Here is a 144,179-nt window from a genome sequence, read left to right on the forward strand (position 1 = left end):
GCCTGCTGACAACGCATTTGAGAAGGTGGAGATGTCTGAAACTGCTTTGCTGCAGGCAGCAGAAGAGCTCAGTTCTGGGGATCTTCCAGAAACGCAAAGCAAGTTATCTCAAGCGTACGCGCTCTTGTTTAGTACGAACCTGGTAAACAGCTGCAGTAATGTACAGGCCCTGGCGCCAGCAAGCGCGTAATTAAAATATTATAATATCGGATGAATATTTATATCTATTATAATTTTAAGCGAAATTCAATTTAATAATAACATGTCTCGCGATGCGATTATTAGATCCAATCACATACAGGAGTTACTTCGAGCTAGGAATCCACAAGTATAAATTTGACAGTGATCCGGATAAATTAGAGCTGCTCAACAAACTGTACGAGCTGCAATCTAACCACGATGAGTTATATCGAGAATACAACTCTAAGCTTTTAGAGTTGGCAAATGAGTACGCTCCAAAGTTTAATTCTGTCTACATGGAGCGTTACAACACTATCAAGAACAACCCGGAGCTCAAAAGTTTTTGGCTGCAAGCGATGAAGAACTACCGCACGATTCAAGCCAGCATCGAACCGTGGGACGAGCCTGTTTTAGCGAATTTGTGTGATATTCGGGCCGAATACCTCAATCCCAAAGACCAAAAGTCGTTCAGGCTAGATTTTGTTTTTTCAGATGACAATACTTTTTTTTTGAACAAAGTCCTCTCGAAGGAATTTCTAATGGAGTTGGATCAAACGACCGGTAACTGGCTGCTGGTCAAAACCATCGGCACAGAAATCATTTGGAAAGACGGTTTCGACGTCGTAAACGTTTACGAAACGAAAAAACAGCGCAACAAGACCACGAAACAACTTGCCACAGTCAAAATGCGAAAGTCTCGACCATCGTTTTTCAACTTTTTCCAGTCTAGGCAGTTCGCCAATTCGAGCGAATTTAGTTTTTTCAGTGAAGATGAGATACAAAAATTAGAAAATTATTTTAGCGTCGAGTTAGAGTTAGCGCAAATTTTTAAAGACCGATTGATTCCCAAAGCGTTAGGCTGGTTTTTATACATTGAATTCGACTCCGAAGAAGAGTTTGACGACGCCGACTGATGTTTCCCGCGCTGTTCTACCTACAGAAGGCGTGCAAACGCCGACAAAAAACGCCAATCTGCAGAAAATTTTAACACACAACGTAATTGTATAAATTAATTATGAATATTTTTATAAAATTCTCTTCGAAAAAATTTTTTAATAAGTGAGCAGCTTCAGGTCAATAGAGGAAATGCGTTCCGTTTACTTCTACAACACTATATTTACAAACTCGACGAACAACAGCTTAACCAAAACCAATTTATTTCGTGTTTTGGTCTCTTGCTTAGGTACAATTCAGCTAGAACTGACTTTGGATGAAAACAACGAAATAATTAATATTGCCAAGCACGATGAAAATCGCGAAGATACCACAGAAAAAAGAATTATTGCTTGGTACAACGGCACCAACAAACAAATTCAGTTCAAAGTTTCCGACACTGTACGTCAGTTGTCGTCCAAAAAACTCCAGTCATTTCACCAAAAAATATGTCAATTTGTAATTAATAATAAAATAAAGAACGGTTATAGTAGCGATTATTTTGTGAAAATCTACGACTCGCACTTTAACGAAAAGAACCATTCTTGGTCAAACGGTGGCAATTATTTAAACGCAATTCAAAGCCACCTGAACAACATTGATGCGCAAATAGGAATTATAAGCACAAGCCCGACCCAGACAAGATTAAAACGACAAAGCAAAAAACGCCACTTTTCGGACTCGGGCACTTCCAGCTATGACGAAAACAACAGCAGCCTCAGCAATATGCCCAACGTAGACGTCCCTATATCGCCTTTAACTGATAACGTGCTCAACGTAGGGTTTGGCACCAATGTGCAGCCCACACTCGAAACACGGCCTACTTTGCGAAATTTAAACTTCCTCTTGGATGACGACAGCTTCCTGTATAAATAGTCTTTAGCGACAACGCAAACAAATTAGGAAATTAGTTAAACAACTTCTCTCAACACTTCGAGGCTTTGAAGATGTTTGATAATTTTGATAAGCCCGAGATATGTAAAAAACGTGTTTTCTGCATTGCTGCAAATTATATTATAAGTTGTTTTGGTTTTAGTATGAATTACGATATGATAGTTTTTGTCTTCATTTTTTATAATAAATATCTGTTGGATGGAATTCCATGGAGTCGTGAAGTAAATTAAATCATGTGACGTAGTTACTAAAAGAGTTTTAGTAAAGATGCAGGCCCCGTTGAACGGGTGTTCTGCAGCGTTGACATTCGGTCTTTTGAGTTTCAGGGGTAACACAAACACGCTTTTGGCTCCGTTTTTGATCAAAACGGAGTTTCTGTCTAGCTTGAACAGCTTCATGGCAGAATTAGGAATGTAGGCCAATGAGTGCCAATAACTCAGTGCAGGGTCGTAAGTAGAGTTAAACTTCGTCATGTATTTCATCGATCTGCGAGCCGGCACTTTTTCTACGTTCAAAGATGAATGAAGCACGCCAGAAGAAACCTGCACGCAAAAAGCGCAAATCGCGATAGGAATGAAAAACACCAACGCAAAAAACGAACTCAACAGCACTTGGAAAAAAATCAAGTACGACCCTGTGTTGAACGCTTTTTCTAACGCTCGCTTTGGTTTCACAAACATGTCCACCAAGTACAGTAAAACTATTTTGAAACTTAAAATAAATCCGTATTTAAGTCCCTCAAGAAGTGAGTGAGATTCAGTGCGTTCCAGGTAGAAAAATCGGTGTTCCTGGTTTTGTTTCTGCTCTTTTTGTTGCTTGTAGATGCGGTAGGACTTTTCAACGTTTTGATTATTGTAGTGGTACAAGTGGTTCCGTATGCTGTACTCCAGTTTGTAGTTTGCTATTGTTGAAAACACCGTTTGCCAACTGGCAGCCAGCCTGTTCACGAAAATAAAAAAGCCAATCAAAAACGCTTGCAACACTTGCAAAATTGCAATGAAAATGGCTTTAGGCTTGTGGTTCCACTTCTGCTGACGCAGTGTATAGGTAGCGGACGAAAATCCGTTATGTAAAATTCGGTAAATCAACGCAGGATTTCCAATCAAATTCAACGCACCAATCACATTCCCGGTTTGGCGAATGATTTTTCCGATATACGGGTTTAAAACTTCGATGGCCACGTGATCGACACGACCGCTAATACTACGACTGACTGTGTTTGGAAAGTACAGCAACGCGTCACTGATGCTCGTCTCGAGAAACATCGAATCAATAATACTGCGGCAGAAACTAGACCGAATTACAAATGTGTCGAGGAATAGTTCTTCAAAGACCGCTATCTGGTCACTCGATATATAAGACAGTTTCTGGAACGTGATGGACAGGAACAAAGTTTTTTCCGGACCAATCAAACAAGTCTCGGATTTGTTGTAAGGTTGGTTCTTGTACACGAAGCTTATGTCTTTTTTTCCAACTGAAAGACGAGGTTTGCTGACGGCCAAAACAGGCGTGTTACGTTTTTGTTCGTTTTCCAGCCGCTCCTCCAGTATCGTGTTGATAAACTTCGCAGCAGACGTCGATATTGTTTTCTCCGTATTAATATTCAGTAACAAAATAATCTTCCCAATCGTAACTTCTCCTAGAGAAATTATCACTCCACTGCTTTGTTTTTTATAGCCAAGTTCTGAAAAATCTATAGCGTTTATTATCTGCACATTCGGTAGTTCGTAAGACTTCCAATTGTGGATCGACCAAACCTCAATGAAAAGATCGATAAACCTCAAAATCATAAACGTGTTTTCATAGTCCATCGACAAATAGGCAGGCAATAATACGACCCCTACGCTTGCCAAGTCAATCACGTTGCTATATAACTTCTGTTCGATCCGAATTTGAAACGATGTTTCCAATGAATTCTGAGCTTGCACAGTTCTAAACAACGTAGAATTCGTCACAAATGAATCAACTTGACAACTTTCAAGTTCGATAAAATAGTTGATTATGTTGTTTGAGTACAGCATTTCAGTACAAATTTTGACTAAACTCAAATAGATAAATTCTTTTTCCCACATTATCAGACTAATTCCAATACCATCTATTTTTAACATGAGTTGTAATCTATCATAAGTATCACTTGTTATTTCGGCACTGCTGCCGTCTGATTTATATGTTTTCTTATTAGGAAGTAGAAGACTTTCGTCGTGAATCATTAAATTCTTCAACATATTATCGTTGATATTAATAGTATCGTCGTTCGCAGATTTCTGCAGCTTGTTGCATTTGTAATTCTCAATGAGATTTATTAACTCTTCGCTGCTGTTAAGTTTTTTACAATGAGAAATAAAAGCATTTACAGATTCAGAATCTCCATAGTACAAAATTCGCAATAACTCGCTTTTCAAAATCTCTTGATGCGCTATTACATGTTTAAGTATATTTTCCATCAGTAATTGCTTTTCACCCTTGTTATTTGATGATACGTATTGGGTCCATAGTTCGTTGAATTTTTTTTGTGCCGCAGTAACTTGAGTTGATTCACTAGTAGACAATTTGCTAAGTGGAATGTTGGAGAGCGATTTGAATATCACCCAGCGGCTACCACCTGTGAACACGAATTGAACGCAAACAGGAATAAACTCAGAAACATTGGTCGGAAGCATTAATAGTTTTTGTTGTAGCACGCTAGAAAGTATATAGTCCGATTTGTAAATATTTTTGTAGTTATCTACTAAATTAATTCTACGTGAATTATACATTCTGAGTTGGTTCCAGCGTTTAAGTACTTCAACCGGTATTTCCGGAGATACGTATTTGTCGAATCTGTTTTCATAACACTCTTTTTCTTTATTCACCTTTTGGCTGAAAGATCTTGGAGTAATATTACTTTTCGAACCAGCCAGTTTATAGTTGTCAGCGCTTTCGTCATTGCATTTGACCAACTTATTATTATAATTTTCCTGCGAATTTTGGTCAAAATTTAAAAAATTCTGCTCTTTTATCGAATATTCATTATTAGTAGAAGTGTTATAATTAACTAACCAAATATCCATAGCTCGTGGACCCTCTTTGTTATATAAAGTAAAGTCAACATGTCTTGAATTGCTGTTTTCGAGTATACCATTGTTTTTTTCGTAGTCAGAATTTTCAGAAATATTCTCGGGAGAATCATGTTTGGGCGATTCTAAACAGTCAGCTTCTTTAGAAAAAAGTGGCTGATTTTTTTTAACACGAGGGTAAAGCACTTCAAAAGGTCCTAAGTAGTTTGATTGCGCAAAGCAAATGAAATGTGGCGTCAAGTTGACCAGCTTAAATTCTGGCGATTTGTTAGGAAACAGCCAGATTTGTCTCATTCCTCGCTTTAACGTGACGTTGAGATCAAGAATGGAAAAAGGAGAAATAGCGAAAGGAGGAGAATACGTCGAAGGATAGCGCACTTGCGTGGTAACTGTGGTAGAAACGACTACTGGTGCAGACCAATAATCGTGATCGAGGACCTGGTTTTTGTGTTGACGCTGCATTTTTTTATGGATTTTGCTGTAGTATCGTTGACTCTTTTGCTTTTGTAAATACGCAGCAGGAATAGAGGAAATACGAATTGAGATCATTTTCTTGTTAGCATATGGATGAAATTCTGCATAAGAAAATGCTGGAACTGCTAGAATAGTGTATGCGTGAGAATGGAACGAATGTTCACGAATATACAATGTAATACTGGTTCTATTGAATATAACGTATTTAGGATAACAAGTCATGACAATACTTGAAGTATAGGGGACCGGAGCTGGTGTAATATAAATCACTATACTCAGGGGTTTAGAAGCGCTACTGGCTGGGATATGAGTTCGAGTTACCGCTTGGTTAGTTTTCAAAATCTTTTTGCCGAAAATTATTCGACTATCGAAAAGAGAGGCGAAACCTATTTTTTTATAATCTAAATTTCTTGGTCTATTTGTAACATTTATTGTTTGCAAATTTTCAGCATCAATTTTAAAAGCGTTTTTGACAGTAACTCCAAAACGATAAAAAGAATGAATTTTAGAAACTGTTATGAGTTTTCTAGATTGGATTTGATGAAGGCTTTTAGCTTTATAGTATAACGTTGTTGATAAATTATTGTAAATCCATAATCTACAAAATACTGTATAAGAGAATGAAATGTTTGCCCCGAAGAAAATTTTGTAATTAGGTAAACTCAAGCTTGGCATGAACGAATCTACGCTGATCTGAAATTTAAATGATTTATATTGTGGATTTTGAACCACTTCAATCATGTTGCTGTCTTTATCTCGGTTTGAAACAGTTCTATGAAGATTGTATTCTTTCTCAAGTAAAGGTAAAAATACTTTTCTTGTGCTGCAGTCGTCTTTGATGATTTCAATCACTTCAAAATTGTTTTCTATTCCTATTTGATGACCAGATTCTAACACGACAGTACTTGCAACATCTTCTTCGGTCGAATTTAATCCGTCTCGGATACTATGTTGTGTAAGTGTCGATTTCTGAGACCTTATGTAATTTTGTGAACTTTTGTTCACTGTTACTTTAATTGGATAAGGGAGCAAATTTATCAAATTAGTTTTCATGTTGATAATAACTATTAGTTTAGTTATTCTATATTTGCTGGAAGTCGCTAAAGCGAAACTAACATCACACAGGTCTAATCGTAATGCCTGAAACTGTTTAGCTGTAGAGTTAACTGATGGAGATACATTATCAGTGTAAAATTGACTGAGTAAGAAAAATGTATAAGATAAATTTTCACCAGTTAGAATAACTTTATCATCAAGAAGTAATTCGGCATTTGAACCTTTATAAAAATCTAGAGGCAAGGAGTAAATAATTTTATTATCTGTTTTAGAAGAAACAGACTCAGAATCTGCAACAATACATAGGTCTCTTTCAGCAAATATTGTGTCGTTAAAAGTAGAAGAACTATCAGAACTGTTATTGTTTTGTGTTCTATACGTTAATTTGCTTTGTACAAAACCGCTCCAGTATACTATATAACTCGTATTTTCGATCGTTATATTAAGTATCAGCATACCTGCGGTCATCAAATTCAGTTCAATCTTTAAAATAACGGCAATAATTCTTGATTCATATGAAACACGGACAATCACATTTTCTTCTTCAAAATTGATTGAGTCATAATAAATTCCTGATAATGTAATGTTCAAAGTGTTCATGAATTCGTTTACATCGGATTGGTTAACCTCTAGTTTGTCAATTTGTAATTCTAAAAAATCTATTTTGGAAAGACTAATTTTACAAAGAGTATCTTCTACGACTTTTAATTTTGAATTGATTATAATGGACGATCTAACTCCAAGCAAATTAGTGAAGCGTAAACCTATTTTCCTTCTTTGATATGAGACATTGTCCTTAATCGTTTTTCTGATACTGTTGGTTCGTTTGAAATTAGTATTGATACAAACAGCATGATCTGAAACATTTTCTTCTATGTTCTTTATATATTTGTTAAACTTTTTGTAACAAAATGTATTTACATCGAATCCAAATTTATAGTAAAGTTTATATTGATTGTTATCAATTACAATGTATTTATAACACGAAAACTTGTTAACTGAAGCCAATATTTCACTTACTTTCTGCTGATCTAAAAATTCTGGAAGCATAGAAATGTCACATACACTCCAATTAACTTGAATTTGAATATTCGTCGAAGGATTTATGACGTAAGTAATCGACTCTTCGATTGCCATATTTAATGACCTGAAAAACAATGAAAAAGCACTAAATACCGAGGCATCGCAATAAAGATTTGCCCAACTAACATTCGATTTAATTTCAATTGTTTTATTAAATGAGTTCGTGGCACCAACAAAATTAATACTTACCGGTTCTAGAATTTTTTTTGAACTCGCAATCAGGCTGAAGTCGAAAACCAGCCAAGAAGCAACATCATCATAATTAGTTGAGCTATTTAGTTGATCATCTAACGAACATAAGTAATTAATTTCGGTTTGTTTGTCTGTACTCGAGTAACACAAAGCGAAATTAATGACTTTCTTCAAAAATTTTCCGAGTGTGTGAATAAATCCTGTATTTAGATTTAAGGATGATGGATTCCTGATATCGTAAGGGTTTTCAGAAACCGTTTCTTCGTCTTCTTTGTAAAGCATGATATTACTGAATGAATTGTATCCGAATAAGGGATTATTTTCTTGAACAATATTCCACCAATCGTATTGTTCAATAAATTTACGTAGTGGACTTAATGTCGCTTTAAACTTTATGTTAAAAATATTAGTATCGTTTAATTCAGGTTCTAAAGTTATTCGTATGTGATTAATGTCAATAGCTAGTTCAGTTTTATCCCATGAAGTAATTATATTAAATAATACATCAGTTGAATTTAAAACAGGCGGATTTCCATAGGATAATAGCCATTTCAAATAATTTCTATCCTCTAATGAAAGTGACGCTAAAATTTCTTCTAGTACTGAATGGTTCGGTTTATTGTTATAAAAATCTAGATTAAGTAAACATTGGTATTGTTCATAAGTGTTTAGAATATCGCTATAGTTGTTATATTTACCAAATGATATTAGATAATTATTTTTGCTGTTGTTAATGGACGTTGATAATTCAGAATAAATTGCCGAACTTATCATTATCAATGCCATGCTTCTACTAGTAATTTGAATTTTGATCTGTTCTGATACTTTAATGGCAAATTCAAAGTGACTAGGGTAGAATTTTTGTTTAATATGATGCTTCAGTTTGATTTCATTTGATATAATAGAATTAATGCCATAATATCGTTCGTACAATGTGTAGCGATCTGGTAGTTTTAGAAACATTCGGAATTCGAGATCTTTTATTTTTAACAAATCATTATAAGTCATATCTTTTGTTTCTAATGAATCATCGTTGTTTTGCTTTGGATAACTATTCGAATTTTCTGTAGATAGCTGTAATTTCGAAGTAACATTATAAAGCGTGAATACACAACTAATCAAAGAAGGGAATAACAAGCTAATTATATCATTTCGGTCTAACGATAAAAAATAAGAAAGTTCAACCCAACAAAATAGTGGCAAAATATTGTTATATTGTAATTGAATTTTTTTTCGCTGTTCAAACCTATTGAAATAATCGACTTTATAGTATGCAACCATGCTGTTGACCGAGTAAGAGAGAATGATATAAGATGGCTGATAATTAGAATAATTGTTTTTTGACTTTACACTAGTCATTGAGCTCTGCTGACTCGAAAACTCTGAAATATTTTTTTGTGATAAATGTACCTTTGGTTCACAAAGTAAAAAGATTGTAACTGTCTGTAAATTAATTTCGAATTTTGAAAACAGTTTAAATTCATCATTAGATTGTTCGGAGTTAAACGACTCGTACGCATTATAGCTACACATAAATCGGTATGGATCAAATTTGGACCATGTTTGATCAGTATTAATTGTAATCTTTTTATACAATTCATTTTTGATTATTTCTACCTGATGTTTATTAACTGGTGTAATTGACAATAACAAAATTCCCCAATTCAATATGTTATAAATGAAATCGTAATCGAAAATGATTTTTAATGGACTAATATTTAGTAGATGTGTAAACGAATTTTCTGATTGATTTTGTTTCTCAATATTTAATGTCGTCAAAAAAGAAATAGCATTATCTTCACTAGAATCTCCTCTACAAGCTAGTATTTCGTCTGAATCGTGTATTACATTAGCTTTATCTGACAATGTTATACTAGAAATATTGAATTTGACTTTTTCAGAGTAATCAGTCGTGTTCAGATTTGTGCAATTGTATAAAACAGAAACAAAATAATCAACATCAAACTGCAGACTAATACCAACAATTCGTAACTCTGCCAACTGCTGTGTATTATCACTTAAAATACTACTTGGTCGAGTTGAAGATATCTTATTTATTATAACTATTTCTTGGTCATCGCTTTTTTTAGGTTTTTCGGTTTCAACAAATTCAATGTCATCAATTGAATATAAAGGAGATTCAAATATGGAAATTGAAATTTCACTTAAGAAAATGTTGATTTTTTTTGAGTTTTGGTTGGTTTTGATTGTATCTGTTTCAAATATAAAGTTATCAAAAGCTTTATCTATTAGAGACTCTAATTTATAGTAATTGGAAGCCAAACAAGATTGATAAGTCGCGTCAAAATCATACATTGTGCTACTTGCAGTTACAAATTTATATGGAGTGGAAGAAGAGGATGAAGAAACGGATTCTGTTTGGAGAGATTCATTTGTTTCAGTATTATCTAAATTGAAAATATTATCTATTATCGTATCTACGATTTTTTCTTTTTCATTAATACTATTTAGACTTGTGCCATTAGAGTTTGAAGTGTTAGATATATCCAAAAATCGTCTAAGCCAAAAAGTTTTTTTTTTATTGTAATTGTTATTGATTTCGAGTACATTCGAGAATTTTTTAAGTAAAGGATCAAGAATGGATAGTTCGTTTATTAGCGAATTAAAAAATAATATGTCGAATTGCGATATGTAACCGTCGATTGGTGTTATAAGGAATGTATTATCTTTTATGGTAAAAGAAAAGCTAAATGGTTTGATAATATAATCGTCATAAATAAAATCTGCCGGGTTGATTCTAGGAACAAAATTATCATAAAAAGTTTTAGTTTTATGATGTTTATGTTTTGTTTTAGTTCCTGTGCTCAGTAAGTCATTAATCTTTTGATCAAAGTGCTGAATATTATTCATTCTATCTTTATTTCTTTGCTGAAAATTAGCGAAAGATCTATAGCATTTCTTGACTGTAATACTAGACAAATTGATTTCTTGTTCTGAATTTGCTTGTACGTTTTCAATTGTTATTGATATTGAGCTGTCTAAATTATAAAGTTGAAAAGTTATTCCGTTATTAACCACTATGTCGTAAGACACCTTCAAAGATTTAGTTTTTAATCGTTTATTTTCGAACAAATCTTTTCGATATTTCCTCAAACTCTTTTCAGTGATATTGAAAAGCTGTAAAATTTTCGACAAACGTCTAAAGTCTTGAACATTCAGCATAGACAAGGGATTTATTAAGCTTCCAATAAATAGCCCAATTTCAAAAGGTAGCAATTTAATGTTAAAATCTGGTATACCTTCTCGATCATCAATATCATTATTCGATTTATTTTGTGTCTCGACTTTAAAATGTAATGTATTGTACATTAATTTACATTTACAAAGTAATGCAACATTTAAGCAAAACAAATTATATATTTTGATAGGGAGACACATTGATTTTTCGATTTCTGATGTCGGTAAATCTTCCTTGTCAAATGCAGATTTGGGAATTCGACCCGTAACGTAAACAGTCTTAACAGTTTTAGATTGCGCCCCATTGACTTGATCAGATTCTTGGTTTGATAATTTGTTGAAAATTGCTGTGTTTATCGCGTTATAAGAGTCAATGCCATGTAGATTCCATAAATATATAGCAGACAGTTTTAAAACAGCCTTTGTTATATCCTGAGTAGTTATATGTTGAAGATCAGATTGAAAATTTTGTAGTTTGACAATCATCGAGTTCGTTGACGGTAGATGATAATTAATTTGAAGATCGGTAATGTTGAATATAAATTTGAATTTTGTATCAAGAAAAGTTTGATTTAGGATTAAATTGAACACTTTTAGTTCTTTTACGATTTGCTCTAATACTTCGAGATATTCAGGTAGTACATGTAAGCCTAAGTCTAAATCAGAATTATTTTTCATTTTTTTTTTGGATTGAATCCAAATTGACTGATCTGAGCGTCTATAAACTGTGAAGTAATTGTTTAAACGATCTTTCGTCATCTCACCACACAATACATCTTTTAAGATTTCATTTCTATAATTTTTTATTTCATTTACGTCGGCTACTCTTTCGATTTCATGTATAAAATCATCGAGTATATTATTTTCTTTGTTTTCTTGGTTTTCAAGGTAGTCATATTTTCCTAGCCTGATGAGCCAAGCCAGTTTATAAAGTTGTACGTCTAATGCAGATAAAATACGATTGTTTATAGTATCTTTTATTAAAGTTTTGTACAAACTGTAGTCATCTAAGATTCTTGTGACTAAAATTAGTCTTGACAATTTTTTATGATCAAAATTTATCATCAAATTATTCATGCAAGCATTAACCTGAATGGTTGGTTCGATTAAAGTCGCGTTTTCTAGTAATTTATCATATGTTTCATATTGTACTTTTTCATCATAAACAGACTCTCCTTTGTACACCGTTTTAGGCATTAAATTTAAAGAAATAACAGAATTTAAATTTACATTTTCGATAATGTAATCATGATAAGCTTGGCTAATATTAGAAAGTAATGAAATGAAGCCTGTGAGTTTGTTAACATCAGGTTGCAAGTACACTGAAATTTTGTTAACTAGACTTACGTTAACTGTTTTGGAAATTTGTTGTATAGATCTTTGTCTGATTGCGTCAATGAATTCTTGTCGTTTAAGTTTTCCATCAATATTTGCGTTAATTAAATGTAGTTTGTATAAATTCGCCAGTTGGGACTCAATTGTATTTTCGTCTATTAGTGTATAAGTAGCAGTAGATTTATCATATAAATAAACATCGACGTAATCAATCATGAGATCCTTATATGGAAATCGACCATCTAACGAAAAAATTTTTTTTTGATACTTTTTGTTAAACCAAATTAACGAAGAATCAGCTGGATCTAAGTTATCGCTGCTTTCGTCCATTTTATAAGTCATTTCGTCCGTGTCTACAGCACAAAGATTATTTTTCTCTGTTGTACTGGATTGGTGTCTTTCAGTTCCCACGCAGATGACACGCGAAGAATTAATATAACATGGTATTAACAAGTGATTGTTGTAACTTGGTAAAGTACTATCTAACTTGATAATGTTTTTTGTGCAAATACTTTCTGAGACTATTATGTTGGATCCAATTTCACTTGTTGGTAAAACTTCGCCCCCTAATGGTACCGGCTTATCGCTTGCAAAACATAACTTATCCGTATAAACACTAAATCCAGACATATTTATTTCCATCAGTATGCTATATGTAATATGTTCATAGTCACCATATAGTGTTTTTAAATTATCAGATATATGTTTATCTGCTTTTTTTGAAAAATTCTTAATTTTGCTATACCACTTAGTGTTTCCTTGCGACGGGTATAAACTTCCTTCTATATAGTTTTTTGCGTTTTCCACAGACATCAAATCGATTTTACACCCCACAGCCAGAGGCAGTTGTTCTGAATTGTAAAAGTTTTCAATTCTGACTTCAAAGTTTTTCAAAGTGAACTTCACACTATTTGCAAGTCTGGCGACTATTCTAAGTAGCAAACTATTGCGTGCGTATTTGTACAAACAACTGCGGCTATGGTTCTCTAATTGACTTTTTTTCCGTTCTTTTATGTCATCTTTGCATGAATTTTTATTCCAATTAGAAACATTTTGAAAACTCAAAACTGCTATAACGTTCTCAACGTCGACCTTGATAGAACCAGTAAACCAGTTCCAGATAGGTAGCCTTATACTTATTAGCCCAATATACTGGAACTCTAATACTAGCGGAGCGTCGACGAAATTTTCGATAACCTCTGGTTTTAATTGAATATTTCTGAGTTTAATATTGCCTTGAAATAAGTCAGTAAGACTAAAATCATGAGTTGTGATTGGGTGAATGAAGTCCCGCAAATAACTATAAATTAAATTAATGAGCCATTGCATTGTTTATGTATTCATATAAAAGTCACATTTTATCTAATAGCACACTTCTAGGAATATGATCAAAAATCAAATACAAATAATTATCAATAAGACGGAATTATTATAAAATAAATTGGCAGAGAACTTTTAAAACTATTTATGATAAAAAAATTGCCAAAGACAATTTGGATTTAGCCATTGGGTTAAAGATTGGTAGATTACGGCAAATACAATTAACTGTAACACAAAAAATTTAAATCATTTTAGAGATAGTGGTTCTAGCTTTAGATAATTTGAATCGCTCGAAATCAGTTAAATCGCGTTTCTTGTAGTAAGAAGATTGCTTCTTACCCCAAGCAGTTTCTTTCCATTGAGAAATAACATCGTTGTTTGCCAAAGCAGCAGTTACGTCGTTAGTGGAAGCTCCACGAGATAAGTCAAGCTTGAAGTCGGTCAAAGCGAGTCTCTTGGTGGAAATTACTTGTCGTTCGATTCCTGGTCCGTCAATAATGACTCGATTGGTGTTGAGTAAATCTACTATAATAACTGGCTAAAAAATCATTTTAAACTGCGAAAAACGTACCTTGTTGTAGACGCTGCCGTATCGGCCTATTGCTAATCTGCCAGCTTCGAAAAATCTTTTAAATAGTGCCATCCTAAATAGAATATTGTATTTCAATACGAATTTTATTGTTTTGTCTAACAACGAAAAATTTAGCAAGAAAAATTTTCTGATATTATAAATAAAGCTGAAAAATAATATTCCTAAAAATAAAAATTTAATGTAATTTCAAATTGAATAAAAATTGATCATGCCGATAAATTTATGATCGATGGTGTGCAGCTAAGGTCTGATGCAAAATCTGACAAAGATGCGAAATATATATGTTGTATCAATAGCAATTCGCTTTTCTTCATCAATATATTAACGAACAACCAGCTTGCCAGCGAAAACATTGCTGAATCTTACGATCTGATCAAACCATTCAATACGCTCAATACAGATGTAAAAGTTTATTTTGATGAAATAACAAATAGCGGTATTAAACATTTAAATAAATTGGTTTTTTATGCGTTTGTAGTTTGTGACATCTGCTCAAGAGATTTTACCTTGTGGAAAAAAATTGCAGATGTCGAAAACGTCACAGCTCTGATTAAGCTAGTAAATGACATCAATACTTCAGAACATGAGCTGCTGCAGTTGCTGGACACAATGCTACGCAGTATCAATCAAAACCCAAACGACACGTCGAAATCTGCAGACAGTAGTGGGAAGCACAAAACTGGGCATCATTCTCATCATTTGAATTTGTCGAATTTGCTACATCACCATCACCCCATGAACTCTATGGCGTTTAAAGAATCAGAGCTTGAACACAGCCCAATTGTGGATTTGAGAACTTACGGAAAGATGTTATCGATCAACACGGTTTTTATTGATGATTACAATGTGAAAATGTCGCCTGTAATATTGGTCACGTTTATTTACGGACTACTTTTATACATATGTTCGTCTATAATAATTTATTGCAAAAATCTTCCTCAAGAGTACATAAAATACTTCATAAACATATTAACCGCAAAGAACGACATCAAAGTGTCGCTGGGCGATAAAATATTGATAGCACGTAACTTGCTGCGAATTCAGTCCGTCAGGAGTGTGGTTTGCGAACAAGTAGGAATAAGAAACTTGATATCTAACTGTCTGCTGTCTGGCAATCTCACGATGATGTACCACGCTAGTTTTTGTTTGTGGTCATGCAGTTTTTCAAAAGAACTTTTTGAAGTCAAAATTGGTGTGTTTTACCATAATCAAGAGCTGATTAAGCTGTGGATCGATAAGGTGCTTTTACATCGAGAAGAAGAAAAGATCGTGAGACTGAACGTAGGCATTATAAACAATTTGACTAAATACAACTGGTTGTTGGGCATATATTTTGATGAGTCTGTGCGTTTCTTTTTGAACAAGTTAATGAGCAAGAAGTGGAAAGACAAAGATCTGAGCGCAGATATAGGTAAAGTGGTAGATGAGTTATACGAACTCGAAAAAAATTTGCTCAGCTTCGACACGTATCTTTCAGAACTCAAATCTGGAAACTGCTTAAACAAATGTTTCCACGGGGAGATATTTTGGCTGCATCACATAAATCTAATAGAAGCAAACGACTTTGAAGTGGTATCGACTCTGGTAAACATCATTGCCAATTCGGATAAAGATGATCTCATTTCGTCGTCGTTGACAGATCTTTATTACATTTTTAAATATTATCCACATTCAAAAGCCATAGTAAATCGGTTCAAAATAAAGTCTGTCTGCATGAAGTTATTAGAACACAAAGATAAAAACGTCATGAAAAATTCACTGTGTATTTTACAACTTTTAATAATGAATAAAACATAAACTGAGTAACAAAAATATCAGGATAAAGAGACGCCAAACACAATGATAAAAAATGAACAAATACACTTTAAAAGAACGAGTCAAATTTAGTTGGCCATGGCTTCAGATGCTAAGCGGGCAACTTCAGCAATTTTCATTTGGACTCTTTCCATGCGTTGAGCCTTGGTGAGTTTCTTGGGTCTGAAGTATTTAATTTGTTCCCCTTTAGCGTTATAGGTGACAATGTAGTTGTTTTCTCTGGTGATTTTGTACTGCTTGGGCTCTGCCTTAGGAGTATTAGGGTTGGCGCGGATAGCGTCGTGAACAGCCTGGATTTTCGATTCCAAGTTTTCAGGTGTGATGCCTAATTTAATGTATCTTGAAAACTGTCTGTTGTATTTTTCGGGGTCTTCTTCCTGAAGTTTTTTCATGTACTTAGTTACGTGGATGCCCATGATCCTTTCTCTGTGGAGTTCTGCGTCGTAAGCGCCGTCAGAGGAGTTGGGGTCGTAACCTGGGAATCTTTTAATGGAGTGGGGGATAGATAAACCACCGTCGCAAGCACCTTTGAGAGCACCGAAAACACGGTTTCCTCTAGTAACGATTGAGAGACCGACATCGAGAACTGCTCTAAGAGGAGTTTTGTTGAAGTCTTGGTCTTCGACTCTGTATTCTTCTCCGTCAAGAGTATTTCTGATGGGAATGTCTTTGTCGAGGTCGAAATGTTTCAAACATTTGCGAGCGCAAAGTAGTCCAGTGGCGTAGGCAGCTGCATAGTTAGTGAGTCCTACAGGCATACCGAAACGGGTTAACTCAGATGAGTCAGCACTTGCCACAATAATATCGCCTGACAAAGTTGCATAAGCTACTTGACAGATGACTTTCGAATTGGTGAATCTGACGATAAATCTATACTTTTTGGTTTGATACTTGTTCAAGTCCTGCTTGATGAGGTTTCTCCTCTGCTGGTAGTCAGTTTTTCCTTCGCGTCTTCGACGGTATTTAACTTGGTATCTTGAAAAGTAAGATGGAGTTTTAGTTACTGCAGCTAACACCATTGTTTATTTCGGTTATACTTAAGAAATTACAAAAAAATATTTTTTCGTTTTTGTATTGTCCTTTGTCTAAGCTAGGTTGGGGGCGCTTATTTCGGGCTTTTATGTTATAAAATAAAAAGCCAAATAACCAATGTTTACCTGTTTAGAATTGCAAAACAAAGTTATTTTGGTAATAGTTAACAGTTGATAAATTCGTATTATAATAAAATTAACTTATGACTAAGTTTATGAAATTTTCATAATAGGGCTTGCCTTCGAAGGCTTGCTTAAGTGTGTCTGCGTGGGTCAAATAGTAAGCCTTTAACTCTTTAGTTTTTTGTTCAAGCGGCTTACTCGGCGCGTATTTTTTGAGCTTTAATAAATCGTGGTGGTATCGCTCAAGAAGCGTAAACGATAGGTCTGGCTTTAGAGAAATCAAAACGGCTTTTAAAAAATTATCACATAAAGTTTCGTCTGTGTTTGAAAGCATCGGTTTGATGATCTGTTTGTACAAAAGCTTAGTATCGTCAATTGTCAACATAAGTTTAATTAAAAATACATAAGTGAGCTCGTTCTCAAAATAAGTCTTAAGTGCTGTTTCATTGAGAGCCATGCTGGAACTTAGCTGCGCAAAGAACTGCTTAGCTTGTTTTAATGACCAATAGCAAACAAGGTGAATTAAAACTTCAATCGACTCTCTGAAACTCAACATAGCTACGGCCGCATCTATCAACGCGTCAGAAAGCTTCAAATAAGTATCGTCGTCTAGCAGACTCTTTTGGCGTACAACGATTAATAAAAATTTCAAAGTTATGCCGCGCAGAACTAGTTCTTTCAAAACTAACTTGTCAATGAATTCTACTATTCTGTTTCGGATGATTGATATCAATTCTGAACTCGCTTTGGAAAGTGACTCTTCAATGGGGATAATTCTGAAATTTGGTATTTCGCTCGAAAACAGCTTCTCAAAAAATATAAGTAAAACAAATTCTCTCGTTAATTTTGGTCCTTTCGGTTGAGCGGCTGCACAATCAAATACTAATGAACCGTATTTTGTCATATAAGCAGCTGGATTGCTTTTCAACATCGATACCATCTCTGTGAATTTTTCCGTATTTTTGTAGCACTCAAGAAGTTTATTGCACAATCGATAACAAAACGGTGAAACTGCCAACTTGATAAACACCGGAATCAACAAGGTGTAAATTTTTTCTTTAATTTCCTCTGAACCAAACTTGAGCGATACCTGCAACAGCCGACTAACAATGGGTCGATAAATCGCACTAAGATAATTCGCGTCCAGATTAGAAGTCTTCAAAGTCTTTAAAGCATCGACAATTAATTTCTCTTTGTAAAAGAGATATTCGATTGCTTCGGATATTATCTCTGGCAAGATTTCTTTATTTTTTCGAGCGTTTGCAATAATTAGCTGATAATATTTACCACATTCTTTGTCTAAGTGATAAAACGCAGATTTTTCTTCTTTATCGAGTTTTTTAACTTGTTTTCTAATTTGAGATTTTGAATATGTGTTTTCAGACGACAACTGTTTCTGAAGTTTTTGCCTTCTTAGGATAGTTCTCTTAGCGAAAGTTAAATTTTTGTCATCTTTTTTTTTCTGTACAATCGCCATTCTCTAAATTATTTTGGCAATGTAAAATTTTTCTATTCTTAATTAAAGCTTCAGCAATAATTGAATACTTATTTTCTCCAAATATATAACAATTTTAGAATTTATTCTAATTGTTAAAAATATTTAGTATTCCTACTTCGCTTGACGCATACGTGTCTATATTTTTATCTGATAAATAGTTTTCAAACAACATTTCGCTTGCATTTCTAGCTATTTTTTTGATTTGTTCAATCACAAGCGGGTTGAGACTTTTTTTACAAAAAGCTTCTAAACCTAGAACGTCTCCTTTAGCGTCACAAGAAATGCAAACTATAGAATCTACTGAGCTTTCTTCATTCGCGTTTAAGTCGACTATTATCTCGTTGCCAAAAACACCTGCCGAAATAATAATAGGAACTTTGTTCGAAAAGCCCAAGGATCGCCATTTATTGGGCTGAACTGTGAATGTTATGTCGTTATAGTATTCAACTCTCAATCTGTACAACTCTCGTTTATTGATTTGTTCCTGACCTATTTTTTGTAATAAACTTTCGTTAATTTTTTGCAACGTTTCAGAAGAAATTAAGGTTCGGTCACTTTTTAGACACGCAACAAATTCAGGTATTTTGCATGTTTTAAGCGCTGTAGCAAGTCCAATACTAGTGAGAGTGTCAAGAGAACCGCCCGCTTTCAGCACAATAACGTCAATAAACAAGTGAACGTTAAAAAAACCTTCGCATATTGCCAGTGTTTTGTTGACTCCGTCAATTAGATCGATAGAAAGGGTATTCATAAGGTGTTTAAGTTTTTCTAATCGCTTTGTTGACACTGATGTATGTGAATCGCTTGCTCTTGAAATGTTCGGATAATTTTTCAACGTGCTCGTTCCTACTATGGACATCACATCTAAGTGGATAAACTGGTTTATTTCCGGTGAGGACGTGAAAACCTCTGCTCGCACGCCAATAATGACGTGGTTGTCGTCATTTAAAATCTGCACGCTAGATAAACAATTATTTAAAACTGAAAGGCTTAGCCAAATCCGTTTGAATTGGTAGTTAGCTCGACCATCTAAGCGAACGTTATGCAAAAAGGAAGCTTTGATACAAGCCTTATCTGCTTGTTTACCTTGGTCCATTTAAGTTTTTTGTAAAAAACACTCTACATCAAGTAAAATTGCAACGCTAAGCTTTACAATTTATTATTTCTAAATAGAAACCGAACAGCTGATTTGAAAATTTTATTTTTTTAGTTTTTATTGCAGACTATTTTTAAATTTGCAGAATTAGATATATTCATCTTTAATTGCTTGTAATAATTTTGCGAAACATCCCGTATTGTGTATCGCGCTGGCCAAATTCTTTGTATATTCAGAGCTTATATGGGGCAAGTTAGTGTAGTCATTCAAAAAGCATTCGATGTCTTGCTTTGTAATTATATTTATATTTAATTCGCTGAGGTTTTTCGCTGCGCAAAATAATTTATTTTTCAGTTTTTGTGTGATCAGTGTTCTATAATTTTGGTTCCTGATCTGAGTTTCTATTAGTTTGTAGAAAGCTTGTCGAAAATCGTTTAAAACATGTTCCAAAAAAAATTCCTGTAGATAATTGAACGATTTGTAATAAACACCTTGTTCAATCGCTACATTGCTTATAAGTTTTGGATATTCATAAAGCAAAATCCCTAATTCCAACACTGTAATAGTTTCCAAGGAAGTAACTGTTTCTTTGACTTTCTTATAACTGTTTGGAGGTAGCAAACAAGACATTAGAAGCGCTTTAAAAGTTTCATTGCAAGCATGATTTTTGATAATCGTGACTAGAGAATCATTTGCATTGGTCAATTTGATTATTTTGTTTGAGTAAACATGACAAACCGCAATTGTCGCCAACAGAAGAGTGTAAAAATACTTGTACTTTTCGATAAATAAGCAAAGTTCGTAATTAGTGTTATGAGTTTTTTTGTCGCTGAAATTTAAAACCCAATACAAACTTTTTTTGACTAAATCCATATTATTAACCGCAGAAAAAATGGTACATATCCACTTATAGTAAAGATATAGTTCATGCTTCTTTAACTTTGGAAGTACTGCTGCTACCACAGAATCTGAGGGGAAACCAATGCTAATCGCAGCATTTTGAAATATATCAAATAGCTGCGAGAACAATATGTCAGGAAATTTTGTAATAGAAATGTCTAGTATCTGTTCGTTTTGTAGGTCTTTCGAAAAAAGAGTAAACAAGAAAAGCCAAAATCGATTACAATCAATTTTTTCAGTATGTTTTATAACTGTATTAGCTAGGAGTTTTATTTTATGAACGTACACATCGATGATATCGTCGATGAATAATTCAATATTATCAGTATTCTTATTTATATTGATGATATTATTGGATAACAGATTGAAACTAGCTAGGCTCGCGCTTATGTTGGCGATTTCTAGATCAGTAGAAGTTTCAAGACACTGTAACCACGCTTTTTTGTAATCAATTTCTTTATAAGGAAAAAATAAAAAAATACTTTCAACCAACGAACGTGTCAAAAACTTGGCAAAAATGGCTCTTTTCAAATAAATATGAACTTTTTCAGGAAGATAGTTAATATATTTAGTTATGAAACAATACGCAGTGTATTCAAGTGGTAGTTCGTCAATAACGCTGTTCAACTCAGAAATCAGCTCTGTGTCACTTTTCCCATTCAAAACTTTTATTTTTTTTTGTTGGCAAATTTTAATTAAGTTATGTATACTCGACGAAACGTGTTTCGCATTATTGCACGGGTTTATTTCTTCAATAAGTGAATGATAAAATTGCTTAAGATCTTGATCAAGCAATTGTTCGACGGCGCAAGAATCTATATTCAGTGGACAAAGGTCGGATTGTACATGAGCATTTTTTGTTTCCAACTGAGAAATAAGTTTCAACAATCTATGATTGTCTAATTGCAACTGATTGCTTGGTTTTATGTCACGATCGAGAATTTTTTCTAGTTTAACTGCGTCAAACGGTGGGATCTTCTGCAAGATATATGAAATTTCATTAATATAAGTCATAAAATTCTACTATTAAATCAACATGTTTTAAAATTGATCAAAATAAATAAAACGAGTTTTATCAGAAATTTTGAGACATAACGAAACAACTTTGTCGAAATTATTATTTTTTGTAATAATAGATGTGTAACTAATCCAATGTATTAAAATGATGACAAACAAACTCAGCTCATTCGTAGGATTTATTTCGATGAGGAGAAAACCAACTGGATTCGACACCCAGGTCTGATTTATTTTTTAACTTTTTTGACTCTGGCATGCCAGCTAGCCTTTGCAACTTTATTTGCAATGAGCTCGTTTTTCATTGCCTAAAATATTTGGATGCGCTATGGTCTACGGATTTTTTTTTCCCGTGAGCAAGTTACATTGTTGTGAATCCGTACAATCTTAAAATTGAAAATGATGATTCTGTTTCAGTTCTGCTACTGAATATTCGTTGTAGAGAAACTTTCAGATCTGATCTTCTATATTGATTTTTTTTTTTTCCTTTTCTTTTATTATTAAAGAATTCATTCAAATTTTGGCTTGTAAATCCTTGACTGTTTGCTAAATCGTTAGGCTCTATTACTCATTATTGAGATGAGTTTTTGGCGGCTAATTCAAGATAAATACGTACTATATAATTATGACTGTTGTGTTTCTGCGGAGCTATATGATTTTCAAGCGGCAAATACGCTTTTTGAATACGACTCAATCTATTTGGGTTCGACAAATTTAATTTTGGTCAATCAAAAAAGCGTTATTATTTCGGCCTATGAAAATTCAAAAAATAAGAAAAGTCCAGGCGAAAAAAACTCTTCAGAAATTGTTTGCAACAATGGAAGATTTTGTTATCTAAGCGAAAACACTTCGTGCAACAGCTTTAAAACTAAGGAGATCAAAATAAAGCTAAAAGGCGATCGTTGTGATAAAATTCTTGCGTCAATTGACGCCATCTTAGGCTGTGATGACCAGCAACTGAGAAAACTCGCTATTAAGCTCTTCGATGAGCATTTTAAAAATGGGGCTCTCTCGTTTATTCGTTGCTATCTCGGAACGTACTATGTTTATTGTGTGATAAGCGTCTTAAATTTGGCTTCATTTTCGATATCGTCGCTGTTCCGCCCTTTGCCTGTGGAGCTTGACGGCAGCTTCCAGCTTTATCACAAAAAATTTTGTTGTGATGAAGTAGCGTACTTAATCGTCCAACTAGATTATAGTGAGGCTTCGAACAAGCTCGAGTTTTTAAATGTGATTATTCACTTCAAATGCCCAGCCCAAAATTCATTTCTGTGCGGGTTTGAAAAACATAACGATTTGCCTACTTTTCTGTCGTTGTTCAACCCAAATTGCATAGTCGTTTTACCCACTTTTGAAACCATTTATAAATCAAAGCTTGGCTGTACTAACGAGTTATTTTATGCAATCATTACGCGGTGGAAACACAACGAGCTCTCAACTTTTCAATTTCTTAATTTTCTCAACGAATGTTTGATGCGGCACAGGCAAAAATATCACGAGTTTCCGATATTTCCTTGGTGTCTAACGTATGGCTATGCAAACGTGACCAAATCTATTTTAGCTCCAGATATTAGTTGTCTCGGTTGTTTATTTGAGTCTTACTCAAAAGATAAAAACAATTTCATTAATATTCGCAATTTATCTCTGAACGTGAGTGACTATAAAGCTTCAAGCTACTACGAACAAGTAAAACAAAACTTACAAGAACTAGGGTTTAAACATACTACACACGTTTCAAATACTTTTTACACATGTTCCTGGCTGAGGAACATTGATCCGCAGAATTATTTATTGATTAACGACTTCAAAACTGAACTGCCTGAACGGAAGTTCATTTCTTACGAAGACACGTGGACGAGACTCATCGCGAGCGGATCGACTTCGTTTGAACAAATTGCGCAATCGTATCGAATAAATGAGTTCGACCACTTAATGTTCAATATTGAAGACGACTTTGAAGTAGATCTTCACAAGGAAATAGCTGCACTGCTAGCAAATTCCGAATTTGAAGAAGAGTTTTTGAAATTCAATAGTTTTAAAAGCTTGCTGCCCGGCGTTTGGATGAACTTTCTAAATCGTTTATTTCTCGAATCAAGCTATACACGACGTGTTTTGCATAAATGGATTGCAATTATCTTCTGTGAAGCTACTGATTGTTACCCTCCTGAGAGTTATATCTACACGAATTTAGACAAAGAATTTGACCAAGCTGTTATGCACAAAGTGGCGGAGTTTGGAATTTCGCCTCCGAGGTTGCCTGACAATGTGCTGTCCGATTTGCATATAGCAGACGCTGATTTATTTCACTTTTCCTATTTTTTCGACGCTCATTCAAATAGCTTAAAAAATACTGAAGCTCAGCACTACGACGGTATGCAATTACACTCGATTCTTAATAACTGCAAAAACTCATTAGGAAAAGACAAGATTTTGCTATTGTGGAAATTGTTCCTGCGGTCGCAAAAAATCATGACCTCCGATTACACTATCAGAAATACGAACTGGTTTGTACATTCTCCCTTATATTCTTCCCCAAAACTCGCTCTGAATCTTTCTAAGCATATCCATAAGAAATTTTTTTTTCTGCAGCTGTGCAGTTCACTTAACAGTCAACTGTACCTTTTTCCGCCTTACTATGTAATCATTGTGTCGAAAATAATGCAGCTTTTCTCTGCTTCTACTGAAAAGCAAATTTTTTCTTTTACTTTTGGAGATTCACCGTACTACGTCAACGGATTCTTTAGCAACTCAAATTTAAAACTGTGGATTTTGCTCAAGTCGAACCGACTTTACGAGTTAAAAGTGCGTGCCGAAGACGTTGAACTTGTTCAACACGACGCACAGCTTCGTGGTACAGTGAAAAAAATTTACCAGTTCGAAGAATATTTACTAATTCTGCTAAACAACCAAGAAGTGCAAATCTATGATTATTCCCAAAAAAAACGAGTAAACAACAAGTCACATTTTTTTAACAGTAAATTAAAGAGTATCCTAGGTGTCTCGTCTGGGTATTTCGTGTCGTTGTATTCAGGGTTGGTAAATTTTGTTCCGTATTCAGTATCAACCGAAAAAACACCTTACGTGCTGTTTCAATGCCCTGAGTCCTTGTTCTGTGAAAAGATTTTCATGATCGATCAGAACGCCTACCTTTTATACATGAAGAAGACGAGTTCAAACAGTCTAGCCAAGCAGAATTTTAAGTTTTCTTCATATTTTTCAGACCAAAAGCAAAATTTAAAATTGTCTGAACACTGTAAGAGTACATTATTGCTTTATTTTTGTAATGATCAAAAAAAAATTGAAAAATTGTGTATTTTCAGCTCTGAAAAATCTAGTGGGTTATCCAAAGAAATAAACGCGTTAAAAAGCAATTACAATATACAGACGGTAAAACTATTCAAACACGATTTGGTAAACATTAAATTTCTCAATAATAGTAAAATATTGCTGCTAACAGTCGAGTTCAAGATACTTATGTTAAATCTATTAACATTAGAAATTGAAGCGTTACTAAACTTAGACTCATGCAAATACAACTGTTGCAAACTAGTTAAGCAAAACAAAACTATGAGGTACGATCCATCGTTACATACAGATGTTCCCAAACACCTTGCACAACTTATGGAATCCAATCAGTTCACTTCGCCGTACGATGATCACATATGTCAAAACAACTGCCGGTTTTTTATTGGCCCATACTCAATTGCTGTTATTAATAACGATGATATTTATATTTGGTTTTAAATAAATATCTATTAATTAATTTTTATATAGTAAACTATTTAGAAAAAAACAGGAATCTGTAACACATTTGCACAAAATGACTGAAAAAGAAACGCCTGTCGTTTTGAAACAAGCTCCAAATAAGTTGTTCGTAGATGACGTTGTCGAAGAAGACAACAGTATCGCTTTGATGCATCCAAACAAATTGAGTGAATTAAAAATCTTTATTGGTGATATCGTACTTGTAAGGGGAAGACTGCGAAAAATAACTTGTTGCATCGCTAAAGCTGACGAAACTATAGATGAAAACAAGATCAGACTGAGCAAGGTTGCGCGTATGAACGTACGCGTGAAGAGTAGCGATATCGTGTATGTGAATGTTGCAGCAGAAGCTTCATTCATAAAAGTAGCACACATTCTGCCCATTGCAGAAACGATTGAGGGTGTTACTGGCGACTTCTTTGATATTTACTTGAAACCTTATTTTAAAGATTCGTTCAGACCACTGCACGAAGGAGATATTTTTGTCGTCAGAAATAATTTCCATCCCGTCGAATTCAAAGTTGTTTCTGTTTCGCCCAACCCGTACGGTATTGTAAACAGAGATACTTTGATCAAAACAAACGGAGATCCAGTGCCTCAGAATTCAGAAGAATCGCTTGACGAATTGTGTTATAGCGATATTGGTAGTTGTAAAAAGCAGATCAACCAGATTCGAGAAATGATTGAACTGCCGCTTAGACACCCTAAGGTTTTTAAAACTTTGGGAGTAAAACCGTCTAAAGGTTTATTGTTATACGGACCGCCTGGTACGGGTAAAACTATGTTAGCTCGAGCCGTTGCAAATGAAACCGGAGCTTATTTCTTCTTGATTAACGGGCCAGAAGTCATGAGTAAAATGTCTGGTGAAACAGAATCAAACCTTCGAAGAGCTTTCGAGGAAGCGGAAAAAAATGCGCCTGCAATCATATTTATCGATGAAATTGACAGTATTGCCCCCAAGAGAGATAAAACTAACGGAGATGTCGAAAAAAGAGCTGTTTCGCAACTTTTGACATTGATGGACGGGTTGAAAACACGAGGACATGTAGTCGTCCTCGCTGCGACTAACCGGCCAAACGCAATTGAACCTGCGTTAAGACGTTTCGGACGTTTTGACCGAGAAATAGAAATCGGTGTTCCCGACGAAAGCGGAAGGTTCGATATTTTGAAGATTCATACGCGTAACATGAAACTCGCTGAAGACGTTAAATTGGAAGCTATAGCTGAAAAAACGCATGGTTACGTTGGAGCAGATCTTGCTCAACTCTGTTCTGAAGCTGCTCTTTGCTGCGTTCGAGAAATGATTTCAGTCATTGATTTCGAAAGTGATGAAATAGACACGATGATACTAGACACATTCAATGTTAATATGGATCATTTTAACCAAGCCTTGAGCCTTACTCATCCGAGTAGTTTGCGTGAGACAATCGTTGAAGTTCCTAAAGTTAAGTGGTACGAGATAGGAGGGCTCGAGAGTATCAAACAAACGCTACACGAAATGATTCTACATCCAATGACTTATTCTAAAAAGTTCGAAGACTTTGGTTTAAGTCCCAGTCGCGGAGTTTTATTTTATGGACCACCAGGATGTGGTAAAACCTTACTAGCTAGAGCGGTGGCGTCTGAGTGCTCTGCCAACTTTATTACGATCAAAGGGCCTGAACTTTTATCTTCGTGGTTCGGAGAGTCTGAAGCCAACGTACGAGAGATCTTCGATAAAGCGCGTTCGGCCACACCTTGTGTATTGTTCTTCGATGAACTCGACTCGATCGGTATTCAGCGTGCTTCTTCAGCAAACAGAACCGGAGTTGAAGACCGTGTTATGAATCAGTTGCTTACGGAAATCGACGGTATTGCTGTAAAGAAAAATGTTTTTTTTATTGGAGCGACAAACCGTCCAGAACTTTTGGATGAAGCGCTTCTGAGACCTGGGCGATTGGATCAAATCATATATATTCCATTGCCTGACTTGAAATCAAGACTCAGTATTTTGAAGGCTTTGACTCACAAAATGCCAATTGCAGAGGACGTCCCACTTGACTTCATTGCGCTGCAGACAGAGGGATTTTCTGGGGCAGATTTAGCGGAGTTGATTCAGCTCGCAGCGAAATCAGCTATCAAGGAAAATATAGAAGAAGAACGAATGTGCTTAGAAGCCAATGGTGTCGTCGAAAACACTAGAAACCAAATAACTAAAAAAGACTTTGAGATTGCGTTTTCACAAGCTCGTTGTAGTGTCAATTCTGCAGATTTGGCTAAATACGAAAATTTCGCCAAGAAATTTGACCCAGGATATAAGAAGAGAAGTAAGGTAGAGTCAGGAAATTTCAACATTAAATGGCCTGAATCATCAGAACCTGCGCGACAGGTTTTTGAAATAGATGACGAAGACTTATACAACTAAAGACTAACCTCGTGCACATTATTAATGCAAGACATAAATCTATGGCAATGATTTAATTTGCTGTAAATTCTAAAAGGGAAAGTCGACTAATTTTACAGTATTTATAATTTTATATAGTGGAGTTTGCTTTATAAAGTCATTATCAAGCGACATTGAATTTTCTCCTTTGTGTTTCAGCATATTTGCGTTTGAACGAATATATTTCAGGTTGTTTTCGAATATTGTTGCGAGATCTGTAAATTTCAGCTTTAACGCCGAATTGATGCTTTGGTCATTTGATAACTCCTTGCTATAATTTTTTAACACGCGTTTTATATTAAGTATTGTCATATTTATTGTTTCTAAATTCGCCAAGTTATACGAAAGATAAAGAATATATTCAACAAGTAGTTGTTGAATAGCTTGCGAAATCAGTTCGTGAGTCTGGAAATAATACCCATATTCTCTATTTAGCCTAATTACATACATGACGTCTAATTTTTTCAGCAAGCTAATGTGATTTTTTTGGTACGCGAGCGTATTTTTACAGCTTATGAGTTTTATTAATGTTTCTAATTGCGTCAGCAAAGATTCTCCAATGGGTAAAGACTTCTTGGTCGCACGCATGAGGGCAAGTGTGAGGTTTATGATGTTGAGAGTATAAGGCATAAGAAATATGTTCTGAGATAACGAGTTTAGTAAATACGAGAAGAAAGAAAAGTAGCCTTCGGATAAGTTGGAAAAGGCGTAATCTTTGTTAATAGAAGAAACACTACTTTCGAGCGTCATGGTTTTGATTATGCTAGCCGCGTTAAAAAGAAAACTCCAGTTAAAAATTTGATTATCAAACTCAAATATGCTTTTGTCTTTGTTGTTTATCGCTAAAATAGTTTCGTTCATATGCCTTGAAAAATCGTTGAAAGCGGCTGTATAGAGCTCAACGTGGTAACCCTTGGCTTGCAATTGAATATAGTAAACGGGCAATTTATTTGTAAACGTAGTTAATCGTGATACTTGCGTCGTATTTAATTTTCGTGAGCAGTACGATGAAATTGCCGAAAATACTTTTTTGATAAATACGGAAAAGTACGTTTTGTGCTCGTCATTGTATTCATTTTCGATGAAATAATGAAACAAATCTTCAAATCCAACGGGGAACTTTTCTTCTTTCGCGCTCATCAATGAGCTATACAAAAATTTTTTGACGAACGAAGAAAATTTATCTTCTAGCTTAATGATATATCTGAGCAAAGGCAAATCAATTTTATAGCAAAGCTCAAAAACGATTTTGTTATTTGGTCTCTGTAAACAAAAAAAAGTATTAGTGTCTTTCCAAAAGTTTGTCATTTGTTTCTGAATCAATTTGTTTGCGTCATATACAAGTAAAATAGACGACAGTTTTTGCACTATTCGCGAAATCAAATCCGTAATATCAATGACATCTTGTTCTAAATCGATTGGTTTGTTTTTGAGAAAATTAACACTTAATGCAGTTGTTTTATCTTGCTTTCGTTTATTCTGATTGACACTGCCGCTCGAAGCTCTGTCAGCTTCATTGTTTCTCAGTAAGGAGCGATACACAGTGACTAAATGCTTAACAAAAACGTCGTTGGGTAATTCATCAGTATAGCTTAAAAGTTCTTCTATATCTTTTAGACATACAGTACCTCCTGTTGTATTATTTGACCTCCAAGCAGAATTAGACATTTTTAAGACTGTAATTGCTGCAAATAAAAATGTAGGAGTCTTCCAAAAACTAACTTCTTTTGAAAGAATAAAATTAATAATTTTCTTTATTTCTAAAAGAACAAAAATGTTTCTCGGAGTAAATTGTGGTACTGGTTATTTATCTGACAATGTTGTTTCGACTTAACATAATTTCACTGAACTGTTTAATCTTAAAAACTTTTTAAGTAGTCTTGCAATTTTGTTTGGCGCTTCAAATACTAACAAGTGATGGCAGTCAAGGAACGATATTATTTTGTAATTCGTAAGCAGCTTCAACAAATTGTCTTTCAATTGATACGGAGTGACCGTGTCTTTGACTCCCCAAAACACGAAAACCTGCTTCTGAGATTTACCAATATCTGCATAAATCTTGGAAGCATCCCAAAGAGGCATTCGAACTATACAACCTAGTATTGCTTCGAAAGTTCTTTTTTTTTTAAATAAATTCCATCTTAAGGTTTCTAAGTGTTGTGCAGACTGGATTGAACTGTTGGACGGTTGATAATCACCTTGTCTGTTAGTGTAATAATTTATATTGTTGAACTTTTTTTGCTGTTCTTCGTGGTTTTGTTTTAATTTTTCACTGTAAAAGTTAGGACATTCTTCTGGAATCCCTGTAAATGAATTTTTTATCGAGTCAAGGGACGCATTTGATATTTGTCTTGATATTTCAGCAATATATTTTTTGGAATATGTAGAATTGTCTGGAACAGGCGTGTGTCCTGTCCCTTCAATATTTTTCAAAGTGTTATTTAATGTTGTGACTTCAAGTTCATTGCTCTCATCATAGTTTTTATACCTTTTGTTGGAGCTTGAGTTAATAGGCGTTGGTTTGGTTTGAATAATCGCACTTTCACAAATGCAGCAAGAAAAATATTTTACAAATACAGTCAAAAGCTTTAATAACGGAAAATACTTAGGGGGTTTCCCAATAAATCCAGCTGGAGATATTAAAAATATTTTACCTAGTCGATCTAAATTTCTTCTAGCGAATTCACAAGCAACAACGCATCCTAAACTGAAACCTACTAAAGAAAACGGTTTTTTATCTAAATGAAGCTTTATTAATAACTCCTCTAGCTGTATAGCAAAAAATTCAGGAGTATATCTCTTTGCAGTAAGCATGTCAATAGAGGGAGTAGCAGAGAGCCCATGACCGTACAGATCATACGCAATGCAAAATACAGGATCTCCCTTCATCGATGAAATTAAGTGATTAAAAGAGTTAAGAGATCCATTTAATCCATGGAAAAATATTAACTGTTATAATAACGTTGTAGTATCTCCCAACTTACCAGATCATCGTCTCGATTCCCAAAAGTTCTGAAGTGCGTAAACCCATGACTTAGTCTAACGCATTTGTGAATTTGGAACGGGCATTTTTCATTTCTATAGTGACTTTTAATTATTTTCTTGTCGATATCATTAATTAAATAATCTTTATTAACAGATTTTGGTCTATTTTTGCGAGTATTTTCATTGCAAACACTCATAAACCACGAAATAAATATTTATGACTAATCTACGCTTTATAATTTTAGTGTGTGCTGATTATAATTAGAACTGATGTACAAAATATTGTGGAACAAATGAATGAATTATGAAATAAGACCTTGTTCTTACTTGATTAATAAAAATTTGACTTCTGAAAAAAACGATGATTTGAATAATTCTTTAGACACCCCTAACAAAAGAAAGTGCAGTACTTGTTTGCTGATAGAGCCAATAGTAAGATGTGATACTTGTTTTTGCTTCCTTTGCCGAGCCTGCCTTATCGAGAAATCTCATCCTCTCGATCATAAACTAAGTTATTATGATTTGCAAAATGGTTGTTACAAAGAATCAGATCTAAGGACTAATGAATTCTTCGATAGAGCTGAAAAAAATACTGATTATGTATTTTCTAAAAAAAATTTAATTGTCGATGCCAAAAATAAATCTGTTCACGTTATAAGTGAAAAACACACAGACTTAGCCAAAACTCAAACTGCAAGCTGCAATTGTAAATTTTGTTACAATTGTTTAAAAAAAAATAATCTTGACTCATATGAAGATCCTTCATTTGACTTTGACACCAACTTTAAAGTAGTTCCGACCGATCAACAGCAGCTAGACGCTTACTTGAAAAATGTTTCTGTATGTGAAACTTGCAATTTTCAAGTTGTTAACGAAGAAGAGACTGAAAAGCATAAAAAAGAGAAACACGTCATTCTTACTCCCGAAGCTGCACAAACTAAAATTCAAGATATTTTGAGAAATTTTGCAGATTATTTTGCGCCCTTAGCAGAAAAATTAGAATCGATACTGAACCAATGTGTTCAATTCAAATGTAAACTGCCTAAAGAATACGATTTTATAGATGATCATCTTGAAAAAGCTTTTCTTTTATCTGAAAAAGCTATAGAAAACAACAAACTTCGGCTTTTGTCAAGTTTAGAAGAGTTTTTCCAAAAAAAAACTGAAGAACTGAAAAAATTAGATGATGTTTTATATTGGTTTGATAACGAGTTAACAGAACGAGAAACTACCATTGCAAAAATCATTTCACTTGCTAAAACTTCAAAAGTTCAAGCGATAAACATGTGGAGAAACTACGAACGCCAGAATAATATGAGTGGAAATAAGAACCTTAAACATAAGCCAAACGCACTAATATATGAGTATCGCTGGAAATATATCGAAGAAATCGAAAATTCAATTAAAAACTGTATGAAAATAGCTCAAAAATATATCGTGCAATCTGGAAATTCAGTAAAAACGTTTATCAATGTTGCTACGCTTAAATACAGCAAGCTAGATGAAAAGCTGAACGAGGACATTAATTCTTTACAAGTTGAATCGTTACGTGATTTCCAGATGCTTCAATATTATTTAAACATACCGGTGAAGCCAACGAAAGGACAACTTGCTGTGGCAATGACGTATGGAACTTCTCTTGGCAAGCCAATCGCTATTTCAGGTTTTGGGAGAATGGATACATTCCACAAATCCTGGGATAAGGTAATTTGTGCTATTTACAAAAGTCAAGTTTTAGCCATATACAGTAACGTTGCCATTAACCGAACAAAACCTACACCAAACTCAAATAAAGTTATGCCGCTTCTTTCTATAGAAGGAAACAATCAAACCGAACAGTTCCTTAGAAGTCCACCTGAGAACTTATTGCAATTAAATCAACTTAACGCAACTTATATCGCTCCTAAATCTGAATATACCGAAAACTCGATTAATAACACAGTGACGCCTATAGGTAAAATAATGGAATATAAATTAGAAATCCCAGCATTGGAGATTACGAAAATCGTGAACGAAGTGATAGTTGGTTGGTGGGTCTTGGTTCATTCAGACAAATCGCGTGTACTAAGCTGGATCGACCTAATAAATAATTATAAAACAGAAAACGAAGACTCAACCCACGTTTATCCCCGCGCTTCAAGTAGAAGTATTCCCACAACGAATCCGGGAATTACGCCTGAAGATCTGGGTATTTCACAGCCGATAATTGGAAATCACTGGGCAGTTAACCAACTTTTTACTAGTCACGAAAATGAAGTTCGAAAGTGAACTGACATTGTTAGGTCACCTTGTTGTGCAAAAAAAGAAATTTATTAGGACAACAATTAAGTAATACTAGTTTAACATGCAAACAAATATGAATAAAATAAAGTATAATATATTATTACAAAAAGTTTTGCAGCTATAAGCAAGTGACATATTTTTAATCATCGTTTTCGGAGTTGCTTCTGACAGTAGCCTTTTTACGAGCGACGCGTCCAGGTTTGCCTCCGCCGTAAGGCGAGCTTCGAGAGAAATCAATGTGTTGGTCACTAGATAATCTGACTAGGAATGATGGAACGTTCACAGTCTGCGATCCAACTCTGATGTGTCCTTGTCTGATCAAAACACGGGCGTGGTGAATGGAACGGGCGTGCGATTGTCGGAAGACACGAGTTTGCAATCTTCTTTCGAGAAGCTTGTGGAGAGTTAGCCCTAAGACAAAATCGAGTTTGCATTCGGATTCGTTGAGGAGTCCATATCTTACAAGTCTGTTCATTAAAGCGTTGGCGTGAAAGATTCTCTCGGGGTCGTCTTCAGGTTTGATAAGAAGTTCTCTCGCAGCTTTTCTAATCTTAGCGAGTAACATTTTCACTCTCCAAAGCTCTCTCTTGTTCTTAAGACCGTATTCTCCGACTAATCTGAGTTCGAAATTAAGACGTTCCTTTTCATAAGGTCGTTTGGGGTTACGAGAAGTTTTAGAAAAGTTTCTGTAATTTCTAGTCATAATATTTTAGTGCGCTGAAATATCTAAAACTATTGGAAACGCGCGAAACTAAATATAATAAATAATTTGTTTCATAAATTAAAGAAAAAAAAGACAAAACATTTCCAAGTATAATGAAGCTGGCAATACTTTTATTACTTAGATGTTCTTTATGTTTCCGTAAATACTATTACTCGTATGACTCAAAATATATACCACAAAAAAAAAAATATATATCAAATTCCACACTTGTTGAACAAAATTATAAACAAGTAATCAATTTTATATTCAATAATAATTTTGATAAATATGATGTAGACACAGACGATTTCGCTGTCAATACTCAAAATAACGCTGTAATACCGCATAGAGATAACAAAGCGATTTTTAGGTCTTTACATTTGTTGCACGAACCAACGATTTATTTTGCTCGGTATAATAAACCAAAAAACATGGATGCGACGGCCTTTAAGGTGAAAAGAACTATAGGAGGGCCAAAAAAGCCTATTATAGAAGATCCTATAAAACATGCATGGGATTTTTTTAATATGAACCCGATCACATACGAAGATATGATGTATTTTAAACCAGTAAACACGAATCCTGTGCTTTCAGCTATGAAGGACGACAAAAAACTATTTGCCGGCGTGACTAAGTTTGTGTGGTATAATCCAAACGAAGCTCCCCCGCCTAGCACAATACCCCTAATATTGAATAGTTGGTATGATCTTAATTAGTTGGTAATCTACAGGAACTCTATATCATAACTTTCATAGAGATCATGTTGATTGATCGTTTCTTGAGTTGAATTAGCTTTTTTCGTTGCTTCAGAGACATTGCAGGAGTTAGGTTTTTTTTCAATAGGTTTTTTTAATATTGGTTCGAGCGGTTGTATGCTATATTTATCAATAATTGCAGCTTTAGACGGAATCGAATCTATTGTGGTATCTACGCCGAAAAAATCAATAATTTTTTTGACATTTTTTTTTTTTATATAATAATTGTGGATATCGTCGTGAAGAGGGTCATCGTTAATTTTTTTGCAAAAAAGATTATTTTTTAGTTTGAAATTTTTGCCTCTTTTTTTTAAGGTTTTTCCAAATCCTCCTTTTCCTCCGAATAGTTTTATTGTACAGTAGATTTTTTTGTTAGTGTCTACTGTGTATTTGACTGTTGACAGGTCAAGGTTGTAAGTATTAAGAATCCTATTTAATTGGAGCTTAAAACTATCAGAGTTGTATTGAACCTCACCAATAATCTGGTATTGGGCATCGCTTGTGAGCAATAAAACTGGTGAGAAAAAAAAAGCTGACTTTTTAAGAGACATGACTAACGACCAAAATTTGATAGAACAGTACCGGTTGAGTAGTTATGAGCCGCTAAATCTGTACAAAGAGGACGCCTCTATTTTGTGTTTTTTAAATACCAAACTGGAAGACTGGACGCTGTATGAGTCTGTTTATCTGCTCCACTGTCCGTGTGGAGATATTTTTTCAATTTCCAAAGCCGAAATTGCACAGGGCTACAGAATAATTGAATGCCCAAGTTGTTCCCTAAAAGTACGAATTATTATCTAAAATTATTATTATTAATTTTAATCGAGGAATGCGCACAGCCCACTGAAGAAGAGCTCGATGTGTTTCGAAGCTAGATGAGTTCAAATTCGATTAAGATATTTATTACTACAGATTCTCATCTGGGGTACAAAGAAAAAGACGAAACGCTTTCCAACGATGCATTTGTGAATTTGGAAAACGCGTTTCAACTGGCAGAACATTTTGACTGCGATTTGCTATTGCATTCTGGAGATTTGTTTCACACAGCTACGCCGTCGCATTGGAGCGTAAACAAAGCGTTAAAGTTGTTTTCACAGTACTGTCTCGGATCTAAACAACTTGAGATAAAAAACGTATCTCCCGAATACAATGCCTGTGAATTGCAACTAAACATAGACAAACAAAGTTCGATTAACATAAAGTTACCCGTCTTTTGCATTCACGGAAACCACGATCCACCGGTTTACATGCATAACGAGAAGTTTGGTGTGATGGACATTCTGACAAACGCCGGTCTGATTAACGATATAGGCAAAATCACTTCTTTTGACAAGTTTGCTATTAAGCCCGTCATCCTAAAGAAGAAAGATCAGTATGTGTGTTTGTATGGTCTTGGTTACATCCACGACGAAAAGGTCAACAAGTTGTTTTTACACAGAAATATACACTTTGAGCCTCCACCAAAAGATTTAGAAAGAAAAGTATTTTGCATTTTGCTCTTGCATCAAAACCGATACAGAATCAAATCTGCTGTGAAACCTGAACAGTGTTTTGAAAACCAAAATATTCCCGATTTCATAAATTTCGTCGTCTGGGGACACGAGCACGAATGCGAACTTTCAGAAGTCAAACTAAACAGTCAAACTAGAATTTTGCAGCCCGGTTCTTCTGTCATCACCTCTTTGAAGTTACACGAGTCTATGCCCAAGAATCATTTTATTTTAGAGCTCAAACAGAATCGTTACAGACTTCATCGGCTTCCAATAAGCACGGCTCGGATATTTATTTATGATGAAATAGAGTCAGACAACGTCGTTGAAAGCGACACCGTACACGAGAAAATACAGATCCTGGTAGCAAAAGCTGAGGAAAAAACCAAAGCGAGAAACAACGATTACATTGCACAAATGAACATATGTTGTGAAAAATTGAATGTTAACAAAACATTTCATCCGGCATTGCAGGAAAGGCTGCCGTTGTTGCGGTTGAGAATTTTTGCTCCAGGAATGAAGGTTTCTTTTTCCGAACTACAGCACCGATTTGCGCAGTCAGTAGCAAATCCAGACACTCTCGTACTGTATAGTCTTAAAAGGAAAAGCTCAGCTCTGCCTTCAGCAAAATCAGAAACCAAATCTGAGAACGAACAAGGGGACGACCCCTTAGGCCTGTTAAACGTCAATCTGAGTTGTTTGTGTCTCCAAGAATTAAATTTGCAAGTTAAAAGTGTTATAAATGGTGCTCCAAGTACGATACTGGAAAACTATATTGATCAAAAATATAACTCTATTTTTTATAACAAAAACAATATTGCTGCTCAAAATAATTCTATTTAAATTATTTCATTTTCTTACACTGATATTTTTTTTTTTTTTGCCATTGCCATGTAAAAAATTTTTTCTGAAAGTCCCATTTTAATAAAAAATTTTGATACTGACATTCTGTTGAATTAGTTACTAAGTCAAACCGTAACGCACAAATAACTTAAAGCTTATTCTTCGAACCACCAAATTTACAAGCTTATAAGACCTAACAACCCGTCTGCATTCTGCATGCTTTAATATAACGATAAATTTATTCTATGTACATTAGAAAAAGTAAAGTTGCCAAGACAGTATATCTTTTTTTAACGCTTTCCAAACTAATTGACGCTAATGAATCGATGAAAAATCAAACTATTGCCGCTCAAATGATAGATATACTCCAAAAAGAAATAGTTTCTACTGAACACCATTCATCTAACTTCTCGCCTGCATCCAATTTCACAATCACCAGCTTTAAAAGTATCCATGCTCAGCTAGAAGATAGCTTAACTGCTAGTGTTTTGAGCTTTTTTGAAGAACCAAACAGCACTTTGACGATTAACGACTTTGATGACTAGTTCGATATCCGAATTTTTTTTTTATGGGCGCAGTTCTTCACAGTTTCATTGAGAAACTTCAATACTAAAACGAAATTGAGTATTTTGGCAGCTTGCCTTTAAAGATACCGCACTAAATAACTTACCAGAACATTTAACGCTTACAAGATTGCTCCTTATTTTAGAAGTGTAATAATTGCTTTTCCTGTGAACAGAAAAACGTAGTTTCTGCTTATTTAAAACGATCTCCGGACAAACTTTGCTCATTTATAAAGGTTTCAATGTTATTTATATAAGTTGTGGTGCTTTATCACATTTTACAGTGTATGAAACGATGATGTTAAATTGCTTTTTGATGAAAATAACGATCAAGCAACACACAGAAAATATATAGCGTTACCATGCGCGTTTTTTCATCATTATTGTAGGAAACAGTCTTTTGATTTCGTTGTCGTGCAAATTAATTTTGTCTCAGTCCAAAAACAAAATATTATGTTCATTAATTAGCTGTTAAATTAGAATATAATTATTTACTAGAATAGCGATACTGATCTCTATGGTGGTTTTACGCGCAAGCTTTTTGTGTCTTAGTTTGTTTTACAAAGTCACTGCTATAGATTTAGCGTCGCTCGGTTTAAGAGGCGACCGCATTGGACTTAAACCCGTAATAAACGTTCACGCAATGATACCTCGCAAATCCAAGTATGTTCATAATTAAATATTTAATATATTTTAGACTTTTTCAAAATTCCGAATACATAAAACAACTAAATAGTTATATAAACACCGAGGTCGACGAAAACCTATTCGCTGGACGAGTGTTTGATCTGTTGTCGAAGTCCAACCAGATGGCTGCATCGTAATCACGTTGTCGTTTAAAACATACTTTTCATTGTAGCTAAGTAGTATGAAAGCTCACAATCATTGGAATATTGTCGATAATATTAAAATTATCGCTACTAATAGGCCTAGTAGGCATTTATTGTGCTATTATTTTTTCAATCTATCATTAAATAATAAGTCTAGACACTCAGTTTCAAAAAAGATAATACATCTACTTAACAAATAAAAAATTCAAAATTAAGCTAAATAATCGTATAAAGCAATATTACATATTGGTATTCATGAATAACATACATCAAACATTACACATGCAAACACGTATGACTTGATTTGTGAAAAATTATAAAGTCATGTCATCTGGACCGAAAACACCCACCAAAAAAACCGACACACCTGCTGTTCGTGCAAATTCAATCATTGAAGCAACGCGCCACAAAAACTGCTTGCTGGAAATCGAAAACTTAAAAAACAAATCAACTGCGTTATACTTGAACGCACTCTCAGTATGGCACGAAGATTCCTGGCAAATAGTGAACAAAAAAAATCGGATAAGCGAAATAAAGGCAAAGCTGAAGTACGCCAACGCAAACATTAAGTTGCTTGAGTTTCTGCTCAATGCCAAGACAGAAAAACAATAGGTTCATTTTTAGCAATCAAGATACACGTTTTCGTATTTCTTTTAAGCTAAAATCATGCACATAAGTTACAATAAATCATATTATCATCGATACGTCTAATACGGGCTCTTTGCCGTTACAGATAAGAACGCGAAGTTTACTTTTCTGGTTGCGCTTGCATCAACCAGGTATTTCAATAAAATTTCAAGTCGATTTTAATATATCAAAAAATTTGATCAGCTTTTCATCGTTATAGAGAAACTAAAACAACGATCAATACGGCCTCGATAAATTCCAAGATGTAGCTGCACTACTACGCCTAGGTCCTGTATGCTAAATCAATTTTTTCGATTATCTAATATTAATTTAAGTTAAACAACTTTAAATCTTGTAATATAATGCAAGTTAAGCAGACAAAAGTTAACATAATGACTTTATCAAGTCACATTATAATGAATCTTACGAAACAAGTTTTTTATGTGTATAGTTTAATAAAACTTCATAAGTACTAATGAAACAACTATTTTTTGAACTAAAGTGCATCCAATACAATATGTGTTTAAACTAACAGTGTGTTGATATAATGAACTATTATTTAGATTTGTGTCAATAATTCCGGCCAATAAAATATAACAGCTTAGTTAGGTTATTGGGTTAGTAAATTATCAAAGTACTTTACAAACAATATACAAAGCAACAGATGATACACCTAACTGGTCAGCAAAGATTATTATTAATTTAAACTAATAAAAAGTTGCAACAAAAACTGACAAAAATCACTCAACAGCGGCTAAATACCGGATAATAGAAAAATTAGCACATGGCAGAAACAGCTAATTAAATAAGTGATAAATTAAACCAATTGTCAAACAGAAATTACGTAAATCGCGATTAACAATGAACGTGAACAAATACAAGGGGTAAGAGTTCTTTACGATGAGAATATTCAAGTTTCCCTCACAGTGTTTGCGCTACAAATAAAAATTTTATTATTTTGTTTTGATCTCTTAATGTTAAAAAATTTGGTGCAATCGAATATTGTTCGCTAAAAGATTATTTTATCTAATTAATCCTGACAGATAAATCCAAACTCATGAATCCGTTAAACTTTACTCACCCAGCAACACAAAAATACAACTTTCTAGGCAACAAAGCACCCGACACTTTAAGAGAAAGAATATACAGACACAAGAACCCGCCCTCGAGCAACATGAGCAAAGAGTTGATCTGCAATATTCCTTATTATGGGCGATCAATTTATAGTTACAGCCAGCATTCAAGATTTATTAACGACATTCAAATACCCTACTACTCCTACACACTAGCAGAAACAGAACAAAAGATCGCAATAATGCAAGAAATACTAAAAAATCAATATTCACAATCTTAGTAAACGTCCTCATATTGAAATTGCAAAATAATACAGTAGGTTGACTATAGATTAAATCTTAATAAACGAACTTAGCCAGGTCGTTGCAATTAACTCACGTTTCACAGTCGAACAAATATAATTAAAATAATAAATAACTAACTATCAAGAGAACAGACGAACCATTATTAAGATCTTCGAAACAGTGAGGTAAGTAATAGGTCAGAATCAAAACCACTGAAAATTATCTACGAGATCCGAGCTAATAAACTACAATATTCGCTCGCACCAGTCTTGAAACAAATCAATTTTATAAAGCAAGTCTTTATTCTCTTACAAAACTCTATTGTGAGAAATGATTCGATGTAAATGACTTTCAAATATTCCAAAAAATATCCGCAAAAAGTCGTTATTTTTCAAGTCAATATGGGCACTTTCTCCATTCTCCAACATTACAGTCCATAAAAAATTAAAATCATCGAAAACGTTGGATTGCGCTTTTAAGAGGTTGACAATATTGTTTGAAGCGGTTGTAAGAATAGATCGGTTCGTTGCGGTATTATTTCTGTGATAAACCGAAGTGGTTTGCTTAAGCTTATCTTTATTTTCGATATCAGGGGTTAAAAGCGCCTGGTCATTTGAATCAAATGTATTTTTAATTTTAATAACATCCTTGTAGTTATTTTTCGGCTCGTGCTCAATAGCCAAGTCCATTATTGTTGAGATATACCTAGACCTAGCGACACTCGGCCCGAGTCCGTAAATCGCATGATACGCTTGGGAAACCGACAGCGAAATTACCTCTTCCAAAACACTTTTATTTTCGACTTCTTTTCTAATCATAATAGCTAAAATATCATGTAAATTGTAGTTATTATTAGCAGCGATTTTCAGCAACCGAGTTGAACATTGCATCAGCCTGACGCACTCAATCGGAAACGGGAAGTTAGACATCAAATAGTCGGCATCATCATCCGGATCGAGCCTGTTAATGTATTTAATCGTGGACGAAGAAAAGGGAATTTTTGCTTGAGGCCAATGGTACCAATTAATGTCGTGCTCGCTTAGTTTTAGCCGATCCGGCAAACACAAGCCGTGATCAATCGGAATCAGACGCAATTTAGGGACCGAATTCGCACTGCCTTGCTCGCCTAACAAAGATTTATCTTTATTTATCCAAGGTTCGTATTTGCTTAAAAGAAAGACGTTGTTTAAATCGTTATTGTAATCTATTATTTCGCTTCTTGCAACAAGTATATTTCCGTCGTTTCTATCCAAGTTACATGCCCGTATGTCCAATATGGCAATTTTATGCACGTCGTGAACGCTGAACAAATGCGGGTCAAAGTTATACACTGGCTCACAAGAAGGCATGAACTTTTGCAAACTTCCTATTTTAAAATTTATCAATCCACCGTCTTTATCCTGAGGTTTTTTTTTTTTCCACTGTAAGCCTTCAAAAAAACACTCTTTATCTCTAGTGATTTTCGGATTTTTAGCGTCGTAACAAAAATACGAATGTAAAGCTTCAACTAAAAAAGTCGGCGGTACGTTTGAAAAACTGCCGTATTTTTTATCTAGAGCGAAAATTGCTACCTCTCTCAAATAACAGGTACCTGACAGTACGCCTGGTCGAAAAGACACTTGGCCCAGCTTGCCAACGTAGCCACAAGGATTGTTAGGAGTAAAAGCTTCTTCGTCAAACGGCTTGAAAATTGCTATTGGCTTAAACTCTCGATTTGAAAGTATATAGCTTCCACCAGAGCCGTCATTCGTTGAGCGAGGATTTATATTTGATGAAAACCCCTGATTTATTTCTTGAATAACAACATTGAATAAATCTCCTAAGTCCAAATTATTCAGTGAACGAATACAGTGTTTACTAAGCAGTTTCTGTAATTTTTCTCGTAAACGCCACTTTAGTTTCAGTTTCGAAGAGGCTGCAAGTGGTGTAACCGAATTCTTACAGTCTAAGTAATAATTGGATTCGCTGGAATCGACATTCTGCACTAAAGAAGCCAGCATTTCTCGGTTGGACAGTTCAAACCCTTTGTGGAAAATCTGGATGTCATTGATGGTAACTTTAATGTTGATTCGGTTTATTAACAATCTTTTAATAAATTCTATATCATTAAACGGATATACATTTATAATAATCGCGTGATCACTTGCGTGAGAAACCAAACTTGCAGAATCAGTACTAGGTAATATTTGGGTGCTCGAGGTTTTGTCAAAAGCTTCTAAGTAAACAACTATTTTGTTGTAAACTTCTTGATGAACCCTTAAACGTAACTCACTAATAGCATGGTGAAGCATTTTTCGGTTCTTTCATGTTTGAATAATATTTCTAAATATTCTAAAAAATAATAAGATTATAATAAGGAAAAGTTGTGGCCCGATAATCGTCAATTAATAAAATATTTTTTTATTCGTGCTAGTGATTATAACGCCCAAAAATCTTGAAGACTGTTTTATTTTATACATACTCATGGTTAAGTTAGATCAGTTTACGCAGCCGCAATTAGACAATATTAAGGATATATTCACAAAACTATGTGCAAACGATCCTAAAATGAACTATGAAACAGCTATTATATATTACAGAAGTTTAGGTCAAGTCATTTCAAATAAAAAATTTAAGAAGTTTTTGAAAGGTACGTAAATATCCAGTATAATATACCGATTATAGAAGATGATATACCATCAGACGGATTTACTTTTGACGAATTTATGGATTTTTACTGCAAACACGCAACTGCTCTGCCTGATATCAATTCCTGCATAAGCATTTTCATGTATTACGACGAAGAACGAAAAGGTAGTTTAAAAAAAAAGTTGTTATATGATATAGTCAAAAATGAAGAAAACAAATTTAGTGAGTTTGAAGTCAAAGTTTTAAAAACGATATTTGACAAAATATCTAGTGATGACGAAATCGACTATTTAAAAATATTAAAATTGTAAGTAGAGTTGAAACCCACTTTTAGAATGTACGATCCAAAATATTATTACTCAATGTTAATATTAAATAACAAACAATGAGAAAAAATTAATAAAAAAAATTATCTTTTCAAAAAAATCAATTCATATGAAAAATATATGATATAAATGAAATGCTCTTTTTGCAATGAAAAAAATACGATTTTCAATGATAGTAGAGGTGAAACGATATGCACGACTTGTGGCGCCGTTCTTCAACAAGGAGCGATCATGGAACAGCTATCTTTTACCACGGACGGAAATGTGTTAGGCCAATTCGTACAGCGAGAACAAATAGCTCACAACTATTCTAATTTAATGCTATCCAGAAACATAAGCGAGCTAACTTTAAATAAAGGCTGGAAAAATTTGGAAAGGGTAGCTCGTCGACTATACTTATCTTCGCCTGTAATTGAAGGCGCAAAGCGACTATACCATTTAGCTTTTCAGCGTAAATTTACTTGTGGCAGGAATAACTATCTTGTTGTAGCTGCCTGTCTATACGCTACTTGTCGAAAAGAAAAATCTCCTGTAATGTTGATAGATTTTGCGGACGCGCTCCACGCGCCTGTAAAAACAATAGCTCAGGTTTTTATTAAACTTGTGAATTCTTTGTCATTGCTGATACCTTGTGTTGATCCATCTTTGTTTATCGATCGTTTCGCCCATCAACTCAATTTTGGAGAAGATGTATATAAAGTGTCTCAAACAGCGATTCGTTTGATACAAGCATTAACTAGAAACTGGATAGTTACTGGCCGCCGACCGTTGGGTTTGTGTGGAGTTTCTTTGTTAATTTCCGCGGCTTATCACAAAATAGACCTAGAAGTTTCAGAAATCAATAAGATGTTTAGAGTCAGCTCGGTGACATTGGAAAGACGATTGAAAGAGTTTAAGTCAACTTCTATTGCGCAACTTTCTGCAAACGAGTTTGAATCAACTAATTTATTGGAACTTGAAGAATGTGCAGCACCACCTTGTCTTTTGTCTAGAAATAAACAACTCATCGCGCCCAGTTCTTACCCGGCGTTGAAAGCCCAGCCTGATGAATACCAAACAAATTCTAACATGAACTTAGATTACATGTGTTTAATGGCGGAAGACACTACTCAGGAATCTTACGATTATTCAACTGATACTTATAATTCGCAGGAGTTATCGTACACAGACCCTTTCACTGGATGTATTAACTTAGAAAAAGTCGGCACTATAAGCGAGATTTGTGATTCCCTTATTGACACTTACACTGCCGATCGCATAGTTTCAAATCTTGTTAATGAAGTTAACAATTCTGTCAAGACTTCTGCTGTCCCGAGTTCGTTCGGCGAGCTGAGTTCTAATTTGTACGGTATATCCGAATACAGTTCTGAAATATTAGAAAAAGTAAAATCCTACATTCCAGCGGAATGTAGTTCTCTTGAATCTAGAATTACAAATAAACCCAACAGTTATGCCCAAACTAATCAAAGTCGACGTTATGTTTTTGATGATACTAACGAAGCGTTAGTTAAATTTGACGAAGATGTCCGTTATTTAGATGAAGAATACAATAACTTAAATGAACAATTTCCAATTAATGAACGTGAAATGGATTATATAATTAAATCTCAATTATTATCAAATGAAGAAAAAGAAATTAAAGCAAATTTGTGGGATAATCTCACCAAAGACATAAAACCCTACTTAGAGCGCAGAGAAGCGATTCGAAAACGTTCTTACGAATCACTAAATAAAATTAAAGCGCCACGCAAAAAACTAATAAACTTACCTTTTGCAAATAACGCTTCAGAAAGTGTACTTTCTGCTTTTAAAAACCGAAATGATCCAGTATTATCTAAAGTTGCAGACAAAACATTTAAGGCACTATTTACATGACAGCACACAATATATATTTAATTTGTTCTTAAACTACTAAGTCTTTTGATTATACAAAAAATTATCTTGATACTTATACTTTATGAATACAATTATTTACACGATGGCATTGTTGGATTAATGAATTTTCATCGTGTAATCTTTGTTGATCTTTTACTTTTCTATCTATTAGCATAACAATGAATGCAAAGATCGTACCTAAATGGATGTAATTAATTAATTGAGAACTTACCTGGAAAGATAGCAAATAGTGTTAAAAGTATGCAAATAGCCATTTGGCTATCACATTCCTTAGTGTACATATATAGCCCTAGAGGAGGAACCAAAATTGCTATTAAGCAACAACAGAAAAAATACATCGCTTAGTTATGATTTGGTTCTAAAAAAATTATCTGCTTCAGACAAATGCATGTTTTAGTGAGACCATACGTGTTTTATTTTTTTCAATTTGTTTTGTTTTAGAAAAATAAATACTTTATTTGTTACCAATTTTTTCGTTCCGATGAGAATAAACAATTGTTTTTATTGCAGTGCACCAGTCTATCCCGGACATGGAATTTTATTAGTTCGTAACGATTCAAAAAAATTTATTTTTTGTAGTAGTAAATGTAAATCACACTATAAAGTTAAACATAATCCTAGAAAATCTAGGTGGACTAAAGCGCACAGAAAAACCGCAGGAAAAGAATTACTCAATGATCCGATTTTTGCTTTCGAAAAAATTAGAAATACTCCAGTTCGATACAACAGAACTTTGTATCAACAAAACATAAAATCTATACGAATTATTAAATTGATCAAGGAAAAAAGAGTTGAACGATTCTTCTTGCAGCGCATGCGGGCTGCTGAAGAACGACACACTCCTGCTATGCTAAAACAACTCAGTAAAAAAGATAAATTGAAGCAAATAAACAGCTTAATTAAAAATAAAGCTTCAATCTCTAATGTAATAAATGAAACAGAACCCAAAGAAAAAATTGTCTTAAAAACTACACAATCACACTAAATTGTTTTATATTATTATCGAACTGCTTTCCGCACACTTTTCAAAATATCAAATTAGTGATTTTAACATTCAAGCACGAATATTAATTTAAAACCAAAATAAGTCAAGATCAGTCCCATGATTGATTTTACAATTCCTGAAGAACATGGATCCCTACTATTTCAGCCTGCTAAGGATTTAGTTATTACAAGAAAATGGAGCTCATACTTTACTTTACCCTTTGAGGAAAGGTTTAATGGTATTGATTTAGTATTATTTACAAGAAAGCACCATTCAGTTGGACTTTTAATAGGGGTATTATATATATTTCTTGTTTTCCTAGGAATTGCTTATATGAAAAATAAAAAACCAAAGAAATTTATTGACAAAATTCTTCCTTTTTGGAATTTGTTTCTGTCAGTTTTTTCAATTATAGGCTCAATCAGAATGGTGCCATATATTTTCGATACATTATCACAAAAAGGCTTAGATTGTTTACTTTGTACTCCACCTTCATATACGTATGGAAGAGGACCGTCTGGATTGTGGACAGGTTTATTTATTTATTCAAAATATATTGAATTATTTGACACAGCATTCCTTATTTTAAGAAAAAAACCTGTTCCATTTCTTCATTGGTATCATCACGCAACAGTTTTGGCTTTTACGTGGGACGCTTACGCTCGTGAAATGCCTAGTGGCGCTATTTTTGCAACAATCAATTATTTAGTTCATAGTGTAATGTACTTTTACTATTTTCTAACATCGTTAAAATACAAACCTAAATGGGGTATTACAATAACAATTGCGCAAATAGTACAAATGTGGATTGGTATAATTGTTACTTTGCAAGGGGCTATTGCATTTAATTATAGAGATAAAATGCAAATTCACGAACTTGACGCTGCTCGAAACCCTAAAAAATACAATAAATGTTATTATGACAAGTTTTCTATTATTTTTGCAACTATTATTTACTCGACTTACTTGTACCTTTTTATGAAATACTTCACTGATAGGTATTTCAGTAAAAAAACAATTAAGAAAGAAAAAGTCAAGTAACTATTTTTAACTCAATTAAATTTCTTTTTACTTCTTTAGTACTTTATAATAAATTATCATTTAAATTAGATCATTTATAAGTCGAGTTTATAGTCAGCATTATTGCAAAATTTTTATTTTTGGTCTAATTCTGACTCAGTCATTACAGTTAAATGAATGAAATCTTCTATCTTAGTAAGACTTTCTTCAGATGTTGTAATTATATGATACGTTCTTAAGACTTCATACACTTCTAATTCTTTGGCTAGGCTGCGTCCTTCTTTAGATAGAACTATTGTGTGTATAAAATCTAAAGCAACACTAACAAAATCTTCTGAAAGTGTAGGCCCACATGCCTCATCAGAGTACAGACATTTTTGTTCTTTAGATAACACCTTTAAATCATTTTCAGAAAGAGTTTCTAAGTATGACTTAGAAGGATATAAAAATAAACAAGTAGAATGTATAGCCTTTTTCAAGATTTTTTCGTCTATTTTTTCGCCGATTTTACTTTGATATTTTATTAAAATTAACAAACCAATTTTTAATAAGTTCTTTGGGACAAACGAATCGATAAAGCTTTCGACTAACAATTGGTCTGGATTTGTTGGCTCTGAACGGAAAAGTTCGTGTAGAACGGCCTCGTTGTTAGTCAAATTGACAAAAGTATTGTATAAATGCGTTACTAAAACGTTGTTCTCGTTTTTGCAGACAGCTTTATTAGAATAATAAACCAATTTTAACAAATTAATGTTGTTTTCTGCAAAAAACGAACAAATTAGTGAGTCACGTGTTATATTACTCAAGCACATTGCAAGAAATGATTGTGATTCAAAATCTGATAATTCAAACAAAACATCAATTATCATCGAAATAATTTTTCCGCGCGCGAAAGGTTTACTTGAAGCAGCACTAATATTTACTAGTAATTGAAACAATTCTTTAGTTTGAATCTCATGTGATAAGTTTATTAATCTTTTTACTAATTTATTTATAATTTCGTCTTGTTCATGCGTTGTTTTTAGGTCTTCTGTATTGTCAAATAATTCCAAGAAATTTTCGTTGCCAGAATAGTTTAACAAAATTGAAATGGCTTCGCAAATTATATCTCTCCTTGGATGAAATAAATATTCAACAACATCGTTTAACATATTTTTAAATACTTTTTATGTTGCCTTATCTCGCTGATATTATTACTGCTAAAAAAAGTAATTACTTAAAATTATTACATTGTCTTAATGTTAATAAAGGTTGATAATCCTTCATATATACTACTTTCTTTGTATGTTTGAAGTTGAATTATATTTTATGTAGAAAGAACAAGTCTATTACGGACAAAATACAATTACAAGCTGAAATCAAAAAATATATTTCGCTGTCGTATGGTTTAAGTGGCGTGGCTCAAATAATCTATGAAGTAATGTATTTTGATTTTAATTACAACGACGCGGTAATTAAGACTTATTCAAAGTAAGTGTTTTATTATAATTACTGAATAGCTTTATAAATTCAATAAAAACAGCGATTATTCTCAATGGGAACAAGCAACTTAGTATTAATTATTGCTCAAATACACTCTGTGTTGTTGCCAACAAAATAAATATTACTCACAAAATTGTGTGTGATATATTACCCACAGATGATTTCGCTAATAAAGATGAAGACATTATCGGCTGTGGCCGTTTCAATTATCACAATCCAAGCAAATACGGAGCTTCGAACTGAACATTTTCATAATCATCATGATACAATAATTAAAGAAGTACTAGTAGATCAATGTCAGTGTCCTGAAACTTACCAGTTGTCTGACACTATTTGTGAAAGAATAGTAGAAACTCCTACTATTTCTATTTGCCCTGCTAACCACATTTTATATAATAACGAATGTGTTAGTAGCCACACACCTAAAACTCAGTGTCCTTATGAGCACGTTTTGTTGAATAATGAATGTCTCAAACGAGAAATGGTTCAGCCTCACATTGTTTGCCCAGATGGTTTTCAAATGCAACGATTGGGTTACAAACCCAAGTCTTTATTGCTGAATGAATTAGATATATTATGTGTAAGAAAAGTTCAAGTTCCAACAGTCCAGGTTTGTCCTGACGGATCCAAATTTGATGGCAATTGTTTTATTGATAAATTAGTTCAGGCTAATGCAGTTTGTACGAATGGCTACATTCTGGAAGATGGATACTGTAAAAAATCTGAAAAGTATCCATGCACAGAACAAATCGGAAAACCATCTATAGTTCAAGAACTTGTAATCCCAGTGGAAGCCGCTCTTTCGACTCATTTCCATAAACATTTAAGAAACTTAGAAGTCTCTATTAGAAGGCCTACTTCTTCAACATCTGATAAAATAGTTAGAATTGATACTGAATGTATTCAACACGTTGTACAAAAACCAGATTTTGAATGTGAAGTTGGTATCCTTCAAGGAAATTTCTGTAGAATACCAGAAAAAGTAGACTCAATTGAAACTTGTCCAGCTTTTGGAAACATTAAAGACTGTTATCAATTCGAAAAAACAAGACCAGTTACAACCTGTCCTCCGGGTTACCAAAGCCAGTGCATGTCTACTAAAAACAAATCATTTATCAACTGCGGATGTACTAGAGTTGTAAAAACACCGGTTCTCGTATTCTGCGAGGTTGGATACAAACTTGAAGGGAATATATGTGTGAGCAGATCTCCTACAAACAAGTCCTGTAACACAGGTGAAAATATGGTCGGAGATTACTGTCAAAAGCGAGAAAGTATAAAAGCCATATGTAAATAAACTTGTTGATTAATTTTTTAATTTTATCAGAATAATCAAATTTATGTCGAGTGCACAGAGAAGTAATTTTCTAGCCTGTTTTTACGAAATTAAAATGTATTAACAGCAAAGTAGATTTTATATTAAAAGACTAAATAATAAATTCTGTTTAAAAATTTTATAAGTCGAATTTACATCAACATAAAACATTGCTAACTGACTTATCATTTATTAATTGAAATTAAAGTACGATAATATAAACATATAATCTTTTTTCCATAGAAAATCTTTTGTAAAATGAAGAATGATAAAATCGATGAATGGAACGAAAGTACAGAAGAAATAGCCTCAATGATAAATACAGCTACGAATAAATTAACAGACGTTACTCGTTCTACGTGGAATCCTGATTTTACTTTGGAAGACTGTGAAAATCTATTGATTCAAAGATTAGGAGAAACCAACGCCTACCTAACTGTGTTACAGGAACGTCAACATGAATTGGAAAAAACACAACATGAAGTCCAAAAACAGAAAGAAGAACTTAATTATTTATATGATGAATCACAGAATGCAATTTGCAAATTTGATAATGATGCTGACCACTATCATGAAACTAAAACAAAATATCAAAAATTAATTAAAACTATAAATCAGCGACGTAAACAAATTGAAGATGAAAAAAACAACTTTGAAAAAAAATTAGAAAATGCTCATACTAAACTAGAATTGCTTGAAAAGTGTTCTAACATGTATTATCCAGTATTATCAACATCAGGTAACAACACTATAATGTCGTTTGGTATGTTAATTCAACTTTTTAAAATATTTCTTTAGATTATATTAAAAACAATAAGTTGCATAAAAGTAGTATTACAGTATCTGAACAACAAGACGAAACATGGAATCAGTTATATCGGTTATTTGATTGGAACGTCGATAGCATCACAAAAGAAACACTTTCAGACCTCAAAGATACAAATACAACTAACGCAGATATCAAAAAACTCAAACCTAAACTTGCTGTTAGTAATTCAAGAAGCTCTGGAATTATAAATCAGTCAGACGAAATTATTTTATAAATTATGAAAACTCTCGTTTTGGCCTTTGACTGTAATTTCAAAAAATAAAAATCAATTCATTGTCAAATTATTGTACTTTTATATTCACTATAAAAAGTAGCAAGGCTCAATGATTTTTAAATTATAGCTTTTTAAATTTTTTTGAGAAGATTTAAATATATGTTAGAAGGTGGACATATTTCATCGTTGTGGAATAGGTCTGAAATTCACGCTTCTTCATGTCACAGCCACGTTAAAGGTCTTGGAGTTAATAGTAATTTGGAAATTGAAAGTTCTTTAGTTTGTGGTTTAGTTGGACAACATGAGAGTAGAATATCGTTAGCCTTGATAGAAGATCTTATTTTATCTCAAAAATTTAGTGGAAGAGCAATTTTACTTGCTGGTCCACCTGGAACTGGAAAAACGGCTTTAGCTCTCGGTTTGTGTAAAGCATTAGGAACAAAAATTCCTTTTTGTACTGTTTCACCAGCAGAACTTTATTCGCAAGAAGTAAAAAAAACGGAAGTTTTGAACGAATATTTGCGCAGAGTAACGCGCGTTCGTATCAAAGTTACAAAACATATTTATGAAGGCGAATTAATTGATTTACATTTAGAAGAATCTAGAGAATTTCCGAACCAGTCAAGTAATATTATTACTGCAATTGTAGTAACGTTAAAAGCCGCTGCTGGAACCTTGACCGCCAAATTTCCGCCTTCTATTCACAAAGAATTTATTAGAGAAAAAATCAACATAGGAGATGTTGTTCATATTCAGGCTGAAAGTTGTTTAGTTCGCAGAGTCGGAGCATTCAATTCTAATCACTCAGCGGTAGATTTAGAATTTGATAATTTCGTTCCGTTGCCCACTGGTCAAGTATATAAAAAACGTGAAATAGTGCAAGATTTAACGTTACATGATTTAGATCGAGCTAATGGTCAGCCAACCAGTATGGGCGAATTATCATCAATACTTTCATCTTTACAGGCACCAAAAAAAACTGAAATTACAAATAAATTAAGGGCTGAGGTTGACAAAATGGTCCAAAACTATGTAGAAGAAGGAAATTGTGAAATCATACCAGGTGTTTTATTTATAGATGAAGCTCATAACTTAGACATACACTGTTTCGCTTATTTACACAAAATTATTGAATCAGCAAATTCACCAACAATCATTCTGGCAACGAATAAAGGCATGGAGCCAGTTAACGATCCATACAACGACCATAAAAGCTGTAATGAACCGTCTCCTCACGGAATACCATTCGATTTTTTAGATCGTTGTTTAATTATTCCTACTAATCCAATTACAATTGAAGATGCAATTGAAATTATACAAATTCGTGCTAACGAAGAAAACACTAAATTGGGGCCCGAAGGGTTGTCAAAGTTAGCTGAAATATGTGTTAAAACATCTCTCCGACATGCAATACAAATGTTATCACCAGCGTTGATGGCTGCCAAAATTCGAGGCAGTGAAATTGTCGATTTAAGCGATGTCTTAAACGTTACGAATTTGTTTTCTAGCGCTGAAGAATCTGTACAATTTTTAAAAAACAACTAATTTCATTCTTTAATAAAGTGTATTTAGTGTAACCATACATTACTATTTCATATAAGTGTGCGAAAACTGTCAGATTCAAAATTAGATTTTTTCTAGTTTGATAATATTGATGATCACTAATAGGTTGACACGTTTAGGTTGGTTCTGTCTATTGACAGCTAACTCATTTATGCTGGGTTCCGGTTCGAACTCCGGTAACAATAATAATTCCGATGCAAATGACGCGTCGCCTTTAGATTTTACAAGAACCATTGCGAGATTCATTGAATCTATACCAGTATATTCGTCACCTGCCGATCAACTTTTAGCACAGAAAGCTTTGACTCGATGGGAAGTACCACCTGTGCAATCACCAGAATGTGTTGAATTTTACCATTCAAACCCAGCTTTGAAAGAACGATACCAAAGTTTAAACAAAACTAATGTTATTAGTATTGTCAACATGATTCCGGATATCAGTTTTCTAACTAAACTAACAAATAACCAGTTCATGTGTTTGTTTAGTTTAGGTTACGTTCCTACAAGAGTCATCCAGGGTATTGCCCAAGGTAGAGTTTACGACGTTTTCGGTGAAAATGTTTTCAATGACCTTGCTCATATCGTGTGGGGAGGAAAAATCTTTGCCAAATCAAAGTGTAACTCGACTAACAAAGAAATCAATTTAGTTGTAAACAGTGTTATGAAGTATCCAGGATTTTTCGCACTTGCGAATGTTTCAAACCACCCCATAAACACAGCTCACAAATTTAGTGACTATGAAAAGTGGGATGACAAAGGTGCTGTATGGATTGACTATTCATCAAACCTCGCACAACTTTGTGAAAACGAACTACCTAAAGCTTATGATGTACCAGAATTCCACACGCGATTGGCTACTTGGGCCACTGAAAACAATTTACCAATGGCTGATCTTATCAAGTCTTTTGCGGACCACATATCCCCAGATTCTCCAATCATGGAAACACTTGGATTAGGCAGAAACAACACTTTAAGAGCTCAAAAAATTAACTTCGACATGTTTAACAATCTGCCATCACCAATTTACGTCGTTGATGCTTTGAGATGGATAGGTAGAGATGAAGACAAATTGGTCGACTATTACTTAGGCCGAGTATTTTTAACTTTTGCTGAAGGTCTTAGAACTGTTGGATGGTACAACTTGAAGTCTACTGATTTGTTATCAAACCACGAACTCAATTAAGTAATTATGGATCTAGTTTAACTTTTATTGGTCTTATCAACAACGATATATTAAAGCATGGGAAATTATATCCGATAATTCGTTCGTGTATAATTCTAATTAAATACTTTCATAGTAATTTTTTTATGTGAAACTATCACTTTGTCATATTTATAATAAAATGAAACCAGATAAATTTTAGAAAATTGTTACTATCTTAACAACTGTAATTCTATTCTAAAAAACTTTTATTATTTATTAAACAGTTTACGAAAAATTATTGGTAAAGAAAATCATTATATATTTATTTATATATTTAGAATGCGATAATTCATAAGATTAATCTACACTATCAGACTTGTAAATATATTTTTAACAATTTAATAATATTAAAGAATGAGTTTTCCGTTTGCTCAAAATTACCAGCCTATGCAGGCTAAGTCGATTTTAACGTGTTATCGTTGTAATGCAAATTTAGAATTTGAAGCAGGAGCACAGTATGTTCAATGTACTTCTTGTTCAACAATGAATGTCATTCAATGTAAATCTAACGTAGGAGGTCGCGTAAGTTTTCGTGGTTTTTTTACCAATATTTAGGTTATGTCCGTCATTTGCCCTAATTGTTCAGTTACAAATTTAGCTCCTTACGGAGCTAATTACGTTAGATGCGGAAGCTGCGAAGATATCTGCGATGTTTCTCACGCTTACACTTTAACAACACAACAAGAAAAATAAATTATGAAACAAATTCAAAAGCAGTAATTTACAGCTTTTATAATGAATCTTGTTATTTTATAAAATAATAAAATATATGATAAATAGTTTGCCGAGCTCCAAACAGATTTTGAATCCATGAATATTAACTTTAACCTATTAACTAACTTGATCTACAATATTACAAATTAAAAGAATTTATTGTTGTTCTTCTTGGTTAACTTTTTCGCACTCAATTACGTGGTCGACCCGTAGTAGGGTGATTGCCGATTCTGTCGCAAAGCGAATCATTTTCGTTTTAATTACTGCTGGTTCGATGACGCCAGCCGCAATATTATTTCGTATTGAGTTATTTTTGATGTCTATTCCGTAATATATTTTATCGTTTTCTTCTTCTGAAACCGCTTTAATGTCGAAGCTGCTGTAGTGGTTACGTAAAAGCGCGATCATGTTGTGAGAATCAATCATTGCATTGATAGAGATGCATTTTGGGATTATACTTAGTGCTTCGATAAACTCCAAAACAGCTGCTTGTTCGTAAGCGTCCAGATCTTTGATAAAAGTTTTCAGCTCTGCGGCTACCGCCATCTCTACAGCGCCTCCTCCTGCTACAACAACGCTAGATTCTAGTGTTCGTGAAAGGACACAGAGAGCGTCGTGCAGACTTCTTTCCAGTTCGTCAAGCATGTATAAGTTAGCACCTCTGGCAATGATCGTACCTGCTGTGCCGACAGAAACACCTTGAATAAAAACAAAGTCATAGTCAGAAATTCTTTCTTCGTAGATGGATTCTGCGTATCCAAGATAGGAGTCGTCCAGGTATTCGTCTCCTTCTTCGTTAGTCGGGAAAGATCGTATAACTACTGCTCCAGTTGCGCGAGCTAATCGGTAAAGTTCGGTTCTGTCTACACGTTTGACCACAAATATCCCTGCTTCATCGAAATATTTGATTGACATATCGTCAATTCCTTGTGAGGAAAAAATAGCTGTGGCCCCTGTTTTAATAATAAGTTCTATACGTTTTTTCGTTATATCTTTTTCTGCTTGACGAACTTTTTCCAACTCTTCGGGCGAAGTTATGAGTAATTCTACTCCCATTGGAGCTCTATACTGCTTTAAAGGAAAATCTAAACAGGCGATTTTAGCATTTTGTATTTGTTGGAACACTGCACTCGATGCACGGGACGAATTAAAACAAAGCGTAGCCGTCTACAAGTTTCGTGTCCCTCATGGACTGACCAGCTGTCTTTATAATAGATAAAGAGCTGATGGGATACTTAACGTTTCCAGCAGCGTCAATGATTTTAATTTTTTGAACTGCATCAACAAGCAACTTGGCAAAATATTCTGCGTCAAAACTAGGTAGTTTGCTCTGTAAACTTGTTTTTGCAATCGCTAGCAACAAATCCGTGTCCAACTCAGTTACTTTTTTGCACAAATATTTTTGGATAAATTTAACAGCATGTTTACCCGCTTTTTTGTACGCGTTAAGTACCTTAATGGGGTGGATTCCACTACTTATTAAATTCTGACCCTTATTAATCAATTCAGCCGCCAATAACACAACCGAAGTCGTTCCGTCACCGACTTCTTTATCTTGCAACACACTTAACTCCACCAAAACTTTCGCTGCGGGATGTTTGACATCGAGCTGTTTTACAATGGTTGAACCATCGTTTGTTATTACCATTTCACCAACGGAATTAATTAACATTTTGTCTAAACCATTCGGCCCAAGAGAAGTGGACAGTATTTTCATTAAAGTGCCAACAGCGTTTGCTAATTATTTATTGATAACATCTATACTTACCGTTGGCTTTTCGAACATCTTCTCCGAAACTGGAAAAATGTGAAGTTCTTCTGTTATTATTTATACCAGAAATCATTATTTACGTTTACTGTGAAATTAGAACTTTGACTATTTAAAACAGTTTTTTATTTACCAATTTCTGATATTACTAATTAACGATCAACTAATAAATCTTATAATTATATAGAATTAAATTTATTTAATTAAGTTTTGTTAAGAATTTATGTTCTCTTGAGTGCGAAAACTAACATTAGGTAGATACTGAAAGGAATTCGTGTAAATTTATTAAATATTGAAGAGGTCAACATTTAGCTCGGCTTAGTTAATTTTTCTATTTCTTCGTTTGTAACTTGTATAGATTGTTTAGCCTTGTCTATGCATTGTTGTACTTTATTTGTAAACCTTTCCCAAGCTTGTTTCGTGATATCTTGAACTTGCACACATCGATATTGCGCTAGTAACTGCTGAGTTTTAATTTTTTCATATTTATTTTTTTCAGCACATAGATTTGATTGCATTTCAAAAGGAATGAAACTGTAAGGAAGTCTTGGTGGTTCGATGTCGTTACTTTCCAAAAATTTGGAAGCGAGCAACTGAGCAGCTGAAGGACGTAAACCAGGGTTGTAATTAAAACAGGGTATGAGAAATTCTGCTATTTCGGAAGGTAGTTCTTTCCTCATATACGCAATGAACTTAGGCCCTGGCTCAGCTTCAGTCGTTAGATATTGATTCGAAGCAAGCGGGAAGTTGACTACCTCTGGCCAATCGTTGATATTGATCTTACCGAACCCTTCAATCATTCGTGTTAATACGCTCAATTCTGTATCGCATTTATGAAATAAATTTTTTCCAAAATAAAGTTCATAAAATAAACAACCAAAACTCCAAATATCACACTCCAGTAAATAACACTTTGCCCCCAACAACAGCTCTGGGGGCCTAAACCACAGCGTAACTACACCATTTGTCAAGTTAGGGTGGGTAGATTCCAGAACTTGGATTTCATCATCGAATATGTTTTCTTTTGAAATATTTTGTCTGCAGTTGAATATGAGTCTGGATAGACCAAAATCTGCTAATTTGCAGACACCTTTGTCACTAATTAAAATATTGCTCAGCTTTATATCTCTGTGAGCAATTTGGCGTCTGTGAATGTAGTCTAAACCAGTTAAAATATCAATACTCATTTTACGGAGCTCAGGTATTGTAACTTTCCGTTCTTGAAAGTAAACAATTTGCATAAAAGACTGCAAATCAAACGGACAAAACTCGAAAACCGCGTATATTGTTCTTGAAGAGTTTATTGAATCGATTTGATTGAGTTTTTTTGGATTATCGATGAAATACATGTTACGCCCGTCTAGATTGATATTGTACGTGGTAGATTTCTTAGTCGATTTTAAATTGTCATAAAAGTGTTTAACATTTGCATCTAGTGGAAACCAAGACGTACTTTGCGAAATTTCTACACCAATAAATCTCGTAATGTTTGGATGATTATTAAGTTCATAAAGTAAAGTAAGTTCGCGTAAACAAGTCTTTAAAACCCCATCACGTCGCCGTACATTATGATATTTCTTAATTGCAACGAATTCTTGAGTGAAAATGTCTTGGGCTAGCCAAACACTGCCGTATGAACCATTTCCAATAAGACGTAAAAAAAGATAATTATTCAGTGAGATTTTTTTGTTGTTTGATTGTACAGTAGTGTCAGGTTCAATGTTCACATCTTTTATTTTTTGATTCAGTAAAACTTCAGTGGCAGTTTTTCCTAAGAGACATTCTAAGAACTGAGTTTTCTCTGAAGTCTTCATTGAATGATTACGTAGTTGCCGCTTTATTTTGTTTCATTAAGGTATAGATATTTACTAGTATTTTAAGTTATTTTAAAATAGCAAACTGATAAAAATCTACCATGAAGACGATAAAAAAACTAAATAATTAAAAAATAATTGTCATGAAAAGATTGTTTATAACTTTAGATGACAGCGACGGCGTTCTGATTTTTACAAGGCTCATAGAAACGTTAAAAAAAACATATAACGGTGGAACATTTGTTTTGGCTCATATTAACGCAGAATCAGATTGTTTTATAGAAGATAAAATTGTTTTATTAGGAAACCAGAGTAAGTAAGCAATAAAAAATAAATAAGATTCTCTTTTAATTGCGGCGTCATTGGCCGAAAAACTAACTTCAATAGCTTTTGTTACCTACTGTAGTGTAGCTGATGAAACAATAAAATACTTGAAAAATCTAAATTACAAAGTGATAAGTTGCAAACAATATTTGAAAAATACTGAAATTGTAGTTGACAATTAGAGCACAAAAAGATCAAATTTTTTTAAACTATAGAACAAAACAGGATAAAAAGCGCAGCAAACAAAACGATTATCATAAACCATACCATTAAGTTCTTTTTGAGCTAACGAAGCAGCTAAGACATCTTTAAATTCGATAAACAATTTTAAATATGTGTTATTGACTGTGTCTTGCGAATTGAGAAATTTAGAGCAGTGTACCGTGCCGAAAGCTGAAGCTTTTTCGTAAAAATCTAATTCAATTTTCTTCAAATCTGTTGTATGCTGTAATGTTGATGGCAAAAAATTATGGCAAACAAGAATTCGATCAGGAGTTTTTCCAATATTCTTAATTAATTCAAAAGTAAAAGTATTTAGAGGGCAGGCATATAATTGTTCTAGCGGACTTCGAAGTCGCTGGTTTTTACCTACAATGTTTAGTATTTGAAGCATTTCATCATCTCTCATTTTATTAAATAAAACAGAAGATTTAGAATCTTTTTTTGTGATTACCGTTTTATTATCGCAACTTTGGCTGGTTTTAGTTTGATAAATTAGATCTTTGTATTCTAAATATTTTAACTCATCACTATATTCAGTATTGTCATTGTTCTCAACTAAAGTATAAGTAAGTTTGTCCCTGACAAATGGATAAAGTTCTGTGATAATATCTGTTGTAGATGAATCAACATGCGAAATCTTTGGAAAAACGAATTTCAAGGGAACAACGCAGAGTCTGGATCCAAAAGCGACTTTGCCATGCAAAGAAGCGATATAGCTATTATCGTCGTTTTTGAATTTTAGAACAGCAAATCCATAAGCAAGTTGAAAACAGCTTAATGTGAATTCAGTTCGATCGACTGCCAATTGTTTTTCAATCCAATTTTTAAAGGCCTCTGCTTTGTAAAATTTATATGAAATGTTAGAGACTAATAAATATTCAGCATCCATATAAATATCAACAGACCCATCGAAACAAAAATTTTATTTTTATTATTTTAATTATTAAAGATTATTACTGAGTAATAAATATGGATTGTTCAAGCAGCGACGACTTTAGTGATTGGGAAATCCAAGAACCTTCGGTACCGATTAATTCGAGCACGAGCAAAAATGTAGATGTTAGTCAAAATGCGTATGTTGTGCCTTCTTTTCTTACGATACCTTTGGACAATCCAAATGACGAAAGAAAGAGAACAAATTTACTTCAACAATATAGAGATGCCGAACTAGGCCATGGTTTGTTTGGTTCAGACGATGAGATAGAGTTTAATTATGACTCAGATGATTCGTTTATACAGAGAGCTAAGGCCAACTATTCAGAGCATTTGCAAAGCAAATGTACTGAACGTGAGAACAAAACTGGCAACGCAGGTACGAAAATTTCGATGGCCAAGGTTAGTGATATAAATGCACTTATTAAGGTGTTAGAAACTGAAATTACGGGAACAACTATTCAAAGCAAAAACTTGTTCCATTTTTTGCGTTCTATTATCGGTTTTGGAGCTGTAAAACTAGATATAATACATCTTAGAAAACTTGTAGATGAACTACAACACATCTATGTCAAAAAAGACGCAGAAGAAAAAATCAGGGCCAATAAAAGCAAAAAAAATAACGAAAACGACCAAAATCACCGCCGCCCTACAAACGAATATAAAATGAAATATGAATGTGACGAAGACGATGGTTACTCAAGCGGTAGCAGCTTCGAAGAAGTTTATTTACAAAAAAACAGCAAAAAATTGAATCAAACATCCAGCAGTGCTAGCTCAACCGCTGAAAAAAATGTGAATCCAATTAAAGGTATACCATTCGACGAATTTTTTTGAATTACTAAAATTAAAAAAATACTTAATTTATTTTATTTACAAATAAATAAACAATCTTTAGTTAACTATTTTTAGATTTAAAAATAAACTTTTTTTCATTGTCTGAAATTAGAAAATAAAATTTTCTAATTGATATTTTGAAAAACGAAGGTTACTTTATTTAAGACCTACTATTTCGGTTTTTAAAATTAATTATTTGAAAGAATATACTATTTCGGATAATGTTATGTCGATTAAAGTAAATAATACAGATTCTTGTTCAAACCAGCGAAATAAATTTTATTATGATGTATTAGAATCTTCGGTAAACTACAAAGATCTTTATGAATATAATAAAATTGACCCAAGCTTTAATTTTTTAGAATCCTTGTTTTTTGAACCGGTAACGGCATTTTTTGATTTGATAAGCGAAAAACATTTACTGAACGATGACTTCTTTAAAGAAATAGAAAAATGCCAATACTCGATGCTACGCGTGCTTAACGCTTGCATAGTACGAGACTTTGATGGCTTGCCTTTGTTTATTTTAAAAGATTTTACTTGTTGTTTGTACCTGGAACATTGTTGGAAAAGTTATATGCTTGAGTTGTCCGAAGGCCATCCAAACTCCATAAAAAAATATCGAGATCACTTAAAAGTGATTTACTACCTTGCTGTAACTTCGCAGAAGTTTTTACTTTTTCCACTGCAAACAAGTTTCTCGTTTGACTCCGATTTTTTCACAAGTCCTGACTCGTTCCAGCATTACTGTTTAACAATTCGCGACTTTTCTGAAGCTCTTTTGCGCTTTGAACATGAATTCGGTTTAGTAGCACTAAATAAGTTTTTGCCGTTTTTATTTGTGTTGATGATGAATGAGTTTGGCAGTTATAATCCCGTAGATCCATTAGGTCCAATAATTGAACGTGTATATGGGAAGAAAAAATTAAATAAAGCCGTCAAAAAAGTCGATTCAGCATCTGAGGTCAATAAGTGGTACTTTTTAGACAACATGGAACAAATTAGTGGTCCGTTATATTCGGATTATATGGAATATCTTTATTACAACAGTTACTTCAATTTCAACTCGTACATATCAAATTCAAAAAAGTCATACTTCATTCCTTTGCATTCAATTTACACTTTTGTCTCTGGAACAACTCCACTTTCGTTTACAAAGCCAAATTTCGCATTTTACGGTCGAGAGCATAACTGTTTTGATTTGTTCTCACCCATTAAGAAAGAGTATTTGATTTTCCTTACTCAAATGGAAAAAATCATTTTCGACTTTGCAAAGGCCGGTTCTAGTAAAATATCTGCATCGTTGCGTGAATCGAGTCTTGAAAAGTTAAACGCTAGAATGATCACTCATTTTTTCGGCGATCAAAAAAGCGTCGATTTGGAAGCCTCTGCAAACAACACTGACGATAAACAACAGAAAGCTTCGCGCTTAGAACTTCAAAATAACATGATACATTTAAGCCGCGAAAAAGACGCGGGTACTGATCTAAACACTGACACTACATTTATCAACGCCGCAACCGTTGATGATGAAGAATGTTTTAACGCTGATCTAAAAAAAAGTGCAGAAAAGAATAAAATAAATACGAAAAACAACTTGTTTAAGCACATTGACGAACACGCCGCTACTGCTGACAAAGAAAAAAAAAACAAGAATTTTGTAGCCTCAGACAAGTTTACTCTGAAGTTCAAAGTTGACGCAAACAAGAACGAGCCGTACTCATCTGATTTTAATTCTGCATACGATAAGATAGATAGCGGTCGTTGGATAACTTCGCAAAAATTAAAAGTCCACAAAGAAAACCCTACTTCAAAATTAGATAGAATATCTAAAACAAGTGGTTCCAAGCCCACGCCTTATAAAGTTATTGCAGACCTGAAAACAGGTTCTTTCAACAATTCTGCGGACACCGTTGTCCAGACAGAGACGAAAAACAGTTATCCGTTTCCTCACAAAGACGCGCATGACTCGAGTTTTGCCAATCGAGAGTTGTCTAGTGATAACAAGTGTTCGCCCTCATCTGAACTATCTACCAATAAAACTTCTCTTAAATATACCAAAGAAGAAAACAAAGCACCTAGAGGCCTTATTTGTTCTGTGTCGCAAGTGGTTAAGCGTACAGTTGTGGCGGATAAAAGCTTGCCGCTCAAACCAAATTCAGCGTCACTTGATTTAAACCACGAGCCTTGTTTGCTCGATACCTGCAACATCGTCACCAACAAAAGCACAAAAGTAGCTAATGCCGGAAAGATAGCTTATCCATCGACAATCTTCAAAAGCGGCAAATGGTCTGAGGTTATTGGCAGCCAGAAAGACGCTCCGCCTCTAGATTCTGACACTATATATATAAAAAATAAAAATTCGAGTAATGTTATTAAATCTTCTGACGCTTCTGTTAAGTTCTACCCATCAATAACTTTTTCAGTTGTGCCAAAAAATAAGATTTAAGTTTTATCATGTTTGTGAACACTTTTTGTTAGCATGTACTTATCAATATTTTATAATATATTAATGTTATTATATTAAATGGCCCAAAGAGACGCGCGGCTTTTTTGACAAAGATGACAAATAATGTTGCCGGCCAATCGCGGCAAATCATTCTCAAAAAAAGTACAAAATTATTATTAGTCGGCCATTGAATAAAACTTGAGTGATTTTTTTTTTTTGTTGTGTCTAATAAGTTTAATTAGAACGAAGTGAGATAGAAAAATCTATTATGGTTTCCAAGAAAGTCAATTCTTTAATTCCTCGTGCGAGTCGTCACACCTTATATAAGTATTTAATGCGTGATGGTACTTTGGTCGTGAAACACCAACCTTCTTTACCCATTCACGAAAAAACTAAAATTACGAATTTACATGTGATGCTCATGATGAGAACTATGAAGACTAAGGAATACGTAAAACACACGTATCTTTGGGGTTACGACTACTACATCCTCACTCCTGAAGGAATTGAATTTTTGAGGGAACAGCTTGATTTGCCTCTCAACGTAATGCCTGCTACTTATGCGTCAGCTAAGCCTGCTATACGCCCTGAAGGTGGCAAGCGTGAAACAGTTAATGCTTAATTTACTGGCTTTACTAATGTCTAATTATATTATCTTGTTTATTAGTAAGTTTACTATGCAATTTCCCTGTTTTATTAAATACTTTACTCGTTTATTTTTCATCTAACAATTATTTACAGAATGATGATTATTAGCAGTATGGGGACATATGAATTTATGTGATTAACATACTCTTAAATCTGACTGTTTTATTTTATAAATCTTTCTCTTTGTTTGTGTGATCTTCGTTGCATATTGTGCATATTATTCCTGTAGTTTTTTGTGGATAAACGGACACAAAAATGAGCGGGGTGCAGTTATTAGAACTTGGAAGATGGGATCGTTGCTTAAGTTGTTTGTGAAGATAGTTCCTTATGCTTCTGCCATAGCGGCGATTTGTACATCTGTGTCTTCATTATTCTTCTTTTTTCGTAAAAAACTTTATCATCCGTCGGAATACCGATGGATCGGGAAACTGTTTCTCTTACTAAAAATTCATCGGCACGAAGCGTTCGACTTGCTTATTGATGTTATCGAAATTATTGGTTTACAGAAGAACAAAAAGTATTACATTGTAGTGGGCTCAGGCCGGTACGAGTTGAAAACGTCCACCAAGATCTCGAACGACAGTACAGGGCCAGCGATGTTTTATGAGAGATTGAAAATTCAAGTGCGCCAGGCTGATAAAAAGCTTAAAATAGTGCTGTATCGCAAATGTTTTAGGCTAGATGAAAAGATCGGCGAAATTTCACTAGACGTAGATGATTATTTGTTGAAAAATAACTTTCCAACTAAAATTACTTTTGATTTTAAAAAAAAAGATGTTACACCTGCAAAAGGAGTTTTTTCTTTTTACAAACCCGCTGTAATCTTGCCTGAGCTCAGCCAGGCGTGGTTTTTTAAAGAAGACTTAATTCAGGAACTTGTAATTAAGGCAAAAGACAAAGGCCAAGAATTCAATCAGGCGGAACTGCTCGAAATGACTCCTATAAAATTGATTCTCGTTTTTTGCAACCTGCTCGAAGGACCGCTGGACTTGATCGATGAAAAGACTCCGTCAAAACATGTTAGATACTATTTCAAAGCCACAAAAACCACGTCAAATGAATGGGTATGGTGTTACTGGCAAACTCAAGAAGATCTCTTGCAAAAGCATAACCCGGTTGGAACCATTTTTATTAATTCAATAGCTGCAGTCTTTCCGAAACGTCAAAATCTAGGACGACACGAGTTCGTACTAAAATATAAGAACAAAAAAACTACTAAGCAATTTACATTTCAAAGAGTCGACAGAGATCGCAACTTGTGGGTAAGTGCGTTACTCACCACTATAGACCTTATAAGAGATTACAAGGTGAACTACAAATCGCAACTTTATTTGTTCGCTAATGAGCTAGAAGAGGATAAATTGCTGCAAAACAAAAAACTAACACGTAAGCAAAAACAAACTTATTCTTCGGAAGACATTGAAAATGGAAAAGCGGGTGCATCAGGAACTGAAACTTCAAAGGAGACGAATCAAGCTGAAAAAAAAATGAAACTCTTTATCAAAAAAGAATTAAACAATTTGTCTAGTTTACTGCGCACGCATACTGCAGTGATGAGCAAGAGAACCAACGAAGGCAATAAAACTGAAGAAAAAGCAAATTTAATGGACTCTGCCTTGCAATAATAATTTTATTGTTCCTTTGTGTTAATATTGAAAGAAAATCGCAAAATCAGTAAGTCTGATTGAAGACGCCCAAATAGTCTTGATTGATTTGCCCAACTGCAGTGACATTTGTAGGATTGATTTTAAATGCCATAATTCTAAGACGGACAGAAGAATTGATTGCTACTTTATCGTTATCTGCAACCCACGAGGTACCATCAAAAGAATACGACTCCGGTATGTTGTTTTTTGGAACAAACACTTTTAACGGCCCGCAAAAAACGAAAAAGCCCATCGGATTTACCGAGGAAACCGTTCCGTCGACGACATGGCCGTTTTTCATGTTCAATACAATCGCTCTGACTTTTACTTGAACAACCACATGACCTGTAAGTTCTTGGACTCTGCCATTTTGACGCTCTAACACTTGGCTGACGCAAATAATTAAACCGTAAGGCGGAATGTTGTGGCCTTCAAGAGTTTTGTACACTGCCTTGTCAATTGACTAAAAATACTTTCGTGCGATTATCTTACCTCTTCAAAATGCGGTCCAATATCCTTAGGATGGATATAAATACATCTCCAAAAATCGATTAAACAAAACATGTTAATTATGCTGATTCTAGGCGATGCATTTATTTGAAGTCAAAATAGATAATAGTATACATGATAAATGAATTTATTTTTCTCGGTCAGGAAATAATTATTAATTTGCGCAAAAAATAATCAATTCGTGCTACATGGATAGTCAAGACGATATCAACTATTTCATAAAAGAACTCGAGCTCCACGAAGATTTTCCTAAAAAAGGAGTGAAGTTCATTGACATTATGCCAATTTTCAAAAATAAGAGATGTTTACACATATTAATTGAGCAGTTCAAAAGTTTTATTCCAAGAAATACAAACGTAATCATAGCTCCAGAGCTACGAGGCTGTCTGATTGCGACATACGTAAGCTTTGCTCTGGACCTACCGCTTGTGGTAGCTAGAAAACCAAAGAAATTGCCTGGAAAATTAATTACAGCAGAATACAAGACAGAATACAGCGTTGATCAACTTCAGATCAAAGACGGTGCCCTTAAAAAGGACGATAACGTGTTCATTATTGACGATGTCATGGCAACGGGCGGTACTTTGCGCGCTCTGTTAAGCATTATAGAACAAATAGAAAGTACCTGTACCGGCATTGGTGTAATCACTAGAATCGACAAATTTTCAACTGACGACATAACTGTTCCTGTTTACAAAATGTTTTAATTTAAACTCTAAAACCACTTTACGCTTTTAGTGATTAACCAGGTGAATAGAGAGTGTAGGGCGAGAAAAAACGTGTAGCTGGCGAATTCCTTATTATTCTCCTCGATAATATTCTTGATTGCCATGTAGAAAAGACTGAGCCGACTGCTAAAGACTAGAATTGGAGCGTTTTCCGGCTGTATGAACTGCAGAAAGTACATTCCAATGAGCTCGAAGCAAAATATGAAAAGCGAAACGAGTTTATATTTAAATGCGTCTGATAAAAACGAGGATAAAAAATACTTCATGGTTTTTGACGAAAGCCACATGACTATTAGAGCGAGTAAAATTTTTAGTCCAAGTGTGGAGGACGTAATTATTCCAAAGTAGTACACTTCGATGTATTGAACGAAAATATAGGGAAAGGATTGTAATGCGCTGGTGACCAAATTGACTAGGACTATTTTTTGCAAAAAGAAAAAATAACTTTTCAAGGCTTCTGAATTTATGATGTTGGCATCGTTTCGATTAAAGTAAAACGTTGAAACATAGGCGGTGATGCAAAAGCGCAAAAGCGCGTCTCGCACACTTTCACCATCACTACCATTAGTTTTTAGAATGAGAAAAATGTTCGAGTATGTTACACAGCAAATCATGACGTAAAGCATAAAAAAACTTACAATAGCGTACGACAGCGTCGGTTTTGAAGTAATGTATCGCAAATAAATGATTAAAACATATTTAATTGCGAGTATAAAACTCTGCAGACTATTAGATGTTTCGTTTTTTTCTTCAGTCGGTTTAATAGGTACGTTGTAGCTCAAATCATCGATGATTAAATCCGGAATCTTGTTTGACATAAGCTCAATGGTGAACAAGGAGCTAGATTCTTGTGCATTTACACGCGCTGTGTCCTCTTTGGGCTTTTCAGCGATACTGGAAACGTGTTTAACATTGGCATTCGACCTTTGGTATATCAGTTGATCGATTTCTTCGCCATCCATCTTCAAAATTCTAGTTTTTACTATATTCATATTTAAGGAACCTGAAGTTGGTAAAGGCGACATGCATTCAGTGATCTTTTCATAATTCGTTAGGCTTTTTTGTTTAGTTATGCCGAAAAACTGGTAATTGAGCACGTCGTTCACGGTTACACTTTCTATTGATTGTTTGTCCATCCAAAGCAAGTTGTATTTCTCAAGTTGCAGCGAAAAAGAGTCGATTTCAAGTGTACACAGCACTGTTAACTGTTTCAAAGTTACTAACGAATAAATAATGTTTAAGAATTCGTTTGTAGCTGGTACAGATAGTCTGGGAATGCAAAAACAAATTAAGTTGACATTTTTCATCGTTCTAGCGGCGATCTTGCAAGTAAGCAGTTCCAGTCTTAAATTTTCGTTTTTGAGGTCAAGTATTTTTTTGTGCAAAATCGCATTGAACCGAAAAACCTTTATGACTTTGTATAAATTCCAGCTACATGGGTCTTTTTTTGTTTGCAATCTGTTAAAGCGGAGATACTCTTTGACCGTTAACAAGTTCCATTTTTCTGACACTGACCGGCAATAGATTATTGTTTGATTGGAAAGAGGTTGTGACTTTGCGTTTTCGTCGTCTGTACTTATTTGACAAGTTTTCCAGACAACAGACGTTGTTGCTTGCTGAGGATTGGCAAGGGTAGCTAAAAGTCTGTTGGCGTCTTTGATTTGAGTGTTTGTCAAAATGTTTATTTGATACGGAACCAGCTCGAAAAGATAGCTAAAAATAATTATCGCAGAACTTACCGTTTGTTTTGGGGCGGCAAATGACTGTTTTTCAAACCTAACGACGTCGTGACGTCTACTTGCAACACTGAAGGTGATTTCAAAGTATCATCATCCATTAATTGACGGGATTTTCAGTGGGGAAAAACAAATTTCAATTTTCTTTATGTTTTAATTTGGCGTTCTAAAAAAATAAAAATCTAAACCAAGAATTGTAATTGTAAGAAAACCTATTTCGCCTTATAAAATTAATTATAAAAATTTTTATCATGAGCGACGGTATTGAAATAATATGTAAATGGCATGGCGAAAAGGTGTACACTATTAATACAGACGAAAAAGTGACATTGGGTTTTTTAATTCAAAAAATCCATGAGAAACTGAATATTCCTCCTTCCCGAATGACGTTAATGATGACTGGGTTCAAAATTCCTAAATTTGAGATTAATGAAAGCAATGACAAACTGTTGTCTACTTTTGGCAAACTGCTTCCTGTTTTGACATGCACAGTAATAGGAGTTCCAGTTGGGGAAGAGTTCAGGAATGTGCCCGTGAAAATAGATCAACCTGTCATAATTAAAAATGAACAATCAAAAATTCCCTATGGATACGTAAATATAGGTAACAGCTGTTTTTTAGGAGCGATTTTGACGATGTTTGAAAGTATTCCCGAGCTGGTCGAATTGCTGGCGAGCGACAAAACTTCAGCGTCAAGCAACAATTTATACAACGCTCTGAAAGAGACAATGTTGAAGAAAGATCGCTACAAACCGTATAGCCCTGCGATGTTTCTGGCTAGTTTGCAGCTTGAACACCCGCAGTTCATGCAGTACATGAAAGATTCCATTAAACTAGTGCAGCAAGACGTAGACGAGACGATGATGTGCATTCTATCTAGTTTGCAGAAGTCTAATCCAGAAATCACCAAATTGTTTTCGATCGTTCTTCAGACTGAAGGAATAGTAGAGACGAGAAACAAATTAACGTGTTATTTAGGTTCGATTTCGAAACCCGTTCAGTCGCTGATCGAAGGTATCCAACTTGGGCTGAATTCAGACGAAAAAAAAACCAAAATCACGAAACTGCCTCCGTATTTGTTTGTCCAAGAAATGCGTTTTGACTGGAAACCGGAAAACACCACGGCAGGTACAAAAGCCACGAGAGCCAAAATAACACGCAAACTTAAAACTCCCATGATTTTGGACCTCTCCGAAATTGCTGAAGAAAATCTGATAAATGAATGCAAGTACGCCCTTCACGGAATTATCGCACATAAAGGCCGCGGAGCTGAAAGTGGACATTATATATACTATTTAGTCGACAAAGAATCGAATCAATACATTTGTTTTGACGACGCTGAAACCAAGTTTATTAGCATGTTTCAGTCGTCTCTAGAGGGTGGTTACGCTGACGGCGACTGTCCGTATTATCTTGTTTATAAAAAACTAACTAACAATCAAAAATTATGATATGATCGGTCTAACCACCAACTATTCGCAAGTCGTATAATCTAATTCGACATTGTCGTGGCAGTAAATAAACTGACAAATAAAGTATTTTTAATTTTCACTGTAGCATAAATACACCACAGTACGTTAATTTGATTTCTATAGATCGATAATCTAATTAAATTGTTTTGCTCTGATATAAGATGTTACTGTACTGCGAAAAGCAGTAATAATTATTATTTGCGACGCGTGCGCTTAACAAGTTTAATGTATTATAATGTGGCTATTATAAAACAAGGAAAGCGCTTTATTCCGGCTCTAGCGTAGCAACTAGCTTGAAACGTGCGTCTTTTTCCGACACTGACAAAGAAACATTGATTTTATCGAATACCTTAATAGTTTTCGTCCCACTACGCAAAAACTTGTTATCTATCAGTTGGAACTTGTCTTCAGAATAAGAACAACTTAAATTGATGAAGTTATTGGTTTCGACAACGTGGACATACATGTTTGAAATGCGCACAACAATGGCCTCAAGCATAACTACTGTTTTCTTTTCATTGATCAGTAAGTTTTTGTAATATTTATATAAAAAGTAGTCTGAGCTAAGTTGCTGACAGTACTTGGCTGCTTCGTGTTTTTGATTCATGCGCTTTGTCATGGTTTCGAGTTGCTGCGCCAAAGTTCGAGGAAGCGAAGCTATTTGGAGCGCCGCAGCGAGTAAGCGGTGAACGATAATATCTGCGTACCGTCTAATAGGAGAAGTGAAATGCGTGTAAGAAGTGGTGGCAAGCGCATAGTGGTAGTACTTAGTAGGATCTTTGACGCAAGTTGTAGATATGTATTTAGCGCGATTCATACAAAAAACCGTTATTTGACGTACTATGTGGTCGAGGTGAGGCCATTTTTTGGTTATGTAGTCCAAGCTTTCAGTTAATTCCTTGCTGTTGGAGCACTTAAACGTCACGCCAAGATTTTTCAGTAAAGTTTGCAGTTCTAATAATTTGTTGTCAATAGCATCAGGATGACAACGCAATAATGTACACTGAGGGAAACACTCCAACAGTTTTTGGGAAACACTTATGTTAGCTTGAAGCATGAATTCTTCAATGAGCTTGTTAGTGTCCATGATCTCGTGGTTGTGGAAGGTTTTAATGCTTGCATACGAATCTTGGTCAAATTCAAATTCCAGTTGAACGCTTCGCAGTTCAAGCGCACCGCGGTTTTGCCGCGCCTTACGCCAAATTTTGGATATTTTCATTAAATCACGCAACCGAACACCGATGACTGACTCGTCTTTTTTGTCGATAAGCTCTTGTGCTTGCTTGTAATCGAACGCTGCTACACTATGAATGATACTTTTGTGAAAGTTTGTAGAAACGATTTCTCCTGCTGGAGTGATTTCCCAGAATATTGAAAACGTTAATCTGTCTAGTCCTGATCTCAACGAGCACAAATCTGAAGAGAGTAAATTTGGAAGCATGTCTATACGTTTATTGATCATATACACTGTAGTACAGCGTTTTTGTGCTTCTCGGTCCAAATATGAATTAGGTTTAACAAAGTGAGATACATCGGCGATGTGGACTCCTACATGGTAATTACCATTGGGTAAATAACGCAATGAAAGCGTGTCATCGATATCTACACAAGAAGGCGGATCGATAGAAAAAACCCAGCATGCGTACTGATTGTTCCCAACGCTTGGAAGTTCTAAACGAGGATTTTGCAAAAATCTGTTGCCTAGTGTGGAACCTTGTAATCTCTTATGCAAGTTAGCCAGCGGCTTCGGACTGTTCTTAGCCTTTAAATTGTAGCAGGGCGTTCCGTAATAGTTTTTATACCGCGCATCTACAGCTTCAAAGTTGCATCGATCACAAAAACAATTATTAAAACGTAAGTCGAGACGGTTTTCAAATTCGTCAGCTGGAATTGAGTAATTTTCGTTGGGCAACTCGTTTAAAGATAAACTGGAAAATGGAATTTCAGAAATATTGCCCTGGTGCAGGATAGCTTTGGTTTCCACGGCGAGTTCGCCTACGTTTCCGAGAATGTCAATACAGTGACCGGTGGGAAAGTAGGAATTAACGTCCCAACTTCCTACTCTGACTAAAATTCTTTTGTTGTATAATTTTTCTGCATTGGCAGAAGAAATAAAAACTAGCGGGAAACGACTATCGATTGGAATAAATTCGCAATAAGATTTGTTACCCACCAGAAGCTCGTTTTCTTGTCTTATTGTGCCACATAGAACGCTGTACTCATCGTCAACAATGGAAATAACGTGCCCATAGAGTTCGTCTTCAGGCAGCTGATAGTCATTAGGATCGTTTTGCAAATTTTCTATCAGCGTGTTCACGTCGAGCATATCTACATCACCGTGAATTTTTTTGTTTGTCCTTGCAGCAGCGTAACGGAAAATTTTATGTTCCGGTGAATTGTTTATAAGTTGAACATAAACGTTAGACCCGGAAAACGCTCTATTTACGTTTAAAGCGCCGACTATTTTAATGGAAACTGATTTTCCATAACTATTCGTGAAAATGAAGTTCCCAGTGTTCCAATGTACTTCAGCATGAAAAGTACCAGACACTATTTGCTTAGTCAACAAATTGGAACTAAGTAAAGCGGAAGTAGCGTGATTGAAATAATAAGCAATCTGTTGAGCGTTTGTAGCACTTGATTTTTTGTAGTCTTTTAAAGTTAACTCATAGTTAAAAGAAAGAGGACTGTACTCGTCTGCAAGGCAGAATTCAACGTTCCAGTTGTTGGAAGAAAGCCTGAGATGTTGGAAATTTTTCATATCTTCATCGTTAGCTCCTAAAACGAGAAAAGTTAAAGGCCTTATGTGACTAGACAGATAATCAAATATAGCGGTTAGCAATGAAGCGGAAACTCGAAATAATTCATGCGCGGCATCAGCACATGAGGTTGAAACGTCAAACTTATAAGACGCGTCAATAATGTAAATTTTTGCCGTTTCACCAACCATAATGTTTTTAAAATTCTTAGCCAGCAAAATCGAGTTTTTTAAAAGATGTTCTACTTTTGCCATAACCATAATCTGCTTATAGAGCAAGTTGTTGTTTGATTTTAAGTAATTGAGGAGTACGTCGAAAATTAGCAAGTTGTCCACGTAAGAACAACCTACAAGCCCATCCATATAGTTCAAATAACAATTGTAAGTCGGAACGACTATAGGCTTGGCTGCTGTTAAAAGTCGTGTTTTGCAGATAGCCTGAGTGCAATTGAGAAACCCACAATCGATCGCTGAACGTAAATACTTTGAAACGAGTTTGTATCTGATTCCGTTTCTGAAGCCTGCTGACACGTCCAAATATGTCGTTAAGCGTTTGCTTTTAGCTTGATTAGACAAACGCAAGCTTTGATCTTCATTCGTTGATATTTCTTTTGTTCTCAAGTATTCTGCTGAATCTTTAGAGTAAAGTTCTGAAGGAGATTTCATCACATTTCAATTTTTAAGTAAGTTTTTTGGCGACGTTCCGCGTTAACAAAATCAGGTGTTTTGGGTGAAAGCTAATAATAATAAATAATTTTCATGTTACAAAAAAATATTAACGAGTGACTATGTGAAATACCTAATTAATTCCGCGCTTGACGTACCCAATAGAAAGAGAAGGGAACCGTTTCTCCAAGTTTTCTTTTATTTGGGTCGCAGAGTTGTTGTCGACACAGTCAATGAAAATAATATTTTTATGTGCTACAGCCCGTGTTTTGATAAACCCAAGTTGATTTTCGATTTCGTTTTTGATCTTTTCTTCGCTTTCCAAACAGTTATCAATTACTAAAACGTTGCTTTGTATTATTCTCATTTTGTTTTTGGAACTCGCGTCATTGGAGAGCGGGATATTGAGGAGTCGTTTGTTGTCGACTTGTGAATTAGTTGCGTTGTTGTAACTGTCAATTAAATGATTTAATTCGTTTTTAATAGACTCTTCTCGTTGACGAATGCTTAGCGGCTTCAGGTGTGGAGACTTTTCGACCTTGGGCAAGTTGTCTAAAGCTCGCAAAACGTTAGACTCGGTTCTAGCAAATTGACATTTGAGCGGTTGATCGAAAAATATGAGCCCAGAAAGTTCATTCACGGCTTGTTTAGCGCTGTCCAAATCTCTAAAGCTAACAAAGGCCTGTCCTTTCCGCCAGAAGCTCGACAAGCATTGAACATCAATTAAATTTCCGAATTTTTTACACAACTTTGTCAGTTCTTCTTTCAAAGTTGCTAAATCAATTGATTCTTTAATATTGGACAAGTATATAGTCCGGCATTCGCCAGGGGGACCAGATTTAGACAGGTCTTTGAATTTTTTATTGTTCTTTAATACATAATAGACAAGCAAAGCTATTTGATTAATAATCTGAGCATCATTCATAAATAAGTTTCATATTATGACACTATTCAAATCTAATTGCGTTGCGACAAAGAGCTAAAAATTTATTAAAATTAAAAAATTTACTACAAATAATATTCGAATTAATGGATGCAAGTTTATCTGAGAAAGTAACTTTTGAAAGCGATTCCGATAATATTGACAGTTTTGAGGATGATAATAATATCATTATAGGCACACCTGACTTAGTTTCCATTATAGAGAACGACAAACAGTGTGATTTGCCTGGTATTTATGCGTTGGCATGTAATTCGCTGTATACAGCGTACGGAGGAGGAACAGAAGTTTTGCAAATAATTGAAAACAGAGCACTCTCACTAGTTTTTGATGCTGATCACGATTCTTCGAAACTAAAAACGTGGGCTTTCCAACACGATGAGACGATTTGTTTTATACACTTCGCTAAAGACTGTAGCATTTTGTTCACCGTAGAGACAAACGCAAAAATTCACATTTATAAGCAGCAAGAAGACCAATCTTATAGTTTGAGCGCAGTACATGATGACCTCGATACTGATGTTTACGGCGTGACGGTCAGCCAAGATGAACGGTACTTTACTGTATATTGTGTTAACGGGCACGTAGCGCTATACGGTGTTGAAGAAGGCTACTTATATTCGTGTTGCATCAGCAACAACTGCGTCATTTCGTGCGATATTTTATCACACGATAATATACCTGAAGAATTTATCGTCATTTTCTGTGACGAGTTTGGTCATCTTGTCAAGTACGACTTCGTCAGTAACCAAGTTTTATTTTCTAAAAATATCACTCAGCACCTCCGATCTGCATACCAAAACGTCACGTCTACGCTTTTGTCTTTGAATAAAAAAGCTCTTCTCGTTGGTACGGAAGCAGGAAAAATTTTGATTTGCAACTGTTCAAATGGAGAAGTTGTCAATACTATTGATATAAACTCCGGGCTTGCTATTCATCATATCCGTCGGATTCAGTCAGATGATAATATTCTAGTTGCTATAGACAAAATGGGAGATATACATATTTTACAAAATTTCAAATTAAGACAGAAATTAATGTACGACCCTGACAATGCCGTTGAAATATCGCAAGTCGCAATTTTCGATAATTACATTGCTGTAGCCGGTATTGATACGTGCATCAAAGTATACGACTGGCGTTCGGGTGCTTTTATTACAATGGATGAAAACGAACACATAATTAACAATATGGAAGTTCTGAAACAGGATAACAAAACTTATCTAGTTACAGGAGACGAAAATGGAGATGTTAAGGTTTGGAACGTCTTCCAGAAATAAAACCCGTTTCTTATCATTCTATGCGCAGTTCATTTAGCAAGGAGACTAGATCTATGTCATTTTCGTTTTCGTTGTCGTCTGATAATTCTTCTGGGTTTTCGTCAATGTTGTGTTGAATGAGTTGCTTGTGTTGGTGAGACAAGTTAGCAGCCTTGAACCATTTCTTAACTTTATTTATGGACTGCCTCTTTACAATGATTACTTTGAAGTCAAACTTTTCCAAGTAGTCTACCAATTCTTTATCGTCGTCGTTGATGTTGCATAGTTCCAAGTCAAAACCGCGGAAAATAAACCCTGGGTAAAGATTTTTCTCAGAGTAATAGTTGGTACATATGACGCTGTGCTCACCTTGGAGTTGTGATAACGGCAAGACTTCTAAGCGGTATAATTTTATTTCTTGTGCTGGGGCACTTTGTGTATTGTTTTCCAAAACTGAAAGCTTGGGCTTTTCTGGTTTGACATAAGTATCGAGCTCTGCGTTTACCACAAAGTAGTCAAACATCTGTGAAGATGCTAGTAACAGAGTTGGCTGATGGCGCCAATACTTGTCGCTGTTCAAAGTGATGCTGTTGCCAGAAATAGGGTCAAAGAAATCAACGGTAGCGCCAACTTTCGAGCACACCATTATTTGTGGAATTCCTCCGAGAGCTATCGAGCTTTTTTTATCGAAAAATACCAAATCGAACCTGGAAACCTGTGGCAAGGTGATAAGAGTGACGTATTTTTTGTGACATGTGTTGCTTTTGGCATCGTGACTGACAAGCTGGGTTGAAGTCGCGGAAACTTTGGAAGCTATTTGCGATTTCACGTACAAAATAAAATGCCTAGCGTCTTGCTGTTTGTTGAAGTTGAAATTGAGACCTTCCAAAGTGTCGTCTATGCTGTTAGCACCTAAGTGCATTTGGTCTTTCAATATTAATTTTTCAAGCAAGAACAAGTTCTTTCGGTCGTTTACCGAGTTGTTTTTGTCGGCGTGGTAAACTTTTTTTTTCAAAAGTCTGCAACGCTGACGTACCTGAACTTGATGGATCCAAAGGTGTGGAGTGACACTTTTCATGCATTCCACGCACTGCTTGTTTTTGACGAAAAACTCAATTGTTAGGTATTGTCTAATTGCGGTGTTGTTCAAGTCCTTTTCAACGCCAATTTTAATTTTTAATCGACGACAGTGCGGCTCTGTCCAAACCCACTCACTACTGACAAGACGGCAGTTCTTCGGAATGTTTATTTTGTGAAGACACAAAGCAAGAAGTTCTTTGCTTTCTAATTTGCACTGAACAAATTTATTTCGGTGTTCATACCTTTCACAGCTTCGACACACATACACAGTGTTTTGAGTGTCAATTAGTAAATTAAGACTCGATTCGAGTCTAAAGCAATTGCTGCAAAGTCTAGTTTCGTTTGGAGGGCAAAGCACTCCGCATTTGTAACACGCAATTGAATGGTTGTACCCATTGTTGTTCTGGCTGTTATTTATTTTTAATAATTCCAAAACTCCTTGAACTTGGGGGGAACTTTCATTATAACCCAGTTTTTGTAGTTTTTCTAGTCTTTCGTAAAGTTGTTCATTTGCAAAATTCATAATTTGAAGTGAAGAGCAGCAAAATTTATTAGCACGGAAGGGAACCAATAAATTTTTTTTTATTTCATTTATTTAGCAAAAAAAAAAGATGTCAGAAATATTTTTCGCAATTAGAGGCTTTTTTGTAGTTCGATTAAAATATTTACTAGTATGTAATTTAATTTTATGTTGATAAGCCATGAGATCGATTATACAATATGCGAAAAACGTGTAGGAGAAGTTTCTTGTATAGAGGCTGATGATGAGTTTGTTTTGCTCGGTACACACTACGGTTACGTTTTGATTATTGAGAAAAAACGTCTCCTTTTATCGGATAATATTCAATTTTTCAAGCGATGTAGACTTCTTCTAGATTCGTATAAAGATTCTTACGAAACCAAAAATCTTACAGTTACAAAATTGGCGCTTGTGAATGCTACGAAAACACAACTCATTATCGCTATTGTTCATAAAAATGAATATATTAGATTTATGAAATTAACTCTTGTGGATCCAGGTAAAACTGAAAAACTCGCGGAGCCCGGAGAGAATATCGCATGGCTGAATTCTAGTTTTGATGGCGGAAGCGTTTGCTCTACACTTTATGTTTATCATTTCTATTTTATCGCTCTGTGCAACTTTACTAACAAGGGCGCTACTTTATTTTATTTAGACGTGGATCTTAACAAAGTTAAAGCTATTGGTCTGAATTTTACGGAATTCGATCTTGACGAAATAGATTTTACGTCCGATCGCAGTTTCATCAAGCAGATCGACAATAAGATCGCAGTGCTGGAAAAAACAGTCTTGACTATTTTTGACCTGAACTTAAATCGCGATTCTTCACGAAGAATTGCGTTGAAAGAGCTTGTTGAACAATACTTAGAAAACGAATTAGTGTATTCTATTACCAGTGACAACAAAATAACCATACTTGACGAAACTGAAAAAACAAAACAGTCTTCGAGTATAAAATTGTGGAATTTTGCCACTACCAATATGTTTCGATTAATAGAAAACGTTTTTTTAATTAAGCTCGACAGCTTTTTCGTTGTGCTTAGCTTGAACGCCCAGTGTGAAAAAATTTTGAATATTTCAAAAATAAGTGCTGAAGATATCACTGTAATCAACAACTGTATGTTGCTGATATCCTCTTTATATTTGCAAAAGATATTTTTCAATAATTCGTCAGTGCCCAGTTTCGCTACAAGCATTAAGTTTCGCGAGACTAGTAGTACCGAGCAGATAGATTCGTATCGTGCTAAGTTCTATGCCTTAAGCGACAACAGGCTCTTATTATTTTTTGCCAACAAACTTTTTATATTTAAGATTTATCACTTTTTCGAAACTTTTATTGAAAGCACTACTGTAATTGGGTCGGCCAAGTCACTTTCTGTAAAGGAAAATTTCACAATACTTCACAAATGGACATTTTTGCTTGAACTTTTGTACGAATATTTAAACGAAAATGTAGTTCAGACCGACGCCAATCCAGTGCAGTTACAGTTGCTATTAGTTCAAAGTCTCTCGGACTTGCTTTCGTACTATTCACGTGTTTTGATGAACAGATTAAACGACCACGTCTTCTTAACCAAATTTAATTTTTCTACATCTCCACACGAGATAAACTATGAGTGTTCATTCTCTACAATATTGACTGATCTTATGAAAGTGGTTTATTTCATCACGTCTATCTTTATAAAAGTGAATCTTGTCAAGAAACTTGTTGAGCTGCGTGAACTGTTTTCAAGAAATGGCTATCTTTTTTTATCAATATTCGATCTGATAATCTATTTTCAATGTACCTATACAAGACGGCTCGAATTAATAGAAGATTATATGATGCTTAAAGAACACTTGAACTTATTAATTGTACTAACTTCGGAAACCCCAAAAGAAGTTTTATCTTTGGCAAACGAGCGTAATTTTATCGATGAAGAAATGGATTCCGTTTGTTTCTCGCCTCTTACGAATATACAAAAAATCGACGAAATTTCAGATGTTTCTTTCCCGTCCTTTTTATCGTCACAAATATCTACGCCAATCGCTAAAAAGAATTTGGATGATGAAGTTCCTAAGACGTTCAGTTTTGATGTCAAAACTATGCAAAGTATGAGTAGCAACTCAAGCATTGCAGATCTTAATGATTGTTTAGATTTCAACTGTTCCGCGCAGTTTGACTCTCAATCGGTAAAATCCGTCCAAAGTAAGCATTTAAAAGCTCCAGATTGTATGATATGCGGTACACTCGAACTATTAAATATCAAAAAAAAAAATTTTATCACGAACTTGCATTTGAAACATCTATTTGAACTGAACTACCCTTTAAAAACTAATTTAGCTTGTTCTGACTGTATTTATGATCTTTTAGATTACATCTTGCAAGGCAATCATTCGATTTCAGACATTACATTGCTAAACGAACGAAAGTATTCCGTTGCGCAAATTTTGTTGATATCACTCACGTTTTCGCAATTTGTTGACAACGATCGCAACAAGGCTGAACTGTATGTTCAAAATATTGTTGATTGGCTCCAGTACTACAACATATTTACAATAAACTATTTATTTGTAAAGGATCACGACACGTTAACAATTCAAAATATCATTAGTTTGTGGGAGTATTATCAAAACAACGTTTTCATCAAGTTATTAATTGAGCTTTTGGTAAGATCACTTTTGAATAACAAGGATTGCTTGCTGTTTGAAACTGTGAACAATACAGTTCTTTTTGTTTTGAGATGGTTCCCGTACTGCTTGTCTCGTCTTTCAAGTTATTTGGCAAACCTATATAAGGAAAAAGCTTATATTTTGATTGAACTGTTGTTTAATGAGATCTTGGTTAATGTAGCTCAGCAACACTTTACAGGTGTTGAAAAAAAAAAACTATGTTACGCAAATTTGTGGCAAATTGCTGAAATAAAGAAAATTAACTATGTCGTTTGTAATATTCTCGTAAAGTGTTTAATTTATTTCAATTTTCGGAACACCCAATTCATCAAGCTTTTTGACTTGTTGAAATTTCTTACTGCTTGTCCTTCTAACAAGTGCATTAGAAAAATCGGCGTCAACAATTTAACCAAACTCACTAAATCAATAGAGTTTACGTCTTTGAGTCACTTTCAATCAGTCAATCTGAATAAAAGAATAAAAAAACTGTTTAGAAAAAACAGCGATTTTTACAACATGTGCGCGCTACTGGACGGTGACTTATACGACTTGATTGACCGAATTGATTTTGACGACTTTATCCATATCATTTTTAGTTTACTTAACCAAATTACAGTGGACGTCGCGTGGATTCCTAAAGTTGTTCCCATTTACATTATTAAACTTCTTCACGTGCGTTTTAACTTGAACGATAAATATAGTAAAATGATAAGGTATAAAATTTGCACGCGTAGCAAGCAAGACTTTTCTACGAAAAATTTAACAACTTTGATTAGAATAATGATTTTGTTTCACGAGCTAGAACAACCTTTAACGTATTTTTTCGAATCTTTGCGCGTTCCGATTCTTTTGCTTTTACTAATTCTATCTTCGAATTTAAGTAGATTAATAATAATGAAAAAACTAGAACTTTTGAAGAACATAGAGATAATCAAAAGTTTGACATATGAAACAGAAGTTATTAACGGTGGTGTTGTTTTAAGTTTAATCAAAGAGCTTGATCCTAGCCTTGTGCAGTTTTTGAATAGAGTTTTTTCTAAAATTCAAGCTTCATTCGCTGAAAACTGTAAATTACAAAGTCAAATTAACTTTTTTTTTTATCAGGAAAACACCATTAAAATATATCTTTTGTCTCACATAATGACTTCAATCTTTTGTTTAAAGCACTATTACATACCACCAGAATTCTTCACTTGCATTCAAGAGTTGTGTGAGTTTGATTATTCATCCTTGTTTTCAATTTTACTATTTACTATTGAAAAAAATTATTATTTGACAAACGTAAGCACCGACTTTTATAAAATAAAGGAAAACTCCGGAACATTGTTGACCTGTTTCCTCAAAGAGTTTCGCGATGAAAAAAAGAAACAAAGTGTTTATGAAGAGTATATCTATTACGAAATCATGTATATTTGTTTAGAAGCGACGGTAAGCACCAACAATTTTGAAGATTTCTTGCTAGCGTTAAACCAATTTATTGGTTTTCCTTATGATCAAGAAAACAAATTAAAACTGAACAAAAACCTCAAAAAAATAGAAAAAAACAAACGTTTTCCACATTATGTAAATATCAATGAAGCAGGTGATAAAACATGCTTTATTGACGACTATTTGGCTAATGTGATGACTGAAAACCCAGTTTTTACGCTGCAATTGTATGAATATTTGATTTTAAACTACAAATCTATAAATACGGAATTACTGCGCTTACTTAATAAACAATTCTTGGCGTGTATAAACGCGGAAGTGATCACGACAAAAAAAAACTTACAAAAGAAAGAAATAAAGAATAGTGAAAAACAAGTGAAATTAAAAAATTTGCTTTACCAAATTTCCAGTGAGTCTCAGTGGTACAATTTAAAAAAAAATAATTGTGCAATATTCAAAAAAAATACAAAAATTGTATTTCCATCAAGAGCTACATGCAATTTGTGCGAAGAGGAATTCAACATACGACAAAGTAAACAGACTGATCTGCATAGATCATTTCAAGAAAAAGAGTCAGTGAATTGGACGATAGTTTTCAAACGTGAGGAAAATGATTTTTCGTTGTTTATCTGTCACAACACTTGTCTTCAGTTTTGTTTTCTCACAAGATAAGCTGTATGATATCACAGTTGAAAAAATTACTGAATATGAACTAAGCGACAAATCAGCAACGATTGGTTCTTTTATAGATATATATTGTGATAATTACGGAACAGCTGTGGAAAACGGCAAAAAAAAGTATAGGCTTAACACAGAAAACGACTATAGTTACCTGAGTTGCAAATGCAAAGAAAATTTTTTTGGACCCAGATGCAATATTGGGGTTTATAAAAAAAAAATAACTACCAAAATTTCATTTATGGCTGAGTTAGTGAGACTTTTTAAAAAAGCTTAAACCAGTAGGAGGTACATTGAGAAGTATTTAAAGGATTTTTTTAATTTAATTTTCGCAAAAATGGTGTAAGCCAGCATTATTTTGAATCACCTTTAATTTTATGCTGGATCCGTGCAAATAACTTAGTTTCGTCAGAAAATCAAATAATTACAAGCTTCTGTCATTAGACAATAAATTAGTGGAAATCTTCGAAAGACAAGTCTTCCAGATTAATATATTTTAGTAAAGATCTGATTAACGATGGTTAAAAAAGCTGTCGTCATTGGTATAAATTATAATGAATGTAGTAAGTACCGTTTAAAAGGAAGCGTCAATGATGCTTATGTATTGGCCTCAACCCTCATCAAAACTTGTGACTTTGATCAGTCAAACATCGTGTTACTCATAGATGAGAACCCTGATTATTGCCAAAAAAAAGCTTTTTTCTCAGCAGAAGGCCGAGAGCCAACTAAAAAAAACATCATCAACAGCATTCTCTGGCTAGTCAATTCGAACCCAGATGAAATCGATACAGTTTTGTTTTATTTCAGTGGACTAAGCACTTGTGTTGTTGATGAAAGCAATGAACACGCTGTCGAATATTATGACGCATTAATGCCGTGTGATTATCTGTCCAGAGTTGGCAAGGTTGCAATTCTGTTACTTGAAGATATAAAAAATTTACTTCAGCTTGTTCCAATCGGGATACAAGTTATTTGTATCGTGGACAGCTGTATAGGATCCGTTCATTCTGAGTCTTACACTCCAATTTGCAATCCAAAAATTCGGCTACCTAATCTGTTTAAATTGATTGCCTCTCATTTTAGTAATTCCAATTACTTACCCGCATTGCATTCTAGCAAGTACGACAAAAACGCTTGGCAATGCTCGAGCATTAAAAGATTCCGTGCCTGTCCAAAGTTCATACCCGATATTAAATTGAAGAATCTACAAGAACAAAGAACGGTTTCTTTGTTCCAAATTTTACAAAACCACAAAAAAAAGGATAACATAATATTTTTGATTTTATCAAGCTCTTTTCCTCATGTTTCTCTCGAACGTCAATGCTATGCGCTAACTAATTTTGATCATTTAAGCGACCCCTATTTTTACTTCGAATTTAAGTGCAATGACCTAAAAAATTTATTAGGTTTTTATAAGTCGGTGCGAACAATTCACGGAGTAATGACATTTTCGCTGGTTATCGCGTTAGTTAATTTACACGCCGCCGGCGAAAGTTATACTTTTAAAGAACTAGTTGATAAAATTAATATAATCACCGAAACGTTTTCAAAGGCTGACCAAATCCGGTCAATCGACCAAACTTGTCATCTCGATGTTCCAAACGCAGTTTTTCTTGATGAACAATGTAATTTGTTTTTAGAGCATCCGATCGATATTGCTTCAGCTTTGAATATTGTCAAACACAGAAATAAAAATAACGAAGTTGACTCGTTTTCACAGATTTTAAACAGTAATACCGAGTTCAGCAAGTTTACTTGTTCAGATATTGAACAGCCATAAGTTATGCTTCTAAGTATTCTTATTAAAAAATACCTTTAGTAGTCTCTATAGTTAGTAATTAAAGTTTTTTTTGAACAATATTAGCGATTTTCAAATTTAATATTATTTCTTGATTCTAATTTTCAAACATAAAGTTTGATTTAACTCATATCGTAATCGTAAAGCACGTCAGCGTTAGTTGTATAGCCATGTATGGTGATTAAGTTTCAGATCAGAGAAATTTGTGAAAGTTTACTTACTCGGTTTTTAGTTCTGACTCACTTGGAAAAAGATCAAACTTCTTCGTTGATATGGAAAAACGCTCACATCAAACCTCAAATCATTATAGACTGGTTAAAATTGCCCATACATGTAGAATCGATTGTGAGAAAAATTTTTTTGAATTTCCATACGGTGGACGCACAAAATGCAATGGCAGAAATAAACATCTACGATGTTTTTATATGTATACAGCTGGAAAAAATAGAAGTTTTTTTTCAGAGCGAAGAGTTTGGTCCTTTTTTGCAAAACCTGCGTTTGGGGAAACATAATTCCCCAGAAAGTCAGTTTTTCATTGGACAGGTGCTGAAATGGGTTTTGCCATTTACCAGCTACATTTCCGTTCAAATAAAAAATTTGCATATTAGATTCGAGTATTTTTCCGAAAGTGAAGAAATTTTAAACATTCCTGCCACCAACAAGTATCGTTGCGGCAAAGCGTTTGGATTAACGTTCCCCAAAATTTCTTTTACTAATTTAGTTTTAGATGCCAGCGCAAATTGCTATATTGATTCTCAAAATTTCGCAACAACGGTTTTCTCAATAAATTCTGACAAATGGTTTGCAAAATACTGGTTTGGCGAGCATTTAAGTGGACACGTTGAGTCCGATCACGTTCACAGTAACCACAAAAAAAGTTCCTTTTTACGTGATAAAACCTTATACTTCATGCTTAAGTTACTGCGTTTTCAAGTCAAGATAAGTTCGTCTCCAACACTTCAGTTATCGGTAAATATTTTGGAAAATCAGTCAATTAAAGTAAACTCCAAGGCTGTGGACGCATTTGTGGACTTATTTGTTTTTCGGCGCGTTATGCAAAACAGACTCAATGCTCTAGTTTTGCAAAAAATTTACGAAAATGCATACTGTGCCTATTATTTTTTGTCATTTACTTCTGTTCAGACGCGACCGAAGTTCCTTTGGAGCAAGCTAAGATTGCTACTTACAATACGTAAACATGTCAACAACATAAAAAAATATTTATTTTCTCCTTATGTTATTTACTTACTCAAAGCTCGAGCTTCACTAAATATAGCTTATAAACTGCGACAAGTTGGCCTGAGTGCTGTACAACCTGAAATCGATAAATTGTTGATAGACCCATGCGTTCCAGTTGAACTTATTAATATATGGGAGAAAAGTTTATTATACGAAAACAGTTCATCCTTAATTAACAATGTAAAAACAAAAGTACTTTCATCCTTTTCAATTATTAAAAATGCCATGTCGCAATCGTTCATGAGCAGATTTAGTTCATTACAACACGAAGCTCAAAAAGAACCTAAACGGGCAAGCGATCATGACCAAGCAAACAAACAAGAACAACTTTTGTCAGAATTTGGTTTTTTTGTAGAAATGAAAACATTTGAAATAATATACGAAATTAATCAGCAATTGTGTTCGTTACACATAAATAATTTTAAATTAAGCTCAGAAAAACTTTTTACTAAGTTAACACTGCTCATAGAATCCACTAAATGTTTTCTACGCAATTTATGCCCATCAGAAACCGTTTCATATGAACTTTTAGACGTTTTTAAACTAAATATCGACCATGTAGAAAATATTAATATAAATAAAATAGACTGTTTGAATAGTACAAACATTACTTTGAAAAAACTTAGTTTAACGATTGCTGATTATGATAATATCAAGATTACAAGCTTATTAAGGTATTTATTTAATTTATATTTTGTTTTTCACAGGGTTCGATTGTATACTTCTCGCACTATCTCGATACTAGATATTTCTGCAAACGAAGCTGTGGTTCAACAAAACGAACTGTATGACGAATCTGAGGATAAAATTAAATCTTTTGTACTGCACTCTAAACGGTATGCCATAGCTAAAAATATTACTTTATGGAAAAATAACTATGGACCTAAGGTTTGTTTGAAAATGAATCTTAGTTTACAAATTGATCAAATAAAATTGTACTTATTTGATCAATTTAAAATAATGAAAGTTAGTTGTTTTTATGATTTTGTTCAGTCTTGCGGTTACGGGTCCATTAAATCGTTGAAATGCAATAACAATTATATTTTATCAGACTTGTTCACTTCCATAAAAACGCAGCCAGACTTCAACAATAAAAATAATAAATGTTATCTTCAGTTATACTTAGCTAGATTAGAGTTATCGGTGTCAGCGTGTAAACTAGCATTGCTTAATAATGTGTTTAACGATTTTCTTTATGATTGTTTTACGCATCATCAGATTGAAATCACTGACATATCGAAAAATATTCACAAAACAAACGCAGTTTGTGCAATTGAGGTATTATATACCATTTTAAATGTGGATAACCTTGCAATATGCAATATTGAAACTGGCGTTGATTTATATATGTTTTTTAAAGATGCAGTCTGTAGTTTTTGGTTGTATAACTATTTTGATTCTCAGCCTGTGCAGATGTGTTATATAAACTTTGGAAAATGGTTACATCAGATCAACACTGAAAACGACTTTATCGAGTTTAAGAAGATTTTCATGGCAGAAATGGGTGATTTGATCTTTTCAAAACTGGAAGAAATTACTTTTGAAAATAACTGCACTAGTATAAAAGCGAAAGATACAATAATTTTGGTGCTTCAAAAATTTTTACTGTCTAAAAAAACTCAGTCATTTTCTACATTAAGAAAAAAAGGAAACCCTATGAAATTGGCAGATTGCAACATGAAAATAAGCATGATAAAACTTGAATATTTTTCTGTAACTAATTTATTACTAACTGTATGTAAATTTTCTGTGTCGACTGACAATGGTTTTATTGTTGCTCTTATAAAAACTATGAGTGTGAAAATTAGAAACTCCATTTTATTGCATTCCGGTACGGAAACTCCAGCGTGCTTACTTATCTTTGAACAATCCAGAAAGCTTTTGATCAAGGTTGGCAAGCTTGTTTTATCATTATCATTAACCAACTTAAGAACACTTTCCAATATAGTTCAGGAATTGCTATGTTTCAGTAGTTTTACTAGTCTTGGTAAGATAACTACTGATCAAAACAATTTAAAGCTTTCTAATAGTAAAAATAACATCGTTTCAAAAACTTTTCATCTGGATATGATTGAACTATATTTTTTTAGAGAAAATACCTTTAAAAACGAGCTAGATTTGGAAGTTGTTCAAAAACTCGAATGCTTAACTTTAAATATAGAGAAAGATTCGAAAATGGATTTTAGTTTGCGATCAATAGATATATTTGTAGACGAATTACCTTTTTTCACAAACAGTCTTTTAGAAAATTTATCCTGCATTGACTATAGTAAGCACTATTATATCCAAGAATTAGCTGCTCTGACCAAAAAAGAAAACGATGTGTTTATAAACAGTCGCAAAGCGTGGCTGCAAAATTTATCTATGTCTATTAAAAACGAATTTATGAAAAATCGAACACGTAACCCAGATAGTTTTTTTGATGATAAACAAGATCTTTTGAAATTCTTTAATTTTTACGTCTTAGTAGAAAACTATGGTTACAATGAAATAGCTAAAACGAGCAAGATTAGCCCGCTGTCGAGTTATATAAATGAAAACTATATAGATTCAAAGCAGCTTATTAAAGACGCATTTATGAATGTTTACATAAATAAATCCAAAAATGATCTCGATGTTAATTTCGTGATTAGTCACGCTACTATTTCTACCGAATTCGAATTGATTTCAAACTTACTTTGCTTGATATCTAGATATGCGTTAGAAGTTCACCGAATTTTGTCATTATATAGGCAAAATTTGACACGACAAACTAACATACAAAAAAGTCAAAAAAGTTTTTGGATTCTAGACTTCTTGGGTAAGTTAACAATAGACGGAAAAATAATTTTGAAAACTCAAACTACTGAATTATGCTCGGAAAAAAACCAATGGATTGAGATAAAAACGAGTGTTATCAATAAAATAAGATCTTTTTCAGTTTTAGTCCGGACTTGCCTTTTCAACTTTGTGTTCAAAATTTCATTAGAGAATTTATTAAAAGGAAGAGAGATGAATAAAAAGCACAAGTTAAAACAAGATTTGTCATCTTTTTGCTCTGTTAATAAATTTAAAATTCCTATTGATATTGGATATCAAGCGATGCAATTAAAAAGTATTGATATGCTCAAAGAAAATAATGCTGTCGATTCAAAGCTAAAGGTCTTAGCTGAAACGAATCTATATTTCGAAGGCAGTATACAAATTCTGACACCTTTAACAATGAGAAACAATTTTTTGAAAACACTGTGTCAGTTAACAATGAGGACACAATTTTTAAGTAAATTTGACTCTTTATTGATAGATCATTTGAGAAAACTTTTCATTGATTTCCCTAAAAAAAAAGAAGAAATGTCAATAGTTGTGAACCAAACAAAACAAAAAGCGATTACTTATCATATTTCGCTTTATATAGATGAACTACAACTAGAATTACAAACAGAGAGTAACGCTGGCATAAAAATTGCACTTAAAGAAATGTTTATTAACGACTCCAATGCTGACTTTGTATATATGTTAAAAGAATTGGACTGTGAAATTTATAATGGCATTACGACTAGTAAAGTTGTATCAAAAATGAATGAAAATGAATTGTTTTTCAATTTGGTTTTTTTTAAAACAGTCAGTTTGAGCAGTGATTTAATGATCGAGAATTTTGATGATGTTTCAAAAAAAGCTATTTCTAGTCTTACGATTCAAAACTTCGTTTTTGAACTATCGCCTCTGTTTTTGTTACAATTGATGAAAATAAATGTTTATGTTTCTTTTACAATTAACTATTTAGCTTCTATATACAGCCAGTATTTTCAGAAGGCCACTGAGATCAGTTATAAGAAATTAACCTTTGCTAAAAACAAACACGAGGTTTTGACTAAGTTACTTTCGCAGAAAAAATTAAACAGAAAATCAATGAAAGTTTCTGCTACTTTCCGAAAAGAATGTGAGATGATAAATATTGGTAAATTTAATAGTAACAATGTTTTACAGGTTTACTCATTTGACTACATAAACTTTTACAAAGTTTATAGCAAACATCATATCTACAACGGATTGAGCAACTTTTTGGCCTATGAATGCGACGAATTGATTTATGAGTTGATAGAACTTGACCGGGATTTAATGACCAGAAAAAACGATAATCATGACAGCACCAGATCACAAATCATGGAGGAAAACACTGCCTTCTTTTGCTTTGCGAGAACATTTCAACTAAGCATACAGCGGTTTAAATTGAGCCTTGCCCCTAACATTAACGTCGAAAATGAAGTTAACCCACTTAACGTTGTAAACTGTCTAATAAAGCAGACGTATCTAATCAAAAAATCAAATAAAAACAAAGACATGATCTATCAACTAGTGAAAAAATTATTTGACGTAGAGGCTAATGTTAGATTATCAAGTTTTTTGGTTTTCCATATAAACATCAATAATTCGTCTTCCGATGCTAATTTAGAACTCAAAAAAAATTATTATAAAGTCAATTGCTGTTTTGAAAATGTTTTGGTCAAACTAAGGCACGATTTAATTAGTTCCTATCTTTCGACGTTAGTCGAAACAAGTAAACTAAAAAAATTGTTTTTGGCAAAAGACCATAAACAATCACTTGACTATATAGCTGAGCTGAGTGGGAAAAAATTGATTATCGATCAGATTCAACAAACATACGCTCTTGAAAACAATCTGATTTTGAGTTTAATAGATAAAGTAAAAACATACGTTGTTAGTGGAGAAATAACTTTTAAGAATGTTTGCATAACGCTAGAAGAAATAGTCTTTTTCAAACTCTGGTTTAATACAAACATAAACTTTTCGTTTAACGAAAAAAATGGCTTGAAGTGTCAATCACTAAACGAGTGGGATGATGCAGAATTACGCCTGAATTCGTTGCGAAGTTTAAGTGCTTTCAAAACTTCGATTGCTTACTTCATTAATAAGCAGATAAAAATAAAAAGCAATTTAAAGTTATCGTTCAATAACACTGAGTTAATCAAGTTAACGAATTTCGAAATAGTTGCAGAATTCGAAAATTCTAGCACAAAAATGATGATTAAAACAAACAAAATTACGACTGTGAATTTTCCGCAAGACCTTTTCTTAAATTTGAGTGATCGTCTTGCGAACAATCCGTTTACGTTAAAATCTATTGTCACACCAAACGAGTTTCACTCTTATTTAACGACAAGTAAAATGCTGTTATTAATTAACAATACTTCAAACGACGTAGTACTTATATTTTCAGAGCGTTCAAACCAAAATTTCACGTTTACCCAGAAATCTATTAATTTATTTAGCACTTGTTTAGTAACGTTGAACCCGTGTTTTATACTCACTTGCAATGAAAAAATGATGATTTTCGTGCACAGATCATCTACACTTTATGGTATTTCCATACAAGAGATGCGAGTGTTTTTAAGCAGGCATTTCAAAAAAGAGAAGTTTAAAAAAATTATTCGAGAGTTTTATGACATCAAAAAAAATTATTGTATTGTTAAAAAAGCTTGGTTTGACATATATTGTAAAAGCGAAACTGATTTATTAAAGTTAAATTTGTACAATGACAAGATTTGCCGACTAGAAGCATGTTTGATCATATACTCATTCGGTATTGAAATAGTCAGCATCACTGCTTGCGAAAAAATAGACTTACTTAAAATAAGCGAATGTGTCTTCTATTCACCTTCTAAGATCAATATGGATTTGCCACTGGAGCTTACAATTGTAGTAAATGAGAAAAACGTAAAAATAGTATTGAAGCAAGCAGTTGAAGAAAAAGTAAACTTTATGAATAATTTCTGTTATAGCTACTTAAAGACTACTAAAAGTATAAGAATAGTGCTTGCAAAAATTTTAGATACTAGTGAAGCAATAAAAATTAATGCTAAATACAGATTCTACGAAAATTACATTACTCTTGAATCGAACCAAACAGAATCAATTGTAGCAAAGGTCGATAATAATAAATTTAAGATATGTGATGCTTTGAAACTTGACCAAGGAGTCATATGCAATTTTACTTTGCAACACAAACAAATACAAAACTTGTTACGACATAGTCTGATCAATTGTTCTGCCTCCGCTACGCTAATAAACATTTCTATAAAACGCATTACAAATTTAAAAGTAGTTCTAAATGAGCCTTGTGAAATATGGCAAATAAACGACGATTTAACAAAATACGTAGTGCCAGCAAATTTTGACAACACTTATTATATAGAAACGGCTAAGAATGTCTTTTTCGAGCTCAGATTAAAACAAGAATCTGCCAGGTTTCAAATTAATTGGCAATGTAAAAGTGAGTTGATCGGGTATCATATTTTCCCGATTAGCGGCCCTGTTTCATTAATCCGTGTAAATAACACCTACTTGATAGTTTCTAGTTTTATTTTTAGCAATTTGAGCAAACATTCTATCAGTCTGAGGCTTGGGGAACGGTGCATACCAGTTGAAAAGTCTGAATCGTTAAGCTTATTTGGTTATTACATTACGAATTCAAACTCAGACAATCGGTTACAGACATCCGGTGAGCAAAGTGTATCAAATCATAATAATCATTATGATCAGTTGAGTGAAATACCAGAGTTTAAATACGTTTATGGCGTAAAAAAAAACGCAAAATTCCTTAGCAATATGCTTTTCGAGCTAACAACCGGTTTTTATCTAGATTTTAACTTTGCTAAAACGCCTGTTGCCTTGACATCGATAATGAAAAAACAGATCGTGGACAAAAACTATGGCATGTTTTTGTCGCTTGAAATTAAGATTAATTCCATATTGGGAGGATGTAGTTTTATTTGTTTAGAGGATTCATTTAGCGATAATCAAGTTTTTATTCAGAATAACTCGAGTTTTCTCTTGAAAGTATTCATGATGGTGGCGAGTAAAAATGAAAAAACAAAAAAAACACGGAATAAAGATTTGCCTTCGTTTGAAATTCAGCCATATGAAACAGAAACAATTGTTTATAAGGATAGGTTTGTCCAGACGCTTGCAAAACGATTACATTCGATTTCTTTTCTAACACAAAAAGCTCCAGAGAAAAAATCTGATATGTCTTTGACCTTAAACAACGTTAGTCAATGTGCGTTACAACATCAAAAAATGGCTGAAAAACTTTTTACACCATACAGAAAAAACAAAACAGATCTTAAAGAGTTTGAAGAAGTATTCCATCTAAATTTTAGTTCGATTACATTGAAGCCCTATTATGTAATTCTGCTGCTATTTGAAAAAAAGAGTTACCTATTAACATTAGAAGATAGCGTGATCACCATAGAAAGTGTCTCATTCCCTTGTGTCAATTTCGACACCATTTTCTTTGTATCGGCGAATGGTAGTAAACAAATAAAATCGAACTTAGCCATGTTTGCTGAACTCCAACAATTCAATTCAGTTTACAGAGATTTTATAAATTCGTTAAATTTATATGTGAAGTTTTATTCAAAGTTGAACGAGAGAAAACACCGCCTTCCGCCTTGTGAAACGCATTTGAAAAAAAATACGAAAAAATACGTAGATGTGGATGATAAAAGTTTGCGTGAACTTACATATGAGAAACTGGTTGAACATTGGTACCAGGAAAGTTTAAACAAATTAATCTTACAGGAGGTTAGCTTAGAGTATTTAGATACAAAACAGGATGAAAGACTTCAAGCTTATGATGATTTCTTTTCCCCTGTCAAGTTTGAGATAAGAATAATGGTAGCCAAAACTTTGAATTTGGTCTACTTCACCGCTATGGAAAATAAGATTATTTTTTCGACGAGCATGAAAGTACTAAAGTTTGGCATGAGTTTAAATTTTTCGTCGAAGTATAACAAAACCTACTTGCTGTATTTAGCAGCTCATAATTGCGCGGATGAACAAGACGTTTTAGCAAAGTTAATTGCTGTCGGAGCGGCTGACCGCTTTTTTGGTTGCCGACTTAAAAGTCAAACATTGAAAACTATATTGTGCACTAAAACATTGTGCCTCGAATCTGAATATTTCAGATTTTTGCTTCGAGACGTTGATTTACAAAGTACCGTACAAGTGTACTTGTGGAGTGATAACATAAAAATTATAATAAAGCGCTGCGTGATTTACGTAAGCAAATTTGCATTGGAAAGTTTGAAGCTTTTATTTATTCTTTATACACTGGTAAAGTCATGGTTTTTGACATCGCGTACAACTATAAACCAAAAGATCGTTTGGCAAGTGAAATGTTTCTTCATATCGTTAAACAAACTTGTAGTGTATAAATGGATACGGATTCCGATTAAAAATATTTTGATAAAGACGAAGAAATAGCTAATTGGCGTCAAATTCTTCGCTATATGCTGTGTCTTCGATAGATTCAAAAAACTTCTTTGAGTTTATGTGTTTGGTTAAGTCGTTTTCATGATACCGCAAAGAAAGCAGACTGTACAAACTCGTGTAAGCATATTTTAAAAATGCTTCGTCTACCCCGAAGTCGGTAGATTTCCTTAATAGATTAGTAAATTTGTAAACGTCTTTTAACATGAAATAGTAGTCTTTTTGCTCTTCAAAAAGAACTCTGTGAATTTGTAAGTTGAGTTTTCCCCAAAATTGAATGGGTCCTGGGTTTTGATAATGATCGATATTGATCCATTTGCGGCGATTGAGCTTTAATTTGCGTAGGGCTTTACTATCTAGCGGGATTTCAGCGTTGTTTATAATGGGTCTCTCATAGTTGTCTTTAGAGTTGTAGCTGTCCGACAAGAAGTTTAAGGATTGCTGTGTGCTCGATACGCGCAGTATAGAATTGAACGGAATAGCACCGACTTTCCAGTCAGAAATCGGCCCGCATAAGCCTCGGACCGAAATCAAATATCCGTTTAACGAATTTTCAACGGCGATGGACGCGGCATACCCGTTGGTATATGCGAGCGAACAGTCAAAATTTGTGGGCATAGCTGAGCGGCCTTGATAACCGAAGTAGTGACATATACATTGAAAAGTTCCCGTGTATTTTCCGAGTTTAGCTCGTTTGTTCAACTCGTGTTTTACCATCTCAGAAAGCAAAACATCGGTTTCCACAAACGATTCTCGTAATTCTGGATCTCTTACAAGAAGCGAGGATCTGAAATAATCAGGCAGAGAATTCCAAATGGCTCTGCTGTACGAAGAAAGCCGGTTTTCAATGCTTGAAACGTTCACTGAGCCGAATTCAGATTTTAAATTAGATGATGACTCTGGATTCAAACAGATATTGTCTATTTCCTCCATGAGCAACTTCATTGTCGGCAAATGATACCACAAACCGTCTGGAATTAAAATTGTTCCAAAATTTCTTGGAGGCTCAGACTCATTTGTTGGATTAGATCTGACACAAATAGTGTCGGCGATGTCTTGAACAACGTCGTTAATTGTTTTTTGGCTGGAACCATATTCTTCAGAAATAACCACAAAATTGGGTTTTGTTTGAAGTGCACATTCTAAAACCTCATTACTTGGACGCTTTCCCATGAGTCTGACAAAATGCCAGTATTTAGGCATCGAAGCAGCATCTGATAAAACATTTCCTATTAACGAGGCATAGAGCTTGGAAGCCGTATTGAAACCTATATTGCATTCAAGAAGTTCGTGTGTTATATTATTGCTAGCTGTTGCCGCAATCCCTACAATTGAACATCTGGCTTTGATTGAGCTCAAGTGTTCAGCTAAGTAAGCAGCCTCAGTCATCGCCAACGAAGATCCTACAATGATTAACCCTGATAGTTCGAGTTTTTTAAGGTTTGAGCATATTTTTTCCGTGAACATATCTTGAAAAATAATATGTTCGTTCGTTCGACCAATTAAATCAGCTCCTCCTAAATTTCGGAATTTTTTAATAATGTTTTCATTCAATATTGTGTAGTCATTATTAAGCAAGCCGTGAGATCCAAACTTAAAACCATACAAAGTACCTTTCTTTTTCATTATGTAATCAAACGCGCCCCATATTATATTGTGAATTCCAGGAGATTGCCTGGATAATATAACAATTCCGACGCGGAAGTCTGACCTGTGAATTTTTTCCTCTTTTTTATTGAGCTCGTATAAGTAGAATTTGTTTTCTATGCACAAATTTGCATAGTGTTTGAAGACCATTTTCCGTATATAACTGTCTTTGATCGTGTATTGCGTAGACTTTAGGAAAGCCAAATTAGGTTCTTGCAATATTCTAGGTAACTCAGGTTTGTATTTGAGTCTTAAAGATTGTAGTTTGCTATATGTATATTTCATAGATTTAGCAAAAGCTAGGTCTTGGCTTTTATTATGAACCGATTCATCGCAAAGCAAATCTGCTAACGTTGGATTAGACACGTAGTAACATGTTTCGTCACACAAGGGCCCACTGAACTGTATTGGGCCAGGTGATACATAAAGATCATTCAATCGCCAGACTTTTCGAGCAGTTTTGAACAAGCGGTAAAGTTCGCTCTTAGTATCGACGAGTTGCCTTATTATTCCTGGAATTCGGTTTCCTTGAATTGTTATCATATGCATGATGCGTGGAAATGGGATCCCCAATGGTTTCCAATTTTCTACCTTGTCATGTAAATTTTTAATACAGGTAAGGTAACCGTTTAGATTCTTTAAAATTAAATGTAGTGACAGATGCCCTAAACTGTAGCAGTAGTTACAGTCGAAGTTTGATGGTATAGCACATCGTCCTTCATATCCAAAATAATGATGGGTAGAATTCCAACTGATTTTTCGCTTGATAAGCTCTTTGTTAACAAGTTCTATTAAAAGTCTTTCCGTTGCTATTTTAGCTACCTGTACATAACCGCTAGCTTCTCGATCGCCTAATAGTTGTTCTTGGATTTCAATTGGTAAAAACTGCCATAACGTTTTCGACGGTTCTGATAATTTTTCAATATCTACTTTGAGATATTTTCCAAGTAGAACAGTAAGTTCTTCAAGTAAAATATTTACTTCGTTTATGAATCCAATTAATCCTTCGCTAATTAAAATAATTCCATATGGTTTCCCAATTTTGGTCCGTTCTTCAATTAGATCGGCAATTGTCAACGTAATATCTTTTAATGTAACCTTGCCTTCTTCAATTTCTTCTCCAATGAAAATAAGGTTTGGATGTGTTTGTAACGCTGTTTCAAGAGTTAAATGACTAGCAGTTCTACCCATTATCCGAATGAAATGCCATACACCTTGGCCAGATCTTACGTCAGTACAAAGGTTTCCAACTAGTTCTGAGTAAGTTTTAGAAGCTGTGTCGAAACCAAATGATATTTCAATAGCTTCATTCTTTAAATCTCCATCAATTGTTTTTGGAATTCCGATAATATTGCATTTGCAGATTGGATCCGAAGCGCACCATTCTGCTAAAATAGCAGCGTTTGAATTCGATCCATCTCCACCGACAATTACCAGTCCCGACAGATTTAATTTTTCAAGCGTGTCAAGGACTTGTTGCTTGTTCGACGCGTTTACTTTTGCTCTTCCACTCCACAAAAAGTCAAATCCTCCAGAATTTCTAAAACCTTCTATATTTTCGTCATTTATTATAATGAAATTTTCTTTTAACAGACCGTCAAGTCCACTTTTGAATCCAATTAATTTTGATTTATCATTATACTGTTTTAAAAGATCATATAAACCGGTGATAACGTTGTGACCCGCAGGAGCCGGACCTCCGGATAGTAAAATACCCACATTAATAGGGTCATTCGCTTTTTGGTCGTTAGTGCTTCTCGACTTCAGTTCGATAATTTTATTTTTAAAAGTGATGGGAAAATACGACTTAATTTCTTCGGGATCAAGTTGCAGTAAGTTCTTTAATTCAATTTCCGATATTTCAACATTAAAAGTTTTTAAGATCGACGGCGTTTTAGGTTCAAATTTTAGCCGTTCGTGTTGGAGAGGAGAAAAATTTTTTTTTGTAGTTCGAGATAGTTTGGGTGTTGAAAGAATGTCAAAGTTACAATACGCATCACGATTTTCTTTTTTTTCAAACGAGTTAAAATTTAAATTCAAGCCGCCTTCTTCAACAGAATACGAATTCGTGTTGAACGTAGCTTCTATTGCGTCAACTAATTCCGGGTTTTCGGAAATGAATGTATTTTGACGCGATTTATCTAATTGGCTCATTTTTGATCTTATCTATAACGAAAATATATGCATGCATTTTTACACTTTAGATTAGTTTATATGACTAATATTTTTTTTGTATTATGTGCCTTTTCTTTTAGCATTACAAAACAGAAAAGTAAGTTTTACATTTTTCAGCATTATTATTGTTAAATTGTTTTGATTAATATTGAAAGTCTAATTGCTTTGTTGAAGGATGTCTTTACATTTTTATATGTAGTATGCCATGGTGGGATGACATTACCAAGAGATTGGTAAGCTAATTGATAAATAATTTTTAGGGTTTCAATGTGCTGTATGAATGGCAAATCGAAGCGCTAAAAACATTAGAAAGGGCTGATCAGATGATGACCAAAAATTTTTTGTATTCTGCTCCGACAGGAGGTGGAAAAACTCTGGTAGCTGATTTGCTCGCTATTCGTAATTTAGAAAGAAATGGCCGGATAATATATTTGATACCGTACATAGCTCTTATCAAACAAAAAGCTAGAGACTTAAAAAAAATTTTTAATGATAGTAACAAAGTGGTTGTTGAACTGTATTTTGGGTCTAAAGACACACTTAATAACGATTATGATTTAGCAGTTTGCACTATTGAGCAAGGCACAAAAATTATTCAGAGTATTTTAAAAAAAAAATCTAAGAACAATCGTTTTTATACGATCATAATCGATGAGTTCCACACTTTTTTCACACCTGAACGGGGGTTACTACTCGAAAATATGTTGATTAAAACACAGCCCGATGTAACTAACTTGTCTTGCCAAATTATAGGTATGAGTGCAACATTTCCTAACTTGAACGAGGTAGCCAAATGGTTGAACGCTGCCACTTATCAGTGTAGTTACAGGCCAATTCCGCTATTAGAATTTATAGTTTATAGAAATCGCATACATAAAAAAGTCGTTTCAAACCAAATAGTTTCTTTTCAAACTAAAAACTACACATACAGTCCTGAATACTCTAACAGACATACGGTGAAGCTTTTTGAATTAATAATGGATACGATTAAGTTTAAGGAATTGTCTTGTTTGTGTTTTTGTAGAAGTCGTAGTGAATGCGAACTCCTCGCACTGAAGTTTTTAGAGTTTTCAAAATCATCTCCGTTCAATTCAAATGCTTCACTTTTGAAGACTGCAAAAATATTTAGTGAGATAGCTAATTTGAACTGTGTAAAAGAGAGAAAACAGATGCTGGGTGATCTTTTTTGTAATGGTGTGGCGTTTCATCACAGCGGAATGACCAACGATGAACGTATTTTGATTGTAGATTTGTATGCAGACAAGACTATTAAATGTTTGTTTTGCACGACCGGGTTAGCTGCCGGAATGAATCTTCCTGCGCATCGAGTATTTATTAACGGCATAAATTTGGGTAAAAGTCAGATGAATTTACTGGACTACAAGCAAATTTCAGGACGAGCTGGTCGTGTGGGCTATTCTGATTTTGGTGAAATTTTTGTTTTGGTTTCAACGAGCAACGATTTCGAAAGAGCTACAAAGCTGCTGACTGACACAGAATATAATTTAGAATTATCTTCTAGGTCTCTTGAAAAGACTTTATCGTTAATTTTAGAGACCATTGTAATAAAAAAGAAAATGACTTTGTCAGAATTAGCAGCGTACTCGAAAAAATTCTTTACGTCAATGATTGATTCGGAAACTATTGAAACTCCTAATGACCTGTTATGTCAAGCTATAGTCAAGTTAATGAAAGAAATGCGTTTGATCGAAGAGCATAAACATTTAATTGTACCGACTTTCTTCGGAGAGTGTTGCAGCGACAGTTCGATTATTGACGGGTATTTGCTGGTAAAAGATTTAGAAGAAAGCAAATGGACATTTAGCAGCAACATTACGTTTTTTTATGCTTGTTGTTCGTTCGAACGTTCAACAAGTTATTTAGAAGCGAACAGAATCTTGTTTGAGCATTTTCTGGGTGTAAATAATATCAGCAAAAACTACAAAAAGTTCTCTCGATTTATTCAACTTCATTCGAAATTGAATCAGCACGATATACCAAAGATATATTGGTTATTGACTCTAATTCAACCTAGAGATGTCCAAGCGTTATACAATTTAGGATTTACATTCATTGAAGATTTCCAACACAGCCTACATATCAACGATTTGGTGACAACTATTGACAAAACTACTTTGGATCGCACGAAAATTCCACGAGTCGAAGAAACCAATCATTTAAACATTATCAAGCTTGAACGTCTATACATGGCTTTAATAGCTGAAGCATATTTCAGCAAACTTGTGTCCGTGGATTTTTTGACTAAAAAACTATCCATGTCTGTTGGCGATATTGAAAGTATAATTTTGTTAATCATGAACAATTCAATTTATATTTTCAGATTATGTAAAACCCTTGGCTGGACGCATTTTACACGCTCTATTTCGCCCTTGGCACGATCAAGCTACAATTTAATCGCTTATTTCGACACAATTAAGCTTTTTACCGGCGAAACAGACTATATATTGCTTTACACGTTTTGCAATGAAAAGATATATCGCATTGAAGATTTTTTAAATGCCACTTACTATGACTTTCATAAAATTTTTGATCTCACTTATGCACGATCAAGTTATTTAAAAGAAGAAGTTGAAAAAAAATCTATGAACGCTTTTATTTTATCTAGACTGGTGTTGTCTTATTTATCTAGCAAGTTCAGCAAGCTTACGTCGCAAAACATTAACGTTGACGATCGAAACTTATTGGGCGAAATTAAAGATTATCTGGATTCAAAGTCTGATTTTCTCAAAATCAAAATTCAGCCTTCTCAAAGCGGTTCAATTAGTGGCGAAAAAAAAAAAAAAATTTTTTAAATTTGGATTCGCTGTTTGATTGTTAGCAAAGCATTTAAAAGTTACAAATAATTATGCAAACTTCAAAAAAATGCTGTGACATATTAGCTTTGTCATCTATAGGTGTGGGTATTTTTTTTGCTGGTGTTCTGGTAGGACGCAAGTTTAGATGGGATTTTTTGAAGTTTTATTCTAAAAAGCTTAACGACGAATGCCCAGGACTTGGTTCTGAAGAAGCTGGATTGTCCGATAAGTGCAAAGGATGTCCAAATCAAGCTGAATGCGCTAGTGGAAACGCGGAGTCTAAAGCAGATTTACACGAAAAATTGACTCACGCAATTAGTGAGAAATTCTTAAATGTAAAGAAAGTGTTTTTATCCATGTCCGGTAAAGGAGGCGTTGGGAAAAGTTCAATAGCAGTGCAAGTTGCTTACGAACTAGCAGAGCGAGGTTTCAAGGTTGGCTTACTTGACATTGACATTTGCGGACCTAGCATCCCGAGAATGTCAAATACAGCTGACAAAGATGTCATCAAACTTGCTTCTGGTTGGCAACCAATCAAAGTGTCGGAAAATTTAAAGGTCATCTCCGTTGGCCATTTACTAAATAACGAAAATGAAGCAATCATTTGGCGAGGCCCAAAGAAATCAGCGTTAATTAAACAATTTTTGATAGACGTCAACTGGGGTGATTTAGATTATCTAATGATCGACACGTCGCCCGGTACTTCTGACGAACATTTGTCAATAGTTAGTTATTTACAAAAAATCAATAACATTCAAGCAATTATAGTTACACTGCCGCCGAAAGTTTGCATTTTGGATGTTAAAAAGCAAATCAACTTTTGTCACGCCACTGGCTTGAAAATTTGCGGAATCGTAACCAACATGGTAAACTCAATTTTCGATCAAGGGCTCGAGGACAACATACTCGACCTGTGTAAAGAAACGAATCTTCCACTCATTGGATGTATCGAAATGTCGAAAGACATTCTCTCAGCTGGAGAGCATGGCACTCAACTTAACAAAAACTCGTCAGCCTATCCTTCGCTTAGAGCTTTGGTTAACAAAATAATATGACCCGGAACACGTTAATTTCGAAGTTCACTTTTTGCAAAATAAAATATGAATCACCTAAAACGAGCTTTATGCTTCATGATTTGTTTGTATAAATTTTTTTTATCGCTGTAGTTGAGAGCCGGAGTGAAAATGTCAATCATCAGACCTTCTTCTTCGAACGACTCGAGAAGTTTGGAATATATGGCAATGAGCTCAATAATGAGCGTTAAAACGAGATCTTTAATTTCTTTACGAAGATTTTCATTTTCGTAGGCTTCAACTAAATATTTAAACAGTTTGATAATTTCTGGCTCTCCGGATTGTATGTGTTTTTTTAAGTTGTGTCTATTGATAAAGTTTTTGCAAGTTATAATTTTTACCAGCAGCTTTGAGAGTTGTTCAAATTCCTCATTCAAGCCTGCTGCTTGTATTTCTGACGAAAATTTATCGATAGCGATTTTTGTGCTTCGAAGATAAGCCTCGACCATCCAAGTATGTTTCCCTACGATTTCATCTTGGTTTTTCAATTTGCAGTATTCTTGAACGGACAAGCACAGACATATGATTTTTAAAATAATATGCGGCGCTAACCGATTTTTTACAGACAAGTTCAAACATACTTTTTTGAGTTCATCGAATAGTTCCACTATGATATTGACACTTATGTGTGTCAATAAGCTGCTCAGAACATCTATGACGCTTAAAAGAAACTCAGGCAAAATTTTGTTATATTGACGAAGCTCGCTTATGCAAAAAACAAAGATTTTTGTCAACAAGTCCTTTTTTCTGCTTTCAAAAATTTTCATGTTGCTAAACACAAGTCCTTCGGAAACCTCTTTAATGACTTTTTTCTCTTTCTTCTTGTTGTTACTTTGTACGGCTTTACGAATTTCAACGACGTTTAACTTTCGAGCTTTGAGCTCCTGGGCAGTTCGCTCTGACTTTTGGTCAAGCTGCAAAGCTTTCAAACCGTCGATCAACTTTATGTTTATGTTTACGTTTCGTTTATTTTTATTTGCGTAGGACAAAATCATGGGCACCAGCATAATTGACAACGACAGAGAAATGTCATATTGTAAGCATTGCTTGACCGTTTCGCCAAAGGTGTGTACACTCTGATTAATTGTAGCGTTTTCGTCGACTTGAGGCGCAATGAAATAATAGAAGTTGAACACGCTTCGGAGGAGCTCTTCACGGTAGTTTGTATTTACTCCTGACAACAGCAATGCTATAAACGCCTCAGACAAATTTTGTAGCAGCGAGTCTCTGCTTGAAAAATCATTGTTTTTCTCCGTAATAGAATCGCGGTATAAAAATTTTAAATGCAGGTTTAGAAATCTAGAATAAGCGTCCAACAAGTGAGATTCGAATTGAACCTGCAAATTGATCTTGTGCTTCTTACCTGTTGAATTTTGTTCTTTGTTTTTGTCGTGTTCTATCATTTTGTACGACGGCACAATGTGAGCAAACAACTTGCAAATCGCAATAAACACGATATAGTATTTAAGAGCCTCCTTTTCATTTGACAAAATTTTTTTAGACCGTATATATGTCAGGTACTCTAAGGGGATTTCGACTAAAAAAAATTTTTTTTCCGTATCACTCAAGATTGACGCGCAAATTTCATTCACCTCATCAACAAAAGCAAACTGTTTAGAGTAAAACGCTTCGCGTCTTTCCAACAACTTCTTCCGGTTTTCCGCTGACAAAAATGGGTCGATTTCCGTCAGATTCAACGTAGGCACGTTGGACCTAGTTTTTTTAGTAAATGGCTCTGACTCTTCCTCGACTAGTAAATTTTTTATTTTTTCATTGGCGTTTTGATAATTTCGCTTAAAGGCGGTCATCTCAGCCTCAATGTAGTCATCATGCTCGAAAGTCATACGATTAGAACTTTTTTTATTTTTTACTTGCATTGATTCGCATATTTACGTAGAATTCAATGTATTCTTCCAAAAATTATGAATCCCATAAAAAAAGACTAAGATAAATTTTTCTCAAATTGTTAATTTATTAAAATGATTGATATTTTCTATTTGAACCCTTGCCCAAGACAACAAATCGGAAAAAGGTATTTTTTTTAATTTTTGTATTCGCTGGTTCGCTGAGCTTTTTTCTCGATTTTCGTATATTTCTGCTAAGTTAATAAAATTATTGTTTTTTTCTGAGTTCTTTGGCTCTAAATAATCAATTGGAGTTTGTAATAGCGTGAGTATACATTCGCGTAGCTGTATATTTAGTTCCTAATCAAAAGATCAGCTAAAATGAATACTTACAATAAGCTGTTGACAAACTGTTTCTTTTTTCTACAAGTAAGTCATTTAGTTCTGCATAAAATTCAGTCAGCTTTTTATTTAAAAAATACATAATTTGTCACTATTATATAGTCAGAGCGAGCATTTAAAGAGAATAATAAAAAAAGTTTTGGCAAAAAATGTTTTTTTATTTGGTGTCAAAATATATAAAACAAGGTAGAAATGATAAATCTAGACGAGCAGAAAGAAGAAATTATTTCAACAGATACTTCGGAGGTAAATGAAAACAAAACTGAATCTAGCAATTCTAAAAAGATTGAAAGACTAAATACGTCTGATGGGTCAGAGATTAGTCTCGAGAGTTCAAAATGCCAGTCGCAAGAAGATGAAACTGTAGAGGACACTGAAACCCCAAAAACAGTAGACGAAACTCCAGCAGACACTAGTGAAGAAGCTTCTAAAAAAAATGAAGAAGAAAAAACTGAGTTGGGCCGAAAGAGACTTATGAAAAATTCTAAAACCTCTTCGCCGAAACAAGCTCGCGTAATTGTTGAAAATAAAGACCAAGCATTGCTCAAGCAGTTGGAGTACTATTTGAGCGACAAAAATTTGGTTTCAGACAAGTTTTTCTACGAGAAAATTTCGAGCGATCCAGAAAACTGGCTATCGTTCAAATACATTTTATCATGCAAACGTATCAAAGCTTTGGGTGCTTCGAAGGATGACATAATCCAAGCATGTGAAAAGAGCGTTTTGATTGAAACTTGCGCAACTGGAATTCGCCGAAAGAACAGCCAGCCTCTTCCCGCTTTTCAACCGCAGAGGTCTGCGCACGAGGACTTCGGCTATGTTAAGTTTCACGAGGCAGGTGTGATGCTGAAACTGACTTGTTCTGTGAAAAACCTAGAGTTCGAAAAAATAAAGCTTTCGTTAGCAAAAAGAGTGGCCGAACTAAAAGGCTTGCCAAGCGAAGAAGTGGACAACGCCAGTTGGGGCAAACACGTGCATTTCGTTTCGATTGTATCCGACTCGAACGTTGCTTACGCCTATTTAGTGTCATTTGAAAATGATTTAGAAATCATAAAAAATCTTACTGAATTTACAGTTGAGGACAATATTATAAATGTGAGCGTTATTACCAAAAAACAAGATGCTAAGCAAGCAATTAAAAGTTTGACTAGAATGGTGGCGAATCGCCGTCTGGGTATTTTAAAGAAGTTAAATAATCAAAAGAAAAGCTTAGATGTTCCCGACCAAAAACTGAATATTGGAAATTTTGTTTTCAACAATCTCGACCACTTACAGGTGTGCATAGTTGAGATTCTTTACGCTTTTGAAGTAGGTTCGAGTGTGAACAAGCGAACTCACAGCATAATTCTTGAGCTGATAAAATATCTGCCGGATAATTTCATTGACTCTGAACAAATAAAAGACATCATCATTGGAGAAGAGAAAAATTATCGTGTTCCAACGGCAGTCATGAATGACGGAACAACTGTAACGATTCCATACCTCACTGCGATTACTTGTCTCGCTAAAAAACTGGAAAACGATTCTAACAATTGATTGGTCGAGTTTCGAATAAATTTTTAATTGGGTCTTGCTTAAACTTTATTCATTTTCAATTATAATGGTTTAAATGCGATTGTAAATTAAACGAGCATGTCGCTATTTGTATTCTGCCGGTTATGTCGTGCTTTTTTTAAGCGCTTGCGATCGACAACAATCCAATCAACACAGCAGCTCGATTTTGCTTCTTCGGATTTGTTTTCAATTTGATTCGCGATATACTTGTAAGTAGTTATGTCTTGTACGATAAAGTAGATGTGCAAAATCAACAAATGAAACAGCAAAAACAGCAGTATCAGGTTCAGTACAAGATCTGCAATCAGAACGCCCAGTATGTATTTAACAGTCGTTCCGGAAATATTGTATGACGACGAAACAATCGACAGAAGACATTTCACAATTACAAACACCAGTGTAGCCAAGAAACACTTATAATTGATTCTTCCAATGCAATTGTTAAGCCAACGACAGTGGTGATCAAACCCGTCAACACACTTGTTGCATTTAGAACAATGTCTGGAATTATTTTTAACAAGCCCGCAGTACGCACATAAAGCGTAGTATTGTTTTTCTTCATCTTCTAATGTTTTTTTGAACTCATCCTTTCCTTCTACGCCCACAAGAGGGTCGGAAGCATCGACATTCGTGACCTCGAACATAGATAAAAGTGTGATCAAGATGACTATAATGTATGCGATTTGAACGTATATGTATATAGGTGACTTTGCAACTAAGTTTATTGCTAGACTGTCCAAAGTTATAAAGATAATAATAAAAACGTCTGCGACAGCCTGATAAGGCTCAAACGGCTTGGAGAAACCGTTTCTGTGAACTTTATTTTGGTTTTTCAAATAATATAATTGTTTTTGGTGGCGCAACTCCGATAAAAGTTTGCATTTTTTTGCATCTCGCAAAGGCAGCAATCTCAATATTACTGAGAACTTGTTTGCTGGTTTGTCTAGCTGCGCAAATTCCCGGATTTTACTCACGTCGTTTTGATCAGCTTTAGCTTCTCTTACCTTCAGTACGTCATAGTCCGATGAGGTAGAACTCATTGTAGCAAATCAGTAATAGTTATGTAAAGCAAAAAATGATCTAAAATTCTGTGCGAAAAAAATTCAAGATACTGCGATGCAAACTGACTGAGGAAAACCTAAACAAAGCTTCAATTTAAAATCTCAATATCTCAGTTATTCTAGCAAATGTTTAGTTTGGTTACGCCTCAACGAGCTGAACAGTGAAATAAATTATTATTAATTAGCGATTAAATAAAACCAAATGGCCGATTCGCATTATTTTCCCCACTCATCGTTAACAAATACAAAGATAATTATGATCTAAAAAATGTAATCGACGACATGAGCTTGCTTATTTTGCCATTTTCATTTTTAAATAATTTCAATATACAAAAACTCAAACGGGAAATATCTCCGTTGATTGGTATCTATAGCTACGACACGTTTCGCGAAGTTTTTAAAATGATTTCAGCTGTTTATTATAAAGGAGATGAAAACAACTTAGATGATGAGGATTGGGAGTTTGTTTCATTTATCAGTCAAAAAAAAAACAGTATCAGTCGCGTATACTTTATCGTTGACAAATTTTTTTTAGGTCTAGAAAAACAAAAACATAAAGAAGAAACTAGCTACCTTGGAGAAGAGTCAGAATACGTTGCATTTTTCACTCAAGCTCTGAAGGTGTTTTGTAAATATTTAACGGCAGAGCTGGTGATTGAATATATTTAAATTTTATCAAAATATAGTGCAATTAAAAATTAAAAAGTAGGCGAAACCTGTTTTGCTCAGTCTTCATTTGATGATGTCTATTAATATCAAAGCGTTTGTTTCAAAGGATTATGAAGGCGATGTACAAAAAAAACTGACTTACGTTGATTTCACCCCGTTTGACTGCAAATTTGTTCATTCGAAAACGAAAGCAAACTACAAGCTAAAGTGGTTTGCGTCTGAAATTTTGGAATTGCAGGAACGATATGTCAGCGACGACCTATTAGTAAAATTGCACGATCAACTTAAAACATGTGTAGCCAGGGCGGAAAAGATGGCGGGTTACGCGCAAGAGTTTGAAGAGATGATTAACACGGACATTCTGGAGGAAGCAGTCGATACGGTAAAAACCAAAGTATCGTTCAAAGAAGATTTAACTGAAACGATTGAAATTGAATCGAGTGCACCGAGCGACGAAAACAAGCTCACTACCAACTCTCATGTGATCGACGAAGAAGCTGGCTGTAAACAGGATGCATCGACAGAGGCGTTTGATATTGAAAGTAAACCTGAAATGCCTGATACTTTAGCTGCTACAAAAAATACGATTAACAACTATATCTCTCCTCAATCACAATCGTTTGATCACACGGTCACCACTGTAAAAAATTCGTCTGCTCCTGTTAAACTTGACACAGGAAATAATTTGACAGATTCTTCTGGGCTTGATGCATCGATCAGCCCGCCGAACACGGCTGGTAATTCATCGAGTTCCGGCAATCTTAATACTGCGCCGATGTTACAGGACCTTATTAAGAATTTCCAAGTCGTTCTAGATGAACAATTGAAATTTTTAAACAACAAACCAGATAATTCAAACAATTCGACCACTTATAACTATACTAGTAATCCGAATCCACCAATGCCTGCATGTTATTCAATGCAAAATATCTCACCTTACTACAGTAACCCACCGCAAAATCAAAACAGCGCGGATAACACTTCTAATTACAATAAGGCAATACAATACCAAGTACCAAGAGTTAATTCTACTAATCAGAGTAATAAAGCGTACGAACCGGTAAACTCGTGTAATATTTTAAATTATAATAGTAATAATCTGCAGAACCGAGTGCTTTCGAATCTAACTAGTGGCTATCCCACTGTACCCATAGTTCAGCTCGTTACAGAAACCCCGAAACCTTATAGTGTTAAGTCTCAAAATCAGGCAATTCAAGAAACTCTCATGAATGTTCCTGAGTTTGTACAAAGTATAATGAATCCGAACAATAAGCAGAGTCCAGCACCTCAGCTGATGAATCAGCCTGTTGCAAATGCTATGGTTTACTCACCCCAACCACAAAACAATTTAATTCAAAACAATGCAATGAACTATCCAAATCAATCGATAAATCAAATAATTCCTAACAACGTTCCAAACTATACAAACCAAGTAATGAATCAAAATGTACCGAACAATATGAACTTTTTGGATCAACCACAAAGTTTAAACAATCAGCATAACTTTACTAACCCTCATAACCATATAACAAACCCTATGATTCCACCACAATATGCGAATCATGACATTAATAATATTCCTCAAAATCAGGCTGTACAAAATCTTCAAGCTCTTTTTGGGGCTATACCGTCTTCCCCGAGTAACAATAACACCGTAAGTGTTAATTCAACGTATCAACAAAATTATTCAGATATTATAAAGAACTGTGACCTAGGACTAATGAATCAAGTTCCTTTGAATAACGAAAATTTTAATACAAGGATGAATCCGATTTACCAGAATCAACAACAAGATTTCACTCAGTTCAACACTCAAGGCCAGACATCGAATATTGTTAGTCAAATGTTTCCTGGAGATGTGTTTAACGTTCCTTCAAATCATCCTGTTAATATGACAGAACCCGCTTTTATGGCTCCGGATGCCAGCCATCTAACACCAGGTCCAAATATAAACTCCTCTTCTGTTGTAACAAAGCAATTGTCGACGCAGTATATGCAAGCACAGTTAGGACTCCAACCACCACAGCAGCCACACCACCAATCGCACTTTCAACCACAACAGCAGACACAGTTTCAACCACAACAACACCCTCAATCTCAACCACAACAACAGCCACAGTTTCAGCTACAACAACACCCTCAATCTCAAGCTGACTATTCTCGTCAACAACAAGCTCAACCAGATATCCTATCTTACGAGCAAACACAACCGGATTACAAACCTACTGAAGAATCCCAGTTACCATCACTATTCCAGCAGCAAACTCAACCTGATATTCTACGTCAAGAGCAAGCACAGCCAGATTATACACCTACAGGGGAATCTCCGTCACCATCTCAATTCCAACAGCAAACTCAACCAGATATTCTACCTCAAGAGCAAACTCAACCGGATTATACACCTACAGGAGAATCCCAGTTACCATCTCAATTCCAACAGCCAGCTCAACTAGATATCCTATCCCGTGACCAAACACAACCGGATTACAAACCTACAGAAGAATCCCAGTCACAATTTCAACCCCAGCAGCAAGCTCAACCAGATATTCTACCTCAAGAGAAAACTCAACCGGATTATACACCTACAGGGGAATCTCAGTTATCATCTCAATTCCAACAGCCAGCCCAACCAGATATTCTACCTCAAGAGCAAACTCAACCTGATTACAAACCTACAGAGGAATCCCAGTTACCATCTCAATTTCAGCAACAAGCTCAACTAGATATCCCATCCCATGAGCAAACGCAACCGGATTATACACCTACAGAGCAATCTCAGTTACCATCTCAACCTCGACAGCAAGCTCAACAGGAATCATATTATGAACATATGTCTCAACAAGTATCACGTCCAGAAGATGAATCCAAGCACAAGCATTTGCAAAACCAGTCCGATTATCTAGACCAACTATTAGGCTCACAGCCTGAGCTGAAATGCCAACATCAATCGCCACCGCGAAAACCGTTATTATCACCACATCAAGCTAGACGAAGGTCTATAAAAACTAATGTAAATTTTGACGATTCATACGACACCGAACCCACTGAATCATATTGTCAATGTTTCGCAAGAACTGCATTACCAACTAAACGCAAATCCATTGTTTTAAGTGAAGCAACCAAAACGACACTTATTAATACTGTATTACTAAGAGCAATAATCAAGGACCTCAACTTCAAAAAACATAGTCGGTTTTACATAGTAGCTAAGCAGTTAGATGTCATTACTAATAGTCAGAACAGACTAAAAAACTTATTCATTGATATACTGAATAAAAAACCCATAAAGTTCGATAGCATTTTTAGAGAAATTAAAATACTGTATAACTTTGTGCATACCGGTCATTTAGAGTTGGTAGCTCACAAGTTAAATCTTTCTTCATTCGCAGATAGGCTGACTAAATTTTGTAAAGCAGCAGACATTCCCAATGTTAACCTTGAAACGTTCTTCATCGTAGACAAATTAGTTCATGTGGTTTTAGCAGTTTCTAGGGGAAAAACACTAGAATACAGTACATTTGAAGTTTTTTGGGTTTTAGGTCATATTTTAAATAGACTTGTAGACAAAGGTTTCATATCAGAATACATAAATTTTTTGCAGTTTGAACTGGGCAGTTTGAACCCATTGGTATCTGGAGTTGAAAATCCAAAAACTAATACGCACTGGGAGGATTCTGGCGTATACATTCTTGCTTTATATGCAATACTTTGTATATTGAAAAAACGAACACAAATGCTATATAAATTCTTAGCTAGGTTGTTAAATCTTACACATTTCGTTTCGCATCAAGCAATTTCTAATAGAGCCATAGCTTTAGTCGCCACTATTGTTGTTCCATATTTACGGCTTATTACTAAATCTACAAGATTTAGTTTGGCCTATGTATTTAACGAGCAAGAACTTGAGCTATTTGGCTTACAATTTTTATTGTTTAAAGAACTCAATATACAGGAGGTTTACCCGTATCTAGACATTACTCGATACAATATCAACTTTCTATAATTAAACTTACATAATAACAGTAAATAAATTAATTCATCTTAATTTTAGATACCGACGTGCGTTTACTGTTCGTCCGAATCATGGTTGTCTGAAATTTTGGTCATATCAGTCGGTTTTATTTTTTTCAACGCCGTTCTTTTCTTGATCAGTATTTTGTTTTTTTTCTTTTTGCTCTGCTAATTTGTTTTTAGCTGCTTCAATGTTCGAAACAGAACCAGAATGCGAAATCGATTTGTTTTTACTAACTCTTAATAATTTCAGCGCATTGTCGATATATTTAACGATTTTGTTTAACTTTAAAATGGTCAATTGGAGGTGTATTAAACGTTGTGCATTTTTTTCTTCTTTTTCCAGTTCTGGTAGAGAAGGGATAGCTAATTTATTCAATTTTTCTACACTAGTGTTTTCAGAAATTTCTTCATCCGGAACAGTTTTTGAATTTGTTTGATCTGATTTGATATCGTCTTCAGACTTTTTATTTGCCGAACTATTGGGCAATTTAAGTAGTATAGCTTCGGCTTTACTCTGCATTTCTAATCTTTTTTTAATTTCGTTTTTTAACTGAATATACGAAATTTTTAAGCTATCTATTTTTATGTTAACTTGTTTACGTATTGACAATAATATCCCTTCGCGGTTTTCTTTTTGTAAGATGTAGTCTAAATATTCAGTAAAAGCATAAAACGAATTTTCAAGCAACCACTCTATTGTTATTTCAGGATCAAGTGGAAAAAATTCGTTTGTAGAAATAAGTTTGAACGCGTAGTTCACCTGAGCCGAGTCAAACGGCTCATATATTGGCATTTCGGGAATGTGTACTATTTTAATCGAATAATTTATTTGTTGATTCTCAAATAATTTTTGCGCTGTTTCTAAACCTTGTTTGGTGTCTATGTCAAATTCAGCTTTCTTTGCCAGCTCTAGTTCCTCCTTCTGTAATCGTTCAGACACAGTTTTTATTTCTTCCATGCTTTCGTTTAAAAGGTCGAGCCCTTGGCCTCCAAGTTTTATTTCGAGTTTTTTTTCATCCAGCTCTTTGTTTATAGTATCAATATTATTGATCACGTTTGAAGCAGTTTTATAAATGGAAGTCAATTTAATACTAGAAACTAAAGTTAAAAAAACGAAAACTAAATTCATTTGATCATGTTAAATATTTAAGTGTTTGTCACTGAGCTACAGTAAATAGATTGATTTATTTCTGAAAAATAAACCACTATATAAAATTAAATTATTTTATATTTTTTTCTGAAATACTTTGAAAATTAGAATAAATCATTTATTTTAAATATATTCGTTGGTTAAACGACTGCAGTATAATTGTGTCAAATTTATGAATTGTTTAGATCACGAATTCAAGTAGTTAATTAAGATGCAAAATATTGATGAGCGTGTTAGGTTGTGAAAATGATATGTGTTAGGATAAAACTCAATTATTCAGCGATTATTTTACTGAATCATGTAGTTACTTCGTTACGGTCAAGTTTCGAAGATTTAAAGCCTATTTTACCTAGATTTACGTCTACGGATACTGAGTTAAACGGAATTATACTGCTTTTCACAAGGCAATATCTATTTATTAGCACTGTATGTTGCAAAAATGCCTCGTCTGTCGTAAGTTATAGAGACTCAATGTTTTTTGGTGGAATGGCTATACCTATTTCTTCGATTGCTTTTTCGGAAAAAGAAATACTGATGAATGATAAACAAATAGGGGTATGGATATGTGCAAAAAAGCTAGCAGACTGTTTTCGCTATCACCTTAAATTTTGTTCAGACATAATATTTTGCATAGATCGAATTGAAGATGACTACAGTATCGTTCACATGTATTCAACGCAAGTTGTCTCAGGTACCACCAACCCAACGATTCGAACCAGTTTACGCTGCATTGAACTCACTACGAAACAATGTGAAAACGTTGAATATTCTATCGAGTTTTCGCAGTGTTTAACAATTAATTTTTTTGAACACGCTTTGGTGTTCACGTGGCTACGCTCTTTTTATTCTTGCGACTTAGACAATATTGAACTTTCAATATACTTGAACGAAGAAGCTTATACTCAAAATGACGATTTAAAAAATTACGAAACTAATATAGAATTTAGTGCTACGCTCGAAGATTACTCTACGTCGTCAATTTTGATTTACGAGTGCATTTCACTTTACGATTATGAAATTAAACCAAGATTTAAAGCTTCTGAAAAAAAATATTACTGGACTTTTCACATCAAGTATTACACTATGATGGCTTTATTAAGGCTAATAAAAAAATTATCGGGTCATAGAGGCACGAAAAATTCCCCTTGTTCAATAATCCACTTAACTAGAAATTTGTTAATTTGTGATATTAAATGTTTAAATTCGCAAAATATTTTCAGAATTTCATTACCCATAATACCGATCTCGGACTAGCTAAGTGCAAACTAATCTGAACGTTGGCCTAACAATGAAATACATTACAACAAACAAATGGATCCTTCCATCATAACTGAATTTATGTTTTGTCGCGCATTTGAGTTAAAAATATAAATTTTTTTAGTTATTCACTTTATTACGCCTTAATGAAATAGTTAATAAATTTTTAATTAGATTATGGGTTTTAGTAATAATAGCTTACTAAAAGGCCGTCGCAATAATTATTTCGAAAATCTGAAAATTTTATTATGGAAAAATTACTTATCAACGCACAGAAGAAAGTTTAATCTCATTCTGTTATTTACACATACGATTACATGGTTCATCATTGGAAATACTCGTTTTCTTGGAACCAAGGAATACTGGTTCCCAGCGATCACTCAATACATAGATGAGCCTACGATCAATTTGGTCATGCCTCCTGACCATAGTACTTATAAGGTTATTTACGTAACTATAAGTAATCCTCCTCTCGATAATTCCTTTGATTTTACCAAAGAGAATACTACTACTTTTAATTCAACTCATAGTAGTAAGGGACCTGTTGATTTAACTTTGCTCGATTACGTGCTGAAGTATTACAAATCTGAAATTAACCCTGTCTACGGAAATTCTTTAATTAGTATCTTGCGCGACACAGCTCAAATGAATGAAGTAATACGTTTAGCAGACGGTGTCATAAATGGTATCAAAGTAAATAAGTTAAATATGGATGATCCGGAAATAGATATTGAATTTCATTATTTGGAGTCTGACTTACCTTGGACAGATAATATCATGTCAAGACGAAATGCTTGCAGGGAATACATGAAATTCGATTCAAATCCATTTGAAAGCAAGTTCAGAAATCTCAATATGGGGGCTTATTGCGAAGCAGGAAAATATATTAAATCGAATTTTATTTTAATGCAAACTTCACTAGCTAATGCAATCTATTACGCAAAAGAACGTTACAATGTACACTTAAAAGCAAAGTCATTTTACGAAGCCTATAAAAAAAACACAAGTAAATTTATTTCAGATCTACAAAATATGAGACTCATTAAACCAACAAAAAAAACTCATCTTATCGAAGCTATTAACCATTCTAATGTGTCTTCCAGATATCCAAATAGAAGTTTACTTAATATTATTTCGCGCAATGCAGCTATCGTGTCTGAATTTATGGAATTGATTTCTCCTGGTTTGCAAGACATACCTTTCGACGCTAATGTTAAAACTTCTGAATTGACTCCTTCAAATAGGGAGTACATGGAATTGTCACAACTGCATGATTCCTCAGTTAACATTTATAACTTCTTATACAACAAACTTTCTGACGATGAAGTTACAAACAATATTAAATATTACGTACTTGAATTTTTGAAGCAAAACCCTAACGCTGCTTTTGACAAAGTTCTGAGACATCTTTACGAGCATGACAGGCAACATGACTTAAATTTGTTTCACATTATAAATACTACTATATCATCTATATCAACACCACAGATGAATATAGTTGTTGAACCCCTCCCTCTTCATCCAGTTTTTCATAGTACTTTTCATGATTTTTTGGAAACTACTCCTATTTTTTTAATGATCGCATTTAGCAGGTTTACAGCTTACGGTATAGATCAAGTTATGTATGAAAAAACGACAAAACTTGTTAGTATCTTTTGCATATTTGGAATGAAAAGCCCTGAATACTGGACGTCACTTCTTATAACCGGAAGTTTGTTAAACGTGATCTTAACTTTTTCAGTTGTTCTAATCGCTCAAATGCTTTCTATGTTCGGAACTGCAAGTATAATAATTACTTCTTCATTGTTTTACTTCTACTTCTTATCGCTGGTATCATTTGGATATCTTTTAGCATCATTATGTTCATCAAAGGATACAGCACAATATCTTTCGCTAGGGCTAAACATGTTTTGGCAATTTTCTGCTAAACTATTTACCAATGTTCTTATGTTTAGCTTACCAATAAGAATTTTCTTTTATATGTTTAGTCCTATTAGTTTTGTACTAATTATCATGAATATTTTTTCGAATCTGCCCCTGAACCCTATCACAGTTGTATCACTTTTTTCGCGAGAAAACTTCGAACTTAGAATACAGTTTATGTGCTTGATGCTGTCAGCTTTTCTATACTGGGGCTTAGCTTATTACATTACTATTATTAAAACTGATTTGTTTGGGCCTAAAAAACATTACCTATGGCCTTTCATAAAGCTTTACCAAATATATTTCAAACCACAAACCGAAGAAAGACAACCTCTAACTCAGTCTTCATATAGTGCATTTGAAGATGATAGTTGTTTAACTGGAGAATATAACGAGCAAGTAGATCCGATTGTTAAATCTAAACGTAAAGCTATTTCAATTCGAAATTTTAACAAATCGTTTATTACAGACGGTGAACCCAGAAAAGTTGTCGATAACTTGAATTTAGATGTTTATTATTCTGAAATTTTTGCTTTACTTGGTCACAATGGAGCTGGAAAAAGTACTACAATAGGCATGCTGACGGGATTTTTAACCGTTGATTCAGGTAACGCTCTGATTGCTGGCCATAGTTTAATTCATGAAGCGGAACAAGTTCGACAAAAAATTTCAATCTGTCCTCAAAATAATTTGTTTATTGATGATTTGTTAGTTATAGAACATTTAGCTTTACTAAGTAGCTTTAGAGGCGTTCAGGTTCACGATGTTTTGGTTAAATTGCAAAATTTGCAATCTTATCAGGTTGAAATTTACCAACGATACGCAATTAAACAGAAACAAAAAGCTTCGGGTAACTACAAGGACAATCACAGCGATTCTACTACGTGGGAAGGAATATTAGAAATAGTAGACCGATTTTCTCTTTTCGATAAATTATTTTTTTTTCCGCATATGTTATCTGGAGGGCAAAAACGACGTTTGTGGCTTGCGTTTGCTTTAATGGCTGAACCTAGTGTTGTCTTTTTAGATGAGCCAACATCTGGAGTCGATCCTGTTGGGCGACAAGAAATTTGGAGAGTTATTCAGGAAGAAAGAAAATCTGGACGATGTATTGTAATTACAACACATCATATTGAAGAAGCTGAATGGCTAGCTGATCGCAAAGCCGTCATGTTTGATGGGAAGGTTCGTTGTATAGGATCAAACTTATTTCTAAAACAAAAATTTAACGCTTGTTACTATCTTGAAGTGCAACTAGTTTCTAACCTTACTCAAAGTCAAAGAAATGAAGTCACTCAGAATATTACATCGCTTCTGAAGTCATACATTCCTGAAGCAGAGTTGCTAGTTAGTATAAAAAATGCTGGAACTTGGGTAGCTAGTTCGATTGCTGCTGGTGTTCTTACTTATTCGATTCCAAACAAATATGTTCCTGTTTTTTCTCAGCTACTTTATTATTTAAACCAAAACAAAGGAAATCTTTTTATTTACGAATATGCACTTTCTTTATCTACTTTGGAAGAAATTTTCTTTAAGTTAAATGATATGTATATTAATGAAATAGATCAAGTTGAAAACGATAAAACAGAAGTCTTTAAAAGTAGTATGATATCTTCCGCGCTTGTTCCATCTACCGATGACGAAAATAAAAACCTTCAGTTAGGGTTGAATAATTACAATAATTGTGAAGCAGGAGACTTAACACAAAACATTTACCCCATTGTAGATCTTGCAAATACTATTTCTCAATTACAAGGGATATTTTACTTAAGGTTCGCTCAATTCAAAAGAAACAAATTAAGAACTTTTTTATCTTTGTTCTTGCCATTATTTTTCTTATTTATAGGATTTATAAGTAACACATCAACGAAAGAAAGTCAAAGGTTTAGCAGTCTGTTCAGTAAACCTACTAAAAACATTGACATCACTAATTACGATAAATATTTAGACGGTGTCATTGTTTACTCTGTAGATCCCTATTTGTCTTTTGATGCTCGAAAAAGATTGGCAGACGTTTTAGATGATCTTCCATTTAAAAATAAGCTGATGCCGTTATTTGACACGTTTTCTCCCAGCAACCTTCGTGTTTTAGATGATCAAGCATTCGTAAAACAACTTGATAGAATAACTCAACGGTATATAGTCGAAGCTTCTAATCCTCACTACACGATAGGTTTTCCTCCTTTTCCAGCTAACAGGGATAAATTAATCTCTACTCCTGTTTTTTATCCAAAAAAGTTTCAAGCAGGAATGTCAATAGGCTTTGAAGATTACCCTTATATCTTTACGAATCCTCCCGTTGAGAAACAAAGTCCAAACGGTTATCTTTTGAGAAACTTTATATACAACACAACATACGCCAATAAAGCTGGTGTAACAGTCAACAAATACCCTTGTGCGCTTATTTTCTCTGCATCTACATTTAAGCTCACTATGGACTCAGTATGGACGGACATCAACATATATCCAGACTTGATAGATCTTCATTTCTTGTTTAATCCTTACTATTTGCATGCGTTTCCTGTTTTCCTAAATGGACTCTATGAAGCAATTTACAATAATCAATACTTCAACAAATCTGAAGAGAGAAAAATTAAAAACAAGGTTAACATAATTGAGTCTAAAATGAAGGCTAAGATTTTTATCACTACTTACGCTGTCATTTTATCAACGATGTTTGCCATAACATCAACTTCAATACCGATCAGCTTCGGGCTTAAAATGATTGAAGAAAAACAAAGTAAACTAAAGCACACTATATACATTGCAGGTTGTCCTGCCTGGATTTATTGGCTTGCTACCTTATTCGTCCAGTCAATACTAATGAGTCTTACCTCTATAGGGATTATTCTAATGTGTTTTATGTTTATACCAGAATTGTCGAATAATCTGTTTATTATACCGTACTTAGCTGTTGTACAAATATTGTCCAACTTAGCAGGGCTCGCTAGAGCTTACCAATTCACTTTCTGGTTTAATAATAGCAATATTTACCAGCTCTATATTCAGATTTCTTCAATTATTTTCGCTATTTCACCGCTATATTTGGTGTGCGTAAGCTTTGACTTTCAGGACATAGCTTTCAATATATCGTTTGCGACTGTTTCTAGATGGGCACATCCCATAATGTGTCTATTATTCGCCACCTACTTACCTTTGGCCTCGGTATTATGTTTGACATTACTAGTTTTGCAAGCTGAATCAGACAATCGCAGCCTAAGTGTGGCAGATCTATTCTATCCAAAGAACATGTTTTTGTGGGTATATATTGGGTCTATTGTATCATTGATCGTTTATTTTTTGTTAATACTTTACTTTGAAGCACTTTCATATAAATCGAAAGCACCAGACATCAAAACAATAGAATTCTTAGACAAATTTAAGCAAGAACGCGAGATGTTCAGGACAACGGCTTTAGAGCTTGGTATACCGGAAAAGTTATTCCCTGTTCAGTTTCAGTGTAACAAAGACGACGATGTGATCAATGAAGAAAATCGCGTAGAAGACATTGTCACCGTTTATAAAGCTCAGTGCGCGGCTAAAGAGAAAAATCTTCCAATTCCTTTGGTCTTTAACAATTTAAATGGTCCACCACCGCAGGTGCTACCAGACATTTTAATCTCTAATTTACACTACATCTACAATACTCACTCAGAATCGGTGGCAAACGGATTGATTGCTATTAATGGTTTGAGTTTAGGGCTTCAAAAAGGTCAAGTATTCGGCCTGCTCGGTCCTAACGGGGCAGGAAAAACAACCACAATAAACGTTCTTTCATACGATCCTTTCTTGGATGCTCCTCCACGCGGAGAAACATACATCGGCGGTATCAACCTAATGGAAAATCCTAAACGAGTTTTCCCTTACTTGGGTCTTTTGCCTCAATTTGATGTTTTATGGACAGATATTACTACGTTAGATAATATTTATGTTTTCGCGAAAATTAAAGGTTTGAGCAATCAGCAAACGTTGGCCGCTTCTGACGCTTTAATCACTCGTTTAGAATTACAAACACATAAAAACAAGCGGCTCGATGCTTTGTCGGGTGGAAATAGAAAAAGAGCATCTGTTGTGGTTACTTTCTTAACTACGCCTCGTTGCGTACTTATTGACGAACCTTCATCAGGAATTGACCCAATCGGTAGACGTAAACTAATGGAACTAATTCACGAGAGAAAACACAACGCCACTATGATTTTAACTACACATAGCATGGAAGAAGCAGAAAACTTGTGTTCCAAAGTAGGAATCATGATGAACGGAGAACTTCAATGCTACAATACGTGTTTAGCAATTAAAAACAAATACGGTTCGGGCTTCCGCCTGGAAATTGATTTATTGAAAGACAAGATAAAAAGTTCTTCCGATCTTCACATGGTCATTGACAAAATTACAAAATTCTTAAAGGAAAAGTGTAACTCGAAATGCTATTTGAGCAATCACGTCGGAATCAAATTGTTGTATTTGTTTCCTCCAATAAATCAGATGTTGCCATATTTATTTGAACTGTTGGAAAAAGAAAAGTCAAAATTGTTAATTAATGAATATTCTATATCTCAACCCACTCTCGATCAAGTATTCAATTCTTTATGTAAAAAGAATAGCACAGCCAATAACTCACAACCATGATAGTGTTTCTAATTATTATTAGTCTTAGTTTAATTATATATTCATAAGTTTTTTATAAATTCGCGAAGAAACTCTAATAACATCTAATTATAAAATGATCTGTTGGGTTTTTCTATTTTTATCAGCAATTAGTCAGAAAATAGACAAATTGCACTGTAAGTAGTCATGAAAATAAACTAATCAGTTTACGAAGAGATTAAAAGTTCCTTAGAAAACGACTACGGCGAAAACAGTTTAGAAGTAAGGCTTTGGAACAAGATGTGTCGCGGACCAGTCATGGAGGCGTCACTGAGACTCGAAGAAGAAGCGTTTTTGACTAGTTTAAGCGAAGTCGTTCGCAAACATTTGGACCAGATTATGTCACAAGCAAAACCGCGAATTCTGGAGGCAGAAGAGTTTATCGAAAAAAATTCCGGTGAAAAAAAAACGTTGTTAGCCGATCAAGCAGAATGTGATGCGTTGGCAGCGCGTATGTCCATGTGTTCGAATGTGAGAAATTCCACTTTTCAGATTTACCAGACGATGTCCTCCATCACCAATGTCCTCTCTAACGTGATGATGGTAATGTGTGCCTGTGTTTTCGTAGGCCCGGTTCACATTTGTGCTTTATCAAATTTTCCATATACGTGTAAGTTAACAAAAAAAAATCTCTCAGGCGAAATGCCCTATGGTATTTACGGAACTTTTATTAATTTTTTAGATTCGATTTGGAGCGTAGTCAAAAACTTGTCCACGATTTGCAACGCAAGTCTCGACCCAAAAGAACTGTTTAATTAAATACAGCCAAGTACATATTTTCGGCTAACCTAAGCGTCGCACCATTGTGTAAACTTACATTGCAAAAGGTGCATCATATATTATTTGATAATCTATCATGTGGATAGCTACTCGTCACGAAGGATTCGATGATCCGGTCAAAGGGAAAAGGCATCAATACTTGAACAAACGCACGAGCGATCTGATTGAACGATGCAGCCAAGCGTACCTACGGTCTGGATTGCTAATGAAATTTTTATCTCTTATTATCTTTTTGTTAAACCACGTAGCATACGGTGGTAAAGGCATATTTACGTGGGACTTGAACAATACGGACGCAGAAATGCGCGGAACGTCCAGGTTCAGATCGATTGTGACATTTGCTTCTGCTTTGTACTTTTTAGGGGCAATATTCATTGGATTTTTCCAGTATTCACTAGCTGATGACGCAGCTTGGTCGCGAGGATACCGCGCAGGCAGCAAGCTTTTATCTTACGCTTCTTTTCTCGATATTTCAAGCTCAGCTATGTACTTAGCTTGGGCTTGCAACTTTTGCACCAACTACACCGATAACTACTGGCACTATTTTATCACGGGAAGCATTGACTGGCTGTTTTTCGGTAGTTCGCGCGTCATTCAAGGATTTTCGCTCATACTTATGGGATGCGCTTTGTTTTTGCTCGAAGTCTACCATGATACCGGTACCAACGATTGGCACGCGCCTCTCAACTTGTTCCTATTTACAATTTGCGGTTTTACCGACATTGTCAGCCTGCTGCTCCCTGTCCCACAAATACATTTCATCATCTACATCGGTTCAATTCTTTCGGCTCTTGTTTGGGCCATTGCGTTTGAAGAAGAAGTTAACTCCGTCTCCCCTCTTTACCACGAGAGCGAACTTTGCAACGAGCTCGAAAAAGAAGTCAACGAATTCACTCGCGTCGATCCTCAAAACATTTAAAAACAACTGAACAACACATTTCTTTGGCCCTTATAAAGAAATAGTCAGACTTTTCATAATTAAGCAATTAGTGGAGCACGTAACTTTTGTTTATGTAAATCACAATAAAATGTATAAAACAAACAATAAATTTATACTTGTACGCTGGCACAACTCGCCGACCGCTTACATAGCGAATTTGTCAGACAACGGCGTTCATTTATTTAAAACCAATTTTTTTTATTTGCCGCCGGCTTATTTTTTTTTAATTATCTATATTTAAAGTTGGATTTCCTAAATCAAGGACGCTAGAACTTCATGAGTGAAACACTCGATATTACTCAAGAACTTCTGCTGAAAAGCGGGAAGTTTGTCAGTTCAACAATAGCTACTGAAGCACTAAACAACAACGGAGTCTGGTCAGAAGTCACCATACCATTTGAAAAATTCGCAGCCGCTCTCGACATAAAAATCGACTACGTAGAAAACGTAATCGCTCTAGCTATTTACAAAAACATCATCGTCGGGCGAATCGACCAGGTGAACAAATTAGTTACATGCCAGTACGGTGAAACCGACACGAACAACATTGAAGACATTCAAAAGATAGTCAAGGCGCTTTACTCGTTCAAAGAAACAACCCTTAGAAAGTTTTGCGACGACATTCAAAGAGTGGAAAGCGAATCTATGGACATGTAAATTCCTTAGAGTTAATTCACAAGCCTTCCCAACTGGACTAGTTCGCTAGCGTCATTCTGTTTCTCACGAAAGTAATTTTTGTTTAGCAAGAGCTCGTGCCGATCTTATAAACCATCCCATTCGTTTACAAAAACGAATAGTTTCCTAGTTCATTAATTTTTACGTTATTTTCGAAAATCAATTGTTGAATGCCGTTAAAGTCGTTGTACCGGTTAGCTTGCACACGACTCTGTACATTGTCATATTTTTTATTTACTTTTAAATGCATCAAGCTGTGAAAAGGAATTGTTTTCTGTTTCCAGTCCAGCTGTTCCAAAAGAAACAAATAGTTAAACATTCTTTCATCAGCATTTTTGTCGCAATCTGCTCTACTGGAGTTATTTTCATTAATCGCTGCATCAATCTCGTCGTCATTAAGCTTAGGCTGAGTCTGGAACAAATTATTTTGGTGACGCAGCGAAATTACAAAATCGTGCAACTCTGCATAAGGGGCAAATATCTTACTATAATACTCAGATATTGACTGAATCAAAGTTTTATTGTTTCTAAACAGCTCTTTTACGGTTGAACTCAATAAAATAGGCAGCAGAGGCTGTTCAAACTTTGTATATCGTTCAATTGGAGGACCGTTGGATTCAGTTGAAACATTTGTGATTTGCATCTCGTGTATTGGCTCTTTTGACTCGCTTTGCACGTTTTTCAAGTAGTTATCAAAATAGTTTTCACTGGGGTTGATCGGAAACTCAGGGTTCGATGTTTCCTTCAATGCTGACGCAAATGTTCTCGGATCGTTGTTTACATTATTTTTTTTATTATTATTTGTATTATTGGCAGATTTTTTTGGAAATTTTTGTTTTTGACCGCTTAAAGCCTTTTGTTGCTTAAACGTTTTGTTTTTTGTTTTTGAATTCGTCATGTATAGTTAATAATATTCATTTACTGATTTACTGGTCGCTGAAAACTAATATATCTATTTATATATTAGAATTAAATACTTTTAACAATTTATCTACGATTTATTATTATTCAACTTTTATAGCGCACCTATTTACATATGTGTTATCTCGATTGATTTAGTGTTTTTTTTGCTAGCGCTGTATTTTATTAACCTTGGTGCTTCGGAAAGTCGAACGAAGAAAACGCACTACGACATCTAAAACAGCCGCATTAAACATGGCGTGAAAAGTGTGTAAATCCTAAAAAATGTTAACGATTGGTTATACACATTTCTTGTGAACCATCTTCGACGAAATATTTTTTTATGTATTCGATCGATGCTTGGCTAAAAAACAATTTTTTTTTGTCATCAGTCATGCTGTCTAGTTCCCATATTTTGACACTGCCAACTTGAACTTTGTAAATTAAATATGTAAAAAACAACAATTTATAGCTGAAAAACTTATCGCTTTTCGTGCGAAATTCTAGGAGCTCTAGTGACGACAGCAATAGACAAAGCGAGCGTACCGATTTAAATCGATCTGTGGATTCTACATTGCACGTATTTATGAGTGGCTGCAGTAATATATAATTTTGCGGTGCTAATGTTTGTGCAATCACTATGAATTTATCACTTGTCAGAATGCTTCCGTCTAATAACTCCAATAGGGGCTTCACTTTTTTTTCTATAAAAATTGTAACGTGAGTTTCCATCAAATTTCTCGCTTCTGAAACGAATTCTGCACTGTAGTACTCTAGCACACTTTTATTTAATGTCTCTACAATAGAGCAAAACTGGTTCGCGCTGTCGTAAACGCTGATCGTCTCCAACATAAACTTGCGTTCAACAGTGTCATCTTCGAAGAACAACTTCTCAAGATTCAGCAATTGTTTGAATTGCTCATTAAAATGCGTTTTCCATGGTTTGCAGTACGATTTCATGTACCAACTCAACACTAAAATATCTTTCGTACTGATGCTCAGTCTGTGCATTATTTTAGAAATGTTCTTGTCAAAAATGTTCAAACTCAAAAACAAGTCTGACCAGTCCTCATAACTAGTATTTACCTCCATCAACTGCAGAATATTAATAACTTTGCTCGAAACCGTGTCGACTATGTATTGAAGCGACTTTTCTATGCACGCCATGCCCCAGTTAGCCGTTGGCGCCGAACAAAGAATTTCTCTAACATTTTTTTCGTCAAAATATTTGGAAATTTCGTTGCTTAACGATTGTATGATTTCAGACAATTCTTCTACGTTTTCTACGCTGCTATTCATCCACATCGATTTAACCAACGAATTTACCGTTTGATCGGCGATTTCACACGCAAATTCGTCTCGAGTATTGTTGGATATCAAATCGGCACAAGCGCAAATTATTGCCACTTCTTTGTCGAACTTTTTCGTCTTACAATTTAAAACTCTGTTTTTTATTTCTTCTTTGAAATACGCTTCTTTTGTTTGGTATGAGCAAACTAGTTTTTTTTTGACAGATTCATCAAAATTGTGAGCCATGAAACTGCCGCCTTTGTTGCACGTCAATTTTTCAATCGAGCTGAGACTGACAAAAACTTGTTGGTAATCTCGGTTTTCAAAGGCTGTATTTAACTGTTGTAACTTAAGATTCAGGTTATCGTTTGGATTCAAACAGTTCTCGCTATTCCTTGGGTCTAATTCGTTTGTCGCTTTGTTAAATTTAATATTGCTAACTCGAACATTTTCTATTGGTTGATTTTCTGATTCAACTATTCTGGGAGTGTTGAGGTCGTCGGAGAAGTTTGAATTTTTACAACAATCCGTTATAGAAAAGGAGTTAGTTTCAGCAGAATTTGGTAATGATAAATTTTTAATTGTTTCCAGACAGGCCGGGTTGTATGCGCTGTCTGAAACTAATTCATCGGCTGACAATAATTTTTTATTGTTTTCTTCAATCAAATGAGACTTGATCTCTGCTAATACGTCATTAAACTCTGCATGAATCGATTTTAAATTCATTTTGAGAGAATTGATTTTTTCAGTGTCGTTCACAATTTCCCATCTAAGAATCTCAAGTTCTGCGAGCTCTATTGCGATAGCAATGTCTAACTCTTTTTTCTTGACTTGATCATCTAAAACTGAACTCATCAATCAACGTTTAAAAATTTAAACTTTCTTAGTGACAAGAACGCTCAGGATAAAATTATCTTTTATTCGATAAAATTAAAATATTTATACGTAACTTACTCAAAAGCGAAATTTGTCGGGATTTCTTTAATATGCAAGTAACTGTAAATAAAAGTTCAGACTGTCAAAATAGTGGTATGCAATCACAGTTTTGCAGTCAGAAAGGGATTCTGGAAAACATCGTCAAAAGGAGATTCATCTTAGCTCCTGCCTATGAAATATATGGTAACACCACCGGTTTGTTTGATTTTGGGCCTACAGGTTCTGCATTGAAATCTGAGATTGAAACCGTTTGGAAAAATATTTTTGTCAAGGAGGATGATCTTTTAGAAGTGCACTGTACCAATCTAACACCATGTGCGCCGCTCGTAGCCAGCGGACATGTTGACCGCTTTGAGGATTTCATTTTGTACGACACAGTTACCAAGAACTATTACCGCGCAGATAAAATACTTGAAGAGTTGCTCCACAAAATTAAGCCAATGACTGAGTCAGTTCAGGAAGATATACGAAAGCTTTCTGGATTTAAAGCTGCTGAATTTGACGAACTAATCAAAAAATACAAGCTCAAATCACCGGACGGAAACGACTTTTCAAACGCCATGCCTTTTAATTTGATGTTCAAAACGAATTTGGGTCCTTTGTCAGTTGACTCAAATAACACAGCTTACTTACGGCCTGAAACCGCACAGGGAATATTGTGTAACTTCAAAAGACTACTTGAATGCAACCGAGGTCAATTGCCTTTCGGAGTTGCTCAAATTGGAACTGCTTTTCGTAACGAAATTTCGCCAAGAAATGGGTTGTTGCGAGTTCGAGAATTTGTCCTGGCTGAGATCGAATATTTTTACGACCCTGAAGCAAGCGAGTTGTTGTCTCCAATTCAAAAAGAATACATAGAATCCGCTCCTGCAATTAAGTTGCTGAGCGCTGACAGGCAAAAAACAAGTGATCAATCTGTTTCTTCATCTGTATCTGACGCCTTAAAGAGCGGCATCATTAAAAACTCTTTGATCGCATACTACATGGCAAAAACACAAACTTTTTTACTAAAAATTGGTATAATCAGCGAATGTATTCGTTGGAGGCAACACATGTCAACTGAAATGGCGCATTATGCAAACGACTGTTGGGACGCAGAAATTTTGACTTCGAGCGGTTGGATTGAAGCAGTCGGAATAGCAAATAGAGGAGATTTCGATTTGAAACAGCATTCTAGCCACACTAATAGAGATTTGACCGCCTTGAGAGTCTTGAAAAAACCAAGAGAGCAAGAAGTGCTTAAATGTATTCCCGTAAAACGAGAAATTGCAAAACAATACAAGGCATTGACTCCCGTTATTATTGAAACGTTGCTCGATACCAAAACCATTAATGAATTGAAAACGTTATACGACAAAAACGAAAAACTTTCCTTAACGTTACCCAACCATGATATTGTTGAACTAAATAAAGACATGCTATCGTTTACAACAGAAGTCGTTAGACTCACAGACGAGCTATTTTTTCCAAAAATAGTAGAACCATCCTTTGGATTAGGAAGAATAATGCATTGTCTGCTCGAACACACATTGAAAAAACGCGAAGATGACAGGTATTACTTCGACTTTCCAATACTCGTTGCTCCTTACAAATGTATATTAATGGCGCTTATAAACAAAGAAGAACTTGTTTCAATAACTAGCAAGTTGAAAATGCGATTAGCGAAAGCAGGAATATTTTCAAAAGTCGACAACAGCAATGCAAGTATTGGTCGAAGATATAGCAGAGCAGATGAGATTGGTATACCTTATACAATAACCGTAGATTTCGAGACACTTGAAGACAACAGCGTCACTCTCAGGCATACAAGCTTGCTTAAACAAATTAGAATACCGATTTCAGAAGTTGTTGACTTCGTCAAACGAATATTCAGTGAAGTTGAACAGTGGCCAGGCAAATATGAATTTATTTAATTAAACGAGTAGCTTAGTTCAACAAATATTTTTCGTTTCACATTTAACACTCGTCCCCAACTAAACTATTATTAGGTAACACACAACATTATTTAAATAAATGATTTTTCCGTTCAATTTTGTGTAACTTAAATTTCTTAAATTGCGATAAATCCCGCGTAATATAATAGTTAATCTAAGTTTACTAGAAAAAAAAAATAATAATTCAATGTAACTGTAATGAATTGCGCATTTGTAGAAAAAATCCCAATAAACCAGCCCATTAAATGGTGTCCTATTTTTGATATTGACTTTCAAGTTGCTAATAGTATACCAGCTGATTTGTTCGGTGTAACATTTAAGGATAAAAGCATACGTGTCGGTCGTAGATGTGTTGATAAAAATGCGATAAAAAATAATACGGGATGTTGGCGCTATCAGAACTTAATATGCATTAATTTTGATGACGAGGTCAAAGATTGTTTTTGGGAGATACCTTACGGAACTAAACTTTTTTCAATTGGTTCTATAATATGTCAAACAGAAACAGAAGTTTATTTGTTTGATGCGTTTACGATCTTATCGAGTTTTTTTGAACAATTTTCAAAGAATCAAAATATAACTATACCCGATAACGGAGTTACTTGCGAACGAGAGCACGGACTCCTGGGGAAATTTAGCTTTCCAACAAAAATCATTACCGCTGTTCAGTTTGATGAAGTAAATTCAGACAGAATCGTAATTGGATTTAACAACGGAAGCATCTGTGTAAATTCTATTGATCAACTTGACGAAGATAAATCAGAGATACTTGAATATGACTCTGGTAACACGTGGATTACCACGGGGTTATCTTCAGTTACGACTTTAAGCTGGCATTTACAGGAGTCTAACTGTGATATTTTAGCTGTAGGAGGTGTCGGAGGCATTCGAATAATCAATGTTAAAAGTAAAAAAATTCTCATTGAAATTGGCGTTAGCATATGCAAAAATGAAGTTAATCACATTACTTGGATTGATGGGACAAACACTTTGCTAACGAGTTATAAATCGAATCAGGGTATCTTACATGTCTGGGATTTGAAAAAACGACTACCTCAAAAAGAGATACAGATCAGCGAAAATAGTCCTGTGAACTACATGCAATGGGCTCACAATAATAAGAGATTTATGTTATGTTCAACGGAAAACGGCAAAATCCAGTTATACTTTTATTATACGTACAAGTTCGTCTTATATGCTGAACTATCATTAGGCACTACTCTCACACATACTTCTTGGACTCGAACAAACGATTTTATTTCAATTCTTTCTGATGAAACAACGTATTTTTTCAATTTACAAAAATTTGTTTTAGAAAAAATGCATTTAATCCAGCCAGGCTGGGTGACAGGCAAGAATCTTATTATAAAAGAATTTTCTAACCAATTTCTTACTTTTTCCAACACAAACGGAAGAATAGTGCTCAGACGCCATCATGATAAAGTGGAATCTTGCGCTACAGTCCTTGAGATTCAACAAGTGTTGCTTTCAATAGAACGAAATTCGCTTGAAACTTACTGCAAAGAAAAATATAACGAAGCCTCTGTAAATAACAATTCATTGTATTCGATTATTTGGTATCAGCTTTTACTACGTATACCCAATAATAAAAACTATATCAATAAAATATTAGAACACTTAGGATTTGATCATTCGGCCATCGAAATTCAGGCACAGCATTATCTGAATTCGAAGTCCTACCAACAAGAACTAGGTTTTAGCAGAGAAAATCTACCTTCTTCAGAAATCAATTGCCTGATAGCTAACAACGAAAAGAATTTTTTTGATGAACTCGAGACGTGCAATAACAAAGATATTGATCCATCTTACAATTCAATCGAATCTGGTTTGTCTGAAGAAAGTATATTATCTAATAATTGGAAGACTGAGCCTTTGTCGATAATATCTCGTTTGATTATTATGGGCGATTACGTCTCAGCAATTGAAATTTCACTTGCCACAAAAAACTACGCAATGGCTTTATATTTAAGCAGTCTTACGAAAGATCAGAAATTAATCGATCACGTATTTACAAAATATCGTAAATTCTTGGGGGACGGCAGACCTATCGCCATTGATTATATTGATAGTGAAGATTTTACAAGTATAGTTCAAAACTCTAGTTTTCAATCTTGGAAAGAGACATTAGCTACATTAATATCTCGACAGAAGACCATTAATCCCAATGAATTTTACACCCCGTACAGCAAATTCTCCTTAGCTTGTGAAGAACTTGGAGATAAACTCGTTGAAAATAATAATAAAGCTGAAGCTTTCGTTTGTTATTTTGTTGGCTTGAATGTTGAAAAGATATTACTTCATCTTTCGAGCATATACACTCCAGGAGACAATGAAGTTCCACTTCTCTACTTCATTATCCACTTTCTCTTTAACAAACTGATAAAGACTAATCTACTTCATAGTTGTATCAAAGAATTTTGTATGAAACTTGTAAATCATGGGTACGTTTCTGAAGCTCTAAAAATCTTAAACTCCATTAACCACAATTCTTCGAACTGTGAATTTACCAATAAACTTGAATCTTCTATGAACAAGAACTACAAATTATTAAAAGCAGAATTCAACGTGTATCCTGCAACGTCTTATGAATCGTTAGAAACAAATAATGACTCTCGAATTTCTGCTCATTCGAAGCAAGTAGATACAAATTCCCAGCAACAACTTCCTTCGTATTTAAAACAACCCGGTGTGTACAGTCAAGCCTCCAAAAATCAACCATACGCTTACAATAATCAGCCATTTAAACAAGGCACCACGAGTGTATATCAACGACCCGATTATAATAACGCTGAAAGTAATTATCAAAATACCCAATACAATGTTTCAAATAATCAAAATCCTTATTCGCCTGCTGCTGATCAATTTAAACCACCTAAAACTTCAGGTCTTCTTCCTCCAGAATATCCATACAACACTTATCGAGAATATCAAAAATCCCAATCTGCAAATCTAGCTCAGCCATCAAGCGTCGCTCCTCCAGTAAATGATCTATCATATTGGCGGGAATCTACTCACCCCGCAGCATCTTTAGGTTCAGCCAATCCAAAATTACCGCACCCTTGGCCAATTCCAACAGAGACGCAGTCAAGTCTTTCGAAAAATAATGCTGTAGGCAGTGTATATGCAGACATAAACAAACTCAAACAAAAAACAGGAGATCCTTGTTCTTCTGAATTAGAGCACGAGATCAAAACTCTCATCAATATAATAAAGAATAATTCTGAACTGAACAATATACATGGCGTTGATGTACTCGATAATGAAATTGGTAATTGCTTGCAAAACGAAGTCTTGACAAAGAAGTCTCAGTATTTAATCAGAGATATACTAAAAAGTATCAATTCTGAAAACATTGATAGTGCTTTGTCTTCGTTACAAGTCGTCATTGATTCGAGTTGGAACAAAGATACTCGCAACTTCTTGACAATAATTCGTTCTATTGTTCGCAAGTTAATAAACCTTAATAAGGGAACATCCTCTGTCAACAGCACAACTGAACACGTTATTCCACGCCCATCGAATTACTCAGCAAAAAACCCTGCAAGCATTCCTCCACCTCCGCCACCTCAGATTTCACGAACTCCTGATCAAAGTTTTCCACCAAGTGCTGGTGTTAAACCTTATTATGTGCCTGGCCAAGCTGCCCCACACAGTAACATTAATTCAAAAACGCCTCACATGCCTCCGCCACCTGTTAATATGAATAACGGAGTTTACAATGGACGATCCATTTCTAATGTACCACCGCAAAACATGCTAAATATACCAAACATTCCGTCTTGTTCGCCGCCAGGCGCTATCAGCTACGATACAAGACACACTAACCCCGCAGCTCGTCGTGAAATTTTGTCTCCACCACCACCTCCGCCACAAAGACCGATTCGACAAAATACTAATTCGAATGGGCAAGCTAACATGATGTCTGCTGCGCCTCCTTATTCGGCTAAACCGAAAGGTTCAACTTTCGACAACAACATGCCGTCAAATAACTTTTACGAGCATAAACATATAGCAAATCCTGCTTTCTCTCCGTATCATCAGCCAGCACCAGTACATAACGGTGGCACACGCAGTCCAGTTCCTCCTCCACCCCCTTTATATAAAATAAACGAACCCAATAACACTCAAATTAATTCTAATATTAACGCCCCGCCAAACGCGAAGAATCATCCATACGATCCACTGCTTCAAATTAATGACCCCAAATTGGGGCATCCTGCAGAACTCGGAGGTAATAGAAATGTTCCGGGCTCAACCGATGCTAGAATGAACAAACCAATATATCCACCAGCACCTCCACCTATGTATAATATGAACAAGTAGAAGTTTTAATCTAATCGAGAAAAAATTTTCGATTTCTTCTTTTCTTTGATTTTCTGAAAAGTAATCATCTTTTTAAACTAAAAAAGAATCTACCAGTCATAATGATTTTTATACAACATATTATAACTTAAAAAAACTTATTATGTAATTGTTTATTTCGTTTCTCAGTCCGATTGATCTGCCTAGACTATTAAAGTTTGCACACTCGTCAATAGTGTCTAAATCCAGGATATTGCTGGAGCTTAGGTCTTTCTCAACCATTAATTTATCATTCTCTTTTTCTATTTCGGTATCATCTTCCTCGGAAGAAAGCTCGCACAATTCGTTTTGAGAATCAACGTAACCTTCGCCTTCTTCTTCAATAGCGTATTCTGATAAAACTTTCTTATACGTCTTTTGCTTATTGCAAAATTTCGTCAGCCGAGCTGCAAACTTACGCATAACAATTGAATTGTAATTTAAGTCGATGAGTTTCTTCAAAGCTACTTTTTGCTGATTCAAGAGAACTAAAATTTTTAATGCTTGCTCTTGCAATGATTCAACCGTATTTGTATTTTCTGTAAATTTAGTGAAAAAACTTAGAAAAGTGAGTACCGCAAAAAAGGCATTTAACTTTTCATCCAGATATCTCTCGGAACTTTTGTTTAAACTTGCTTCAAAGTTGCGGATCATCACTAAGTAAAGACTTTTTTTATAAGCTTGTATTTTCGCTTTAACGGTGTAGTCTTTTTTAATCACAATTAAGTCTACAATAAAGCTAAAAAGATAACAAAAGTAATTGTAAAATTCTACGACGTATTGCTCGAAATAATTAAAAACAAAAGTTTTTCCTAAACTTTCTTCAGTTAGTTCTAAATCAATCAACAGTTTATTAAACGCCAAGATAGGTTCGCTCGATGTTTTTAATTGAAGCAAAAGCGAAGCACGCGAAAAAAAATCTTTGAGAAGTTCAAATTCTGCAATTAAGCTAGAAAAATCGATGTATTTTTCCAAGTAATTGTTGTCCAATGTGCCTACAATACACATTTTTTCATAATTTTCAACACGAACCAGTTTCAAACTGTTCTTCAAATAAAAATCTAACGCAATACTGTCACTTGTAAGAAATAAAGGAAGCTTATGTTCAGAGCTAAATAGTCCTAAACAAAACTGTTCGAGTAGTTCGTTGAGCAAATTTTTTGAGATGGAGTAATAGTATTTATCCAAAACCAAAAGTAAGAGTTTGAAACAAACCTGGCTCATTTTAAGTTGGATGAGATGGTCATCATTTTGGTTAACGACTTCGAGTAAAAATTTGTTGTAAGAATCTTCAGTAATAAAAAAATCGGCTAGTTTTAAAGATCTAGAGATCATGTTTTCTTTACATTCAGCCAACGCTAATATCAAATTCCGTAACAATAAATTAAAAAAACTAGAAGTGAGTTGTTCGTCGAAATTAAAGCAGTAACAACTCAAATTATCCAAGATAGCAAAAAGCAAGCGTCTACATCGAAGTCTTAACGAGTTTATTCTTGTATATCCTGACTGGTTCTCTATTATTAACAATTTAATAAGTAGAGAAAAACTAGTTAATGTGGTTAAATATATATCCTCATACATATTAGTTTCAGCATCGAGCAGTACCAAGTATTTAAGACATTCTTTGAGTTTTTTCGTAGCGACAAAAAAATTACTAAGTGTATTAAACAGCATTTGCCAGTTGCTTTGGTCATAAAAAACTAAAGTTAAATCATTTGTTTCTCTAATCAATCTCAATGCTTCATTAGTGTCCCCAACGAGTATTGGATGCTTCTTAGCAATTTCACCTAATGCGTTACGTGATTTTAAATGATCATATAATTTCTTGACAAAAGTAACTCGAATTTCTTCAAATTGGTCTGTCGAAACATACAGAACAATCAGGTTTAAAAAATCTGCGAACTGGGAAAAATAACTCCAATCACAAATGATAGGAACATGATTGGTGCAGTTGTCAAAATATATATTTATGTAAGGTTCAATCTGATTATTGTAAGAGTTAGTTTTAGATTTCTCACCGACTGCTCGGCTAATTAGTGAAGCAAGCAGGACGTTCAAAGGCTCGACTTTGTTTAAATATGTTTGTGTACAATCGAACTTGAGCAATTTAACCGAGTTTCGAAAGCAAGCGTTACATATCAATTTTATATTTACAGTTTCACTCGAAAACCAATCAAAATGAGATAACATAAGTTTTAATGGTAATAAAGACAAGCTAAATAAAAACGAAGATGACGTCGAATGCCCCTGAATCGAGTACAAAAATTTAGTATGACAATCGGTTTCATTTTCTAAACTTATCGAACTTGAATGCAACTTTGCGAAGTAATTTAATAATACGTGGACTGATTCGATATCTTCCAAGTAAAAATTATGTAAATATTTTTCCACGCTTTTTGATAGTTCCGCATTGATATTAAAAGGGCTAGGAGAAACAAAGCTGTACAGCTTTAACATTGTAATTAAAGAATCAAAAAACCCTTGAACTAACACGATCAATGCATAGAGCTCACGGCCAATTTCTTCATTTAACACGCCATATTGATGACCTAATTTAGAAAAATTTTTTTTTTTTTTGACGTCGTAGTTTAATAAACTGAGAGTTTCAACGTTCATGACTTCTCTTTTCAAAAGATTTTGTGCAAAATTGCCTATAGAAAATAGTTTATCGAGGCATCCATCGTTGATTAGCTCTTTACTAAAGGCTTCTACCTCGTCTTCTACAACATACAAACTGAACCATTCAATCATTCAAATCTATGTATCTCAGAACAAACCACTGTAGTTTTCAAACGTCGAATTTTAATATGTCATGATAACTTTTCTAAACAATTATAAATACTAATTTGTTAACTAATGAAAATAAATCTACATAATGTGTTCGAGAAATTATTTATTTTTTTTTTTTTGCAGATTTTTTCTAGAAATCCAGAAATCAGCGATTTTTTTTTTTAACATTTCAAAAGCAGTTTGATCTTTAGGATATTGACTAGCAGCACCGCCCCCTTTTTCGATAACTGCATTAATTTTTTTGACTTTCATACGGTTTTTGCTTGAACTATTCAGAAACCAAGTTTGCCAAATCATCAAAACGGACGCTATAAAGGACAAAGCGTAAAAATTTTCTACAAGTTTTATAGCAAGCAGAACGCAGCCTACAACGATCACAGTAGAAAATATATAGTCCAAAAATTCGGACTTGTTTATTCCACGTATATGGACTGACCTAAAATCATCACTGTATTCCAAAACGTTTGTACTCATAATAGTGGTTTTAATCTATTTATTTTATTTGAAATAATTAATGAACCTATGGAACTACGGTTGGTTGCTAATGGTTGTTTCTCGGGCTAAACACGTTAAAATTATGTTAGAAGAAAATGATGTTAGTCAGTAAGGATAAAATATTCCTAATTTGATTTAGTTTAAGACGTCAAGACGTTACAACAAATTTAAAAGATTTAGCAAACGCTAAAAAAATTGTAAGTAAAATTTAAACTTATTTCAGCACGAAACCCAAGTTTCTATTTATAATGAAATATTAAAAAAAAAAATAAATATTTTATCTTCGCAACAAATAATAAATAATAGTCTCGAAAAAGAAAATAAACACAAAATGCATAAATTATCCCAAATATTAAATAAAAGATTTTATTGATCAAACTGTCAATATAACATAAAATTAATAAATTAATGAACTTTATATTGCTTGCCTTTTTAAGTCTTAAATCTAGCTAATCAAAGCATTTACAATAGATAACGATCGAAATGAGTATCAAAGTAGAACAAACGCCGTGCGAAGTGATTCCATTCAAACAACAATGTGATTCAAAAATGACATTCCCGGGCATAAACTCTAATTTTATTTTGTACATATTACAATTAGCTGGTGTTGAAGTTTTGCTCGAAGACGGGGATGACATTGCGATGATCCTCCATAACATTCTAACGGAGAAAAACGGTAAGGATTGCAAAACTAACAAAACACCATGGCTATATCTAGTCTACAAAGTTTGTCAACTAAAACAAGAGATTGAAAAAGAATACAAACTGTTGTTCGACGAGATAATTACTACTATCCCTTTCCAACACTTACGATTTTCAGACTTTGGGATTTACAAAAATAAGAAAGACGAATTGATCTCGACAAATTGCAGTGCAAAAGCACTTACAGAGGTTTTTATGAAAGTTGATGTCATGCTCCCATCGCTAGCTTTTTTAATAAATAAATCAAATTGCAAGCGATTTTTGACATTTGGCGACCGACTTTCACGAGCTATACAATTTGAAGTAAGTAACAGTGGTTTTAAGACCATACATGATATGATTAGACTTGCAGTCGCCTTAATGACAAGCTATGAACTGAGTTTAATTCATATAGCTTTGTTTTTACAAACAGAGATTTTCAAACATCTGACTAATTTACTAGCAAATCCGGCTGTAATTCAGTCGGAACAAAACGCAATTAAAATTATTATTGAATGTATTTCAGATTCAGTAGTGCCAGTATTAGAAAATTTTGTTTTAAGTGATAAAAATTTCAGCAACTGGTTCTTAACTTACGAGCTTATTGGTTTAATGTTCCAACTTATGATATTCATGAACCAACAAGTACTTACTGCTGTTACAGAAACTAAGATGTTAGATAATTTAAAAAAGGAAGTGCAAGGTCTTGTTGGAGATCTTTTTTCGCATGTTATGACTACACCTACGATACTAGTCAAATTCAAATGGATTAAAGAGCTTAATTTTCTAATTTATTTATGTTCAAAAGAAGGACAATATTCTTTAATATTGGACGACATTGAATATCATTTGTTCGATATTTCTCTCTATCTTCCTTTCTCGAGAAATAATTATTTTTTACTGAGCCATGCAACAACTAAGATTATTTGCCGAATCAGCCAAATTTTTGTGGACGAAGAAAATGCTTCCATCTTACTTGATTTAAGTCTTACACTTAATTATTACTGGATCATACGTGAAATTTTATTATTCATTGACACCACCTACCTAAATGGAAGCATTTGTTTGACTCATCCGCTAAACAATGAACAACTCAACAATAGTTTAAACGAAAATCTATTCGTCATTATCAATACTCTATTATCAAACTGCTTGGATTCTCACAGATTTTCTAGATTTGGGAATATCATCATTGGTTTATTGAACGATGCTTACATTTTATCTAAAAGTCCGCGGCAAATGGTCAAGCAACTTCAAAACTGGATAGCTTCTAATTTTTCGAAATATAAAACTGAAAACAATATTGTTCGCAAAATAAATCAACTATCGGATCAGGAAATCTTAGAAGGTTTATTACTTTTTAAATTAATTGATTCATATTTATTATCTATAAAATGGCAAATTACGGAAAAATCAGATTGGAACCAATTGTGTTTTTATCTGCCGGCTAACTTCAAAGAATTTTTGTTCGACCTTATTCACATATTCTCAGACTTAACAGAAATTGTATTCGATTTTGATCAGTGCCAAATTAACAACGAAAAAAAAAATTTTGAAACCAACTATAAATCTATTTTTAAAAGTTTTATATCAATAACAAATGAGTTATTACAAATTAAAATACCTGAAACTGCTTCTGAACATGAATACTTAGTTAAATTAAGTAAAAACAAACAAGATTGTATTGTTTTCAACAAACCTTTAATTTTGAAAAACAATAATTTAAATATGACAACTAGTCGTTTATTAGAACTGACTGAATCGTTTCTGTACAAATGTCTGGATCCAGAATCAATAGGTCTTGATTTATCTGTTATCTCTGTTTTTGAAAATACGGATCTGTTAAGTAAAGCAACTACGGTTCGTGTTTTTTCACAGTATATTAAATGTCATAAATGTCGAATTCTGAATTCAGTTGATGCATTCGAAATTAACCAAGTTACTTTACTATTGGTCGGATGTTTTTTTCAAATTAGTAACGAATTGACTCTTCAAAACAAACTTTTCGACTATGTATCTGCTAACAAGCAAATTTTCAACTCTATTCTAGAAGAAATAATTCTGAATAAACGGAATTATTTGAATTTCATTGTTGAACTATATCTTAACATTTCCATTGAATCAGTTGCAATAAAGTTCTTGTCGTTAGAAGTGACGCAATTATTGAGTGACGAGGTTGATTTATTACAAAAGACCAACGTTAGCCATCTTGCACAACAAAGTATAAATCATAAAATGAATTTGAACAATATGATTAACAAAACATTCGCCATTTTATTTGAAAATTCTGAGCAAGATTTTCGAAAAAACAATGTAAACGGGTGCTTAAGTGAACTATTGAATCACTGCGTCTATTTAGTTACGTATTTACATTCTATATCAGAATCAATCGAATTATTGTACCAAGACGAGAACATTGAGATAATGTCTAGTTTTCAGAAATATTGCAGTGTCGGTCAGTTGGGTTGCATCTTTAAGTATCTGTCGACGTGTTTAACCTATGTAGATTCTAATGTGTTGGCACCCGACAAAGCTGATTTTTTTCGACGTGTATATTATCCTTCTATTCCTTCGTTAAATAATCAAGCGATGGGAATTGAATTTGAGAATTACCAGATGGCACTACCTTTTGATCAGATTATGTTAGGTAGTTACATATATTTTGCCCAAGAATTTGTTTTTGTAGTTGATTTGTCAGTTCTAGATTCTTATCTTAATTTAGTAAGCTCTGCATTGGTTCATGCCAATCAGTTAGTTCAAAGTACTCAAGAGCAAATTTTGAAAAAATTTATTTTCAGCGATATTGAGCTAATCAATAGTAAAGCAACTAGTTTAATGTATAAGAAGCCAATACACATAAAAGTTTTGGTAAACCTTGTTAATTTTATGTTCAAAAACTATGCATCCTCGAGGTCGAATGAAGTTTATGTACAAGCTAAAAAATTATGTCTGAAACTAAATCAGCTACTTAGTGAAGAATATTTAACCTTGTTGCCCACTCATATTGTTAAGTACTTGATAGAATTGATTATGGAAACTCAGAGTCAAAACATGATACTCCCAGACGCCCGTAGTATTACTAAATTATTTATAGTAGTGTTGAAAAATATGAGTCCAATGCTTTACAACAACAAAACTAAAAAAATGCTCAATGAACTTATTGCTTTTATGACTGATTTATTAGAACATGTAAATTTAACAAAAATCAAATTATGTGTTAACGATTTTCAATTAATTATTTACACACTTCTTCCAAGTTTAAACACCGCCAATATCTCATTTGAAATTTCGCAGTTGAATGACATATACATTCGCAAAAACGTTAATTCGCTATAAACTACTTTATCGTAATTTTAAGTCAAACAAAATTTGGGACAATGTTATGATCGTTTGCTTTATTTGAAATGAATATAAGATATTTGTGTCATTTTTATATTTGCTCTATAATGTAAACTTTTTTAACGAATTTTTGAGATACACAACTTGCGATACATAGGCATATTGTGTTCTATTTTCTAATTATAAGCTTGTAAGAATATTAAATGTTGTAAAATTAATAAATAATTCTAGAGAAAAAAACGAGAGATTGTTATATTAATATGGTTGAATGATCAAAAAATGATTGATTCTAATTATGCAAAAGAACATTATGGAATCTCAGTGGATGATGAAAATAAAATTAAAATAACCAACGCGGCGTTACTTGATAATTTTAGATTAAACCGAGACGATTGGTCTATTTTTAATTGTTCAGAAAATGAGATGTCAGAATCACTTCATGAAGACATCATCAACATGGACAATCCTAAAATAATATCAAGATTTACGACTCCAGTTTATTTATCGGCGTTTTCGAACAAAATTCTACTAAGTTTACACCTCACTCAAGAAAAAACGTTGAGTGTTTCCTCGATCAGTAGTATTGTGTCTGATATTTTTCACATTTCTTCATTGGTTCAAGGAAAAATTTTAATTGTATACTTATCGTCCAATCCATCATATAAAAATTTGTCGCAAGACATACGGTTGCAGAACAGATTTCATTTTATAGAGCTGAAAGATACGAATACATTTTCCTTAATTGATGTTCAATACTTTTGTCAAATAATAGACGGATGGATTTGCGAGTCTTTCGAAAAATCAGTGTTACTCATAACCCATGAAGTATCTCACACTCTGCAAAGTTATTTCTTCATGCTCACCTTATATCAAACCGTTAAAAATTTGTTTCTATTGAACATTAAAACCGTAACTGCGCTAACAAACTTTCTCCAACCATATGTAAATACAAGTACACTCGAATTTAACCAGTTAATTGATTTACTATCTTCTTCAGAATTCGAAAATAATTTATTAGCTACTCTAGGCATTGAAATTTCTAATATTTATGGCTTTTCAAGTGTTAAGTATGATGAATCACGACTTTTTACTGAGCTTCAAACGATTAATCAGGAAAAGACAACTAATAATTGGAATATTTCTTTTCAATTATTAATGGTCATATCGTATATGTCAATATCGACTCATCTTAGAAGAGATTTCATTAGTTCATTACCGAATTCTAACATGAAAATAGAAGGAAAATCTTGTTTTCATTTTGTTGAGTGGAGTAAATGCTTTTCTACAAAAACTACTAATATAATGAAACTTATTATTACGAAAACATTTTTTAAATCAACATATCCTAGATTTAATCATTTGAAATTATCTTTTTTTGAAAAAGATGATCTATCAACTGAGTATGAACTGCTCACGTTTTCTATATTATTTGACTTCCAAAAAGCTATAACAAATTACAAAAACACTAATGAAAAAGAATCTTCTTTAGTTAAATTAATAGAAGATGAAATCATATATAAGCCTTTAGATGAGTATAAAAAAAAAAAGAGCGTAAGAATCAAAAAAAAAAATGCTACTTGCTTACAGTCATATGTTTCGATGCTTCATCAATTATATGATCGAAATAATAAAAAATTACACGTTTCAGCATTAAGGAAAGGTGAAACTATTCTTAAGGAAATTAATTATACAGATAGTGTTTCCGCGATACCATTGTTTAATGTTTCTCTCATGACAAAGCGACATTTAAGTGGAACACAAGAATATTTTTACAATCTAACCGAGTTAAATAAGTTGTATAAGTTAGACAATGAATTATTGTTTGTTGTCAATCAGAAAATTCCATTTGATTATTCCAGACTGATAATCAAATTAAGAAAAATATTACTTGTCTCTGATCAAGAATTTCACAGTATCATCTCTAATCTGGAAAAAGAAGAAACTAAAAAAGGTTTTTTCAGCTTATCTTATTCTTTTACTATCTGTTCAATACAAGGCTTCAAATATTTTAATAACGATTTATCGTTATTTGTTTTTGAAGAAGGTAAAACGGAAGCTATTTTGAAATTTAATAATTTGGATTTATCCTTCATAGTAAGATTACACGACCAAGGTGGTGAAAGTCTTTTCTTAAAAAATTCAAAGGAATCTGAATTACAGAAAAACAATGAAAATTCTTTGTTATCGTCCTTTATTAACTTTTCTTCTAGCTTTTTAAATAAAATCGCTACTAACAATGAAAATGATTATGCTAAATTATTAATGAACAAACGAATAAAAGTTTTTGCCTCGTGTGAAAATTATAACTATTTGACTAATGTTATGAATGATATTTTGTTTAATCGGAAATATCTAAGTGAAGTTCATTGTACTGATTTTTTTTCTTTTTATCAGGCAATAAATAGACAGGCTTATATGAAAAAAAACAAAACATTTCAAAACAACCTTCAAAATGAGTTTAATCATAATGTTGTTAAAGATTACAGTGATTCAGAATCAAACGCTTCTTTTAAAAAAATCGAAAACAAAGAAAATAACGTATACATTGTTTCTTCTAATAGCCCAAATGCAAAACAATCTAACAAAAATGTAATAATACCGAGTCAAATAAAAAAAAATTCAAGCGTGCGACCTAATATGGATTATGTTAGGTATTACTCCGATGACATTGTGAAATATGATTTAAAAGAAAATGATAATAAAGAAAAATATATAGTATATGATAAAAAATTAGGTGACGCCAAAGCAAATAAATACCAAGATTCACCGGAAAGTCAAAACGCTTCATTAAATGTTTACGATAAATTTGAAACAAAAATCTTTTTTGATGAAAGCGCTTATGATTGTAATATTCGAGACGATATACCTGGTGTACGATTTTTGAAATCTTTACCACATAAAGAAGTTTATTATAAAGGACCTAGTAAAGCACAAAAACCTTTTTCAAACAAATTAAATCATAAGAAAGACGTACTTGTTTTTAATGTTAACACTCAAAACGTACATAGATATGATTGCACAAATAACTTACCAATTAAAATGGTTATTAGTTCACATAAGCATCCAGTTTACAAAACAATAAATATCGAAGAAAACTTGAAGTATTATTTAAATAATGAACGGTCTTGTTTAAGGAACCTGGAAATGAATGAAATTAATGGCCAATGTATGTGTTTAAGCATTGCTAGAATGTACCAAGCTTGTATTCGAGAAAGTTTTAATTTATTTTATTGCGGAACAAAAAAAAATTTTATTCCGGAAGAGGAGAATTTAAATAGATTTCACGGTCTTAATTTGCTAGATGAAACAGTAAGAAAACAAATCGTTAGTTGTATTCCAAGAGGTACTCATCGACCCACGGTCTTGAATTTATTGAATAATTTTGCAAATTGCATCAAGCAGTCTACAAACTGTGGATGTAAGCTGGTTCGCTGTTTATGCCTATGTGATCAAGATCAATACGTAAATTCGGAACAATTACGTGATATAAATCCCATGTTCGTTCATTCTAAAAATTCTGTATCACTTCCAACAATGACATCTACTAAAACAGAATCAGCTAAAGACATTGGTTTTATAAGTGATTCCAAAAAATGTGATAGCTCTATTATGCAAAATGAGTATCCACTAAAGAAAAAAATATCTTCGTATTCAACTTTTTCTGAACTTCAAACAAGTATCCCACCTACGCCGAGCCATAACAGCGAATACCGTTTATCTCCCATTGTTCAAAAAAGATCTGAATCAATTTATATTCCCATACCAACAGATATTGCTTATGAAACAAAAGAGACTCACTCCGGATATTCACATTTATCTGAAATTATAAATTATTATGAAACTTTAGTTCACGAAACTAGCGATGAAAATTCCTCACGACCAAGCTACAATATCCTTTGCAACGATGAAGAAGATTATCTAAGTTTTCTAGAAGATGAGAAAGTTATCAATAATAAAAAAGAGATAACTTTTTCTAATGAACCCGTTATTCCACTCTGTGAAGAAGAATTAAAAAGTTTGGACAATACTTCATGGTCAAACGTGGAAGAATCCCGATGTAAGTTTTTGAATGAATTGTCTCTAATTTGTAGATGATATCCAATCCATTTAACAAATCTATTTATAGATGAAGAATTTCTCACTGATCCCATCATTAAGATTAATGATTATTATAGTACTGATAAATCTCGAGAGTTTTTTCAATCATTCAACGAAAAACTGGACAAAATAATCTTTGACGAAGAAACTAGTTTTATGGAAGAAACAATTTTCGAAATGATGTTTGACAACAAAAACAATATTGACAAGCGAGAGTTAACAAAAATAGACGCTAGCCCATTGCCTGATGAGCTAAGCAAATTTTCTCTAGATCATACAAATATTAAGTTTAAAACTCAAGAAATACTTTCAAATTTTAGTGATTACGACGAAGTTGTTTTTGCTGGTTCCGAATTTTCTGATTTAGTTACTGAGTTTGTTAAAAATATCCAAAATAGAAAAGACGAAAATGAAGATTCGAAACAAAATAACAAATTTTCCAAAGTTATTCAAGTCGATCGAAATATTAATCAAAACGATAACGACGTCTGTGAAAAGTTTGAAACGATTGTTGATGTTTCAAAAAAGGATAATCTTGACAACAAAGAAAATTTAAATCTACTGAATGAAATAACGAGCAACGATATAAAAAAAAACTCGAAACAAAATGAAAAGATTGACAACCGTGCAAAAGAGTTAAATTCTCCTTTATATAAAACTTCTACATCAAGCAATGATTATCCGCCAAACAACAATTCTACATCGAGCAATGATTATCCGCCAAACAAAAATTCTACATCAAGTAATGATTATCCGCCAAACAAAAATTCTACATCAAGCAATGATTATCCGCCAAACAAAGAGACGATTCAAAGCACTTTGAACAACCCACATGATTCACAAGCTGAATATAGTTCATTAGCTGAATCGCATTCTAGTTTTTTAATAAATCAGAAAACATCATTAAACAATGAATGTACACCTGTAAAATCCCAATTAAAGCAAACGGCAGCAAGAGTAACAGAGGTAAACAGTAAAGTTAACATTAAAAAAGAATCAACAACAAAACAGCCTCCTACAAAAAAAAGTGCTCAGAACATATTAGACAAATTTAATAAACTGAAAGAAAAACCTGCCTGTATACTAAGTAAATCTGTTATTTCAGAATTAAAAGGCGGACTAAATGAGCTGGAGGAAAACAAAAAACATGATAACAGCATTATTGTTAGAATGGCTGAAAACAGTTTAGAGAATACTAAAAATACGGTGTTTGAGGGTGTTAAAATGATGAAAGAATCGGCGAATTACTTTGATAAGTCAATGTTTGATCAGAATTTCACAAAGAAAATAAGCAATACACCGAAAACGCTAATTCATTCGAAAATTAAAAAAAGTGAATCATTAACAATATTGTCTAAGCGTCGAGCGCATTTAGCAAATATAATTTTATTGACCCTGAAACCTCCCATCGAAGACATAGTTGAGGCTATAATAAAATTTGAACTAATCGATAATTTAACAGCTGATGTAATCGACAAAGTCATATCATTATTGCCTAACGAAAAAGAAGACAAAGAATTCAAAGCCTATCACGAAAATGCAATTAAAATTAGTTTGAATCCATCTCCAGACGCAAAAATTTATCTTTTATCAAAGATTAACATTCCCAACGGGAAAGTTATATTGCAATTAATGCAAGCAATAACTGTTTGGCCAGTTTGGTACAATAATTTGAGTTCTTATTTAGAGCAGATATCTTATGCGCTTACTAAACTGAGTACAAACATGTCCTTAAAAATTATGATGCGAAATCTGTTACAA

The 144,179-nt window shown here is 34.1% G+C and overlaps 12 protein-coding genes across 12 annotated transcripts; 7 read left to right on the forward strand and 5 right to left on the reverse strand.

The window, feature by feature from the left end:
• Positions 1 to 536: 536 nt before the first annotated feature.
• LOC142598129 (uncharacterized) lies at positions 537 to 1,265 on the forward strand. The gene is made up of 2 exons (XM_075735087.1): positions 537 to 803; positions 906 to 1,265. The coding sequence occupies exons 1-2, from the start codon at positions 537 to 539 to the stop codon at positions 1,092 to 1,094; spliced, it is 456 nt and encodes a 151-aa protein (XP_075591202.1). The 3' UTR covers positions 1,095 to 1,265.
• Positions 1,266 to 16,142: 14,877 nt separating this feature from the next.
• Positions 16,143 to 17,147, reverse strand: LOC142598130 (large ribosomal subunit protein uL18-like). Its single transcript, XM_075735088.1, has one exon. It carries the CDS (start codon positions 17,145 to 17,147, stop codon positions 16,197 to 16,199), a length of 951 nt encoding a protein of 316 aa, XP_075591203.1. The 3' UTR covers positions 16,143 to 16,196.
• An 8,463-nt stretch (positions 17,148 to 25,610) lies between these two features.
• Positions 25,611 to 28,360, forward strand: LOC142598131 (uncharacterized). The gene is made up of 2 exons (XM_075735089.1): positions 25,611 to 27,861; positions 28,281 to 28,360. Exons 1-2 carry the CDS (start codon positions 25,611 to 25,613, stop codon positions 28,358 to 28,360), a joined length of 2,331 nt encoding a protein of 776 aa, XP_075591204.1.
• A 5,008-nt stretch (positions 28,361 to 33,368) lies between these two features.
• On the reverse strand, positions 33,369 to 33,985 carry LOC142598121 (uncharacterized). The gene has a single exon (XM_075735079.1). It carries the CDS (start codon positions 33,946 to 33,948, stop codon positions 33,385 to 33,387), a length of 564 nt encoding a protein of 187 aa, XP_075591194.1. The 5' UTR covers positions 33,949 to 33,985; the 3' UTR covers positions 33,369 to 33,384.
• A 1,593-nt stretch (positions 33,986 to 35,578) lies between these two features.
• On the forward strand, positions 35,579 to 37,183 carry LOC142598132 (double-strand break repair protein MRE11-like). The gene is made up of 3 exons (XM_075735090.1): positions 35,579 to 35,836; positions 36,050 to 36,556; positions 37,154 to 37,183. Exons 1-3 carry the CDS (start codon positions 35,579 to 35,581, stop codon positions 37,181 to 37,183), a joined length of 795 nt encoding a protein of 264 aa, XP_075591205.1.
• A 9,339-nt stretch (positions 37,184 to 46,522) lies between these two features.
• Positions 46,523 to 47,370, forward strand: LOC142598133 (putative fatty acid elongase 3). Its single transcript, XM_075735091.1, has 2 exons — positions 46,523 to 47,060; positions 47,330 to 47,370. The coding sequence occupies exons 1-2, from the start codon at positions 46,583 to 46,585 to the stop codon at positions 47,368 to 47,370; spliced, it is 519 nt and encodes a 172-aa protein (XP_075591206.1). The 5' UTR covers positions 46,523 to 46,582.
• Positions 47,371 to 56,510: 9,140 nt separating this feature from the next.
• LOC142598134 (cyclin-dependent kinase 1-like) lies at positions 56,511 to 58,172 on the reverse strand. The gene is made up of 3 exons (XM_075735092.1): positions 57,812 to 58,172; positions 57,143 to 57,577; positions 56,511 to 56,530 (listed from the first exon to the last, which is right to left on the reverse strand). Exons 1-3 carry the CDS (start codon positions 58,170 to 58,172, stop codon positions 56,511 to 56,513), a joined length of 816 nt encoding a protein of 271 aa, XP_075591207.1.
• A 62-nt stretch (positions 58,173 to 58,234) lies between these two features.
• LOC142598135 (uncharacterized) lies at positions 58,235 to 77,337 on the reverse strand. The gene is made up of 3 exons (XM_075735093.1): positions 77,293 to 77,337; positions 70,603 to 71,322; positions 58,235 to 58,291 (listed from the first exon to the last, which is right to left on the reverse strand). Exons 1-3 carry the CDS (start codon positions 77,335 to 77,337, stop codon positions 58,235 to 58,237), a joined length of 822 nt encoding a protein of 273 aa, XP_075591208.1.
• A 953-nt stretch (positions 77,338 to 78,290) lies between these two features.
• On the reverse strand, positions 78,291 to 96,908 carry LOC142598136 (pyrophosphate--fructose 6-phosphate 1-phosphotransferase-like). The gene is made up of 3 exons (XM_075735094.1): positions 96,897 to 96,908; positions 95,017 to 96,374; positions 78,291 to 78,426 (listed from the first exon to the last, which is right to left on the reverse strand). Exons 1-3 carry the CDS (start codon positions 96,906 to 96,908, stop codon positions 78,291 to 78,293), a joined length of 1,506 nt encoding a protein of 501 aa, XP_075591209.1.
• Positions 96,909 to 97,114: 206 nt separating this feature from the next.
• On the forward strand, positions 97,115 to 98,508 carry LOC142598137 (helicase POLQ-like). Its single transcript, XM_075735095.1, has 3 exons — positions 97,115 to 97,642; positions 97,901 to 98,310; positions 98,463 to 98,508. The coding sequence occupies exons 1-3, from the start codon at positions 97,115 to 97,117 to the stop codon at positions 98,506 to 98,508; spliced, it is 984 nt and encodes a 327-aa protein (XP_075591210.1).
• Positions 98,509 to 98,995: 487 nt separating this feature from the next.
• Positions 98,996 to 101,181, forward strand: LOC142598138 (uncharacterized). Its single transcript, XM_075735096.1, has 4 exons — positions 98,996 to 99,086; positions 99,130 to 99,134; positions 99,781 to 100,470; positions 101,173 to 101,181. The coding sequence occupies exons 1-4, from the start codon at positions 98,996 to 98,998 to the stop codon at positions 101,179 to 101,181; spliced, it is 795 nt and encodes a 264-aa protein (XP_075591211.1).
• A 15,995-nt stretch (positions 101,182 to 117,176) lies between these two features.
• LOC142598139 (ABC transporter A family member 11-like) lies at positions 117,177 to 119,180 on the forward strand. The gene is made up of 2 exons (XM_075735097.1): positions 117,177 to 117,291; positions 118,207 to 119,180. Exons 1-2 carry the CDS (start codon positions 117,177 to 117,179, stop codon positions 119,178 to 119,180), a joined length of 1,089 nt encoding a protein of 362 aa, XP_075591212.1.
• Positions 119,181 to 144,179: the final 24,999 nt, after the last annotated feature.

The sequence above is a fragment of the Dermatophagoides farinae genome, unplaced genomic scaffold, assembly GCF_024713945.1.
Source record: "Dermatophagoides farinae isolate YC_2012a unplaced genomic scaffold, ASM2471394v1 contig8, whole genome shotgun sequence".
Lineage (NCBI taxonomy): Eukaryota > Metazoa > Arthropoda > Arachnida > Sarcoptiformes > Pyroglyphidae > Dermatophagoides > Dermatophagoides farinae.

Bases quoted from the DNA above. Each gene is read 5' to 3' on its own strand.
- LOC142598129 (XM_075735087.1), top strand. From the start codon at position 537: ATGAAGAACTACCGCACGATTCAAGCCAGCATCGAACCGTGGGACGAG. The intron at 804-905 runs GTAAACGTTTAC...AACTTTTTCCAG, and splicing joins GGAAAGACGGTTTCGACGTC to TCTAGGCAGTTCGCCAATTC.
- LOC142598130 (XM_075735088.1), bottom strand. From the start codon at position 17,147: ATGGTGTTAGCTGCAGTAACTAAAACTCCATCTTACTTTTCAAGATAC.
- LOC142598131 (XM_075735089.1), top strand. From the start codon at position 25,611: ATGACTGAAAAAGAAACGCCTGTCGTTTTGAAACAAGCTCCAAATAAG. The intron at 27,862-28,280 runs GTAAGGTAGAGT...TTTTATATTAAG, and splicing joins CCCAGGATATAAGAAGAGAA to TATTGTCATATTTATTGTTT.
- LOC142598121 (XM_075735079.1), bottom strand. From the start codon at position 33,948: ATGACTAGAAATTACAGAAACTTTTCTAAAACTTCTCGTAACCCCAAA.
- LOC142598132 (XM_075735090.1), top strand. From the start codon at position 35,579: ATGAGTTCAAATTCGATTAAGATATTTATTACTACAGATTCTCATCTG. The intron at 35,837-36,049 runs GTATCTCCCGAA...TTTGCTATTAAG, and splicing joins AACAACTTGAGATAAAAAAC to CCCGTCATCCTAAAGAAGAA. The intron at 36,557-37,153 runs GTAGCAAAAGCT...CTGTTGAATTAG, and splicing joins ACGAGAAAATACAGATCCTG to TTACTAAGTCAAACCGTAAC.
- LOC142598133 (XM_075735091.1), top strand. From the start codon at position 46,583: ATGAAAAATAAAAAACCAAAGAAATTTATTGACAAAATTCTTCCTTTT. The intron at 47,061-47,329 runs GTATAATTGTTA...TTACTTCTTTAG, and splicing joins AATAGTACAAATGTGGATTG to TACTTTATAATAAATTATCA.
- LOC142598134 (XM_075735092.1), bottom strand. From the start codon at position 58,172: ATGAAGACTTCAGAGAAAACTCAGTTCTTAGAATGTCTCTTAGGAAAA. The intron at 57,578-57,811 runs GTACGTCTTGGT...TTTACTTTCAAG, and splicing joins TGGTGTAGAAATTTCGCAAA to AACGGAAAGTTACAATACCT. The intron at 56,531-57,142 runs GTAAGATCAATA...TATAATTATAAG, and splicing joins ACGAATGATTGAAGGGTTCG to ATTTATTAGTTGATCGTTAA.
- LOC142598135 (XM_075735093.1), bottom strand. From the start codon at position 77,337: ATGAGTTGTGTTTTCGTAGCATTCACAAGCGCCAATTTTGTAACT. The intron at 71,323-77,292 runs GTAAGATTTTTG...GGGAACAATCAG, and splicing joins CAAGCGCCAATTTTGTAACT to TACGCATGCTGGGTTTTTTC. The intron at 58,292-70,602 runs GTGACGTTTAAG...TTAATTATTTAG, and splicing joins CTTTACTGAAAAATCTTGGC to TTTTTTTATCGTCTTCATGG.
- LOC142598136 (XM_075735094.1), bottom strand. The intron at 78,427-95,016 runs GTTCAGTGGGCC...ACACGTGAATAG, and splicing joins GTATCACCTGGCCCAATACA to TACGAAAGCAAGTCCGAGAG.
- LOC142598137 (XM_075735095.1), top strand. From the start codon at position 97,115: ATGACCAAAAATTTTTTGTATTCTGCTCCGACAGGAGGTGGAAAAACT. The intron at 97,643-97,900 runs GTTTATAGAAAT...TCACTTTTGAAG, and splicing joins TTCCGCTATTAGAATTTATA to ACTGCAAAAATATTTAGTGA. The intron at 98,311-98,462 runs GTCTCTTGAAAA...TGTTATGTCAAG, and splicing joins AATTTAGAATTATCTTCTAG to CTATAGTCAAGTTAATGAAA.
- LOC142598138 (XM_075735096.1), top strand. From the start codon at position 98,996: ATGGCTTTAATAGCTGAAGCATATTTCAGCAAACTTGTGTCCGTGGAT.
- LOC142598139 (XM_075735097.1), top strand. From the start codon at position 117,177: ATGAAGGCTAAGATTTTTATCACTACTTACGCTGTCATTTTATCAACG. The intron at 117,292-118,206 runs GTAAACTAAAGC...ATACTCACTCAG, and splicing joins AATGATTGAAGAAAAACAAA to AATCGGTGGCAAACGGATTG.